The 124,426-nt window shown below is 40.5% G+C and overlaps 3 protein-coding genes across 6 annotated transcripts; 1 reads left to right on the top strand and 2 right to left on the bottom strand.

The window, feature by feature from the left end:
• Positions 1–7,030: 7,030 nt before the first annotated feature.
• On the bottom strand, positions 7,031–57,763 carry PLAG1 (PLAG1 zinc finger). Of its 2 annotated transcripts, none has more exons than XM_080338900.1 (4): positions 57,579–57,763; positions 17,981–18,080; positions 13,852–14,210; positions 7,031–13,259 (listed from the first exon to the last, which is right to left on the bottom strand). In XM_080338900.1, exons 3-4 carry the CDS (start codon positions 14,091–14,093, stop codon positions 11,996–11,998), a joined length of 1,506 nt encoding a protein of 501 aa, XP_080195026.1. In that variant the 5' UTR covers positions 14,094–14,210; positions 17,981–18,080; positions 57,579–57,763; the 3' UTR covers positions 7,031–11,995. The 2 variants fall into 2 exon arrangements, with proteins under 2 accessions (XP_080195026.1, XP_080195027.1); XM_080338901.1 differs by lacking the exon at positions 57,579–57,763 and adding an exon at positions 19,286–19,333.
• A 159-nt stretch (positions 57,764–57,922) lies between these two features.
• On the top strand, positions 57,923–75,043 carry CHCHD7 (coiled-coil-helix-coiled-coil-helix domain containing 7). Of its 2 annotated transcripts, XR_013921772.1 has the most exons (5): positions 57,923–58,127; positions 60,998–61,075; positions 61,646–61,744; positions 62,533–63,303; positions 74,868–75,043. XR_013921772.1 is itself a non-coding variant. In XM_080338903.1 (4 exons), the coding sequence occupies exons 2-4, from the start codon at positions 61,022–61,024 to the stop codon at positions 62,632–62,634; spliced, it is 255 nt and encodes an 84-aa protein (XP_080195029.1). In that variant the 5' UTR covers positions 57,923–58,127; positions 60,998–61,021; the 3' UTR covers positions 62,635–65,864. The 2 variants fall into 2 exon arrangements, 1 of the variants encoding a protein (XP_080195029.1); XM_080338903.1 differs by lacking the exon at positions 74,868–75,043 and having other exon boundaries at positions 62,533–65,864.
• Positions 75,044–83,959: 8,916 nt separating this feature from the next.
• On the bottom strand, positions 83,960–97,790 carry LOC308038112 (epidermal retinol dehydrogenase 2-like). Of its 2 annotated transcripts, XM_080340391.1 has the most exons (7): positions 97,667–97,790; positions 94,339–94,681; positions 88,415–88,546; positions 87,300–87,399; positions 85,994–86,138; positions 85,302–85,427; positions 83,960–84,743 (listed from the first exon to the last, which is right to left on the bottom strand). In XM_080340391.1, exons 2-7 carry the CDS (start codon positions 94,657–94,659, stop codon positions 84,650–84,652), a joined length of 918 nt encoding a protein of 305 aa, XP_080196517.1. In that variant the 5' UTR covers positions 94,660–94,681; positions 97,667–97,790; the 3' UTR covers positions 83,960–84,649. The 2 variants fall into 2 exon arrangements, with proteins under 2 accessions (XP_080196517.1, XP_080196518.1); XM_080340392.1 differs by lacking the exon at positions 97,667–97,790 and having other exon boundaries at positions 94,339–95,145.
• Positions 97,791–124,426: the final 26,636 nt, after the last annotated feature.

Here is a 124,426-nt window from a genome sequence, read left to right as displayed (position 1 = left end):
AATGTCCCAAAGGCATCTTCTGACCCTACTGGAACACTAGATCAGCTCAGTCAGAGGGTTTCAGGCAGCACTCTGTAGCAAATCAGCAATGGGCATCTTCCAAGGCACTGAGGCTTAGGATGATCAGGAGAAATTTGCCATTGCAATTCAGAGGGAAGCAAACTTGGACCAGAGGTGAATGAGAACGGGCAATTAGGGTTATCACCTCTCAGTGTGAAACAGATAGGCTGGGGAAGAACTGGGTAAATAGGTGCTAATATGCACTGTAGGAGCTGTTAACAAGTGAGAGTGTGAAGAGTCAGGGATGCCAGAGGACCTCTCAGTGGCCCTGCGTGGGACAGGCCCTGCAGATGCCTGGCAACACAGGCTCTTCTTTCCTCCCTGCTCCCAGGAGGGACTCTGAGAGTACAAGAGGCCCTTGGACTCCTCTGGTGCCATTGCAGAAGTGGGGCAGGTGGTACCCAGCTGCCATCCCCTCCTGCGGACAAGCTGCCTGGCCTGGGCGCTCCTGCCACGTCAGGCTCCAAAGGGATGCTTTGGGGGTGGCAGGAGGACCAAAGGAGCTCTAGTGTAGTTTTAAATAGGCAGTGAAGTAAACCATGGAGATAACAGGTATTTTACACTCCTTTTGTGAGCAGTGGTGTGATTTTTGTGCTTCTATGAAAAGTCTTCGCTTCTGATCTTTGCAGGGAATGTCTCCTGGGCAGGCAAGGTGTGATGGAAATGAAAAGCTGTGGTAAGCAGATAAATCTATACTGGAGAGAGAAGTAATTTTTTGTTACTATTTTCTGAGTGCTGCTAGGGCTCCACTTCTTGCAAGAACTTCTGTGCCATACAGTATACAAAAGCAGCAGAGAGACATCCCTGCTATGAATTCTCCAAGAACTTTGGCCTTCTCATGGGAGAAGCATACTTATCACAACCCATTTTCAGGAGGTTAAGGTGGCAGAGAGGGTTCAAAGGGAAAGCTGGTTGTGGGAAAGGAGCAGGTAGAAGGATGCATGGATGAAGGGGCTGAGCGTGGACCTGTTAAACTCACAACTACAGGAGTGTATCTGGAGATTGTGAATGCTACAGAACACAGCAGTAAAATCTATGTTCATAAAGCAGAGGGTTAGGATTAGGGCTGTTCCCAAATTTCTTTGGTTGAAGTCTCATTTGGAAGGATAGAGCAGACCTTTCATATTACTTTTGTCAAAATCCCTGTCATCTCCACTCCTTCCAGCTGTCCCTTTTCTGGCAATTTTTTCTGTTAGACACCTTGCTGTTTTGCCCCTGTCACGGCAGGCAGGTTGTGTGTTTCTTGGGGAATACACTGAATTTTTGAACAGGCAGAAGGGTGTATTTGGGGATCTAAACAGCCTTCATGTAACTTACTGTCCTGTCTCAAGCTGACTGCTGAGGACTGGATCGGGGGACATCCAGTGTCTTTCAGTGTGAACACAACCAAAGCAGATTTCAAAGCAAGCGGGCTTTTATTTTTAATACATGTTATTTTCCCGTAACCCACTGATGACTTGACCCAGCGACTTCCCGCGAGGTACAACCGCTGTAGGACACCCTTGCCACACTTTACAGCCCTGCTCAGCTCCAGCACTGCCACAGGCTGGAGGAGAGGGTCACAGCATGGTGTGGGGAGCAGGGATGCTGGGGATGAGCTGCCTCTTCCCTCCCAGCCACCCTTCCCCAGGGGAATGAACCCACAGCAGCCTCCAAGCACACTGTTCCATTTCACTGTTCCGTTTCACTGCTATTTCCACCAGGAAAAAGGAAGCTGTATGAAGCAGAAGTCACCAGCAGAGAATGCAACAGGAACTTACAAGAGGGAAACACACAGCCTGTGTCCCAAGGGCTGCAATATGTCATAGCTATGCAACAGGTCACAGCTACCATAACCTGCAGCAGTGATGGTTTTGTTCCAGGTTTGTGTGTCTTATTTCTGCAAGTAAAACATGCCTCTGCATCCGATGCTGCAACAGCTGCCTGACCTAATCTGTGCTTCCAGCTGAGAAGGAATACAAAATCAGTCTCGCTTGGTTCACCCGTTTATATTTCACTTGTACATGAGGAATATAGGAACTCTTTGTTTGCCACTACTGGTAGTTACTACTGCTGTTCGTGGAGTTGCTGGACAGAAGTCAGCCCCCATACCAAGGGCCTTAAAGGACTGATATGGATGTAACTCACCACAACAGAGCACACACATACCAAACACCAGAGTTTCACTGTCATCGAGGTGCATCCCTGTTGTTTTGTCTAAAACAGGTGAAGAACAGAACTGGGGATTCAAACCAATTTCAGAGAGTTTAAGAGTGTATAGTTGTATTCTTCTCCACAATCATTACTTTATTCCTTTGTACATTTGGTTGGTGTACTATGTAACAAACCCTTGAAGGCTTGGCCGTCCAGTGGCTTTTAAGAACTGCTTTACAATATAGAGGCAGCACTGTGTTTCTACTACTTTATAATCTCGCTAAAGGAGTCAAGTTTATCTCTTGAGTACTTAAATTACAGTCCTACTCTCAAAACAACGCAGTTCCTCAGCCTGTGCCTCAGTGATTTCTCAGAGGTTTTCTCCCCAGTTTCAAATGAAAGTTTTCTTTTTTTTCTCCATTTACTGTCAGTCCCTGCGATCTCAGTTTAGGACTTGATGATGAACCTACATTCTTCCTTACGCATATTGTGTTTCATGGTCCAAATGTTGCTTCCAGTCACAACTCACAGACCTCCAATGATAACCAGAGTTGCCTGAAAGCAGTTCTGATATGATCGATCGCACCAATGTAAGCGATACTGTTATCTGAAGCCGGTCCATACACAGGCTTGCTCTGAAGACAGGCCACTGATTAACAAGCACAAGCCAGAAAAGAATCCAGTTCATGTTTCAGAATTTGGTTGTTTTGGTGAGACAAATGACACCTTGGAATACCAAATACAAGGAAGTTTTCGTTAGAGCAGTCGGAGGTAAATCCAAACACAAAGAATGAATACATCTGCAAGAATTGTGACGCTATTTTACTGCTGACATAATAATAACAAACATTTTAAAAGGTTAAACCCTAGTTTATAAATAACAAGACCAAGTTTCAAACACATGTTGCCAAACAGCTGCTTGATGCTTTTTTCCTTACTCTGTGTGTTCAAGAGCCCAAACTAAAGGCGCTCCTTACCTGAATACACTGAGGTTTTAACTGGAGGCACTGGGAATGCAGCTGAGGTTTCACAGCTGATTTACTGGGGCCTCAGTGACCACCACTGACCAGGGTGGACCAGGGATAACAATCTGGGACCTGCTGCTGTAGGTTAATTTCGCAATTGCAAAACGGCACCTTGAGACAAGCCAAGAGAATCTAAACTATAGGGATCAAGATAATAACATGTGAAATGCAGACTCTAACGCATAGCAATACTTTCTGGTCGTGCAAGGACGGGTACCTATCCTGGCAGCTTTACCACTTTCAGCAAAATTGTCCAAGATCGGTTCTGCAGTCTTGCCCCTGGAGCAAAGTTCACTTTGCTGGGTCACAGGGAGATGACAAAAAGTAACAGTGGAATTTGAGACTTGTGGCTTGACGACTAGAAAACAGCCTCAATGCTTAACGAGAATAATGAATCACCTACAGCAAAGGGCCAGAGGGTAACGTTGGTGCTGTTGTAGCATCTGGAGGTGGCTGCTCTCCCAGGGGCACAGCCGGAGTGCCGATGCGTGGGCTGCAGTGTGACAGGGTCAGTCTCTCCCAGCAGCTCACTCCATCCCATTAACAGAGATCACGCCCAGCTCTGTCACTCCATGTGTACACTGTCACAGCACACGTGGTGGCTCCCTGCGAACGCCACATCTTCAGAGAGCTGCAGAAGGGAAGGAGCAAGAGGATCCACGGAATTTGGTGGCTCCGAAATGATGGCCTGGGCACTCTGGTGGGCCATAGCAACTCACCAGAGGTTTCCCTAAGTTACAGGGTTTTAAACCTGCCTGATTAAATGGGTTGTACAGTTCAAGGACATTGTTACAACGTTTCCATCAGTGAATAAGTAAAAACTTCTTGTAGAAACACTGCTGAAGAAAAATATGCCTGAACTGAATAGAGCACATGAACTATGAGGCAATCCTGTAATACTTCATTAGTGTAAGGAGCCAGATGGTAACAAAACAAGGGGAGACAATTCTTAGGTGAGGACAGACTTCACTGAGGTTGGGAGTTAAGTCTGTGTGTATTTGTCATTAATGTTTGACATTAATGATGTTTCTATGTTAGAGCTCAGACGTTGTTCATCTATGGCATGCCCCATAACCATACAGAGCCTGTATTTTGTTTTCATTTTCACTGTGAATACTTGTGAGGGAACTTTAGGATTTACCCGTGGCCCTGTGTGTAACAATTCAACACAAAAGCAGTAAGCCAGGGTTGAACTTCAGTTCGCAGGCACAGCCTACAGAACTTTTCTGCTGAAGTTGTATCTCGTGCTACACAAGGATGGCTGACAAACACCTTCCTGGCAGGAGTCTGTGCGCCCCTCAGATAAATTGCTGTCTCTCACAGATTAATCAAGTATTTGGAAGAAACTCATCCAACTTGCCCGGGAAACCGCACGCTGTGTTAACTAGGAGATACCTTTACAAACAGCATGATTCACTTTGGACTTGTGAAACACAAACACTTTCCACTTTTTTGAAGTAAACCAAAACAAAACTGATTTCTCAATTTTTCACGGTTTGATTGCTGTCCTCCCATGCATACACACATGTACACATAAATATCTACATATACACACATACATATATATACACACACATATACAAAAGTTTAAGCCATGCACTGATTCTCACGAACAGTGACTATTCAGGTTGGCGGCACTGTTTTACACACAAGCAGAGATCTGACTGATTTACATGAAAATGATACTGAACTGTTCTTCTTTGTACCTGGCAGTTCAGTGCAACAGTGAAAATCCACACCAAGGGGAAGGGATCGAGGATCAATTCACCTGTCAGCCCCACCACAGTGTGCATTACTGGTCCTGTTTGTAGAGTGCTCAGCCAAGAGCTGATGGTTCTTCAGTCCCCTTCGAAGCAAACCATCTGGTGGGTTTATGGAACAAATGTCCCCGAAGGGGACAAGGTTGTGTGTATGACAATGACACTGAAGAACACAACTACTGATTATATTTAAAAAATATTTTTACAATAGGTATTTGTCTATTTATCTAAAAATGTTCATTTCTTGAGGACACACAGACCATTACAACAAATAAATGTAATTAAATACCAGGCAAGATGTTACACCTTTATTAGGAGCAGAGAAAGTTTATACCAAATTACCTGGGATACGGCAGGTGAGCAGGAACTCGAAGCTTCATGCTGCTGCTAGGGTCTGTCATTTCCACCACCACTATCTCCACCGTTGTTCAAGACATAGAAATACAGTGTTGCTGTCTATTTGCTAAAGGCCCCAGCTCATAATGGTAAGCAGCAGTTAATCCTCTAGCACACTTCTCAAACTTCTAAGCACAGACTAAATTTTGTAACAGAGCTTATCTTGCTGTCCTGCTTGCTGCCTGGTTGTGATCACCAACCCCTGCTGTGCCAACTATGGCAACTGCCATTTGGAAACTTAATTTCTATCCGATTTAATACAATGTTTTGATTTGCAAAGCGGGGAAGCCAAGAGCAGGTAGTTGCTCTGCTCTTGCTAGTCCAGCAGCAGTTCTGCATCAGAGTTTTGGATCACTGTGTCAAAAAAGAAATTATTTATCCTAGGGCATGCTTATATGTGGGAGGGAAAAGGACGGTGAAGGGGAACCCGGAATATTCTCTCTTTTCCACGCCTAGAAGACAACAAGACCAGGTATAGAGGATACCGAAGGACCATTTTTCTGTACTTTCTTCCACAAGTTTTGGAAAGGGCGGTTACAGCAGAGACAGAAGGGAAGAGATGTCTGTGGCTCTGAATCTAAAAAGGAAAGCTCTGAGCAACTGCACCAAGAGGTCTCTGGATATAACATAGACAGCATCCATGTGATCGCATTTCGCTTATTACAGAGGCCAACAGAGTTTCCAGAGGGTGTCTGTTTGGAAGGACATGTTAATTCAGTAACAGTGGGTGAGACCAGCTACAACAAATGGGTGGTTTTCTCCTGGGGGTTGTGGGGAAATAAATGGTTCTGCAGAGTATTTCAAATCATAGAGAATCTGAAGAGCTTTTGACTCTCAATATAACAAGGCCAACCCTCTCCAGCAGGTTAGAAGCCTGTGACACAGAGGTGATAAGTCATCTCAGAGGAAAGGGGTAGGGAGCACAGGAAAAGAAAAATGTCTGTGTACAGAGAAGGTGAAAGCCAATGACTCTCTGTAACAATAATTTCTCTCAAACTGGGTTACAGCAAGAAATCTAAGAAGTCAAGACTTGGAGAAGAGAGGGACCCAAAAGCAGGAACATACAGATAACACTGAAGATATTAACAAAATATATTCTGAAAAGGAACAAAGCCACACAGCTTTTCCTGGAAGTATTTCAGAGAGACAACCCACACGCCACACATCCCCTTACAGTTTATCCTGCAAACTACAACAGTCGATGTCAATGACTTGCATCAATCTGAAATGGCGGAGAATCACACACCTACGCCTCCCAAACAAGCCGTTCCACTTCAAAAACCCCAAACTCACCTTCCAGCGTCTCACAGCGTTTCAAAGCACAATTTGATGGCAAACTCAACTGCTTCCTTCAGTTCAGATCTTTCTTGTCACAGACACAGTAGCATCATCCAATTTGTTCCTTGGTGAAATCATGAAACACGGATACTTATGCTTTAAGATATTCTGAAAAACTGACATTTTACCAGTCATAAATTAGAAAGACAGTTATACCTTTGCAACTCAAAACAACTACACTCAGCAAAACCGGACGTCTTCTGTAATTACTTATTGCAATCCCGCACACGCAGATCAAGATTTGTCTATTGAAATGCCAGGCATAAGTGATTCATTAACTAAAACCATTCTGTAATTTTATTGATATATTTTGTGGAGTTCACATATTTTTGTACAGCAAACATAACACTGTAGGCCACAAGAAGCTGCAGCACTATTGTTTAATAGCAGCAAGGTATATTTTTTAATCAGGGTATGTGGACAATAAATAGTCTGTTTCTTTGGATGTGAATGTTTAAAATGAAGTTCTGCTGCAGCTTCATAATGTGATTGCTATTTTACAGAGCTTATACACAAAAATATATATGCAATCTTTTTGTCTATATTTTATACAAATACAACAGTAGTTTGTGAATACATTTTAAAGTACATATACATGATAAGCAACTCAATTTCCCATATCACAGGATAGCAGATTTTAAATGCAAGAAACATATACAAATTCAGTCTGGAATGCAGGGTTTTCTGTGTTCTTTTTTTTCTTTTTTCTCTATTTTTGACTCAAAACTCTTATCATTAAAACCTTTTAGCATACAAGTCCAAACAATTTTTCCACTAGCTAAAAATATAATTTCAGCAATCCAAGTCAGGTTTGGGTGTGTCACAATTCCCCAATATACTTTTCCCAGGTTTTGTTTAAATTCAAAGGCTTTTAGTAATACACAGTATGTCCTTCACACCATATAAAAAGCCCACATAAACTTTTAACTAGCAGTCATCTATTTTTGCGAACAAGAGCTGGGCTTGTCAGCGTTTAAATTTGTATGTCCAAAATTTTACTTTTGCAAGTGCATATGAATACATTGTGGTGTTGCACAAAGTTCATTAATGACAAGTTAAGTCACAGTATAAAAATATATCATACAACTATAGGTCTAGTATAGTCCTTTTTTCTATGGGTAAAAATACATCTGAATGAGACAGGGAGGTTTGTAGCACCATGAGAGGAGTTGTATCCCAAGTTACATTAGCAGCATGATCCAATATAACAATATTGCAGGAGTGTTTCTGAGGAGATAAACATTCACTCTGGTTCAACTGTACCACTGAAGCTTATACTGAAAAGTGTTTACATATGATTAGCAATAGTTCTGTGTCACTTCCAGGGCTAGATAACTGTTATCAAAAGACACTGCCTTCCAACAAAAGTAAGACACCCTTATTGCATAAAAGCTTTGGGACTATCCCAACACATTTTGAACTACTGGGGCGTTACTCGTACGTTGAGCACGATGCTAAGTAGCCTGTGGTTTTAACTGTACACTGGGAGGATGCAGGACGGGCAGCTACGCCCGTACGGTTTACTACCTACCAGATAAGTACATTTATTTCAGAGGCTTATCTATAGACTGAGAAGAATACAGGATGAGCTGCTAAACCAGTGTATGAGACAGACATAACGAAGGATGCAATCCTGCTCCCCTCCACCTTTTCGGGCGCAGGATCAGGCCCCAAGTTAACTTCAGACAGCAGCATAGCGATGATAGGATATGATAAAAAAAATCTGTATCAAATACTGCATGTTAAACAATTTTGTCGTAGTTTACCATCCAGAACCCCAGAGGACACAGTTTGCAACAGGTGAGGACAAACTCCTAATTTTTTTTGACTGGTATTCAAAATGGCAGTAGAAGACAGTGTAGTTTGAAACATGTAAACCTAGTAAAAACCATTGTAAAACCCTTAAGAAAGACACACTGGTTCTGTGCAATATAGCAAATTGATAAGAAAACACTGTAAAAATGTACCTGTTTAAAATTACAATGTCTATCATTTTGTACACAAAGCATTATACCAAAGGCCTACATATATGTAATCTAATGGCACTTGAAACAAATTATAATAAAAGGTTTTATAATAAAAAGCATAACCTGTAAGAAATTTTCTTAAAAGGTTTAGGTTTTTCTTTTTGAAAGTGCTATATCTTGTAATATGTGTAACATAGAGGTTGACCAAGCTTTATTTTTAAAAATATTGGCCTATAATACAAGTTTAGCTCACTAGGCAAATGATCCTGAAAATATGTACTCTTAACATTCATTATTAGCTTAATAAAGCAATCAGCTCTGGCTCATGTTTCAGTCAGTATATGGTTTTTAAAAACCGCTACTGCCAAATTAACAATAAATCACTCTATTCCACAATTTACTACTAAATAAAGCACAAGCAACAAGTACACAAAAATATATATATTAAAAAAAAAAAAAAAAAGAAAACCAAAAACCAAAACAAAACCAAACAAAAATCCAAAAAACAAACCCAAACCCCAACCTTAGTAGAAGTTTAGAAGTTGCACAAAGAGTGGTGCAGGATCAGCCAGCCCTCCCCCCTCCCGCTGAGAACCCATCTGAAATCGAGAAAACAGGTTTTAAAAACTTGACGGTTTAGTAGTGGCCAATATTGACTCTGCCTAAGTGATATTCCAAAGCACTGTTGTGCGGGCAGTATTGCTGACAGTGTCAGTCTGCTTCCATGTTACTGTATATCCTTGTTCAGCGGCAAACACGCTCGGTGCAGCCCCCCACTGAAGCCCTGACTGAATGAGGTTCAATATCTTGTCTGAGGTCCCTATATCTCAAGTGAAATGTAGGTCTAACTCCAAAGTGAAATGTCAATCCCTTTTCAGGAAGCTAAGGCACGAACACAGTAGTAAGGATTCTGGCTACGCGCTAAGAAACGGGTGTTGGCAAAGTGTCTGTTAGGTTTTGGTTGGTACTTTGTTTTGTTTTGTTTGTTTGTTTAATGAATTGTAACTGGCAACTGAGACTGATACGCAGTCGCTAGGGATTGGAAATTCGTGTGTCAGATGCGGGATGCGGAGCGCTCGCAACTTGCCTCTGCTGCAGGGGGAGTTGCAGATGCTCAGCTCCACGCGGGACATAACCCACTGGAGAAATTAAGTTAGTTTATCTTCATCTCAGATTGATTTGAAGGATTGAGAATAAACCCGAGTTCTTCCTAGATGCGTTATGGTTGCTGATTTAAACTAGAGTTACATTCGGTTGCATTCATCTTGTGCTCTGTTCATCTGTGTTTTTCTTTCCTTTAGAAAGGTGAAGAAAAAAAAAGCAATATTGAACAAATCATTCAGCTAAAGATGTAAGTAAGCGAGCAATCTGTTTCACAGAAACCAGAAGAAGCCGTCATGAAGCAGAGCTAAAAGCCCACTTTGTGATATGCTCCTAAACCCAAAATCTAGGAGTAGTTTGCAGAATTTCAAAGGTTTTTCCTTATTAATACATCCTTATTTTAATGCCTTTGGAACACTCATTTATAAAAATGTTTTCTTTCAGTAATAAAATTTAAATACACATATGTATAAAATAGTAAAACTACACCTGTATATTGCTCCTAGAATTAAAAAAAAAAGCAGGAGCTACTGATAAAACATCCGGAGCATGAGCTCCTTAAATGGGAGCAACTTTTGTTTCTGTGAAGTATATTTAGTTTAACCACTTAAAACCTTGCATGAATCCTCATTGTCGTTTGAGAGATATTAATGCACTTGATATCTATTTTTTAATTCCTTGTACAAAAATGACAAGGAAAAGAAGGTTATTGTTGAATTACAGCAAATCTAGTTTGCTTGCATGAATCACAGGGTTATTTTTTTTTTTTCCTCTTTTGGTTATTAGGGGTTGGGGAATAGAATATATTGCATTAGGTAAAAGTGGTGTAAGCAATATGCTTTTACTTCACTCCTAAGAGTCCTGTCTTTAAATCTTGGCAACGGGCAAAAAGTCCCTAACCAAGTACCCAGGTGTAGAAAGTGTGATTAACATCTAACTTGTTGCTTAGGAGGACATAACACACCATGTAACACAACTGAAAAGATCATTCCAATAAAAAAAACAAAAACAAAAACAAAAAGCAAAACCCAAAACCAAAACAAAAAAACTGGTATTTGCAAATTTACATTCACTCTCTGACTGCACACTAGTTTTGAACTCAAAACAGATAAACACTTTCTGGCTGGACTTGATCCACCCTTTGGTGGTGGCAGCTGGGAGGAGACTGATGCCTACAAATGCGAACATACTATGGGAAGATTCCTATGCAGTACTCCCTCTACGCTACTAAAGAGAAAAAACAGCGAGCTAAGAATAAAAACAAAAACTGTGACAAAATATTCTGCATTACTACATTACAACACTTTTATATTTCAAGATCAGCCATTAATTTTGCCTGTTTCCCTCTACCAGAGTCAAGAAAGCACAACACAGTTCCAAATTCAACTTGAAACATGTCATTTACACAAGCAGAGATTCTCTGTTGAAATTCTGTTCAGCCATGATTTTAGAGAATTAAACTAATTTTTTCTTCTGTTAACCATAACAGGCCACAAAAATTTAAGCCAGAAAATGGCAAAATTCTTAACATCTTTTATAATGACTTTAATACAAGTCAAAATGCTATATATATGTACATGTGTATATATGGACTTCTATATATACACACACAAGTTTTAAGAAAAATCTGAATTCTATATTTGTCATTATTCTAGATTTGTCATTATAGAACAGATCAGATGTGTCACTATTCGGGAAGAGGATTTGTTTGGAAACGGACTCCAGAATTTTTTTCCCAAATCTTCAGGCATCTTTATGATAAATATTTTAACTAGATTGTTTGCAAATAGTAAAATATATTAAAAGGCAAAAGTGGTCGTTCTACCACAGACCTCAACAAAATGGAATAGCTGGTGTGGTTGAAAAAGTTTTTAAAAAGGGATGAGTGTTGAGAGTTTGCTTGGGGTGACTCTGTACTGAACATTTAAAACGTGTCAGTTGGCAGTGAAAATGAAAACAATACAATGAGACTGTTTTTAAAAATAAAATAAAGAAAAAAACCAAAACAAAAGAACAAAAAACAAAGTAAACACAGCCGAGAATAAACACTTTCAAAACATTTTTTAAAAAGTTAATTTAAATTTCTTACTGGCTTCATGAGATTGGTACTGTAAAAAAGCAGAGAATTTATAATGTCTTATAGTAGGCACTAAGTTAAAAATGGTCACCTAAGGCATTTCTACAAATAGACAGCAACAAGCCAGCTTTGTACATCCTATTGGAAAGCTTGATGAAATCGCGGTAGGGTGGTGGTTGTGCTTAGACTGCTTGTGAAAGCTGCTGACAACGAGTGCAGAGACCCAAGACCTATACTATTGCTAGGATCTTGTGGATCCTGGGTTTGTGGTGGAAGTTGAGTCATAGAAGAATGTGCCTCCTCTTGCGTATAACTCATTCCGAGGTTTCCCACCGAAACAGAAGGATTATAGGGAGGGCCGTTTACAGGTATGAAGTTGAACAGCTGAGAAAAGTCCAACGATGGGGTGTTTAGAGGTTCGCTAATAGGAACAGGGCCCTTGGAAAGGGAAACCTCCCCAGACCCATCATCTAGTGGCCCTACTTGCGGATCCAGCCCTAGTTTTGACGAAGATGCTTGAGAATCCTGGGATGAAGAAGGCATACCACTTTGCAACTCCATTAAGTAACTTTCGATTTCCCCTTTCAATGGCTGTTCTTTTTCAGGCATAGAAATTGCGTATGAGGTAGTACCGAGCGGATATTTCAACGATAGCTGGTGAGAAGGATGGACAGACTCCATATCTATTGGACAAGGCATTCCCAATGGTAACGATGTGGCAACCATTTGGTGTGCAGATGCAGAACTCTGCATGGACTGAATCTGAGTGTTGTAGAGATTTAATTGCAAAGTGTTTGTAAATGGCTTTGATGTCAGTTCACTGGAAGGTAAAGACATCACTGGAAGCAGCTCATCCTTAATAGGCACAGAAACATTGCAGGTAAAGGGATCTAGAAGGTCCATTGGCTCTGTTTTGACCTTCAAAAGTTCTTGGTTGTGACTTTTCTTCATGTGGCGCGTGAGGTGATCCTTCCGCCCAAATCTCTGTGCACAGTACTGACAGAGGAAGTCCTTTCTTCCAGTGTGCACTACCATGTGTCTACGGACATCCTTTCGGGTGTAGAACCGACGATCACAGTGTTCACACTGGTGTTTTTTCTCCTTCACTCCACCCGATGACTTGCCTGCATGAGTTTTGAGGTGCTCCAGCAGCACTCCTGTGCTTTCAAACGTCTGCAAACATACCTTACAGGTGAGGTCACCGCTTGTTGCAGCGTGCAAAGCCAGGTGACGTTTGAACCCAAGCTTGGTATTGTAGTTCTTTCCACATTCTTCACACTTAAAGGCCTCTTTGTTGGGATTGTGTGTATGTAGGTGATTCTTTAGGTGATCTTTTCGGTGAAACATTTTCTCACAATAATTACACTTGTGGGTTTTCTCAGGAGAATGAGTAGCCATATGCCTTTAAACACAGATATATTCTGTAAGTAATTATTTTGATCAAAAAACACACGTGCTCATTTTTAATGGCAGCTAAATACTATGCTAAGGGCTGCTTGGCAACAGAACCTTTTAACTGAAAGCATGACACTACAAAGACAGTTCGACAAATTTAAATATAGCGAAATGCGAGCCATTTCTCTTAAATTGACACTTTAGTTTTGGTGGGCTTTAGCTAATGTAACAGGGGTATACGGGCAAGTATGAAAGTACTCATGTAAAAGTCCAAAGCCAAAAAAATTTCAGTCCATACTCTTTTTTCTCATGACAATTCCTTATACAAATGAAAATTCTATGCTCATTAAAAACAAAACAAAACAAAACAACAAACAAACAGAAAACAAAAGCAGAAAACAAATTAAGAAACAAAATCAAAGACATTAGCTTGCAAACTTAGGTAATTTAGAATTCTAGAAACAATCCAATGGCTACTTTAATTAACACATCCTCTCTGCAATCAGCTGAAGGTGTACACAAATATATACTTTTACACGGCTTAACACGGCCAACATAAAATAGATAATATAATCTGAAAGATAAATAGAGTTTAATACCTTAGTAATTTGTATTTAGAAACAAAGGCCTTGGTGCAGTCTTGTTGTGTGCACTTGTAGGGCCTCTCTCCTGTGTGAGAGTATGAGTGAACCTTTAATTTCTCAACACTGTTAAAGGCCTTGTCACACAGTTGGCAAGGAAAGTTTTTTCTTGGTTTGGTTTCACCACGCTTACGTTTCCCTGAAGGGACTTTCTGGGTATCTCTTACTTCTGACAAATCACCAGGAATGACAGTGGCCATCGCAGCCTAAACCAGGCCTTCTTGTTGGACACTTGGGAATTGCCCAACTCCACTAAATGATTTAGCTTTAGATGGCTTCTCAAGTTTCATGTGGTCGTAAAAGAAAGCAAAAGGGGACTGGAAAAAAAAAATAAGAAACAACTAGTTTGTAACTAAACTTAGATTTTGAAGTTTACTTGCTATGTGATGCTTCTGAATAAAACTTAAAAATAAAATTAGGTTCAGCTGGTCTAATGCAATACCTGTAGGTTTCTTTACACTATTTGCTGCAACTCTTAAAATGCATTGCTCAGGATGAACAGATCCACATTTGCCCTGAAATCACATCTCACAACCTTCCCCTCAAGCACTGATGGAGAACAGCAAAGGTTCTGTCTGATTAGGGGAGGCATCAGGCAAAGAGCCTACCTACCCAGATGGCTTTTGGCAGCTTTGGATTTCCAAGGAATTAAAGCCATGCCTGTGGCGTTTGCACAGGCACACACACACACACACATCCACACACAGAGTGATCAAAGTGAAAATCTGTAAGCCTCAAAATGTTTGAGAACCTGTGCGAAAAGCAGTAGTACCCATGCTGACAGTCTGGGGGGGTCAAAGCTCACATTCTCACGCGTACCTCTTCCTTGTGACTACCGCACATCTACTCTAGTAAAATGTATGTTTTGCCAATGATTGCCAATGCCAGGTGAAATTCTGCTAACAGACACTTGACATATTAATAACAGAAATCCCACAGATTAGGGATATATTACACAGATTAGGGTTTTATCAGCCCAGCACTGGAGACTCCCACCATCCTCAAGCTATTCTGCAAGGTGTGAGCACTGTAAGCACTGAGGTTTAGCCTAGCTCAGGACAGAGGCTCTTAGCTGGTTCTTCTTGGGCATTGCAAACTGTGAACTAAACCAGCGGCTTTTCAGCTAAAGGGGGTGCATGATGCTTGTGTATGACTTCCTGGCAAACAGTTTTAAATTCATCATCTGGTAACGTGTAGTAGCAACTGGGCAGCTGCCATTACAGGGCACTTAACAGCCCTCCTTTGTCAGGGGTAGCTGACAGCCTTTTCTCATCATGGGAGCACAGTTGCTACTTTAGATACCAAATGCAGTGCTACCTGTGGCGGGAAAGGTCAAGTGTGGGCTCTGTGGCAGCGGGGGTACGGAGGAAGATGGCAGGAGGGCAGCACTCAAAGCAAGCCACAGGCAGGACAGGAAAGCCCTAAAATTTGGCCTTTCTCCCTCAAAGGCAGCACTCCCCCTGCCTTGGTGTCGTGGCTCACAGCTGCTGCCTTCTCTGGCCGCTGCTGGGGCAGCTGCACAAGAGGCGGCTGGGCTGGGCGGCACTGAGGCCAGGGGCAGCGGTCAGGCTGAGGGTGTGGCGGCCAGCCGCCCCCATAGGCCCTGGCAGCGGGGCCGAGGAAGGCAGCAGCTGCTGGGACAGGTGGAACCAAGCGGCCAGGTGCTGGGCAGAGAGCACCAGGCTGCAGCTGCTTCAGCCTAATGTCTCCTCCCTGACACACAGACCGGACTCTTCCCCACCAGCAGCGAGGGGAGGCTGGACAGCTTCGAGGCTGCCCACTTTCAGCTGTCCTCTCTCCCCTGCTGAGGCTCAGCAGAAGTGGAGGGAGCCAACTGCTCCAGAGAGGGAGCAGAGAGCAGCGCCCAAGTGAGATGGGGGCACAACTAAACTGTCCTTGAAAGAGCCCTCATGTGGCCCTGGAAGAAAGTGGGGTGAAAGGAGGGGCTGTTCTCTACACATGGCAGGACAGGAGGGCTGGGGAGCAGGGACGGAGAGAAAAGGATGCACCTCTTTAATGTCTGCATTCTATGAAAGCTTCAGACTGAGATTTCCATTTGAGATGTGTACACAGAGTATGTCTTTGTCTATGGCTCTTCCTTCCTCCTCCCCCAAATTCTTCCCTTGTCTTTATAAGAGGAGAGAAACACTGGCACACCAAGATGGAAATCTGCTGCCTTTCAACCCTATAGTCCTTGAATGGAGGTTAAACTATGTTACCTTCCATAAGCGAGAAGTTTTTTAAGACCACCTTTATTCTCCCAAATTTTTTATGGAACCACTAACCTCTTTAAAGCTACCCAGTGACAAGAAAGGTGTTTTTTTAAGGACTCTTATCATTTCAGATTTGTCTCCGACTCATTCCCACTCATGAGATGAAGCCTGAAGACATCAATTCCGTGAGTGGGAACAAGCACAGGTCTTCAAAGAATCAGCTTAATTTTATTTTCAGCCTTACAAGCAGCTTTCTAGCTCATAAGTGAAAAAACAGAACAGTTGTTTGGAGACTTGAGACCAAAGTGTTTCTGCAATAAAAGTAAATGAAGACCAGTGCCAAGGACTTCAATGGAGTCACCAATATAAACAAAAGGAGAGTCTGATTCACAATGAACTTGTGATAAATTTGTAGATCGAGAGATTTTCAATATATGCTTTAATCAGAATCAGATAATAAAATTAATTGTGTTTCCCTGTAAATGAACACACTGGTCTTCTACACATATTGACCTGAATATAAAATGAAATCTTGTTTTAGCCTAATCTCTCCTCACAAATAAAGTTCTGAGGGAGAAAAAAAAATGCAACCCACTCTGTGCTTACATAGCGTGTATCTATACCGCACGGGCACCTATACGAGACCTGCCGCACAGAGCTGACAGCGCAGAAGCTGTGGCCCTCGCTGCGTGCCTGGAGCACCTATGGCCTCACAGGGTAAGAAAGGGCTACGGACCCTTTCGCGTCCCTGTCAAATCCACATCTAGCCCGAGGGGGACAGGCAGCATTGGTGGCAAAGGGGAAGGGAACTGCCTCCACAGTCTGCTGCTGGGGAATGCAGTGAAGTTGACCATGCTGGGTCCATAGCTCAGTAGCAAGTGGCCTCCATGCTAAGGGAAGCAGGCATGGCTAGAAGGATGTATGTTGGAAGGATGAACTGCCATGAGGAGGGACAAGGAACAAAACTAGGATGTGGGGGCAGGGAGGTGCAGGGAGCACTGCATGGGAGCTGGGAACCTCTAAGGGCACAAGATTGGGGCAGGTGGGGAGGGACTGCATGTGCATTAGGCTGGGGAGATGCAGGATATTCGGCCATGCAGAAGGGTGATATGCAGGGTCTGGTGTGAGGCCAAAAGCAGTGTTTGTTGTGGAACAGCATGTGAGGCTTAACTGTTAGATTAACAACTCTGACAACTCACTCCTTTTCTCAATGCAAGGATCACACCTCAGACTGGAGGCCATCCTATATTCAGGCCAATATAACATGACTGTTACCTTCTCCAAAACATGAGGTAAGCTAGCTGCTGTACCAGATGGAACCCAGAACATTGACACAGATGAAGAATTCAGGTTTTGTTGCTCCATAATCAAAACTAATTAAGCTGACTTTGAACTGCTTAAGTGTCCTTAAAAACACATCATTAGAACAAATATAGTGTGGATCCAATCTTTGACAATGACAGTGTTTTATTAAAAAAACATGTACGCACTATTATCTCAGTACCATTTCTCAACAGATAAGGCAATTAAGAATTCAGTATTGATCTCTTAATAGCAAATAACCTTTTTTTTTTTTCTTGTGGATATATAGACTGAGCAATGGAGATAAAATTTAAAAAAACCCACTGATCCTCAAATATTACACTTTCCAAAGACCAGCTGAAAGAATTTTATGAATAATACTGCCCATTTGTGTCTCAACATATTATCACTTAAAATCCTCATTCTTATTGGTGCTTTCACAACTGCAAGATGAACGATTATATGCAGTATCAAATATAACAAACACATTACAAAAAAGCTCATATATAATACTATTTTTAAAGAAGCATATACTTAAAGCAGGATTAAAGCAGCCTCTGTTCAATGCACACCTGATGTTTGCCCACTAAAGTCCTCAGATTTTGGTCTTAACCAGTTCCGCTGACTCTTCTTGGAGGAAACCAGAATCCAGTACTTCCCATTTTTACTGGTCTGAAAAACAAAAGGAAGAACGGACTAGACTCCAGCGAAAATAGTATATTCAGAAAGGCTGGGATGTGGCAAGGTGGGGGGGTTGGAAAGAATCAGAAAGGAAAAGTTAAAAGGGATAGATCCAACCCATGCACAGAACATTATGTACTGTTAATTGTAAACTGTAGGAATCATTCTTGCATTATCAGTAGTAATCATACACTTCAATTCGCAGTATACTTACATCATTTCAACTAATGCTATGCTGGACAGTAACACATAAAGAGATAAAATTAGACAAAAGCAAAGGAGTTTTCAATAAAGATAAAAACAAAACAAACAAACAAAAAAATCACAGACCACAAATAATTTAGAAATAACAGTGAAACATGTTAAATGCTGGGGCCAGACTTGAGTTTCTTACTCAGAAAGGACTGAATAAGAGAAGATTTCTGGATTAGGCCCAACTTTACTAGAACCTAATGCCTTCATTCTGCTTAATTATACAGGAAATAGCAGCTTAAAACGTGACCTGCAAAGGAAAATAAAATTAATTTTAAAAAAATAATAAAGCCTCTTGATGTACATGCTACAGGTAAATCGCAATACAGGGCAAGTCTAGGTGTGCCTGAGCAAATCCAGAGGGCCTTTCTGGAATTTCCCTTACATCTCCCTTTTCCCTGCCACCATACTCTTGTAAATTTGCAGCATGTCTTCCTTTTCTTGCTGAAAGGCCTCCTGGATGACACAGGTATACGCGGAAAACGTGTTCAACGCCTCATTATACAGGGGAGGTTTTACCCCCTCCAACTCTTCCAGATATGTAAAGGCAAAGCCCTATACAGTGCACACACCCCACGTGGCATACCAGGCTGAAGGTATTTGGCAGGAACCCCAGAGTAATGTAATATTTCCCCCCGGACAAACCATTTTCCCTTCTCCCTTTCCATTCACTCCAGTAAAGCATTCTTGCTTTTGGTTCTGAGTTCAATTTCACACAGCCCCAGCCTCCTCTGCTGGTAAGCATGAACGTGAGCAAACCCGCATCCTTCAACACCTCTCGAAGGCAAAAGTGCTTCACGGCAACCGACTGAAGCTCTGACAGCTGAGGAGCATTTATTTGAGTCTTCGTACATACAGGTAGGAGGTTGAAACCGCTCCAGTACCCAAAGAAAAAGTGAAAACTGTTTTCAACTAATGAGCAAGAGAGGGGGAACAACCCTCACCTCCTCTTTCGAAGGTCCCCAAATCATCTTGTTTCAGGAAGAAAATGCTGATGACTTCTCACTTCCTCTCCCAGCAAGTCCTTTATAAATCATTTACCCTGTGACGCCTATCTCAACATCTTCCACTATTGCAGCAGAAAGGAAGAACTTCATTATCCAGGTGTTTTTACTAATGTAGCTCACAATAAGTAGATTATATTTAAGACAGCCGCATAAATGTAATGAACTAAGTCCTTGTGGAATTAGTCCCTCCACTCTTGGTATTTACAGACTATTTCCTGTTCGGGAAAAAAAAAAAAATCCGTCTAAAATATTATAATGCCCTCTTAGCAGTATTCAATATTTTCTCTTAAATGCTTATGGTGCTCAATTCTCACCACACATCTGAAGTCACTCTAGCAGAAAGCAGATGCCCTCAGAGATGGGCCATCAGAGGCATGGAAAGACCTTGTCAGGGGCAACTGAAGCACCTGGAACAAGTAAATAAGCAAGGTAAATGCCAGGGGGATTTAAAATGCTAAAGAGAATAAAGGAGGAGAGTCAGTTACTCTTATTATCTTATGAATACAGCAAAATCACAAAGCAGTGGATCCAGATGAGGGCAATGCTATACCTACAATTAGCCAGGATACTGACTTCTACAAGACCATTATTAAGCAAAGAGCTTAGCAACATACACACAAAAGGGGAAAAGTTTGTATGAATAATGAAAACATCTGCTACATTTGACAGGATTAAGTGAAAGCAGAAAATTTAAGAAAATTCCTATGCTTTGTGGCAATACATCAGCTATTGCGGCAATAAATCAGACTTTTTGTTATGCACAGAATACAAAAGTTGCCCATGATAATCCTGATTTTTAGATCACCTTTCTCAGAAGCCTTTTAGTGCTAGACAATCTCTGAGGCAGAACACTGGACAAAGATGTACCATTCTTCTCCTAACTACTTATAGCTATAGCATTATTAAGTTTTCTTCTCAATCACATAAGTTAGGAAAAATGTTAACAGAATAACAAACCTCAAATTATCCTCCACATCACATTACAAAAAGCAGTGTCACATGTACATGCCCCAAACCCACTTGGGAACTAGTAACAAAATATGACTTCTATAATTTGTCAGATTATAATTCTTAGAATTTATCAGACCTTCCAGTATCCATGAGGCGCTAATTTTGCTAACTCTCCGATAACTCCAGGTTAGACTTTCTAGAAAAATGCTAGACTTTTAGCAACAGAAGACTCATCTCAAAGTAGCTGCAGGTAGCACAAGCTGCCAACCCGGCACTTCCAGAGGTCTCTCTTACAGAGAGGTAACTTTCAGTAAGAGAAGATCTCAGCGGGAGAAGGTGATCCCATCAATGGAAACAGTCAAGTGGGTAAGAAAAATCCATGCTTAATTGGCAAAGGTGTTGAAGTACTGATGACTTCAGGGGTACTTTTCTCCTTCTTGAATTAAAGTCGGTCTTCTGACTGATGCAGTGGCCTATATCAAGAACTGTTTGATCTTGGCAGACCATCTGATCCGCATTTATTTGAACACTCTTTAAAGGAGACCTGTTTGATGCCCATGTTCAGAAGGAGAATCATGTCTTTGGTACGAAGATGCTGATTCTCCATTTGTTCTTGGATGGATGCGGCCAGAGGTAGAAGCGGGCAACAAAGGGAGGTGTCAGTGGCCCGAGTTCTGCTACATCTGGAAGTTCAAACTGAGGCTTTGATGCTGTAGGACAAAGCAGGAGGAAGAACGGGCATTGCTAGGATGACACTTAATCAAAAGGTGGGTTTGACAAGGGAGCCTCCCTAGGCCAGGAGCAGCTCGTGCCTGCACTTTCACAGAGTAATACTTCATTTAATTTTCTGCCTGTTTCATTGTGTAATCTGAAAGATGTGAACATCAAGCAACACGTATGCACACGTTTCTCCCCTAAACAAAGAAGACAGCTGGCACAACTGCCTCTAAACACAGCACTGCCAAATAGCTGGAGGGACAGACCTCAAGCCCCATGGCCCTGTCTCCAGCCACTGTGGCCTTTCCTATGGTGGGCAGCGAGAGGGAGAGAGCCAACAAGTACAGAACCTGATAGCAGCCAGGAACCGGCCGGGGTTTATAGCTCCTGTTCTCTCACAGGCTGACAGAGAGATGTCAAAAGATAAAAGGGTCTACGCTGAGGTTCCAGGGGAATGAGACGGCACTGAGAGGTGGGTGAATCCACTTGGCCTTTTGCATTTTTGGACAGCAGTTATTGTAAATAACCATTCAAAGATGTAGGCACTGGCCATACTGTACAGCAGTGTTTCATGTAAGGGGAGCACACACACATATGCAAACTAACCACAAAAGAACAGAGTTTGGTGTTTGTTTTTTTTCAAATATATACAAGGGTGTATTTATCTTATCGTGAACTTCAGGACTTTTTATAGCAAGGCAGCTGAGTTCAGAGAAATCCTTCTCCATGGGTCCAAGTCCTAGCCTAGAGTATAAAGAGGTGGCCAAGGGAGCGTGGTAGGACAGCAGCAAGAGCGCACACAGGCTGCAGGGGGACACAACCAAACCCAAGCACGCAGCAGAACCACCCGTGAAAGCTGCTGCAGGGAAATTGAATGATATGGGCAAAACAGTGAAAATATCTATCCAACGATCTTAGGTATAAACATACGAACGAGTTAGAGATAATAACACATAAGACTTTCCCCCTTGGGGAAACAGCCTAACATCTAGAACACAATGAATTAACATAAGCACTGAAAACTAAAATCAGGCAGCTATTGTAGTCTACTGTTAGGGGCAGCACATTACTAATATTTACTGTGTGCAGAACAATGACTATGCTGCAAAGAATATTATCTAGAAGGTAGAAAAATACAACTACTAAGATATTTCATCGATGGGAAATTTTTAAAAAGTCTTTGTGTTTTGTTTGTTTGTTGCTTTTTTTGGTGGCTTGTTTTTGTTTTGTTTATGTTTTTTGTGTTTTGTTTTTGTTTTTGTTTTTTGGAAAACATCCACAAAACAGAGAAACTTACTGAAACTGCATAAAGTTAAGTAGGAAAAAACCCTGATCCTTTCAAACTAGTGTGAAATATGGATAGCAAGGGAAACAAAGGCACTAAAATGATTAAATCTATTTTTTTTTTTCCTGGGCAGTAAATACACAGGAAACTTCTGTTAATTATACATACCTTTTATTAATTAATAAAGCAAGCATTTGGAGGGAAGAACCACTAGGTTGCTGCAGGACAGCAGCCATAATATGAAAATAGCTATTGATATAGATTTGACTACTAAATACAATAATTTTTTTTTCATGAGCATAAGACTATTTGCAGTTCTTGAAAGCTGTACTACAGTAATGAAATTTGGACAATCAGCTTTTTAATTTTAGAAAATAACTCATTCTTATAATATGCTACACTAGAAAGAATATTACATAACCTTTTTCAGAATATAGAAGAAAAATTCTATCATGCCTGTCTTGTTTCTTCCAAGTTTCTGGAAAAGTAGAACATGAACTTACCAACGTTTGTTTTATCATGACCTAATAGTCTGTAATTTAAAGGAAAACAAAAATCACAATACTACCCAGCATCTCTTTGTGAGCTTTCCATGCTTCAAATTACTTTGGTCCACTTTAAGTCTTGAGTGCTCAGTTTTGGTTACTAAATGCTCCAAAGGATTCCTGATTATATACTAAATTGAAGGAAACAAGAGCTGCCTAGAGTTAACTGATCTGATGATTATGGTTTTATGAGCTTTTTAAGAACCTCTATGGCACTCCATAGATGTTTTTCTAAAAACTTTGGACAGGCTGTGGTACAAATAACATTGATACTGCAATTACTGTTAGAATGTTTAAAACCTGCAAAAGTGCTTTCATGTATTTCGGAATCACACCACGACCCTCTTTCTGATGCCAGATATGAGGAAGAAGTTTTTTTACAATGAAGGTGGTGAAACACTGGCACAGGTTGCCCAGAGAGGTGGTAGATGCCCCATCCCTGCAGACACTTGAGGCCACACTGAACAACCTGATCTAGCTGAAGATGTCCCTGCTCATTGCAGGGGGGTTGGACTAGATGACCTTTGAAAGTCCCTTCCAACCCTAACTATTCGGTGATTCCATGAATAATTTGCATCCATTTTTACAGTGATGATTCTTCTTTGAAAGCAAACTTTGGTTACCATTTAATCTCCATACAGGACCATGTCATTTTTATAACAAAATCAAAAGCAAATCCTGTACAAGTAAAACCAAACACACATCCTGAAGATGTCTATGAGATTATACAATAATATCATGAGCAATTAATTCATGTTTGTAAGGTACATGACTTTCCTCTGTCTGAAGACATCTTAAAATGTCTTAAAATGAGATAAGGTGTGCAGGCTAGATTAATGGTACAACTAGACCAGTATTCTGTCTCCACTAATAGCCAAAAGTACAGAACCAGTCATGAATGTGTGGTATTTCTCACCAATAGTCTTCTGACCTCCAGCTACTTTGATGTCAGGGACTTCCTGAACAATATGTGGTTTCTGTTACTTAACTTACAGCACATCACCCTTCCAAGCAATAGTCTACACTCCCCCTGGAAACAGTATCAATTTCTAGTATCTACAACATACTTTTGAAAAGTTGTCCCAAAAATCCACTACGATTTTATGGAGAACCTTTTCCTTTTGAAGGCTCTCAATCTGCCTTCCCTCCTAACTGTGTATGTACCTGTTTTGAAAGGCAGTAGTTAGCCTGCCTCTTCCTTCCTCTGCAGATCTCCATGACACTGTCCTCAATTCATTCCTTTCCCAGACCAAAGTCCCAGTTTACAGAAGTGTTTTTCATATGGAAGCCACCCCATGGAGGTCATCATCCTTGCTGACCTTTTCTAAGCCTTCTCTAGTTCTATTAAATCTCTTCTGAGATCAGGGCTCTAGAAGTTCACACAGCACTCAGTACACAACTGGACCACACACTCTCATACTGACATTCTCAATTTTGTTTTCTATTTCTTTCCTTTAACACTTGGGTTGTGTTATGGTGACCAATGAGCTCATCATCTCACGGAATCACAAATCACAATCCCCAAATCTTATGCCTCAATGGTAATACTGAGCTGAAACTCATAATCTTATATACAATCTGGATTGTTATGGCCAGTGCTCCTCAGATTTCACCATTTATCTACACTGAATTTGATCACACATTTTGTTGCACAGTCTTCAGCACTTTAACATCAGCCTACTGTTCTCAACAGCTGGCTCAGTTCTTCATGGCAAACTTGCTCACTCAATTGCTCATCTCCATACTGACAGATACCTTTTACAACTGTGTGGAACCTAACTGGGATCCTCCTTTAATTGAGAATTGACATTCTACTCCTGCCTTTTGATCCTACCTTTTAATCCATCGTTTACTTATGCGAAGACCTTCCCTCTCACATTATGGCTCCTTAGTTGTCTTAAAAAGCCTTACTGATAAAGTTCACTTTGATTTTTGAATGACAACATCTTTAATTCTTGCTGATACCTCCAAAGAACTCCAACTCCTTAAGACAGGAGTCTCTTAAAATGCTGGTTTGACTCTTACCAAATAATCATACCTACTCAGGTGGCCACCAATTATATGCTTTATCATAGTGTCTACCAAAATTGCCTGGGTACAGATTTCAGTGCAGGCCTGCCTGGCCCAGATCACCTCTAAAACCGTGATTTTACATACTTAAATTTCAGAAGATTTCTCTAAACCTGAATACTTTAAGATGTACCATTTAAACAACATAATTAGGTTGCAGAACACAACTAGATAGGGTAGGAAGTTACAAGTTTTGCTTTTTGAGGGAGAGTCATCTAACATGAATCATAACACAAGATGTTTTTAACAGTTTCAGTAATCAGTCAAGTATAATACAAGGGTTTTTGGTGCTCCAGTCTGCTAGATGGAAATCACAATGACATCACTGAACACAGGATAAACTCCACTCACATGTATCACCACACAGCACAATCCTGTGCAGCTAATGATCTCTGCTTGGTCAGAGAGAGATGATCTGAACTGGAACAGTACAGAAAAAGGCAGCCACCTGTCACTCCACTTTGTGCTGCGCTCCTCACTGAAGCTGAGAAAGTAAAACTTACCAAAGAGTTCAGTAATTTCACTTGAAGGTATGCTAGGCAGACAGCACAAAGGAACTGGCTGTGCTGGAGGAATTAACAGGGTGCCAGAAGGCAGGGACAGGTTTTAAATAGCAAAGTCTGTCAAATAAAGTTGGACTAGAAGCCAGAAAACATGGGACTTCAATAATCCAACCAGTGATTCATCACTTGGGTATGGAGAAATCCTCTACCTCAATTTTTGTCTGATGTTTAAAGAAAACAAAAAAAAAAACAAAAAAACCAAACCAAAACAAAACAAAAAACAAAAAAAAAAAAGAAAAAAAAAAGAAAAAAAAAGAAAAAAAGGGTAGTACTTATCCTTCTAGCTAACAAGCTCAAATAATAGTTAATATGCTCAAATAAAAGGGGCAAGGTGATATTTGAAAAAAATTGCAATACCACATAGAAGCTGCAAGGACTGTACTAGCACAAGACCATTCACAAGGGTTAGATTTCCCTCATGATGTTAAGTTAGATGGTTGGGAAGCTCACATCTGGGACAAAAAGACAACACGTGAAAGGCAGAAATAAAGTGACAAAGAAAGGGCAGTCTCCCCAGCACATGCACTGCATCCCAGGTATAGGTGGTAACTGTGCAGTAGTCCAAAGAACGTAGTGGAAGCCCAGTCCTGCCCTGAATCAGGCTGCCTGAAAAACATTGCCTGGGGGCAAAAACTGTGACAGGATTTAGCACTGCTTTTTTCATAACCTTGGACTTTCATATGATTTATTGGAGCTATTCCAATTAAAATGCTGATCCTGGTTGTTTTCTCTCCTCTGCCTGTTATCCTAGTCCCCTCAAAAAGATAAGTAAGCAAGAGTGCCCAATTTCCAAGCAGCTGCTAATCTTCCAATAAACCCTACAGTCGAGGAACAGCTGTTATCTGAGAAGAAAATACTTCATAGATTATTGTAACCTTATGTTAAGTAAAAAGTGTCACATTTAGTCACAATGGCCTTTGCTACTACTGCTCCAGCCATGATATTGGTGTATCAATGACTTTATGAGCTAAAACCCAAAAGGCTCAGGAAAAGATAATTAAAGATGCAGAATATTTAGAGTAATGCCAAAGCAAATCCCTCTTCAAAGCTGTCATCAGCAAGCCTTTCAGAACCTGCACAGACACTGTGCAGACACTGAATCCGTTACTGACTCCATACATACCAACTTCGTCTATGCAATGATGTCAGCATACACCTGATCAGCTTACTCTGATCACAGTGACTTCACAGAGTGTTTACGTGACATTTTGCTACAAGAAAAGCCTTGTTAATGAGGTAAGTACATAGCTCTGCATTTGCTTCCATCTCCCATTCGACACGTCGTGTGGTTCATTTACAGTGCTCTGCTCCTGTTTGTCCTGCAAAGCATTTTGGCATGCACATCTTAATCACATTTTGAGATTTGATGCCAGATTAATGAACAATTAGAAGCAGTCATGCATCATTTAGAGCTGCACGATTGAACACGGCAGAGGGAGATGAAGCCAGGCAGCTAGCACCCAGAACAGTCACCTGGAATACAATTTTTGGATTCATGTAACTGGCAGCAACCACTACTTTCAGGCAGCAAAAGCAGAACCTGCCTGCAGTCAACACCGATTCTGCCCTGGAGCTGCACCAACAGAATACCAATCTGGGAGGTCCTGTCATCCTGATGAAACATCATAATGACGTAGTCACCAAACAACTTTACCATTAAATCGCAAGGTAATCAGCTTGTTATTGGCAGGGCAACGAAGTCAGGAAGGCTGACAGCAGCATGAGAGGGTTTCTCCACATCTGTCAATGCACAAAAAGTCAGGGATAGATTTGAAGGGATAGGGTTCCTGGCTGGCACAGCCACAGGTGGTGAGACGCACACCTGTTGTCCTACTCTACTCCAGCTCCACCTCTCAAGCACACAGGCTTAAGACTTTACCAATACGATGGCATATTCCTTCACAGTCCTGCTGGACACAGTTTATCACAGTAAGTGTTCACCAGTACTAACAATGCGTGGTCTATGATGAAACACCTGTGTCCTGCAAGGTAACTTTTGTTCTCCACAGTCCAAGACACCAGGGTATTTAAGAGTTCTCCATTCTTTTAAAGCAACTTAGTTGACTCTACTTCTCTGATTTTCAAGCCTACATTAAGTGATGGGAGAAAAACACACACAAGACTTTGCCTTGAACAGCTACAGACTGCCAATGGGGCAGGCTTCCAGAAAGGTGGAAGGAAGATGGTGACAAAAAAGATGGAATAAAAATAGTCTTATGACTGTATGGTATGCATCAACGTTTCATGCACGTTATGGGAAAAAATCCTGGAGGGCAGATGGAAACTTGAAATGGAGATGCTTTTCTGAGTCCCAGAAAATGTATTCCTCTAAGTGCTCTCCTATAGGACGCCTGAGCTCCTTTCACATTGTGGGAAAGTAGCTGCAGGCAAACAAAAATTTGCAATCAAAAGATATGTTTTAGTTTAACTTTATTTTTAAAAAGTTGTAAAGAGATGAGTTTTACAACAGTTGTGTGTTCAATTATTTTTCAGACAGGTGTTTAGAAAATTTATTTATTTACTGATTTAGCTGATGGTGCTTTTTCAATGAAAAAATAATGACCTTAAAAACAAAGTAGGTTGTGCAAGAAATGCTCCTCTAGATGATATACACAAGATCCTGAATACTGTCAGGCAACATTTCTAATTGTGGTCTCAATATGGAACATGTATGTTTTTTAAGGTGTTGGAAGTAAAGTACTTGACGAGGGTTTTGGTACAACTGTTTATGTTTAGCACCTTTGTATTGCCTGTTTCTTGTCCCCTTCCAGAATCGCATAATCCATTTCAATCTTCTGGGAGGTCTCCAGGAAGCCCTCCTTTCACCGCTCTGCCTTTGCAACCTCCTGCTGAGCTGAGCTGACAATTTCACGGTTCAGATCCACCTTTCGTTTATCTTCTGAAATCTGATGGCTATCTTTTAGCTAATAATTCCCCTCTTCATATGGGCTGCAGCTTTTTTACGTGCTAAGAGAGATCAAAAAAAAAAAAAAGTTACTAGTCACCCCACTCATTACAAACTGTTTTAATACTTCTAACTAGTTTCTTCCCTCATGACCACATGCAGATTCTTTTCCCCCAACTCTTCTTTTCACTGTGTTCCCTCCAAAACTGCAAGATGCCTTCCAAGTTACTTCCACAGACTACATATGCTGCCGGAGGTTTTTCTGGGACATACATAATGGGGTAAGTCGGTTGCTATTGTTTCAAAACTTGAAATGGTCAGATACTGTTGGATAGGCATTTGAGTATAAAGGGTTCTGCCTTGTCGTTGCCTTTTTTTTAAAAAAAAGAAAATAACAGTACGCATTACATTTGTAACTGCACACATATGCAATTAGATGTCCTTATGCTGAAGGATATTACTCCCTGGCAAATTCCTGTGAGAATGATGGGCCTCATTTATAAAGACAACAGGCAAACTGTGATAATACACTGCAAAGCTACCTAAAAACAAGCTTCATCCAGGAGTTCTAGAGGAGTCTTTCCTTAAAGAAAACAAAACAAAAAGCAAACAAACAAACAAACAAAAAAAAAAAACAAGGAAAAGAACCCAACACTTCCTTTACCTGCAATGTTTGTGTCAAACCTCCCTCCCACTCACTCTTTTCACATTTCTTACAGCTCCTATGAATTACTGTAAAATACACTGCAAAAAAAATCAAGAAAATTCTGTAGCAGTAGTTACACATGCACAGGGTCACTCTGCTAAATAAAAGTTTTAGAACAGCACAGCAGTTCCAAATTCCTTGTGCACTTCACCCTTAGCAAAGACTGATCACACTACTGGAACTCAATGACAGCACAGCTTTGCATTTGAGACTGCGTTAAGATTTATAAACACTCTGAGCATGACTAAGGTCTGGAGCAGGGGGGCAGCATAACCAAAGCTGGGGAAGGCTGTGATTACCGAGGAAGAAAGAAGGGGAGATCAAATCAGCTGGGAAAAAGAGACAGAAAAGTGCAACTCATATTTGGGACTTGGCACAGCAAAGAAATACACCATTAAATCTTTAAAACGAGACTCATTGAGAGGATGCCATTTCAGGGAGGGGAGCAAGAGTTAAAAAAAAAAAAAAAGAACATGAAAAATGCAAAAGCATCAAAAAGTGTGATCAACAGGTCTTGTATTTGTGAAGTCAGGTACTGGAGAATCTACAAAGCCCTGAGGCAGCAGCACAGATGCAACGGATGACGCTGACTGACAGGAAGACAAACCAACATCTGCTAAACTGAAGGGACATGTTGCATGGGCAGGGGAGCAGGCAGCTGCAGGAGCAAACAGAGTCCCGTGTAACCCCGTCCATCCTCTATGTCTGTGCATCACCCCGAACACAGGATTCCCTCTCGCCTCCAAACTCTCTCCCCTTCAACCCATGTGAGGAGCTGAGCTCCGTGCAGCGTGGGGGTGAGCTGTGCTGTGGCTCCAGCTCAGCTTGGACAGGATCGCTCCTTGCTGTGTCCAGCTGGGCTGGGCTGCTTCATGCCTTCTCTGCAGCCCAAGGGCTCCCCAGGGCAGGCAGGGAGCGAGCAGTGCACTCTGTGGTGACATGGGCACCAAAAGAGGGGTCACTTCTCTCCTTCTAGAGATCTCCAGGCTTCACAAGTAGGAAAAGGCAGCCATGGGACCAGAGCTGCAAAGACTGAGCAAAGATAACTTGATGCCACTCCTCATGGGATGGATCTTTACACAGAGGGTAGAGAGCACAGAGAAAGAGGCAAAGAAAGATATGGAGGTACAAGGGAGCTGACACAGTAAAATTTCTGAGAAGTCCTTCAGTACAGCAAGACTGATAACTAGGCAAGGGTGGCTGAGAGAACACTGAACAAAATTTGCTGGATTTGACATGCAAAAATTTGGGGCTGGGAGTACCAACAGTAAAGGTTATTACTCTGAGTGAGATGGCAAGAGAAACGATGTAGAGACAGTCACTCAAGTGCAGAGTTTGGAGATGGCCAGTGAGAGTGCATCTGTGTGGATGTGGAGCCCACAAATAAATACAACAAGTGTCAGATCTAAGTGTGAGAACAGCTAAGTTAAATGGCAAGGAGAAGGCTGCTACCTGAGCCAGAGAGAGCTCTGCTCCAGAAAAAGATAGTTTAAACCCTCCTGTGAAGTTATTGTGCAATTGGACATGCAATACTTACTGGATTGGTTTCCTCCTCCAGCCTCTGCAGGATCCCGTAGCCGTTTCTTGGGTATTGTTCACGTCTGATGAGTAAAAGTGCTTGCAGCAGGCCCAGCTCGGCTGGCCACTATGGCATAGGTGAGGCTACTGACCTTTATCTGCTGGGTTTTTACCCGGTTACCTCAGGCCTGTGGCACCGTGCACCGTTCAGGGGAAAAACAGTAAATCACTCTGGGGTTCGGTGGCAATGTCATTTGCAAAACCACAATTCAGAGAATGTATGAGGGCACCAATCAAACATCCTGTTGTGTTTCTTTGTCTTCTGCTACATCCTCTGTGGTCCTTTGTGTTGATTCATCCCCGAGGCCAGGTCCAGGTGTGCTCTTTCGCTTTCGTTTATGTGGGCAGTGACCTGTACCTGTCCATTCCGTAACGATTTGTATCTGCGTAGGGTCAGACATACATGAACTGGAGGCCACAGGAGTCTTGGCAGACTCTTCAAAACTAATCAGTTGTTACAACCAACTTGCTTACAGCCCACACCACAAAGATCAGCACTCTTGGCTACCTGCCAACACATAGGAGCATCTACCTCCAGTCAAGATGATCCTGGAGTAAAGAAGGACATGGGTAGTGAGCCAGGTGGGAAGAAATACAAAGTCCAGCACATTATAAGCAATTAATCAAAAAACACCCTTACAGTAGAAACTAACTCACCACAAGCATCTACTGCACTTACTACAGTAAATAGTCCTTTTTGATATAGCTTTCAGGCTTAAGTTCAGAATGGACATAAGATGCTCTAAGAGCAACTGAAGTGTGTTCACAGTAACATCCTACTGTGGATTTAACCATAGTAAATTGTTTTTGTTAATTATTTCCCAGCGATCAACAGTCTAGACATTCTTTCTCACTACTTTCATTTTAAGGTTTGCAAAGGGACGACTCTACCTGTTATCTGCTTGAGTAAATCCTACGTTTCCATACTTGGAAATAGATTTTTCAAAAAGAAAACGCAGTAAATTTTGCATGCATTTTCTGTTTGTTGGGGCTTTTTTTTTTTTTTTTTCCAACATACAAGAAGAATATCATGCAGAAGGTAAAAAAATCCCCACAGATGATTCCTCATCCTCTGCCTTTAAGAAACTAGTCTAACAGATAACACAAATGGGTTTGAGCAACCGTAGTAACTGGTTTTAAGCATATCTTCTCTAAGACACTGAGATGCCAAAAGAACAGGTCAGGTATACATTCATTTCAGATCTGCTAAGTCCTGAACCCGTCTCTCTCACATACCTCTCTGCAATTTTTGAGCAAAAGCAGCTCATATCTACTGCATATCAGCTAGTGCATTTTTTATCAACCCCCAATCGCTGCTTAAACAAAGAAACAAAACCACTTAACTAAATCCAGCCTACCTCTCCGTCAAGCATGCCTTTGTCTTTCAACCTGACCCAACCACCTCTAGTTTCTAATGCACAGCCCAACCATTCTTACAGATCCTCCACCATCCATCGGCAACCAGAGCACCACACTCCTCCTTCAAAGCTTTCGCTGCTCTAACAGCAAAACCTGGGGAATCACTTCAGCTCCTCACTGAAAAAGCCCATGCGTCACTGTGCACTGTGAATCAAGTGGTCGAGCTTGCTATTAGATACAGAGGCTGTTCTTTATTTGCCAAGGTCTGGATATTAATAAGACGCTACAAACAGGAGGAGTATTTATTTACAGATATCATTAGCAATTTACAAGAATATGTAATAAATAGGTCACATATGAACAGCTTGAGTGCCTAACTGGATATTTCAGCTATCTTAATTAACTTCAGTATTGCATCAAATGCTCTAAGAGAACGACGGATCACTAATGCCAAGTTAGTCATTTTCAGTAACAGTTCTCATGGAATTTTTTCCTTCTAAATAATCAAAACAATTGGTCATTGGACCTTATAAGGAAAAGTGCCATACCAAACAGAATTTCATAATACAGCTGTTTTAACTTCACAGTTCCCTCCAGCATATCTGCAGCACCTGAATTTGAGGCCTGCATTTTAACATTTTTTTTAAACAGGATGACAAGAAACAACTATTAAAATAATTAGCAGTGAAGTAATCTGCTCAGATGGTTTCAACTGTTCTTATGACAGTTAGAGACATTCAATAAAACCACAGCATAGCAAAGTTTAAACTACTAAACACCAAAACTTCATTTTTTAACAGCAAAGAATTAGCCTGTGAGATTTACTGCCAGAAGGTAGCATACAGTTAGACATGACAAGACTTACATAGATAACCGGATCATCCAGAATTACAATACGATTTCAAGAGGGCTTCAGAAAAAATAATACCAAGCCTCTTTTTTCAGGACAAAATCCAAACCAGCAGAGAGTTAAGTAAGAGAGGATCTCCTCCTCTATCTTACAGTTATACCACCCCTTGAAGCATCTGATAGCAGCTAATATCAAGAACAAAATACAGGACTAGACAGAACAGTAGTCAGAATTCCTATGTCTAATCAGATCTAGAGAGGATAACACTTTTGTGAACTCCAAGCAGCAGCCTCCCATCTCTCCAGAGCATCTTTTGAAACAAGCAGTTGAGCTTGCCTCCAGTATAGCAAAGTACACATTTTAAGACCTCGGGCACTGGGATACCTGCCAAGTCACAACAAATATGTATACATAATCTAATCTACTTAAATTTTGAGTGGAAACTCTGTGCCCTTAAGCTATATCCCTCAAGGCTACAAATAGCATACTTGTTGGACAGGATGAAGTTTCCCTGTGTAAGTAATAACTGAGCTCTTCTGGCATCTAACCACACCTCCTCGCTTCTTCCCAAGCCAAACAAAGATTGGGGTGGGAGGAGTGATGGGGATGAAGGTGAGGAGGTTCGGAGATAGGGACAAATGGAGATTAAGGAAGAGGAAACAAACTCCAGGTGGATTAGCAACAACAAGGCTCTCTCGACAAAACCTTTATAACAAAGCAGCCTCTTCCCTCCACCCCCACTTTATCTGGCAGGTGACAAATGTGGTAAAACAATCCCCAAATGGAGAATCCCAGGAAGAGAAGGGGACCTAAAAAATGAAGCGAAGCAAAGCAGAGGCAAAGCAGCAGTGTTAAACTGCAAGGAAACATTCACTGTCCAACAGATTTGAATACAGAGAAGATTATTCACAGTCTTGGTATGGTCACCTTTTCTTAGGAAAAAGTGGCTAGAAAGAAAGTGAAAGCCTTGGGAGCTTGTACAGGCTTCTATAATTAAAAATAAAATTTAAAAAATCAAAACAGTTTAGAGTACATATGAATGTAAACAGGCATATTTTGACAGCACAAAGCAGTAGTCAAATAACTGTGTTGCCTTCTAAAATGGAGGAATATTACTATTTTTCTTTGAAATCAGGTGATTACTCCGTTTGAAATTTCATACTACACTTGTTTCTATGACCTATGAACCTTCTGCTAAGAAAAGCTAAACAACTGGATAAATTTTAATAAGAGATCTTTACATCTTGAAGCTAAAATTCACTGTCAGTCTGACTCCCTACCACTAACGAATCTCTTAAAATCTAATATCTACTAATCCTTTAAAACACTTGGTCTAATTGCACACAATAAGGGACTGACTTATCTGAAGCAGATCTAATGTGGTCTACATTACTTGTTTCAGTGGATTTTTTTTTTCTTTTTCTTCTAATAGATAATGTTACAACTACAAATTTCAAACTGCAACTGCCCTGCTTACCCAAATCTGAGTACCAGAGGGCAGGCAAGGGAGATGTGGAGACTCGTGTCATCAGTGTTTGTAACTGCATAAACGAGCAGTCTTTAAGAAAAAACAAATACTGTGAACATGAAGTGGGGATTCATGACCAGCTAACGCTGAGTAGTATGATCTGACAGCACAGCACCCACCCAAATTTCCATCATTAAGAATACATGAGAAAGTAACACAGAAACTTGGCTGTAGAAATCACATTTCTTTCCTGCTTCCTCTCCTATCGCAGCAATCTGCTGGCATAAAGAAAACCATGCATCCCCTTCTCCTGCAGAGAGAGCTAGAAGCTCATCTTACTAAACGGCACTTGTTACATATTATCAACCACACACAATAAATACACTTATTTCTGACCTGTAGAAATTATGATCTTCCACTCCTCTCCCCAAACACACTGCTCCCTCCCAGCCCCACCAGACAGCACAAGCTGTAACCACAACTAGCATTGTGGGGGGGAACACGTTCCTTTCTGAAATAATTTTTGTTTCCTTACTAAAGCAGGGAGCCTGTATCCCAAATGGCAACATGAGAACATGTCAGGCATCTATGTTTCAGTCTCATTGTTACCACAGTTGTCACCAAAACTTCACAGTTTGTACCCAAAAGGCTGTCCTTGCAAAGATGAGGGCCGATACTTCCCTTGAATTACGGGGCCACAGAAACCAGCAGTTGTGAGACGTAACCTTTTTTTTTAAAAGCAAACAAACAAATGAACAAAACAAAACAACACAACAAACCACACCACAAAACACTGAAGAATCACTCAGCATAGCTATAGTTATGGTACAGATAATTGCTGCCAGCTAACCTCAGGGCCTGATCCCTCATCAGATTTGATAGCTGCCTTGGCAAGTAGCTTTAGCAGTTATGTTCTCATCTCTGGACCCTGTCCCAAAAGCAAAGCAACTATCTCCAGAATTAGCACCTTGTTTACTGGTTCAACCATAGGCAGAGACGTCTGTACCCAGCCAGCACCTGAAGGTGCCCAGACACGAGGCATTTCCTTGCTGGAGGCTGGGCTGTGCAGTAACAGCCAGGCTCAGGCGTCCATGAGCAACTGGGAGGCAGAGGGGCACCAGGTCTGGCACAGCACCTCAGCCAACACTTTGGGATTGGAGACTGACACATCTGTACAGCTGTCATATGGAAGAGAGTACAGGACAGCACTCTGTCAGCCTGTCACTCTGTCAGCTTGGTTATTTTGAGGGTGCCTCCACACTGAAACAATTCAAGGTATGGTGCTTCCTCCCTTTCCTTCTTGCACTGGTACTTGTCTGGCCACACAGTGCAGCAGGTCAGGGAGCTAAAGCAGTCAAATTAACCCTACAGAAAAAGTGCCGACCGCTTCTGTGCAGTCTGTTGTTGGAGTGGCTCAGTGCCAGCACAAGAGGAGGCAGGAAGGACCATCTCAGGTACAGGGATGAGCGGGTTGGGATTCTCGTAGCTCTAGCCCAAACTGGAAATCATGGAGGAACCTCACTCACAGATTTCCCATGGTCTCTTGGCACTAACCAGGCTGAGCAGCAGTCCAGAGTCAGAAGCAGCAGGAATTTCAGCACCAAGCTACACCAGGGATTTGGCACCACCTGTGTCTCACAGACCCAGCATTCAACAGGGTGGCAAGGGGAAGCAACCTGGCAGGACAGACTGAGCACAAAGCACCAATGGAGTATCATGGCACTGTGAGATGCTCTCACCTTAGCAGGGGTGATGAGAGGTGCGAAATGACTAAGTTCGTATTAATAGTGGTGCATATGTTTCCTCAAATAAATGCAGTCAGAACTGAATCCACCAAACATCTAGAGTCACAAGAGAGAAGCACAGGGCAGCTGTTTCAACTCACTATTCCCACTACAGTGAAAATAAGGCAGAAGTTTACAGTCCTCTACCAGAGATGGCTCCCAAGCACAGAGACATACACAGGGGCTTCCGAGAGGTGAATTAAAAGAGGTATCCACTGTACTTAGATAACCTTACCTTTCATATTGAACTACTATCTTCTGTTTTAACAGGAAGTAATATTGCCATATGAGGAGATGGAAGAGCCTCAGAAAGCATCAAAGCCAAATAAACACTTTTTGCCTCATTACAATATTGAGAAAAGGTGGAGAAAAGTTACCTGGACATACAATTCATGATGATAGCATGGCCTCTTGCTTGGAGCATGTATTCAAAGAAAGAATGAAAACATAAACGTAAAGAGAAAAATTAAGTAAAACGTAACACAATTTATAGAAGCTGAAAACATGTAAAACATCCAGCTTCCCTTCAACATGACAAAATAGTCTTTATACAAAGGAAGAACAAGAGTTCTAGTCTCACTGAGTAAGAAATCTGACATGCTACCATCTGAGCCTGGTTGAGCTGAGAGGGGTTAGTTCAAGAATAGCATGGCAGGAAAAGTAGCAGATCAAGGGGAGATGACAACAGATTTTTTACTAAAAGGTGGAAGGATGTTATTTATGGACTTCTGCCAAAGCTAGCCTTCAGTCTTTTTTGATTCAACATTTTCATTTAGAATTTGTTCTTATGCCTTTAAGTGAGCACTACCAAAATGTGTAGAAAATATGAAACTAGGATGTACCAGAAGTACAGTGCAGACTAAAATAACACACGAGAAAAACTACAAAAAATCTTAAGGACAGGTGCAACAGAAATGGGATGAAAAGTAACAGCAAAGAACAGAGCATCACACTGAGAGACTAGCGGTTTCTGATGAAAAGTGACGAATCATTAGGTAGAAGTAGCAAAGAAGGAAGAAGTTTGTGTATAATTGTTGTATAAGCAGCTAGCAGAAGTCACTAAAGAGAGCTGGTTCAGAAGAAAAAAAAGACAATGGTTCAAAAAAGCAGCTGCAGTTCCAGTGTAGAAAGGGACATATGGATGCCACTATAGTGAACTACCAAGAACTTGCTGGGAATATCATGTATAAATCTGGTATTACATATTCACAAAAAATATATTTGGGATAGCACAACAAAACATCTGACAAAACAAAAACAAAAGCAAAACAAAACAAAAAACAACAACAAACCCAAACCAAACAAACAAAAAAACCCCAAACAAAAAAAAAGGGCTTAATAAGTACACTAATTAAACAATCAGCAGGGCTGGCATAAAGAACAAATGTAAACTTATCAAAAGTAAGCTTAAGCTGGAAATAAAAAGGATTCCTAGGCAACAAACCACTGGCTTTAAGTTTACATGTCAAAAGATAGGGACTTCAATAGAGGAAAAAAATATAACTAGTTCGCAAATGGATCTATACAGGTTCACGGAGACAGACATAGTTTCTGTGACAGGAAGGCATTTGGCTCAGCCAGGGTGATTTGTTTCAGTTCCAGGTCTCTGAATACTCACTGGAATAAAATGATGGTCCCTGTGGGTCACAGCAGAAGCCCATCAAGCCTGGCATCCTTGCTCCAGAAACAGCCAACAGCAGATCCCGAGGAAGACCAGCATGTAGTGTTTTGTGATGCTGGGACTTCCCGAGCTAAACAGATTTAATAGCCCTCTTTTCCACTAATTTGGCAGCCCCCTCTTGTGCCCATGTAAGCTTTTCTACTCACAACATCCCACGGCAAAGAGTTCCATAGCTTAATTTCACATTTTATTAACAAGTGCTTTCTTTTAGCTTGCTCTGAACCCTTCTCCCACTATTTCTCTTTCCTTCTAGTTAATGATTTTGCTCCTCCTTCATCCCACCTATCCCACTCATGACTCCTTTATGATCCCCTGTCTGTGTTATGAAATCTCTACTGTATTCTGCCTTTTGTAGTCTCTTGCCAGGCTGAAAAATCGAAGCCTACTTAGGCCTTCCTTGCATGGAAGCTGTTTCACTACTACCCTCATATTCATCACCTTGTCCTGTATTTTCACCATTCTACATATGTCTTTTGTACTACATCCAGGAGACAGACACATCACAGACTGCTGCCTGTTTTATTTCTTTCCTAACAATTAACAATGCTCACTGAAGTACTACAGTAAGTTTGACATCTATATCAGGCAAGTCAGTATAAACTTAAATAACAACCAGCGGGTCAGGGGAAATGGTAGGAGGACACAGGAACAAATGCAACATATTGGTGAAGAGGCAACAGAACTTTCAGAAAAGGAAATCAAGCTCCACAAAGCAAGTGGAGTTCTCTCATGGAATCAATAAACACGTAGACAAGGGAGATGCAACTGAATGGCACACCGGTTTACTTGCAGTGAAGGGGCTGGAGACTGCTAGACAAAGCTGAACAGACCGGTAGTTACTGCCTCTTCCAATAAAAGAGCTGGAGATGCGAAATGAAATGAGAACATAGGCTCAAGAAGGAAACGTACCTGTTCTTCAAGCATTTCTGCTGTGGAAGTCCTTATAATAGAGTGTTGAGAGACTTAAAAATACTCAAGAGGTCACAGCAAAAAGTTCATGGAAGAAGTCCAGCAAAGGTTAGTAAATACATATCCACCATGTCTGGCTGAGGAAGACTTTGACAAGTGAACTATTGAAGACCAGGAGAATACTCTGGGAAAGCCATCTCTACATGCTTGCTCTGCTCCTGTGTCTTTCACCACATGTTTCGTTTTGTCACTGTCAGAACACTGGACTTTAATATGCACACAAATGTAATTATTATTACTAAATAAAATGCAAACATAGAATTTGATCAGCATTTATCAGGTTAATTAAAAGTAGTTTTGGTCATCTCAGGCGTTGAATGGCCTGGTAAGACCTGTGGCAACAGTTCTCTAACAACACTTGGTCTGACAACAGGACAATTCCTCTGTTAATTTACACAAAAAACAATACTGCTGTCAGTAGGTACAAATGCTAACTGAAATCCAGCGTATTTTACTATTGGCACAATGAGTAGGATTACATTTCACCACGCTGCCAAACACTTGCCTTTATAAGACAAACTTCTCTACATACAACAACTTACAACTTTACCAAACTGCTATTTTTTGGGCTAAAATTTTACAAAGTTAGTGTCTGCTTCAGTGTTTTGTTTCTTCACTTTTTATTCATTCAAAACAGTACAGCCCTTTCAAAAAATTAAAGGTTTATGTAAAAAATAAAAAAGTTTTGCCTGTGTCAAAAGATTCCGTCAGACTTTTCCTTCTCCTAGAGTTTTGAGCCCCTATCCTTTGGGATGGAGATTTGAAATTAGACAGGGATAGTTGTAGCACTGTAATTCTCGTGAATCCTAACCAAATTTGTCCAATTTCCTGATTACTTATTCCACGAGTCCTTTAGTCATTCAGGAACCAATCTTTTGAGTCAGATAATTGAATGCTGTCCTAGAGAACTCAGATTTTAATAGCGATTGCTGTCATTTAAACTGAACGTTACAGAAGAGGTCATTAATTTTCCAGGTCCTTGGCACAGGTCTATAAGGAGTGATTTGCAGAAATACTTAGTGCCTGCAGCTGCAGTAGAAGGCAGTAAAAGCTGCGTTCTAAACAGATTATGAAGACAATGGTTTTGAAAAACTCAGCCTAGTAATCTCAAAACAGGTTCTCCTGAAAAATGCCATAGAAACTTGATTCTTAAAAAAAAACAACCCTCAGGAAAAAAAAAAATGTAAGAGCCGTTTACTTTATTCTCACTCTGCATTTTATCCTGTGCGTGCACCGCAGGCTCTCCTGCTTTGGCATCAAGGTGTCTGGAGTATGAGTCTCATGATGCAGGTTGGGCAAGTAGTGTCTCCCCATCACAAGGGTCAGAACAATGTCCAAGTAGTGAGGTATTCCACGAGGGTATGAACTGTGGCTGTAGGGCTGGGTTTCTCAAAGTATCCAGAGCCTGAGGCAAAACATCAAATGTGCTAGAGAGCATACCAGAACTCTGTATAAATATGTTCCATTGTCAAGATCCATGTATAAGTTTCCAGCCAGCAAACTGGCTTGTGAACTCCCATCTGCGGGATACATACAGCTCTGAACTAGCATCCCACTGGGTATTTGCCTTCAGTGATCCAGGGCTTGAAAAGTAGGATAGCAGAGGAGTGCCTACAGCAATGACTGAGAGGAACACAATTTGGCTTTGTGTAAACAAGGGACAACTGAATTTACTATTTTATTCAAAACCAGTAGTGTCAGCCACTGTTGTTAAATTAACACACGAAATTAAACAGGGTGTATATATGCAACTGCAAGTACTTCAGCTGCTTTTCCCCCTTTCCTTTCCACTTCTCAGTTCTCCTCCTTCGAGTAACACTGTAAGCTTGTCACGGGAAGGACCAACACCTGCTGTGTTTTCTTTTTCAGCCTCTAATACACTGAATCCTAAAAATGGATGCTACTTTTTTCTTTTTTTTTTTTTTTTTTTAAAAGACATGAACAAAGCAATACAACTCTGAAACCCTCCCTTAGTTCTATTTATTCTTACCCAGTCATCAGTGCTTAGAAACAAACATTCTTCCTGTCACTGCTCTCCTGTGAAAGACCACAGTATCTATAGTTACTGGAGAAGAGTGCTTCAGTTATCTAGGCTCCAATCATTCCCCTGCTTTACTTTTCAGCTTGCCCCACAAGGCTTGCTTTCTCAGATAGCAGAACGAAGATTTCTCTCTTCCTAAAGGCAGCTACTGAAATTTCCTCTCCTCACTGGGAAGCTTGTCACTCCAATATCACATCTGAAAGTGAAGAGCTAAAGAGTCACTTCTGATCGACGTACATCTTCTAGCCAACTTGCAGGCCTCCTCTGATGTAAGGAAGGCGGTGAGACTACAACTCTAGCCCTAAGAAATGATGTCAGAGAACACAGGCTACCAATTTCCCCTAAACCTTTTTTCTTCTTAGTTGTATGTCTTCCCAGCAAAGGAAAGCATATTGGGCAGGTGGCACACACCATCACAATAACACTGTGAAATTCTCACCAGAAAAAAAATAGCATAAGAAATAGCACCTCAACTTCATTCAAAATATCCACAATTTTCTGACACCTCCAAGTAGCAAACACCATGATAATTCCCCATCCTAAGAACAGAATGGCATGAGGGAGCAGGGGAAAAATTACGATATCAAGCAAGAATCTTACCTACTCCTTTCTTAAACCACGCCTGCCTACAAGAGGCAATCTCACAAAAATACAAGATATTTTTGGTTTATCTTGCTGGGCTGTTTCTCCTTGGCCATTTGGAAACCAAATTTATTAAAGAAAATATTGTAATTTTGTCTAGAGGTAGCTTAAGAGCTTGCTTGCTTCCTTAGAATCCATAAGAAGATACTTCCCACGGAGCAGCACAAATTTGTGGCTAAGAAATTTTGGGCGTAATTCTGAAAGGAACAAACAAACAAGCCAAAGTCCAAGCTCATGCAAATATCCTCTCAGGACAGCTGTTTATTTTATATAATTCTTCCAGCTGTGCAAAAGGTGCTCTAAACAAACAGAGCACATTGCAGAAGGAATGGAAGCAATTCAACACAACCTGCACTATGGCAGAGAGCTTCCCGAGGGGAAGGCCAGAAGTCTGAGCCCAAGAAGCTGCTGTAGCACAAAACAGGGCAGCAAGACATAAGATCTGAAACTCTGTTGGCAGACGGACATTTCGGATGGTTCATCTCAAGGAATGCGTTAAGAACAGCACACAAGAACTCCCTGAAGCATTCAAGTAGTCAGAGGATCAACATATTTTGCAGGTATATCCTTGGCCACAATCTGCTAGCACATTACCTATAAACTGCTTACCAATACACAAGTATCCCTCTGTTTCCAAGTGCTCTGATGTCATAGAGCATCATCAGACTAACCAATGTAGAAATTAAAACACAAACTCGCTCTTTTTTTTTCACCTGATGAGTAATATGTGACTGAAAAATGTGTAGAAAAGCAATCTGGTACAGGAAAATGGTACATTAAAAAAGGACTAGAGAAACATTCAGAAGAGGATGTATCAAAATAAAAAACAAACTAAACATTTCCTAGAAATTAAAGATTTCAAAATACTAAACAATAAGAGACTTGATTATGAAGAAATCTAAAAACATGCAAAAATAAAAGGGTTGTATCAACAAGGTGTTTTGAAGTATTGTTAAAATGATGGACCACCTTGAGAAGGCAGCTTTCAAATGCACTGATAACTCTGGACAACCTTATTTATACTCTCTATTTTTTCTTAGATATATAAATGAAAACCGCTGTTGAGGAAAGCTGCACAAATTTGGAATAAACATGAAACAGTAACAAGATGGGAAACAAGTCATGACTAGACTGGAAAACTGAGAAAGCAGAAATCCAGGAACCCTGAAGCATCAATAACAAAGAGTTTAATTTTTTGAGGGCAGTGGGATGCAGTGATGACGGCTCCAAACACACATTCTTTTGGTCCTCTGTTACTATAGGGAATTTATCATGGGCTTGACTTGGCTTTGTCTTAGCTTTTTAAATATAAAAGCTCCTCTTCAGTACATTACATCCTCAAAACATAATTATGGTCCAAAAGTTAACACTAAAAATAGCACTAAGGAGCTTCATATTCCTGTCTTCTTGATTTCTGTATCAATTTACTTGATTGCAACAGTCAGGCGTCTGGTCCTCAAGACTAAAAGGAGTTCTTGTGAGAGTTAAGAGATGTTTGAGAGGGTGACACTTTTGAGTTTAAATCCACAAATAATAATTGAAATATCAATTTGTAACTGTAAATAAATAAAGGACAAAACCTCCACACATGTTTAGCAACTTCCTTAAGAAAAGCAAGTATGTGAGTTAAAAAAAAAAAAAAAAAAAAAAAGGGACATGTAAAAAAAAAAAAAAAAAAAAAAAGAATACATATTCTAATCCAACCTGGCATGCCAAGAAAACTTATAGACAATTTGGAACGAACTTCACAAATTCTTACAATTAGGAAATACATGAGGAATAACATCATGAATAAGTCTTCAAATTAGCAAGTGACCAAGAAGTATACGCTTTGCCAATTTCAGTTCAAATCAAAATACTTCATGATACAAGCATATTTTTAGTACTTTTACAAATAAATGAGTTCTTTGGAATAAGATTCTTCACTCACTAACATTCTCATTTTTTTTCTTGCTATGTAAGAAACAGCTATTTCAAGATGACTTTTGCAAATGTGCAAACTGAAATGGACAATTAACAGGTAATCTCATATGAAGTCTTTGAAAAAAAGAGTAAAAATCTTCTAAATATGAATCTTAGAAAAGTTTGGGGTTTTTTCCCCTGTCACTTTAATGACTGTCTGAAATAACTACTGCACTAACCTGATGACACACTTATTTACTTTATTTTCTTGTGCCTGTTATTCAGTTGTTGTCTGTAGTACAATTTCATTTAGCAATAGCCTGGACCTCTCAGTAAGGGAATGTGTCCATAGTAGCTCTCTAATCTTGCTGCCCAGCTGCTAAGACAGTCACATGAGTCACTTGCTGCCTTTAGAGCAACACACACCACTTGCTGAATTTAGAGACACACTCTGTTTCTGGACTGGCTGTACATATCAATTGAGTAATACACTATCCTAATCACACATAAAACTCTCCAGGTTGTTTGTTGTGTTTTTTTTTTTTTTTTAATTTAAACTGGTGAGTCAAAGAACGTATTTTTTACTAATGCAGTTAACAACCCAGCTCCACAAAGTGATTTATGTACTGGTTTTCAGCATTATCATTTTCAGTCCAGTCAGGCTAACTTCAGGAACCAGTTCAAATGTAGGTAACTTCATCTAATTGCTCAGTGAAAATCCAGCCCTGGAAGAATGACAAACTGTATCTGCCAAGATGATCCGCTGTACAGCTTCCGAACAAAACACTTTACAACAATTCCTTCCTTATCAGGATTTTAAACTGTGACTGTTTGGAACACCACCTTTTTCAACGGTCTATTTAAAAACAATTTACATAAGACTAGCATAGTTACTTCCATGCATCACTTAGGTCTGCTAGAGTCTACACATGAAACTCCTTGTTGAAAACACTTTATTTATTAACATAATCTAAGGCACTACATAAGGAAGTATTATCACATACAAACAGTACACAGCCTTACAGTAAAACACTGTGAGGATAATCTTATTTGGAACTGTCACCCCATCCTCAGTGTAGGCCCTATGATGCTTCATTTTATTCCTTATCACACACTATCTTCTTTCCCAGTGTCTCATTAATGGCGTTGCTCTTTGCAGATGGTTGTACGTGGAATCGATCAACAACACAATGTGTTATGCTCTGGTCATAGGTGTTCATAGACTACCAGCCTAACAAAAACCCCACAGAATCATACTTCAAGGTATAAGGCTGATGTCACCAAAACCAAGGAGTCTGAGATTATATGAAATACTTCTCTAGTTCAAAAATATATTGGCCCAAACTGAGAAAGGTGTTTTAGTACACCTGAAGGAGAAAAGCACTGCGTCAAACCTCACCTACTAGTTTCAAGTATGGCAAAACTTGCCTTAAAATGGTCTTTACAGACTTCTTGCCAGTAGCAAATCGCAGTAGGCAATGTCCCAGCTCGCCAGTCGAGCAGCAGCACATTTTCAAGTTAAATACTCTAATCTGTCAGATAACATTAAATAGAGCTCCACAACTAGCCAGAATAGAGTACCAAGTAGTAACAACTAACTGAACTTTTAATTCATGTTGTACCATACTGAATTAGCATTTGTAAAGACAAATGAAAATGGTTATTGCTAAGCTGTTTCAGCAAACTTTGCACTGTAATTCAGATAAGTACAAGCAAACTCCTTATAGTGACATTTAATATCTAAAAGAATCTAGTCACTGATGTACACAGTGGCAGTCAACCTGCAGTCAAATTTCAGACTAACACACACATATTTACTGTTCTTATGAGTAACATCTAAGATTTTTCAAGTCAAAAGATAAGGCAGAACTATATTTTTCTGTTGTATTTTTCGCACTGTGCAGAATTTTCTGCCAAGTCAGAATTGCTGTTTCCCACGTTTGTGTGACTCTTCACACAGTGACAGTATACAGTTACAAAAACTGAATCAGGAAAATACAACTTCAGAAAACAAAGTGATAGAGGAACACGGGGCAAGATTAGCAACTGAAACTACTAATCTAGATTAATCTCAAAATCTCCAGCTGGCATAAATTCTTACCCCCTGTTACATCATCTTTCCCATAATCAGTATAGCATTCCATTCAGGTATTTGGCTATCACAACATCAAAATTTGGAATTGCTACTCCACACATACTGATAAAAGGGTTTGCATATGCCATTTTAAATAAACAATTTGTCTTGAATAACCAGAATGCCTTAAAGCAGGCCAAACCACGCTGACATATAAAACAATTCTTGGAAAAAAGGCTGCAACTTGATAATGATGTATTATGCACTCTATTAAAGAAGCCTCTCTTCTTAAGTATTCAAGTTTATGGGTGTACTTCTGTGATAGCCTGAAACCTTTCAGATAGACTTTAGTAAGAGGTAGCTACCTGGAAGAAAAACATTGCTTAGAGAATCATGGATGATGGTTTAGTGGATTAACATGCTAAAAGCATAATCTCTTTTGACACAGCTATTTGAAGTGGTCTGAAAAAAAGTATAAAATGTTAATTCTGTTTTCCAATAAACATAACTTTTGATCTGCTGAGTCAGAGATGTCATGCATAATGATCACAGCAGGAGGACAGTGTTGTTTGTATTTGTTTGGAGGAAGAAGCAATTCCATGCAAATAACAAGAAACAAAAAAAATTATGGACCAGAATTTAATTAAAGGCAAATATACCATAGGGAAATGGTAATTCTGACAAAACAAAACACTTGTTTTCCTAGGGACAACCCACGTTACTACAAAGTCATCTCTAAAGCTATGTAACATTTACATTCAGGTTTTCTAATACACACTTTCAACACAACACTGAACTAAAATACTGTGTGTTACTAAGTCAGTACCGTATCATCTTTCTACGTATCACTTTTAATTCTGAATTCAAACCCACAAAACCAACAAACTCACTAACCTTAAAAAGCACTTTATCATGCACTATCTGAAAGTAGTAGAAGAACTCTGTGTTTGTAGAGATCCCAGAAATAACCACGGCAGGGCTCTGAATACATATGCATGTCTAGGTACCTGAGCTTTTTACTTAGTTATGGATGCACGCAGACATAACTTTTTTTTTTTGCTTTGATCAAGTACTGATGGTTTTATTACTGAAAGCTACATTGTTCTAAATGTACATGTATTATTTTCATAAATATATTACTATAACACACATTGCCTTACTGACAGATCCAAGCTATTGTTAAATGAATCTCCCATAACATCTAAATATTATTTACTTGGTTGAAAAATATCATCAGGTTAGTAAATATTTTTCTTTGCTTTCAAGACAGTTAAATATTTTTCCAAGGTCTTTGCTAAAAGGATTTTTGTCCTTTTCAAACACTCTAACTTCTTATGTGGCTACATTAATTGCCCTTCGAAGTTGACAGACTTGTAAAAATCATCCTGAAGTGTCCATTTCTGATGTTGCAGGAAAAAATGAAAAAGTCAGTGAGTGATAATAATTAATTTATTTCTAAAAGCCAGAGTTCCGTGTTCACATGGTAGAAAGAGACCAATCCTGCACTGCAGGTCTGCTCCTTCCACATTCAGGACATTGCAGTTCCATCATTAAGCAGCTTCCCCTGCTGAGAAACACATGACTCTACTGTTCCCTAATGACCACCAATTTCTGAATGATGCTAAACCAAAAAATACTGGATTTAACCTATTAAAAAAAAAACCTCAACAGCTTGATTCTTGACAGCCTGAAAGATCACCCCTTTTCATGAGTGTCACCTGAAACAATCTTGAATGTTACAACAACAATAAAATAGAGGGGGAAATATCACTTGCTTTCTCAGAAGCATTTCAGTTTTAACGTCGATCTCTCATTCTGAGACAGGCTTAAAATATTATTACACACTACACAGTTAGCACTGTACATTTACTAATGACCTGTCTAGAACTTGATCGATGGAAATGATGATATTTGGAAAACATGAAGTAGAGAAATCAGTATCTTGAAGGTCACAGTGAAAAGAATTGTCAGCATCCAACTGGATTTCAGGAAGCTTTACCAGAGGAACCTGGGACATGCATTTTTATTGACTGTTCAATTTAATTTGTTTTGATTTATAGTAAAGCATTATTGAAGAGGTCAAGGAAACTTTCAAATAATCTGGTCGAGATCAGACACGAAAAAATCTCCGTCTTCCATCTACAAATTCTGTAGTTCAGGTAATTTAATAACTTTGCCAGCCACTGCAACACACTCAAAAAATACCAAGGAACAGACTTCCTAAACACCTGATGAATGCAACAAGGGAGGAGGAATAAATTTTTATCTCCACATAAGCAGTCTAAAAATATCCAATGCAAGAAGCTAGAATACTTGTTCTTCAGGCCTGAGCTCTGCCATGCATGGGAGCGGGGGGAGCATACATATTTTTGACTACATATTCTCTCAGATGTACCCCCAAACACAAGATCACATCATGAATTTACCAAGTTGCTAAGTAACAGTTCATTCATAAGAGGAATACAAATACATTATGATCTCCATCCACTAGACCTCCTAACCTTCCTACAAAGGCCTAAGCTACAAAAAGCTGAGAGAGGCAGAGATTATATATATGGATGGATAATCTTCAGGGCACTGTCGGCAGCAAAAGTGGTGGCAATTTTTTACGTATATTTGGGAAGGAAGAATTCAGCAAATCAGTTAAGCTCTATCTTCTTCAAACTATGAGTCTTACTATCTCAGTGAAACAAATGTGACCTAAGTACTACTTCACGTAACAGTTACAGAGCACTTGCAACCTGACAGCAAATTTCTGCCTGACTTCAAGCATTTTATTAAGCTACCTACCTAAAACCTTTATGCTAAAACTACCACCAAATATCAAACTACCTCCTTTATGATAAAAGTCAGATGCTTAGGAGAAAGGATTATTTGACCTCCAACCACAGTTTAACAACTAGACCTGTGACAGGAATAGGGGAGGTCTAGGGCATTCGTGGAGTCTTTGAGGGTTTGCTCAGAGTTGAGAGACTTTCTATGGCTTGATTCCTGATAAAAACTGCAACAAACAGCACAATACTCAAATACTTATTCAGACAAAAAATTCAATTTGTCTAACAAAGAATTGTGGAGTTCATTTCAAGATAACTGAATATGTGATCAGTTTTGAGGTACATTACTGTGTGACTGAAATCACAAATTCATAGGTTTTAAATATTTTGAGAGACTGAGGGGCAGTGATTTAAGTCATCAGAGCCCCTTCCTGACCACACCTCCCTTTTTACTCAAGGCTTGAAGGAAGATCTAGTCTCCTTTTATGTTCATTATTTTTATTAGGCAAACTACAGAAAAACAGAAAAAAAAAAAATGCATATTTGACCTCCCCAAACTAAAGCATCTTCCTACTCCAATCGAAAGAGTAATCAATGCAGTTAGAAACTGCTTAAATGCACTTTCCTTTCAGTACAAATATTTAACTATAATGAAGAGTAAGAAGTTTGTTTTACATGATGCATAGATAAAAACTGTACTAGAAATGGAAATTTATTACTCAAGGTGATCTTAACTTACTTGTTCTCAAATATTTTGAAGTGTTCAAGTTTTCAAAGGTAAAATAATATTATATTACAGGACAGACCTCTAAAACCATTTTTTCCCCAAGCAACTTTTTTCATAGTTTGTGATTTCTGAAAGTGCAACCTAAATTTCTGTTTGCCTTCTACAGCAATTGATGCTAGGAGTGCATTTGAGTATTTCTTATGAGAAAAAGTAATACCACATATTTGATTAATGCTACAAGGCTGCAAAACCTGACTTCTTTTCCTCACAGGCTTGTTTTAACATTCATCCAGTTTGAGACTATTCCCATCACCCCCATACACTATGATTAAGTTTCCTGTGTTACTCCAGACCCATTTTTTCTACACTTGTAGCATCATCATCAGAAGCTAATTCCACAGTGCTCCTCAGCACAATTATTGTAGTACAAAAATGATCAGTATCAATACTTAATGGGACACTAATTCATTCTCAGAGAACAGAAGAGTTTTAAGTAAGTAAAAGAACTGATGGTTTGAGAGAAGAGCATGTCCAAAAGAAAAGGGTACATTTGTGCAGTTAAGACAAAAACCCTCTAAAATTACAAGTGGGAGAACATTTTACAAGTAATGAGAAAGTAAACGAGTTTGATATAAATATTGCATATATACTTTTAAAAGCAATTTCAACACATATTAAAAGCAGCCTGAATAATTAGGCTAATTAACATATTATGCTTCTTGGTGACTTCTTAAGTAACAAATAATGTAACTTTGTTGTTTAGAAAAGGAGCTGATTTCATTGTACTGGTATGCTTATAACTGTACTTAAACACCATTTAAAATACCATGTAGCAACACCAACCTTTGAGAGATGCAATAATATTTTTACTACTTTTTCTGAAACTGATTAAAATATAGCCATAAGCTATATGTTTATGCTGGGGCATAATTAGAAGTGATTTAGTCTAAACACTATCCCAGTATTCGAAAGAATTAAAGAAAACTGTCAAGTCACAGAGGAAAAAAAATCTACAGATTGAAATTAACTGGCATTTATTGTGATCATCTATGTCTAAACCCTTCTCTAAACTACGTGGTTCACCATTTCCCAGTGTTGTAGATTAAACAAATTATGACTGTATTGACCACAATAACTTCCAGTGAACAAAATAAGCCTGAACGATGTCTATGTTTAGTTTTTAAACAGAGTACAAAACTCTGACAGGATTTTATACTTGTTTTATTCCAGCTTAATACTCACTCTTTGTAACGTGATTGTGAGGGTAAAAAGCACCAGTAACTGATAACAGGTAGCTAGCACCATAAATTTACACCTTTGTGGTGTATCATTTATGAAAACATAAGAACAGCTGTAGGCAATTTTTACTTTTACATATTTATATTGTACCTATAGTTCCGTGTGACAAATACAATATTATTATTCAGCCTTGCATGTAGGCAGCTGTAGTAAATGCACAATTAGTATAAATGAAAATTCCACACATGACAGTAAGAGTTTGAAGAAATTTAACATTTACAAACTTGTAAATGTTTTATTACTAACTATATAGGCTTGATTGAAATTTAATAGTAAGCTGCCACAATCTTTCTGCCTTTTCTTCAAGAAAGTCTCTCTAAAATAAAGTTCCTATATCACAACTGATTCAGAAGACATGACATTCTCCCTGAACAGCCAGATGTTTCCTTAAAATGCATGTGCGTATCTACATTACATATAAATGTAGCATTCACGATAAATACGTATACTACACAATAAACAGTTTTATTAGAAGTGACAAGCACTTGGGACAGTAAAATCTGATTTGCATGCACAGGGTCTTTCTGTTGTTCAAACATTTAGTGTAATGAGATCTCATTAATTCAGAAATCAGATTCTGAGGGCTTTTTAGAGAACTCATGCACCAGTAAATCTGATACCCTGTAATATACAAATACATACTCAATAAATGAAGACAGAAGATAAATTTTCTGACATTCTCCTTGCTTTTTGGTTACTTGGCAATTCACAGCAAACGTGCATAAGACAAAATCAAACATGTACATCTTATTTCATGAGAAATGCTTCAGATTTGGCAGTCTCCAAAGTGTAATGTGACCCACAACGACAAAGAAAAGCTCTTAGGGTAAAAGTCAGTGATACCCAGTGTCAGGCTACCAGGTGAATTACCTGTACAATATGTAAGTCTATATTCAATCTCCATGGTTATATGATAACAAATAAAGTATTTTCTACAGCAGTATGGAAGAGATTATTATTATTCTAACTTCAGTTTAAAAAAAAAAAAACAAAAAAACCCACAACTTTTACAAATAATTCCCTTTAAACACTTTATAATCTGATTTCTAGGGATATTCTCCTTTGAGAGAGGAATTTAGCACATTAAGTGCAAAAGAAGATTATAGCAGTTCAGTTTACTGTAACAGTCACTTTTTGCATTTTTCCAAGTTCCTTTACATAGTTATTTCTTAATTACATCTGATGGCAATTCTAGGTTTTACTTTCCTGATTCCCACTTGACTTCTCAAAGCTGATTGGAGCTATTTTACTTCAGAGTTTTGAGTTACTGTTCTGTGTATTATAGCCACACTTGTCTACATTCATTTGTTTTGTCTGTCTCACTTTCTGGTTTTATACTAGTTCAGCCCTGGGTTTTTTTTGTCTCTTCCACTTCCTTTAAACAAATAAAATAAAATTATGCACACTGGGCCACATTCTGCTCTCTTTGTGCCCACTTGTAAGCCTATCAAAACCACCAGGGTTGGGTATGCGTAAAATAGCCCATCACTCTGGCCACGTATTTTAATGTATTTGACAAAGTATCTCTATGCTCTGGATATACAGTGAATTAGGAAAAGGACACAAGTTATTACAAAGAAGGCTATAACAGAAACTGATTTATTTCTTCAATATGAGAATAAATATATAAGCTTTCCCACTCTCCACTGTCAAGTATGTACTTACACAGTCACCTCAAAACCCCACTATGTACAGTGACTAATTTTAATAACATGATTCCATAGTAACTGTTTATAAGACATGCAGGGTCCATTTAAATGTTAACAATTTTAATATACCCTATGAGAAGGCCCCATCCTTTTTAATTGTTATCACATAACTATTTTTAAAAGCATAGCTTCTCAAAAATTTTAAAAATCCCTTGTAATTCTATTCATTTTTGCTAATTGATCCTTCTAAGATGAGACAATAACAGGTGAACACTGATAATGAAATAGACAAAAAATACTTTAACAAGCCAAGCTAAACAAAAGTAAAACTGAACTTGCAGTAATGGTGACCAGTTTTGCTCAATAATAGGTTTTCATAACTTGCATACAATTAGAATTTTTTGCATTTGATGTTTGGTGGACAACTGTTCATTTGAAATGCATTAATAACTAATCTACTCAGTTTCAGATAAAAAGTCACTATATTTCTTGAAAAAATAAAAACAAAATACAGGCAGCAGTATAAGTGATTACATTGCGAGTTAATCGATGTTTTACATTCAAGTTACAAGTTCGCACAGTTTAAAAATCAATATAAATTTAATTAAATTCTAGATGTGATTTTTTGATTAGCAGGAATCATACACAAAACTCCATTATCAAAATGCTCAGATAAATGCAAAAAAAAACCCCTACACTTCAGAAATTTCAACATTTTACATTTGATCAATACAAAATGTTACTTTGTTCTAACATTTGAATTATTTTAAATAGTTTTTGAATGCTACCTAAACATTTGATAATTGGTTAAAGATGCTTAACAGTTCAGTGGATAGATACTGCACATTTCTTTCAAAAGCAAGGCAAGCTAAATCCTCACTACTAGCAGATATTTGGAGAACATCTACTTGAAAGCAAGTGTTCTGTCATTTTGGTGGTGGTGGCTGCTAGTTTCTTTTAACTCTACACTGATTCGAGAATGGTCTAATTGCTTTAACATATTTCATGTTTTTGGGAATATCTCCCCTTGGTAAACAGATAAACTCGTTCAAGAACCCTCCCAAAAGGTATTTGCTGACAAAAACTGGTTTTAAAGATGTAAGAGGTTATAGATACAAAATTTTAAAAACTTATGGTTTACACTCTGAAATAAAACATCTCTTTTTAACAAAATAACCTTGAACAGTTACAAACAGTGGTTTATTTAGAACCTGAGCAGTGCCCTCTTCAACCCATTAATTTTAAAACACATGCACTACCCTGAAAGGAGGAGGCTTAAGGGCACCATTTTGACTGAGTAGCTGCAGAGGTGGCCGACCATTAGAAGTGGCTGCATTTTGTCTGCAGTGCTTTTTGGAGTTACACAAACTTTTTAAAAGTTTCTTAATTTAAATCTCAAAGTTCTACATAGGGAAACTAATTTTTCAGGACAATTACTAAATGAAAAGTACACATCAAGAGACACATCTGCACCAAGCATTCAAGAAAAGCTGAATGCATGTCAATTCAGATTCCTGTATTTGCTGTACTGTTGTAGAATACTGTAGTTATTAACTTTTAAATATTATTGAATAGGACTGATCGGTTTCTAAGAAGGATTTTAATACATTTACAGATCTCCAGTTTACCTACAAAAAATAGGGTAACTTTACCAACAGCAGCCTATAGTATTTGTTTCCTCAGATATTTTAACTTCAGAAAATTTTGAAAAAATCATACTGAATCATGTACAGAACCAGAGCAACATATAATAGAGAAGACTATCTTAGCTCTTAGAATGAAGCTTTGAAAGTTCTATTTTAGTTAAACACCACATCATCCCCACAAGAAGAATTCAGTTTTCTACAAAAAAGATAATAAGTTTGTAAAAAACAATCCTAAACAACATTTATCTCCTGCTATTATTATCACCATCTGGATTATACCTTAAAATTAAACCCAGTTGAGAGGAGTATCAAATTCTGAGAAAACACCCTTTCCTTTACCTCCTCCCTATGTCCTGAATTTTGTACTATGGTTGGATACACTGAATTTACTTTTTAATACATAACTGTAAGTCAAGAAAGATTCTCCACAACATGTGTTTCTTTCATATTGTTCTTATCAGTGCCTACACCTATTTTCAGGATTACAGGATTAATGACTTAGAAGCTCTCAACTAGGTAAAAATGTAATAACACATTAAACACTTCATACTCATGGTCACAGACACAGTATTTGAAGAGTTCTTAAATACTGTTCTCAGTACCATTAACTAGTTTATTAAAGTGAGTTCTGTACATCTACTACTATCTATAATGGTACATTAAAAACACCAACACACAGTGTACAGTGTACACAGTGTAGAATTTTTCAAATTTCTATGCATTTCAGGATAATGTTACTTCAGTCAATAAAAAGAAGAGATGGGTGTAAGAAATATTTGGAAAGGAACTTGAAAGTATTAATTCCTTCTAACTATAAAAGAGATCTCTAAACTCTAAAAGACAGTTCTGGAAAAATGTTCAATTTCATTCCTTTATACAAACTGATTAATCTTTCTTCCTTAATGAGCCTTTTTTTTAGACTAAGAGTACTTAATGTGATTTAATTTTCACAACTGTGAGTCACTGGAAAACTTTGAGATTTCTTCCAAAATCTCTAACCACAAGACTATCCTAGTCAACAACTACTGTACAACAGCTTCTTTTGTCACACTTGCAGAAAAGGTACAGATCATTTGCGAACACATGCTATTCAACACAGAGGGCTATCACAACTGATACTCAGCTTCCACAAGTTCAAAGGAAACATTTGCTGAAATAGCCTCCCTACAAGTTCAGTACTCCACCTTCTCTCTCTTGAACCACATACCTGTACTCAATTTTTAATGTAGAGTTAAATACAAAGACTACAAAAACAAGGCACATGTAAAGGAAACATCATAACTCCTCATAAAGACATCAAATTGCCATATTAAGAGGCGATATTATTTTTTTAAATAGGATATTTCACTGAATATTAAATTACGTAGGATATAACAGGGAAAACCAGAGCATTTCACGTCATTATAATTAAACATTTACAAGTTAAAAATTGAGCAAAAACCAGCCAGAACCCATGCTAAAAGCTTGTACACACACACATGCACACATAGACACAAAAACAGAGTACAATTCAGACGATCTTTCTTTTTTTTTTTAAACAAAGCCAGAGGCAAATCTTCCAAGTGATGTTATAATTACACAGCTAAGGTGTACTTGTAAAAAGCCCCTAGTTTGGCCAATTAAAACCTACGATTATTTTCACTGTTTTCAAAACCTTTTGGGACTGTTCAGAAGATTTAAGTATAGAACATGCTTCACAATACTTTTCAACAAACCCAGGTGTCGCCAACAAAACTGAATTTATTCAAAGTAAAAATAACACACTTCACAACTTTTACAAAGTGTCTGTGAAAGTGCCCTATGCACATGGGTCTCCTCCCAGGGAATTCATAGCTAGCAGAACAGCACCACGTTTTAATATTAAGCAACCTGAATCTATTTCATTTCTGCAACACCCATTCGAAAAAAGCGCTCTCCAAAACACAGCACTTTAATTAACACACCAAGAAAACTCTACTGAAGATCTGCCACACACAGAAGAATTGCTTTGATCCAAACGAATCTGCACGTTTCCCCCCACTATCCTGCCTTAATTTATCAGATCAGGGCCGATTTGATACCTTCCCATGAAAAAAAAACAACAACGAACCATCCCTCTGCTAGAGGCAGAGGTGCTGCAGAGGTGATGATAACTCTAGGAAAAGAGAAGCTGTCTCTTTAAAATGCCCTGCTATGTCCCTGATCCCACGTGGAACCAACATCAGCAGCACTTTCGCATTAACTTCAATATGAGGCAAGATGAGGCATCATTATTTTACATAAATAAAACGAGGAGAGTGCAGAACGCATTCTTTGTAGGAGACAAACAGGTGAACTGAACGTGCCAGGGAAATCAGCAACCACCCGCAGACGAGGTGCCCTGCCCCTGAGCCCTCCCTGCTTTCCCTATGGAGTATTACCTCAACCCCACACTACTCCGAAGAATCCGGTTTAAATAGAGGAGGGAGCCACCAGGAAAACTTGAAATTCAAAGGCAACGAAAACGCACTTTATAAACCGGAAAGGTTTACTCTTTGCCTCACACATCCTAATTAGATCAGGAAAGTGACACTACAAAGGCATTAGATTCCGGTCCGGAAAAAAAAAAAAAAAAAAAAAAAATAGAGACAGAGGGAAAAAATAAGAGCCCCCGTCTCCCAAAACCCCCCAAACATACAAAAAAGCATTTAAAAAGGAAGTTATAAAGCAGCACATACAGCATTTATCTTATCTAGGATCACTCCACATTACCCCCAAGTTATGCACTTTCTGCACTATCATCTCCCCCTACCTCTCTCTCCTGAAAGGGATTTTCACGTTTTCTCATTGTCGGTGGCGAGTTATAAGAGGCTTTTGCCTTTCCAAAGAATTCATCAACAAAAAAAAAATAATAAATATTAACTCCTTGCTCCCTGAAACCTTAAAACGGTCTCGGGAAGACACGAGTTTTATTCTGTTACCTTGAGGAAGAAAAGGGGGAGCAGCCCCGATTTTTAGGTATTTTTTGGCATTTTTTTCTGATTTTTATTTTGTTATATGCCTCAGTTCTCCCTCCATTTTGGTTGTTTATGATACTGACAACAAGCTGTCCCTGCTCTCTCTCTCTCTCTCTCCGGATCTCTCCTGCTTTCAGTTAGCAAACCCCCCTCCCCAATGCAACACGACTCAGCACTTACTTGGGTTCACACTTTTCTCTAAACACACACCGATGGGGAAGGGAAAAGCTCCTGGGCCACTCGGAGGGGGAGAGCAGGCAAATTCGTTTCTTTATTACGAAAAAAAAAAACTTTTGTCCAAAAAACGACGGGAAAGGGGGGTCGAGTGCCCCAAAGTCCCTCCGGATCCCCCCAAAGACGCGGCCGCCAGGTCCGGGGGACACCCCACGGGTAGCCGGGTCCACGGGGGAAATTTCTGTGCGAAATTCGGCCGGTTTGAGGCGGGGGGTGAATTTATATTAATTTTTTCCCTCATTTTTCGGCACCGCGGTCTCTAATGTCTTCCGCTCCCTCTCGCCGCTCTCGCCGCTGTCACTGCATTCACAGCACAGGCTCCGGAGAGGCGAAGAGGGGAGGGGGCGGCCGCGCAGCTCCCGCTCCTGCCCCGCGCCGCCGCCACGGCCCCGGCCCGCCAAGGGGGTCTGCGGCGGGCACCCCGCGCCCTCCTGCCGTCCCCCGGGCAGCCCGCTCGCCTCGCCCGCTCGCTTGCGAACCAACATAGCGCCGCGGGGAGGGAGGGGAGGAGTGGAGAAAACTCCTGAGAGAGGTTTTTTTTCTGAAAATCATCTCTTTCTCCCTCCGAAGGAAGGGAGGGGGGGCACCGCTCGCCTCGGCTCCCCTCCCCTGCTTTTCCCCTCCCGGGGGGGGTCCGACGCGGGGTGGTGGGGGGCTGCGGGAGACGGGGGAGAGGGATGGAAGAGAGGGATGGTTAACACAAACTTTTCCTCACTGCTCGCTGCTCCTCTCTCCTCTCCCCCCTCCTTCTCCTCCTCCCCCTTCATAATTTAAATAACCCTGATATTTCCCTGCTAAACCCCGGCGCCTGCCCCCCAAACCCGCAGCAGACTCACCGCGGGAGCCTCAGCATCCCCTCTGCGCCCCGTTTCCACCCTTTACAGTGTTCTCCGATTTTTCTGTAATTTTTTCCCCATATTTCGGGCTGGACGCGGCGGGCCTGGAAATTGTTTGCTTTCCCGTCTTTCCAGCAGCCATTGTAGTGTATGCGCTGCGGTGCAGCCCAGCCTGCCGCACACGCCGCGCCCACACCGCCCGCCGCCCACACGCACCGCGGGTTGGACGCCTCCCCCCGTCAGTCAGGGCCGCGGCCGCGCCCCGCCGCCGGCGCCTGCGGCCCTCGCCGCCCGCCCCGTTGGTGGAAGGAGGCGCCGCTCAAGGCCGGGGCGGGCCCGATGCCGTCGCCATTGGCGGGCCGGCCTTGCCACTCAGCGCCGCCGGGGCGTGGGCGGCGGCGGTGCTGGGCTGGGGGGAGCCGCGAGGCCGGGAGCGGGGTAGGCTGCGCCCGTACTTAAGCGGGCTGCCCGAGCCGCTGACGTCTTTCGAATTGGAGACGGGCAGCCCCCTTCCGCCCCGGGCTCCCGCGGACACGGCCGGGGACGGAGGTGAGTGCCGCCGCCGGCGACCCGCGCTGCACGTCCGCCTACCGTGCCCGGGGCCGGGCGCCGCTCCACGGTTCGCCGCTGGGGAAGGGACGGTTCGCTCCCTCTTCACCGCCCGCGGGCTGGGGGAGCCCTGCCTGGCTGGGAGACGGCGCGGGGGGCCCGGCAGCGGGCTGCGGAGCGGCAGGGCCCGGGCACGGCTCTCTGGCGGCAGGCGGTGCTGAGGGAAGGCTCCGCGCGCGCCGGCCGTTGCGCAGTGGCGGCCGTTGGGGCGATGGCCATTACCTGCATGAGGCGGCGAGCGGGGCCGGCGGCGGCGGGTCTGGACGCTCAGCATCGCGGGGCTCCTCCGGGCCCTCCGCCGCCGAGGAGGGGAAGGCAGCGGCTGCGTGGTGGGCGCCGGCGTCGCCCCGTCTTCTCTGCACTTACCTTGCCCTCCCCGGCCCGCTTCGGGAGGCTGAGGTGGGCGAGACAGCTCCGCGGTGCCGAGCGTCCAGACTCGCCGGCTGCCCCTTCCCGCCCCCCCCGCCTACACCGCTGTAATAGCGATAAAAATGGTTGGGTTTTTATACGGTTTTCACTCCATGGTTTAAGGTTTAATAAGCTAGGCTGTGTTGTGGCATGATTAGCAATGTTGTATGTATACATGTGTCTAAAACACCCAAACACTTTCCAATGAGAGGCCGCCTATAGAAAAGTATCCTGATGGTTTATGAACTGAAGAAGGTTGAGGCTTAAAGAGTGCTAGCAACAAACGTATTTCTCAGTGGTACAGTTTACAACTGTTAATGTGTTAAAGCATAATTAAGAACTGTGGAATAGACAAGCCTTTGGTTATGACTGGGCTCAGACCTGTCGTGTGAAGGCAGGAAGAGAAGCCTGTGCGTGTGCAAGAGCTGGGGGGAAGGTTTGTTTCCTGCCCAACTGCTCATTCAGTCATACAGCAACATTTTGGTGTGACCTGCCTGCCCTTCTAGCTGATAATAGTTCAGATCCTGAAGTAGTACTTCAGAGTTGGGGGAGAGAGAGGAACACTCGCAGGAGCTGTCAGACCTTTTTGGTGGTATGTTTAAGCATTTGCCTACTCTGAACTAAGCAGCTTCATGAGAACCTGAACTCCCTGTTCACTAAGTAGGTATTTAATGTATGTATTGTGCGTATTGTTCCTTAAACTGGGCACGGTTGTGGACTGTAACATAATCAAACTTAAAATGCTAATTGCAGTTTGTATGATGAACGCTGATGACACATCCTACAACTTGGGAATACTCTTTCAGAGAGTAAGGCTGAAGTCAATCTAATACCTTACACCTTGAGGCATGTCTGCTTAAGTGGTACTTAGACCTCTGATATCAATGAAACAGAGTTATAATACAGATACAAACCTTTAAAAATGTTGTCTGTGCTGCTGACTTAGATGAGGCATTGTGATATGCTGCTCTTGTTTTCTTCTTTTCTTCTCTCTCCTTTAAGTCTATATAATACTATTGTTCTACATGCTTGTTTCCATTTGAGTTGGAAGTGCCTGATCGTAAAACCCTCTTGCACCCCCAAAAAAGCAAATGTTTGCCTAGTTTGTAAAGTTAACTTGAACACTGGATAGTTCTCAGGGAAAAGGGGAAGTGTTTCCTAATGTTGTTCTTTAAAAGGGCCATTTGCAGAAAATTATCATGTGGAATGCAAAAAAAAAACCTTCCAAGCACGAGGAGAGTGCACAGGATACAAAACCTATGGCTTTTTCACCTGGAGTAGCTTACTCTTACCCAAAGAAGAACCTTCGTCTAAAACATTGTTTTATCTGTGAGTTATAAGAGCAATGTTTGATTTTTTTGTTGTTGTTGTTTGCTGATGTCAAGCAAAACTGACTTTTTATTGCATAGTTTCAGTTATCAATCTGTAACATGAACAGTTCAAGTTTAGAATTAGAAGTGTCTTTAGGGGAAAAAAAAAAGCCAAACAAGATCAAGCAAGGATGTTCTTTCATAGTCATATTCGTCAGCTGTACTTCAGTTTGCTGCAAAGAACTCTCCCTCAGTTCTGTGTTTCTGCTTGCATTGGCTCAGTTGTCTGGTAAACATTAATATTTTTTTTGTTAGATTTAGTGTTTGTTTGGAACAAATACCTGCATGGCCATATGTGTGCCAGAGGCAATGTATGGGAAGTAGTAAAGGCAATGAGGGTCTACTGTTTGTCTTGATCTCATCATCTTGTGTCAGTTTAGGATCTTGGCACTGAACCCTGTCTCTTTGAGGCTTAGAGTCAGTGTCAAACTACTAAGCTGGCAAAAAATGTGGTTTGAGCTGTTATGCACAGTCTAAGTGGTTCTGGTCTCTTCTTGGGGTGAAACTGCTGATTTTCTGTGAAATATCTGATACAACACCACAGTAGATAGTTGGGCCCTTGTTATACCTGAGAAAGCTCAGTGAAGAGACAGATATTATCCAGCTAAGGAGTAGGCACAAATCAGGGAAACCTTACTTGTGCGTTGCTCCCCCACACTATTAATTGAAGCACCTGCAGTGTGTTGGCTGTGAACAGCTTCTCTGGAGCTGTTTCTCTAGGGCATAGTCACTTCCTCAATGATATGACAGACTGGTATGAGAGTCATCGCAGTGGCTTCATTCTCTGCGGGGATTTATCAGGGAGTGAACAGTCTTGGTGACAGGCTAAACTTGCCGAAGTTGCCTTGCTGTTAGTGCTTTTGAACTAACATTTTCCAAAAGAAGTTTTGTTGTGGTGTGGTGTTTTGGGGCTTTTTTTTTAAGACATCAGACCATATGTGTTATTGTAAGTCCATTATTACATGGTGAAGTTCAGACTTAATCCTGAGTTACTATTAAAAGTAGATGCTTAACCTGTTTTTTTGTTTCTAGCCAAGGTACGAGTGTCTGTCTAGAATGTCCAGGCACGCACAACAACTTAGAGACCATGATATAAATCCGTGTGTAGAGGTAAGCTGATCAAATTGGGATTTCTGATTGTATGTTTCAGTGTTAAATAATGCAATGTTTAGATTTTTTAGTTTAATGGATAGCATTCTTGCATTGGCATTTTGCATAAAAAAGTTTCTTAAACAGTCTGAAGATGGGAAAAGCTGAAAATCATCCATTATTGTAAGTATTAAATAACCACCAGTAATTCCTCATAACTATGAGTAATAAAAGTGATAGCGATCTCTTCAGTTTTCTGTCTGTAAAACCAGAGACTGAAATCCTGGTTAGACAAGCTTGATTTTTTTTTTTAAAGTCCCTTGTGGGTTATACCAAGTATCTTTGTAAACAACTATTCTATGGACTCTATCCTAACTGTTTAAAGAGTACTAATGTCTGTTGTCCCTAAATGAAGTAATTGCTTGGAATTACTGATTATCCTCTGTGATAGATGTTCTGCTCTCTTTGATATTATTCTTTCATCTGAGAAGCTGCCTCCTATCTTCATAGATATTCTGGGGCTTGTTAGAATTTTTAGACACAGAGTACAGTACCTTCCCTCAGCTCTGAAGTATCTTTTCCCTATTAAAGGAAACAGATGCCTCTAGAAAATGTATGGATGACAACAACTATAAGAAGGATATGTGTACTGCTTATTTTTTGAAGTACAAAAACTGCAGGAAATTCTGGGTAAGCACAGTAGATTTTTTTTCTAAATTTCAGTCCATGCTTTGCTTTCAGTACATTACTTCTGACACACTGCTTTCTGAACTCTTCAGACTTAGCTAGTGCTGACTGCTTCTGTTTCTACAGTGATTTACAGGCCCAGGTAGTTTCAATATGCATTGCTGGAATACTTAAGCAGATGCACATAGGAGAACTAAGTGAAGTACTTTTAAAATTACCCTTTTAGACTGTAAGTGTTCTTGCAGTACCTGGTATGTTTCCCTCTGAATTTGCATCAGATATTTCTAGTAATAAGTTCATAAGTTCTGTTTTGAATGGATATCTTGGAAGAAATTCTGAGGTAAGATATGAGTTCATCTGTTTTCGGTCATGTTTACTTAAAGCTTAGGAAAAGTTCATTCTTATTTGGTGGTATCCTTATTTGCTCTCTTGCGGTTGAAAAGTATCATGAGGAACTATGTGCAGTTCTCTGCTATTTTCTTTCCTTATGCTATAGTAGTAAAGAGTCTTTTAGCTTAGCCTTTAAATAATTGCAGAAACTACTATTTACAGACAACTGCAAATTAGTGTAATGGGACTATTGTAATTTCACTATCTTCTGAAGTAGTAAGGTAAACTATGAGATAGCTGATAATTAAATATACTAGAATTTAATTGAAGATAATGAGACTTAGTATCTGGCTCTTGATATATAAAGAATACTTCTGTTAAAGAATCTTACTCATTTGAAGCTCAGAGGCAGAGACTTCTGAGAGATGTATGTTCTCATGGTCATTTTCTTCCATTTACAGCATGACATCATGATGCAAAGGAAAAGAAATGGTGTGAAGCCAGAGATGCCCTCAGCAGAAGAGAGAAGGAAAATTTTGGAATCAATGGGGAAGCCCTACTGACTAGAACTTGCATTGATTGACTGATTTCACTATGCAGATGAAGACTTGGCAGGAGCAAGTGGCCCTTTTATGAACTGGACTTTACAGTTGCCATATCTTGGATTAAAATAAGCTCTTAAATTTTGAAATGTGTGAGCTTTTTCAGAGAGAACCTCTTGGGTTTATTCATACTCCCTGTCATGGGAACATGGCCTTTCACTGGAAGACATGGCTATCAACACAACTTATGTCTATACACTTTGGAAGTAGAATCTAACTTGCTGTGTAATGCTAAATGTAAAACTAATGGGACTGAAAGTTTGTGTGAAAGGAGGGAGCTGGTGAGTGTTGCAGTGTAGTTCTAAGGATGGAGCAGGTCAAGGCGCTGGTATGTGCAACATGATTCTTGTATCCTGCTATTCTGCCTAATATTATGAAGTGATCATGTGTGAACTTATCACTATTTTCACAGGAGTTGTATTCTGTGTCCCCGGTTTAAATAATACTGTTCATGCACTGAAGTTCCAGTTGCAACAAGCTTGTCATTAGGCTTGCAACTGCACTCATCAGTGACAGCAGAAGTGTGCAATAAATCAGATCTGCAAGCTTTGCTTGTTACAAGGTTAGAGAGGTTGATGAAGATAGAACTGAACTCCTTGCGTCTGAACTGAGTAGTACCTTCTGTTGATAGTAAGTGGATACTTTGCTGGCAGGGATGGCTTGTAGACATGTAAACATATACTCTGAGTGACATGGCAGGTTTAACTATAGTACATCTATCTAAGACTCTCTGAACAGCTGAAGCCCTGGGTTTGGAAATGCTTACTCACTCAAGACTACAAAGCTCAGTTTGAATACATACTCTAATCTTAAAATTGATTCCTTGGTATACTGGACTACTAGTAAGTGTAAATGGGTTGCAGTCTATTGGAAACACTTTTTTTTACCTTTATTACCTTCTGGTGGCCTGGCTTAAAAGATTGCACTCTGTGGAAAAACATGAAAAAAACACTGTCATGAGCTCAAGTTCCATGTGAAATCCTTCAGGGATCTACTGTGATCAAGTTGGCAGAACTCTGGTTGACCTCATGGAGGATGGTGTAAAAGTGTTGCCTCTCAATTTAGACTGTTTTGGAAAGACTTCAGGGCTTCCTGTTTCTCCTTCTGTCTGGCTTGTCTTCTTTCTTTCCAAGGGAAGCCTATTTCTATGCCTAGTGGGATTCTTATGCTGTTCCACTGTCCCCCTTGTTATTTGACCTGACTAGTAACCAATGGAGATCTGCTTTTCCTCTTTCTTCCTTATACATCTGAGTTTTGAAGTTGATTGATTGTAGCTGTTCTCTTATTGGAATGAGTGTGTAGCTCTATGCCTTTTGAGTATGCAGTTCTGTGGGCATTACTGTGCAGCCTCCAAGCCATGTCACAAATTCTCTAGGTCATTTACTGGCAAGGGAAATGGACTTTCTTCAATCAAGATCATCAGATTCGTTATTTTACATTACTTTCTCTTTGAATTCTTTGGGTACTTTGAATTAAAACTTTGACTTTTTTTGTGGAACAGGGAATAAACACCCAGATTTAAAGGCTCTTTTTTGCCCACCACCTTCTTGCCACCTTCTTCCAATACCCTCCTAGGTACATTTGGCACCTTTTTTTTTTCTTACCAATTTGCGCATTTTGGTCTGTTTGCATTTCAACTTTTTTTCTAGTAGCTTTGTTCTGTCTCTGATCTAATGATGTCTTGCAATTACTTTAATACAGTTCCTCTTGAAGGTCTTGTGTTCTCTGTTCTCCTTGTTTTTGTGAAAGGAGAACTTGCTTTCACTAGACAAATGTAGTGGTAATATTTCCTCATTGGCCATGCCTCTATTTGGTCTTGTTCATCTGCAGTTTTTGGGCAGCTGATTTGTCCCCTTTTCCTTAGGACTCTGTATCTCTGGATTCTTCTGGTTTTCCTGCCTTACTTGGTCTGAGGGCAGGTTCTCTCCCACTTGGCACAGGTTTGTCATTTGGCACCTCTGCTGTATCTTTGGGCATGTTCTTTGCTCATATGCTTTAGCTACTATTCTAATGCTTGCTTTTTTCCAGTTTCTATGCTCTTATGTTCTGGGCCTATATTAAAGTCTACTGTACGTATGTAGTTCTATGCAAGGAAAACAGCATCTTAATGTGATTATGCTTATTCTTCCTTGCATGAGCTCAAGTTCCTTGAAGTCACCTCATTTATCCTAGGTTTTCCTTTCATGTTTTGAGTGTAGAAATGCCCTTTCTCCTGGGTTAATTGTTGGATTTACAGTTTTTTCCTGCCAGTATTTACTTGGAAAGTTGCTGCTGTTTTCTTTTAAAGAATGATTGACCTATCTTTAGACTTCAGTGGATATCACGTATTGCTTTGTAAAGTGTTCGTAAAGAACTAGTGCTGTACTTCAGAAATTCAGAAAAGGAGATGAATTTGTTCCCTGCTTTCAAGTATCAAACAGTGCAAGGATGGGAGAATCACAGGAGAGGCCAAGGCACATGCAATGCAAGAACAGTATTCTAATATTAGACTTCCTGATCATCTGTGGACATGGTAAGCTCCCTGTGGGTGTTAGAACAAAACTGAGTTTAGTGAAGAGCTGAGTACAATTTGAGCAGTGACCTTGTGGATTTACTTCAGGTAAATGGTCAACTTCATGAAAAAATCATGGAAAGCAAGAAGTCTACTTCTTCATGTCATGATGCATTTGAAGAGTAATCCATTAGTTAAGTCTGAGTTTTCAGTGTTTTTCCCCCTCACTGAAGGTTGCTGTTCTTGCTTTCACAACTGAAGCTCAAGAGTGGTTAGTTATGAGAGCTAAAACATAGACTGTTACTTATGAAATGGTTGAGGTTCTTTCCATTGATTTTTGTAGTGCGATTAACTGTCTTTGGTTGTGGTCTTTTCCTCATACCTGAGAGCTTATATTCTGCACTTCTCTGAAACACTGAGGTAAGCAGTAGCCTGCCAGTCATACTGGGTAGAAATAAACTGGATTGAAATCTTAGTTTTGCTAAATCACACTCCAGTGTACTAACCCAGAAAACATAACACAACGGACCAATCTAATTAATTAAGAAGGGAAGGGACCCATTGGTTTTGGTTTGTGTAGCAGGTGTAAATCTTCACTTTGCTTGTGGTACAAGAACCAAATCTAGATAGTGGCATTAATGTTTCATTATTTTTTGTTTGACAGCTGGATGGTGCTGTTGCACAACAGACTGTATGAAAACAGAGTTCACCCACTACTGGCTCTTGTGAGCTTTTTTTAGTCTCTTCCACAGAGAGCAGAATTCATGCAGGAGAAAGGAAAGACTGGTGCTGTCTTGACAAACAGAAGAGGAGTACAAGACACTAAGTCACTACTGGAAAATGAGAGGTCTCTGTGCAGCCCGAGAAGCTTTCGAATATGGTCCTTGAAAGAGCATTTTTCATTGTGGCTGTCCGATCACAACTGAGCATTGAGCAGCCACTACAGACTATCTGCCTGGCCCAGGGGAACGTCCAGACTCCTGTGTGTTGCAGCATCTTACCTTTTCTGTTACCGTGCAGCACAAGGCCTTTGTATATTTGGCTGCGCACATTTTCTGCTGCCACTATTGGGATGAGTCTGTGTTGTTGAAGGTGTTTGAAGTCATCTAGCTCTGGAGTCCTGAGAACTTTGGGTTTAATAGCTGAAACTTTGAAAGGCAGGGAGCTGTATGTGCTACAGCTTGAAGTCTGTTTCATGGTTCTCTAATAAAACTTTTATACCAAGGATGTGTATAGGAGAGCTTTTCCTCAAACTTCTGCAGAACAGATAGGATGAATTTAGGGTATATGATGTTACTCTGCTCTAATGCTTTTGGAGACAGCCCTTAACTTATGTCAAACATCTTAAAAGTCAGTCTTCCAAAATAGCTGTGAAAAGAGTAAGCTATGTGTGAAAAAGTTTGGAAAAATAATATACTCTTGCAGTTTATCAGTTTGATTCTCTTCCAAGAATGAGTCAACTGGAGGAAACAGTTCTGTAGGTATTAAAATAATAATTAAAAAAAAAAAAAAACATTTTACTACCTCTTTTTTAATTTTTGTTGCAGCCTATTTAACAGAAAAAAAGAGGGAAGTACTTATTTATACTAAGCGTGGTGGATCATTAAAAGGAAACCTTAGTGTGCTTTTTATACACGTGATATGCATGTAGTAGCTAGGACTCATCAGATTTAGAAGTAATTTCACTCCATCCTTTAGATTTATGCCTCCTATCTGAAAATCCTTTTCTGAGGATTTTCTGTTTTAAGGCCTTTTTATAACCATTTCCAAATCACACTATTACTTCCCTTTGACAACTGAGTTGCGAACTGAATGCAGCTATCTTGAAATTCCTTGCCTGTCTCTCCCTTAAGCATCTCCTTCAATAAGCTCAACCTCATCTTCCTCACTACTGATGGGATATTCTGCCCTGTGGACACCATTCTGTTACTTTTTTTCCCCCCACAGGCACAATACTGTTTCATCTACTGTTTTCTATATTACATTCTTGCTTTTATCAATGATACTGCTTCCCACCATGTCTTGCAACTTTGTGATCACCAAGATGCCTGAGGGTCAAAGTTCATCCTGGACATTTCATTCTACAGCTTTATCTTCCCTAATTGCTTTTTGCCCGGTTGTCTCTTTCACAAGCTAACTTTTATTAGCTTTGGCTGGAATATTTTCCCTGCTCATGTATATGTTATAAAACTGTGGTGGGGTGGTGGTTGCTGTTGCTTGGTTTTAGTTTGGTTTGTGGTTTGTTTTGTTTTGCTTTTTCTTCTAAGTGTCTTTTTTACAACACTATCTTCCCCTTCAGCCCAAAAATACTCTTCTGCAGCTAATTCCCTGTGATTAAAAAAAAAAAAAGGCTACTCTAGCAGCAAACTCTAAGACTACATGTGTATTTATATAAAACGGTGATTGCATAGCTAGTGAAAGCATTTCCCTTATTTTTTAAAAAAAGCTCTGGTAGTCCTTTCTCAAAACAGCTTTCCAGCCTCATTTTTTGTATGGAGATGCATCATGTTTAATTCAGGCTGTTGGCTCCTTGAGCAGCAACCTGCTGCTTTAGTCTGTAAATGCTGTGCATAGCTGAGGCACTGGAGGAATGGTAAAATTAACACTGAAGTTGGTTAGGCTGAGAGCTGCTACTGCTTTTCATGTCTTTCTGATACTGAAGTAATGTGGCAGATTACCTAATTATTATTAGCAGTTCCTTACCTAGAAAATCTCTTTTGAGGAGAGACATGAGGGCCATTTAACATGAAATACTTTCTCCTGACACTATCTGTGGGAGTAATTCTTAAATTTATTGTATAATATCTGAAAAGTCCATACAAGTTGGGTGGCATGGCTCTTCCATCAAGAAGACAGAAGTTTGTTTTGGTGGTATCTTTTTAAAGCTAGTAAAATCTTTATTGTCTATGAAGCTAGGCATTTTTTTTTTTCCTAAGAACATGATTTTTAAAATTGAAAATAGTTTTCTGTATCTAGGTTTTTGGTTTTTTTCCCTTTTACTAAGAGAATTGTGATATTTGCATTAACTTCTAGGTCCTTTATACCCCAAAGGATTGTTCATATTCCAAGACATCCCATTTCAGGGGCTGCATGTTTGTTTTGGTTTGTTGGGGATTTTTGTTTGTTTTGTTTATTTTTAATAATGTTTGAGCAGATTCTGTCTGGAGTCCCAGCCTTAACTAATCTAATTAAATCTCTCTGGAGCTAGTCCACAACTTGCTATTGTTGTTGTTTGGAGGTGCTTTTTTAAAAAAACTTTAATTGTTGGTGAATTAGGTTTTGTATTGCATTGCACTATTCTTCCAATCATTATTCTCTTGAAAGTCCCACTACCCTTGGGCTACCTCTTTACCTATTTGGTGAACAGCTGTGCGCTGCAAACACTTCCTGATATTTAAGCGATTTTTGCAGAACATAGGCTTGAAACAAGAATGAAAATTGCTCAGTTCCTGCTATTTAACATAGTTTAAATTTTCAGTTTCAAAAATATCTTGTCTCTTCTTTCAGTTTCATATTTCTTTTGGGTCACATCAGTGGATACAAGCTATGCGCCACCTTTTGAAGCTGCTATGTAACAAAGACTTTCTGTTAATGGCAAACTATTATTTTACCTGGAAAACATTTTTACTCTTTTATGATAAACATTACCATAAATATCACCCTCTGTTTTAGCATTTTCTCTGTACTACATATTTTGTTCTCTTCTAGCAAAGACATTGTCTTGTATTTAACATCCTCAGTGGAACAGAAATGCATGTGTCTTTGAGTAGCCGTTCTTTATCTCTGACTGCTCAGTATTTTAGGTTTACACCTTCTTCAATATTTTTATTGTGGTGCTGCTTTGTTTTTTATGGTTTGTTTTGTTTTTTCTTAAAGGTTTTTAAATTCAGCCTTTGCTTTCGGAAAGGTGCTGATAAACTCCTATACTTCAGCACCTCAACTATACCATGTTTATAATTTGTTTAACACTTCATGTGACTGTTTCCTGGCACAAAACATGTCCTTTGTGCCAGGGAAATACCGGTGTTGTTCGTTGCCCTGTAAAATAAGAATAATCTACCTCAGTCATTGCAAAACACAGTTTCTTCTCTGCTATGGATCAGTAGGTTTAAAATAACAAGTAATAAATCAACAAAATTTGTTTGTTTTTAAAAAGCAACTCTTTTAAAATTTACAGTTACTGGAAGAGATGAAAAGAGGTTTTTTTTTAAACTGTTTTTCATTAAAAACAGTTGAATATGAATGCTGGATGATGTTAAAAATAGCTGCACACTATGCAGTATGGGAACTGTATGGGTTGTGGTCAGATTTTTGTTGTATATACATACACAAAAACTGAATTAGTGTCTGTCAAAAATCAGCATTCTGTATATAGATAATACTATTCTCTGTTGTATCAATGGGTTAAAAACTTGTTGCAAAAATGGAAAACAATTGTGAGAGGAATAAGAAATGTGTAATGACAAACAAGAAAGGTTAGGCTTAAGGTAGAAAAGAAGTATTCACTGAATATACTAAATGCAATTCAGAGCTGTGAGACCAGTTAAGACTAACAATAGAAATAAGGGATGTCCACTCAAGCTTGCACACACTCATAAGCCTGTGAAGAATCTGAACATTTTTCATTGATGATAAAAGATTGCAGTAGTTTTGTCAAAAAAGATTTTTGCAATGTTTTCACATAAATAGCCTGTTGGTATTATTTTTTTACTGTGCCGCGTGTGAATCTCAATTTTTCTTGCCTTGAAACCTGTGGACCTGTGAGAAATCCTTGGCTCTAACATTGCATGCAACTCTTGAAGCGATCAGTGAATGTGGTTCTGTGTAAAAAGCAGGGTGGCAGGAGTTTTGTGGTATTTTCTCCTGATTCTTGTTAAACAGTGAAAGTTGCTGCACTGGAATATGTTAGCAATACCATGCTTGTTTCAATGCATAAGTAACAAAAGGATGGAATAAAAGTAAAGGTACAGATCCTAAAGCAGGGTGTGTGTAATGAATTTGCCATATTCTGCAAAACAGTCTTCAGTACTTTGGCTCTTGGTTTCCCAGTGGTGAATGGATTTGAGCAGATGTTACTGATGGTCTAAGACAGGTGTCAAACTCATTTTCACCAGGGGCCACATCAGCCTTGTGGTTGCCTTTAAAGGGCTGAATGTAAGCTTAGGACTGCAATTTAGGAGTAGTTACTGATGTGGCCCTTGGTGAAAATGAGTTTGACAACCCTGGTGTAAGAGATGCTGTGGTTTAGTAGTTTTCTACTTGACAGGTAACTTATTGAAGGAACTGCTTTAGTTTAAAGATGAAAATTTAAGGTCCTGGGCTGGTCCTACACAGGATGGAAGAACCACTTTGACTCTCAGATTTAGAATGTAGATCCTGAAGGGCCTGTTCACCTGTTGACTGTCTCTGTGTTCAGACATCTAGAGCCTGTGGGTGCCAAACACTTGGACAGCAGAAGTTCTTCATGTTCTGTTTTGCTGATGGACTGGGGGTGTGTCCCTGCCTCAGCACTGCTGGGATTCATGGAACAAACATTTCATTCCATCAGCCCTGGGGTGTGATTGTGAAGTCAGGTAGTGTGTGGCTGAGTAGAAGGAAATTTTTCTACAGGGTGTTACTTTATGGTCACATTATCAGTGATTCCCTTCAGCAACTGCTGTTCCAAGTCCCCTGATTGTGCTCTCCAGCTGGTGCCTCTTTATGCTCCTCGAGTCAGCTCTGGTGTAGGGCTCTAGCCCGGGGAATGTATCCAGCTGCAAAACAGTGAAGGGAAAATGGTGAGAAGGGGAGGACCAGTGCTTTTCAGCCTAACTGGACCCCTGGGCACTTCACTGTGCAGCTGCAGCCCCACTTGTGCCCCTGGTTTGGAAGGGACAATGTAGGGTGTCTGAGCAGCAAAAGGCAGAGGGCAAAATGCTGAAGCCACAGCTGCTGTCACAGGTCAAGCAAGGCTTCCTGTGCCCAGAAAAGGGGCTTAGGTATTCACAGCTGTAAGTACACAAGGGCAGTGATTCTCAAGGTGCCTGGCAGCTAACAGCAGATAAAACCTAGAAAGAGCCATGATTCCCTGACATCTCCAGCTGGGCAGCTTAAATAGCCTTCTTGACAGCATGCCAGTTGTTTTAGTCCTATATGTCATCACATTGCAATTAAGTGCTGCAAGCAGGTGTGTATGAGGAGTAGAAATGCACTGAAAAAAATCTCATTGGTAGGTTTTTACCTACCTGTGCATTAAAAGTAGTTTTCGGGTTTCTGCCCTTTAAATTTTAATGTTCAAAACCCTGAAAATCAATTATGTTAATAAATACTTTAACACCTCAGCTCTTTTAGGGTTGCTGTGGGACAAGAAGAGTTCACAAAATGCTTTGGTTTTCTGCAGTGTGGAGTAATTGCCAGCCAGGAGTTGGCAGAGAGCATCAGTATCTCTCTTGGTTTCCTTCAGTTGGTAGCTGCAGAGATTGGCCTGCTGGAAAAGCTGCTGTAAAGCTGCATGTTTGCAAACAGCTGCTCCTTGTGGCAGGGAAACCTCATTCTCTGTTTGACCCAAATGGGTACAGATCTGCCTGATTTTGTACTAGTATTGGAAATACAGGCTGGTCATTTTTCAATGTGCTAGTGGGGTCATTTGTTGCTGATTATTGGCCTCTGTAAAGCAATGAGAAGCTGACACTGTTTTTAAAATCAGACTAATCTGCTAGTTTAAAATGTTAATGGTTTCATTTATGGTTTTGTTTTCATCCTCTATCAATCAGGTCTAGAATTGCTATTCACTTGTACAGAAGGATTTTATGTGCAAGTTTTTCCTCATGATTTATTTCCAGTTCAGCTTTCACATTGCTAGATTATGCACCAACCCAAGAGAAATAACATTTTCTGTTCAGTAAAGGATTAATGCTTTTGATGAAATGTTTCTGACACAGGAGGTTTGCAGATGTTCTTGCACAAGCCTTTAAAAGGACATTCAACATGTGACATTGCAAGAACATATTCAGCAAGTTTTAGGTAAGCAAATTGACTTAACTTAATCAACTGCTTTTCATTCAACTACATAGAGCCAAATCAAATACTTTGCCAAGAAATTTATTTTTATTAGTGCAGTATAATTTGGTACTTACTAAGCTATCTGTTTCACATGGTGTTTTGGAGGGAAGGAGCAGAGCTGGTGGTGTTGGGAGGTTTCCCACCCAAAGAGAGCAGCTCCACTGGGAGCACAGCAGCAGCACTTAATGCAGAGCTGCTCCAGGTTTTTAAAGCAGGGATTGATACTATGCTACACATCCAAGCCTTGAAACTTGAAAAAAAATACAATTTGGAATGAAAGCCAAAGAAAGGCAAGCTATTTTTATGCTTGCTTTACTGTTTTCCATTTCACCAGAGATAAAAACCCAAGGTGGGCTGGAGTAGGAAATTGTCACCACACTAGAAAGTGTCCTAGGACTCTGCTTCCAATCTCACAGTAATTTCTGGAGTTCTTAACACATTTACTGTGTTAAATTCACATGCATAAGCGCTTTTCTGGGTAGTGAATGCTTTGGCATAAACAATTCTTTCGGAAGCCCATATTCAACACAAATTTCAACATTTCTGGACAGCAAGTCATTTTGCTGTATCTTCAAAGATGGAGAACCACAGAAGTTGGGCACTTTTTATAATTACATGTGACTTCTGCAAAGAGAGATGATTGAAACATCAGAAAGGAGTGGGTTTTTCGTTTTGTTTTTTTTTTTGTGTGTTTTGTTTTTGTGTTGCCCCTCTGAAATTGCCTCCCTATATAACTTTCTCTACTAAAAGATGTGTGTGGGATTTGGGACATGCGGTATGTTCACAACGGGTCTTGGATGAGACATTATGGATCATGTGCTTTGGATTTTGTGTGACACAGAGCCTGTCAGATAGCTCACAAATAATGTTGACTCCCACAGTATTTATTCAAATGACCATAAAATGACATAATCAAAGGGGGGAAAATAAATTATAGTCTCCCCTCCTTGAACACCTGGAGAGCTGCACAGAGATCAGATTTTGTTGAAGAGAGAGAGAGAGAAAGAAGCCTGGTTTTTCTGTTCCCTTTCTGTTACAGCAGTCATTTCATATGTCTTGCTATTTCTGGGCAGGTAGCACTTTCCAAGTGTGAAACACAGCTTACTGGACTGCCAGAATAACAATTTCATACCATATTATGAAGGCAGGTCCTAAGCGTGGCTCTTCTTAGAGCAGGGGTGTCAAACTCATTTTCACCAGGGGCAACATCAGCCTTGTGGTTGCCTTCAAAAGGCCAAATATAATTTTAGGATCGTATAAATCACTCCTGTCTTAGAGTAAATCAGCCCTTTGTTTCCCTGCCATCATCCCACTTCAACCTATCACTTCTACCTCCAACCCCCAGCATATGCTGACTACTCTGTTTTGTTAGGTAGGGTTTAATAAGCCTTTCTTTTCAGGTGAAATAATAGATGTCACCACCTCAGCCACTGGAATAAGAGTTTCTTAGCAAAGTGAGATAGAAATTAATTTTATTTTGAAATATTATTGTTTGGTTGTGAGGGTATCATCTGTTTGCCAGCTTAATTCTATGTTTTTTAATATATGTATTCCTTAGACTGTGCTATCATTTCCTGGTTTCTGAGGCTGAAACAATATCATTTTTCTCCCTAATCATGTGCTTTTCGTTAAAAAGGAGTTTTGATTTGGTTCTCAAAATTAGAAGCATATTTTGATTCGATTTGCTAATTTTTAAAGTTTGGCAACTCTGACAACAGAAAAAAAAACAAAACTTCTACAAGCAATTTCTTTAAAAAATTGGAACACTTCAAAATAAATAACACCAACTAGTTGTCCTTCAATAACCTCATTGTATTTTAATTTCTCTTTTATTTCTTTTAACAGTATTTTCCACTAATATAAACTACTAAAGGCGTTCATTATTGCATCCATAAAATAGTCTTGATGTATTGAGAAACATCCGTGCTCATACAATCTCTGTCCTAAAGATATGAGCCAGCAACTTCTGTACATGTGAACACTCATTGATCTCACTGCTGGATCCGAGAGAAGCTGTGAGCAGTTGGTAAGGTCCAGGCTGCAGTGTTGAACCCTCCTGGGTTGACTTGTGTGAGATGGATGAGAAACACTTAAACTATCAAGTACTATTTACATGTGAGAAAATGCATTGCTTGTGTCAGGGGGTTTAGACATCACTCTTCTTCCAAATAAACCTCAGAATGTCACGACTTGCTGTAAATGAGGAGAGCAGCCTTTTGAAGTATTCTCTCGCTGCTAAACAGAATCAAAGCTGTTGGAGAGAGATGCAAGTGTGACATCCTGCTTATTAGCAGGTGGGTCATCTGCTCCTAACAACCCATCTGGGGATGTAGCAAGCAGCATCATTTCACCCATAGACAATCAAAGTGTCTGCAACCTTTGACCGCCTAGCAGAGTTAAAGTGTGTTTTGATTCAGTAAAGGCAGCAGTGGGCAACCAAAAGCATTTTTTTTTTTCTGTTCCCAAGAAGCCAGATGATATAACTGGTAATTTTCTTCTTTGGGTACTACAAAAGTCTAATTCTTGAGAGGAAAAAAAAAAAAAAAGACACCTGGCAATAGCTCTGTGCTCCTTATCTGCTCTGAATTTTGCCCTGCTATTAAGGACTGCTATGATTTTATTAACCAAGAGCAGAAAAACAACTTACAAATTCCTCACACAGACCGCATTCTTTCTAACAGCTATGCTGGAGAAAACAATGCAAGGAATGGCAGCTAATGGCACCTCTGAAGAGGCCATCCCCAACCCTATTACGAACGTGTCATTTCCCAGGTAAACCTAAACCAATAGTTGCACTGTTCAAACTTCTAGGCCTAGTTCCCATAAAAACCAAGCAAACCCACAACAAAACCTGAGAGGAAACCAGCACACATCTAAGTAGGTATTTATATGTCAGTATTCACTGCATGTGTATGATCATGTGCATGTTTTTCCTCTGGTGAAGCAATCATATTTTAGCTCTCAAAACCTGTTTAAACTATTTGGATGTTATTAAGCTAAGTATCTTTTGTGAGGATAATTCAAGCAAGGGGAAACAGAATGGAAAAAAATATTTGAGAGTATTTGCAGACTTGTTTTGGTATTTAAGAACAGAACTATATTTTTATCTAAAAAAATCCTCTAGAAGAGGAGTTTTATTGCCAATGTGGAATCTGACTTTAAAAAAAAATGCGGACCTAGGCCACAGATACTTCACTCTTTTGAATATCTTTTAGAAGTTCATATGCACCTGTAGTATCAATGTTCCCAAGTCAGTGAATGGCAAAGTCTGGAGCCTCAATCACCATGTTCCATTAGAGCACATGGATGGGGAACACTGCAGTATGTGCCCTATTTGTTGTAGACGTGTGGCGTTCCCACGGAACTGTTGTATTCATAGACCTAGGCCCAAACATTATGAGTTTCTGATGAGGTTTTCAGAATGGAAAGCTGTGATTTCAGGCAGTATTTCTTTCCTGTGGAAAGAAATGGCTCTCTGGGTATGTCTCAGGCTATACTCAGAGTGTAGAAATGCCCAACCAATTGGTATATCTCAAATCCTGACCTTTAACTGTTAATATCACACTTCTGATGCTTTTACACCTTCATTTAAGTTCTTCAAGAACCTGCACCACATGCTGAATTCTGGAGTCCTTCTGTCTTGGGAAGTGGGGGCAAAAAGGAAGATATGGAAGTATTTTGCATCTGATCGTGGTCCCTTACACAAACTGAACTGATTTGGGAAACCAGAGCCTAGTCCTAGTGCAGTTTTCTTGTCCTGAGATAAAGCCAAAGTTTGCCTGTCATTTGAGAAGACAAGAAGATGCACGCCCCCATTTGATGGTAGAAACTGTTTTCAACCCAGACTGCGTGGTCAGAGTGGAAGTGTGGTCAATGGTCTTCCTCTGTAGAAACTACAGGTCAAAGTGATTTTTGAGTCATATTTTGACTGTAGCCAAGTGTTCTAAAGTGTTATACAGTCTATGACTTTGCTTTTCCTGCACTGTGGGTTAATGAATAATCCATGTGTACCTTTATCTTGCAAAGTTTGGTGTTTAATTGTTGGTTGCAGCAGACGGAAAGCAACTAATTATTACTGATTTACTTTTTTTAATTTTTAAAGTGGTATCTGATATCAGGCAACAAAATGTTGTAAGGTGGGTTAAATTGTAGGGCTGAGCTATCTAACAGCTTACCATTGTCAAATGGGGAGACCCTGCTCCTGTTATCCCATCCTCTTGCCTAGGGACAGTCTCATCCTCAACCTCTCACCAGTTCTCGCATTTGCTGGATCCTTCGCTGATCTGATTAAAATTTGCTAATCCAGCAGGTTAAAGGGAACAGCTTCTGTGGGGTTAATGACTGATCCTATGTAATTTCATGGTTAAGCAAAGTGATTGTGCAAGCACTGGGACATGTGAGCTACAGGCACCGCACACCATTTGTGGTTGCTGCCCCTCTGCTCAGTTCTGAACATTTAGGCCAAGAGACCTCCCATGTCAAGCCTGGATTACCACCAACCACAGTGATGAGTCAAGACTTTGCGACAGCTCATATCCTCTGTGGCTCACCAGAGAGACCTCTAACACCAAAAGACTCCAAATGCATGACAGTGCATTCAGTTCCAGTTTTCACATCTAATTGTCTGACTTTTTAACAACAAAAGTCTGCAAAAAAAGAAAAAAACAACCAACAAACCAATCTTATGAGTATTGCTTCCTGTTTTCTGAAGCTGAATCCAGAACAACAGTTTGGGTAACGATGATGAGCTATTAAAAAAAAATTAAGTCTTTTTCCCTGTAGACTTTGGAATAAAAATTGTAAACAATATTTTGCAAATAAAGCTGCAGGCCTATGGGCTGTCCCTCCCAGATGGCATGAATTAGTGGAGGAAGGTTTGTTGTTCTTCCTTTCCGCAGCCATCCAGCCCTCGCTGGGTTTTGGATGTGCTCGCCTTGGACAGGGATGACTCAGCTGCTGGTGAATCACCTGCTGGAGCACTAGAAGTGATATCTTGGCTCCTTTTTTCTAAAGCAACGGTGAGCTGTCGAGGCAGACTGGCAAGAAAATTGTCTTCTGCAGCTGGGAGAATTTTCCTGCTTGCACATCTAGATTTGCTGCAATGAGAGGTGACTGCAGATTTTACTGTGACTTCAACAATCACTGTCAAGTTCTTTTTTAATGAAAGCTTCTCATTCATGGTAGGGCTTTTCACAGCCACTGCTGCAAAGCTTTCTTTAGCAGAAAAGCAATCAGCAAATAGTTTGTGTGATGTAACTAGAGAAATACTGGTCAGGCATGTTTCACTGTTTTCCAGTTGATGACATGGAAAATAATGGAATATTTCCAACCAGAGAGATTGTTCCCCAAAAGATATGGGATCTAGAAATCTTTCTAAAATCTTGCTGTTTCAAATTACAGTTTTCTGGATTATTGGTGGTGATGGAGAGAGACAGCAGAAAAACTAAAAACACATAGAAAACTCTGCCAGGCTCTACATTGCCATGAGACTCCACATGTCCATGGTAGGGAGAAAAACAAGGTGAACCTATCATCACTGTGTTGCGAGTCTAAATGTCATATACAAACAGGGGCTGTTTGAGGGATACAGAACAATGTTATTTTGCCACAATAACCTTCATGTAATGTGATCAATGGACCTTTTTGACTATTTCTTTCAGTGTCGGTACCTTCTTCCCCTTAATAGTCAAAGAAAAGTAGTGTGTAAGCCAGCTGTCTATTCTCAGTGACAGTGGCACAAACCAACCCTACTGACATGCAGGCAGACATGGTGAAAAGATCATCTCCCAAGTCTCTGTTGTGAACCGTGGCAAGAACCAGGATGCATTTTCTTCTCCATGTGCCGTGGCAGAGATTTGTACTACTAAGCAACTAACCAGCAATAATTCCTTTGGCTGAAGTTAGAAGGGAATATAGTTACAGGTAGTTACTTTTGCTGCCCACCATCAAGAGGTTAGGATTTAATAACTGAAAGGAAAAAGCCTAAGCTTCGTCTACAATGGTAATTATTTTGCTGCATGTTGCTTACTTTGTCCTTTTTGTTATATGGCTTAATATATATTTTGGGGATTGGCTCAAGAAAACCACAATTTCAGCTCTCTTCCCTCCCCTGTGGAGAGTAGCAGCATCATGGCCTGCTCAGCTGGTTGATCACATCACCCTTTCCCAACAGATATTTCCTATCCTCTTTGTCATGGTCCTCTGAGCCAAAAGCCTCCTGCAAACCAATGGTTGCACAGTGATGGTTAAATTCTCAGTCATGTAGGGTAGAGAAAACAGTGCCAGAAAGGATTATTCAAAGTTATGTATGTGTAACTCCTCGTTGTAGCAAAGACAGAGGGTTTGTCACCTGGCAGGAACAAAGCTAAATGAACAAGTGTAATTCTATCTATTCTTGGTTTTGGAACAAGTTTGATTGTTATTAACATTTTTTGGGGGGGAAGGTCCAAGGACATGGCAGAATCTCAATATGAGCCAGGTTTGCTCGTATAATCATGCTCACTCTCTCTCAATAAGCCTTCAAATTAGTGTTATGATAAGCGTGTTGTTTGAGAAACAGATACCAGATTTACTCAAAGGCATTCCTTCACATATTTTTCCATGAACATCCCACAACTTTAATATCAAACAATATTCCATTGTCTGGAATAGCAGACATTGGACCTGATGCTATTTGAGGTTCTTACATGCAGAGGTAATGTTCCAAAACATCACCACGTGCAGAATGCAGATGTCCATATATCTGCAGAAAAACTAATGCAAAGCTACACATACTTCTCTAAACAGCATGTAATATTGTGTACTCTAACACCATTCCAGCCTCAGTGGAAAGCCACTGCTAAGCTGCGTGCTTCATTGCATGACAGCACATAAAAATCTTAGAGCCAAACAAGCATTATCAGCATTGTACTCCCTTTGATTTGCCATTTTTTTGGTCTTTCTACCTCAATTCATTTTTACAACATCAACCATTTTCATGTTGGAAATCTCTAGACTAGTGAAGCTATCTGCCATTCTGTTTACCTTATTCTTAAGTATAACATATGTGTATGTAGGTTTACAGGTATTATTTTTATTTTTTTTTTTCTCATAAGACAGTTACCTTTGTTAAGAGCAATCTTATTTTTTAAGGGATAATACTCCATTTACAAGCAATCCATTTTGCTAGTTGTCCTTAAAAAGCTCAAAGATAACAATAGTCAATTTATAGCACTCCTTTCTCTAAGCAGACAAAATACAAAGGTTCTTAATATTTTCCATCCAAGCCTCCTTACAGTCCAACTTGGGAGTGGTAACAGGATGAGAGCCAAGGAATTTCCAGAACTCTTGAAGTGCTATAATAGTAAGTCACTACTGACACAGTGCCATGAATATTTGGTTGATGAAAGTTAGATGCAGGATCATTCTGCCCCTGATTAGTAGATATTATCAATGTGTCACAAGCCAAAGCTGCTTGCTTGCTTACACAGTGGGGAAAGAAGAAGAAGAAGGGTAGTTACTTCCCAAATTAGGAACAAACACAACCTTTCAGCACCCTCTGACTTCAAATACTCTTTGCAAGAAACTAGTTCAGCTACTGCCTTTTCTGAGCCTCTTCCTCACCTCAAGTCATTCTTCATGTAGGTTATATTTATTTTACAGTTTAAAGATTAATAAATCTTTTGATGTGAAAATGTTCTTTAAAAATATCTATAGGTTTATAAAATCTGGAGACCAGTTCTGTGGCAAAGGGTGTCTCCCAAAACAGATTTCATGGAATACATGGGCATGAAGCCTTAATTAGTGCAGCACTTCCTTAGTCACCCTCAAAGCTCTAATGTTTTATGTGCAGGAATGTAAAAGAACAGACACAGATTTCTTCAGGGTGATTTCCTGGATTTCAAAATTACCAGATCAGGCACTTCAAAATAGTTAAGAGAAGTCATACTTATTTGTAAAGGCATACACTGTTGTTCAATTATACCTCCTCCCTGAACATCTCTCCTAGCTTGTTCCCTTAATATATGTGTATTTTTAGTGCTCCTTTCTGGATACTAAGAGATTCCTGCCTGTTGCTTTAGGTGGAGATAATTTCTACAAGCAAGCTCTACAGACAACAGCAAAAAAAAAAAAGGTTCTTGTCAAACAAGTTGTGTCAATTGGCACCGTAAACCTCATGCTATGAAGGTGCCATGATCTAGGCTATGAGACCTGCTGTCTGCATCTACTGACAATGCTGTTGCTGCTGCTCACGTTCTGCCTCTGTTGATTGTTCTTTCTGTGCCGCAGCCATGGATGCTGCCTCTGGACCTCAAGACATGGAGAAGAGGAAGCATCAGAATATGCCAGACCCTGTCGTAGGGCTTTGCATTTCCTAGGTAATTTTTGTAGTTCTTCCATCCTGGGCAGGAAGTCTGGAAGACCATCCCAGTACAAGTCCTGCAGAACCATGTTCCCATAGATGTAGTTATTCACCACCTTGGATAAGAATAACATCTCTTGACACAGCTACACAAATAATCAAGGTTTGTTTTGATCAAGAAGTCACTACCTAGAAGACCCAAGCCTGCAAAGCACCTTGGCATGTAGCCTATGACTTTGTCATACCCTTTTCTTGTGTATCTGTGTCTAGATCATGAGGACACTCTTATTCCTAGTGTGGATATTGCTGATGGCAAGGGAAGAAGATGTAAAGGTTTTTTTTTTCCCACCCCTCTTCCCTAGACAAAGCTGTGTTTTCTTCAGGTATGTGCTATTTGCACAACTTCAGGCTGTGGGCGTGGTGGCTTTGGCAAGCTGAGAAAAGACCTATCAAGCTGGAGACACCTAGGCCTACAGGGACAGTGTGTTACACACAGAATGGACAAAAGCCACTTACTGTAATGCTCCCCCACCTATTGAAGCATCAACGACTCTTTTAATTCTCACCAGAGTCTGTAGTTTTGCATTCTCCTGGAATATGTGATAGCTGTGGATCCCCAAACCTGTCTCTCCTGCTGGTCACAGCAAAGAAAAACTTGGTCAGAGAAGCTACATTATTTTGTTAAACGATTTACTTCATAAAGCCTATGATTTTGGACAGCTGCATAGCAAAGCATGCATGGCACATCTATGTTTTCAGAAGATCAACTACCCTGAAGAAAAGTTACCAGAAAAGAGGTATCTGCTTGGTTCCTTCCTGAAACGAGATTAGACCATGAAGATCAGCTTCCAAGCAGCTGCACAGTGCTCCTGGATATGATTTCCAAATTCATAAAAACAAATAATAGAGCCTGTATCTTAGCTTCTATTTATTTGTTGTTTTTCTCCTCACACTTGTAGGATCCAGTTCCAAGAAAAATTATATTCACTGTGCTTTGAAGCATCAGAGGATAGTAAGATTTCTCCTACCCCAGGAATATAAACTCATATGGAAAAGAAACACAACAGACAACAAAATACCATGTTCTGGACTGTCTCTGAAGCACTGTGTCAGTGATTATCGAGCCAATGCAGCCATCACAGTCAAATTTGTGACCCAGTCATTTTGTTAGAGACTATTTAAAGTTTCAACCAATGGTCATGAAACCAAGAATTCCTTTGTGGGAGCTGCCTGATGTAATTCAGAAAGCAGTCTCCTGCTGTTGTCAGATATGATGCTGTCAAAACTGGGGACATTTCATGTTCTATCTTTTTGTTTGCATCTCACAGCAACCCTTCTGTGAGGAGTTTACTTGCTGAGAAGAGGAGGAAAGAGCCCTTCTTGGCATAAGGAAAATAATCAGTCAAGATCATTGTTATACTGGAAGTAAGCCGCCTTTTATTTCAGTAAGTTCATATGTCACTTGAAGATCTAACATTCACCCCTGAATACAGGGGAAGGATTTGCACTGCTTGACCTCCTGGATACAACTCTACATCTGTTATGCCATCAAAGGAAATGTAGGAGATCAAAACCACCAACAGGATCCTCCAGTCACACAAGGTAATTTGGCAGTGACCATAACATTCAAAGCGGTAGCAGCACAAAAGCAATATTTATATACTCCTACCAGGGCAGCAAGCTAGCTGAGATTTTCTAGTGGAGCTCTGTATGTTTATGCACTCAACCTACTACAGAACTTGTTCTAGAAAAGACGGGAACATACTGGAGTGAGTCCAGTGAGGGGCCATTAAGACAGTAAAGGTACTGGAGCACCTGTCACACAAGGAGAAGTGAGAGAGCTGGAACTGCTCAGTCTAGAGAAAACCTTCAGTCATATCCAGTGAAAGGACAAGACTCAATAGGCACAAATTGGAAAAAAAGTACATTCAATTTAAACATTATTTGTTTTCAAACTGAGTGTGAACAAACACTGGAAGAGGTTGCTCAGAGAGGTTGCAGAGTCTCTAGTCTTAGAGATATTCAAAACTTGACCAAACATAGTACTGACAACCTGCTCTAATTGACCTTGCTCCAAGGTCCTTTCCAAGCTCAATGATTCTGTGAAGTAGTAAAGTCCCTATGGAGATGGACTTCTCTGGCACACATTATCAGGTATAATCCTCCTAGTGGTGTGACAAACCTGAACCTGCTGAGAATCCACAAACCCCACAGCCAGACTCACTGCTCTTAATTTCCCTCAGCAGAACATGTTCACAGAGACACCAAGAATAAAAAGCTACTTGCTCTCACAATCCATTTCTCCTTTGCTCCAGAATTCTGCACACCTAATGTTCCACAGTTATGAGGAAACACGTGCTCCGTTAGTATAAAAATGTGAGGAGTCTGCAACACACAGATACAGCACACAGTTATTGGTGGTTAACTTTGTGAACAGAGCACATATGGATAACACATTTAGGCAATATCTGTTTTTTAATTAGTGACTTTCATTTCCTGAAGTATACTGTAAAATGAGCAGAATTTCTGATGTAGAAAAGCTGCAGATCTGAAAGGACAGTAAGACAAATCTTGTCTTCATCAGTCTGAATTCTAACACTCAATCCATCACAAAGGTAAGGCTATTTTTAACAGGCTTGTTTTTCTCAGTATTTCTTGCTCATCAGTAGTAAAGTTGTTCTGTGTAAACCTTTCTCCACTTGTAAACCTCACTAACTGTATGGACAAGGAAAATGAAGGTAGTTGCTAGGCCGACATGGGAGAGAGGTGAGGAAAAAGGGGGAAAAAAACCAACCCTAAAACCTACACCCTTTTATCTATACTATTGTTCAATCAATTCCGTATTAGTGCATTTTAGTCCTAGCTTACTGATGTTACCAATTGCCAGTAGAACACTGTGACATCAGGAGAGCTTACAGCATGCGCATAAATGACACAGATTTAAGGTATAATTTTCCTTCCTCTTGTTTTGGGTTTACTAAGTCAAGGGAGCTTAGTTTTCTAAGCAGCCATAGTCAAAAAGGGCAAGGTCTCCTCAACATATGTCCAAGATAAATTGATAGTCCTAAGAGTAAAGGGAAAAAACAAAACCAAACAAGTCTCTGTAGACATAAATAAGGCAATCTGCCACCCAGTTCAGAGCGGCAAAAGAGAATGCTGTTCCTCAAGCTATGGCTGTAATGATCCCATTCACTCCAATTCTATCAGCATCATGCCTTTCTGAAATAGCCCCAAGAGAAGCCCTGATTATGTAATGTAATACCTTCGCTCTTAGTAGCTCATTATCTTACTTGTCAAGATGTTTGATCACCCACCTATACTGGGTGATTTAAAAATGTAAGTTTATTTTGCTCAGAAGACAAATTTATTTTTTTTCTTAAAACATACAAAGACTCTACTACAAAGTTGCAGTCATAGTATTAGCTTTTAAAATAGTAGATTAGACAAAAAGTAGATTAGCAGCACAAATACATAATTTACATCTTTCCCCACCCCTGCCCTGGCATCCATAGTCATCTGTGAGTCCTGAGATCACCACCTCTAAAAATGTAATACATTTCATTGGTTTTGCCCAACACAGCATATACTTTTATTTCACAAAACTTCCACTTGTACAAATTCAAATCTGTTGTTTTAGGAAACTCCTGAATTCCTCAGCTCACCAGGGAATGGTAATGGCACCAGCAGTACAGCCCCCTCCTCGTGGTTCAGTGAATGGTAGCAAGAAGTCACATCCACTGGAGGCTTTCTTGGCTTCCGGCCAAATACACGTGTCTTCTTGGCCTTGTCTCCCCCCAGAGCTGCTAATTATTAGTTTGTGATGCAGGATCATTTTTAAGGCATTATAACAGACATAACCAAATTAATTTCAATTAATATATTTCCATAATGAGGTGAAAAGAAAATAGTTCCCTGAATATAAAATAAAAAATTGAGTGAAAGCTGTTGATTAAAGAGCCAAATAAAAGCAATTTCCTTAGAAATTATTACTAATGAGAAGTGAGGCACCTTAAGTTCACAGCTGCTAGAGAAGCAGACCTTTCCCACCACCTCCTTTAACAATGTCCATTTTATAGGAGCTGGTCTCTGACTTTTGCACTTCTTCAGTCCTTCTTTGCTCGACCTTTGAAGGTGTCCATGATATGGAGGTAGCCAAAGTAGTCCGCGAAGAGAACAGCTACTTTCACTGGTACGAGACTGTAAGGTAGGGGAGTTGGAGAGAGTGAGAAAACAACCAACCAACAAAAAACAAAACCAACACAAAGCAGACATCAGAAGAGTTGTGCAGTTATATCACAGAATTAATTTTACCTAATACTGTCAAAGACTGTATGTTTTCTAGAATATAGTACCACTGGTCCTCTCAAAATATCCATTACACTCATTTGGCAGCCTGAGTTATTGGACAGACCAGTTTCCCAACGTGGCTTGTAACAGAGTCACAAGTGCCGTAATGCTGGGGCAAGACATCAGATCCACCGTTACTGAGAAGAAGCCCCAGACTCTACAGCCCACAGTAAAACTGGACCCTAATGGAGACAGCAAGTGGGAGTTAGACATTTCTGTCATTGTTCTGTGGCCCAAGTGCAAACTAAAGCCTAGAAACAAAAAAGGAGAACTCCAGAAATGTGCAGAATTTAATAAAAATTCACACCAACAAGCAGAAGCCTGGTTTGCACTTTTAGGCAAAAACATAGCTGAAACATCCCTGGATAGAAAAGAGAGAGAGGAAAAGAAAAGACAGACATAACTTACTATCTGAAAGCAAGTAAAAAATAAAGACTGCGTGGTAGCACCAATATTTCTTGGTCCCGCCGAATAGCAGTCATTATCTTCTCAGCCACATACTCCGGCTCCAGAACAGGAATCAGTCTTGGCCACCTGGAAAACATTTCTTACTATAGCACAAATTGCTTGGGATTCACATTTTGCTCAAAATAAGTCCCCATTTTTCAGTTAGTCAACTAAAAGAATAAATAAATACCACAAATCCTACAAACAACAGAACCTTCATTGTGTTAGAGAGTGAGTGGCCATTATTATTTTCTCTTCGTATGATCTCTCAAGACAAATCCATAGTCCTCGTATGAAGACACTAGGCTTTTATTCAGCTCCTAAATTTTGTAATTATAAAAGTGAACTGAGCTGAGCTATGCCACAGATTCCAGGAGGTGAATGGTGGTTTAGAGACCAGAGAGGACAACTGGAACATTCAGCTTCCACAGAGGAAAGGACACCAATTACATTCCACATTTCAGCTTAAATGAATAGTAAAGTACCAAGGGCTTTACCATATGGGTTACCCAGTCACTGGACAGCACCGTTAACAGCCATCCTGAAAATAACACGAACAGAGAAAAGCCTAGCTTGTGATTTTCATAAAGGAAATGCGAGTACATAACACGCTAAATGCGCAAGTTGCACAGAAACCTTAGAAGTTTACTCACTTGGTTCCACAGCCATCAAACATTCCAGTGTTTATGAAGTAAGGACATACAATTGTGGTTTTAACACCAGTTTTTCCCAGATCTCTCATCTCTAAATCAACTGACTCTGCAAAACCAACTGCTGCAAATTTACTTGCACAGTAATCTGTAAAATAAAAAAAAACATTAATTGCAGTTAAACATTTTAATTTACTAATTAAACTTTACTAAAGAGGTTCAAGTGAGTCCTACCACTGAACATGTACACAGGAGCAGTAACAGTTTTTGACAGAGGGATGAAACTATGCTCTAGTAAGTAAACTACCTAGTCACAGGTTGTTTTTTTTTTTACAGTATACAACAGCAGCACTATAGTATAGAAATTACATATACACAGTACCAGCAGGAAATTACTCTTCAATACTGAACTACTTTGCAGAGTAGGAACTGATTTCAGGTTACTAATAAAGTTTGTTTGAAGTTGTTTACTCCTTCACTTTCCCTCTCCAAAGCTAACTGTTGTTCTAGACTGGCAGACAGTTTTCCACTTTTCTGAGGGTTTCTCCTTGCACTTCTGCTATCACCTTTCCACTCTCTACTTAACAACAGCAAATTAAATTATCTTTTCATACCAGACTTTACATTTGAATCCATGCACTGGCTTCTTATGCAAACTCAAGCTTTCGAGACTCTCTACTGTGGTTTCAACTTGAAACTCAATTTGTCTTCATGATCATTGCCCTGAAGCTAGATTTCTTTTACTGCTATGTCACCTTATCTCATTTTCCTCCCCTTTTGCATACATTTTCCAGAAATGCCTTCTGCGTTTGCCCTCATCACATCTCATCATTGCCCTCATCTCATCACCTTCCATCACTGTAGGTGTCCTCTTGAATGAACAGCTGAGAGACAGAGAATGCAAAATGAGATCTCACACATCTGCCTCTACCACATCTGGATTTCAGTAGTTCTTGTAATCAGGGAAACTTCCACAGGACCATGCTTAGCTTGAGAACATGCTTCCCCACCGAATACCTGCAGGTTCATTTTAAGAACATTGAAGTTCTCAGTTCCCAAAGTTCTATATGGCTCCTAGATTCCCTAATTGCCTTGGCAGAAAAACCTGCTTCGCATCACTGCTAAGCATCTGGAAATCTCTTTTGAAAGCAACGGTCTGTTTAAGATCACCCGGTTTGAAAGTATGACCATTTCCTTTACTTATACACAAAGATCCAGAAAGTCAAAATAAGGATTTTTTTTCATGAGTATTGATTGCAGAGTTTAAATCCAACCATTGTCTAAATGAACATTAGCTTTAATATACTACCTGAAAGTCCATTGACTCCAGTCAGTCCTGCTGAGCTTGCAACACTAACCAAATGCCCATGGTTGGAGGCCACCATTGCTGGCAGGAAGGCTTTGTAAGTCTGCAATGTAAGTCAAAGTTGCAATGAAACATTTTACTAAGTAAGATAAGTGCTATAATGTTTTGAAGGTGGTGTTTTTAAACGAAGTCTTCTTAACAGTTTAAATAAGCTTCACCTTCCATTATGGAAAGGAAAAAAACTCAAAAAAATAAGTTTGTTGTTTGAACTATAACCCTCAGCTCCTAAACTGGAACTTTCCAGGCCCCATCAGCACCACTTTCTCCTTAACAACAGAGACAGACGGTAACTTGCTGAAAGCTAAGGATACAGCTTCAGCTAGTTGTTAAGTTTCTTTCAGCCTAAAGTTCAGCCCTGCAATACTTCAAGTGATAATTGTTCACAGCAAATTGTGTAAAATGGCAAAATATTGATTTCATGTCTTCCTTCTAATTAAATAATTTAATATTTCTGATTAAAAGTATTTATGAAGACACTGGAACATGTTTTAATATCCTCTCTGCAATTCTTTATGATAGGAACACCACATAGGTGACCCGCCTTCCCTGGAAGGAAGAAAAATACAAATTAAATTACTCTTTTTGTTCAAAAGCCCCACTTACTATTAAGAGCATTGCCTGAACATGTGGTATTTCTTACTAAAACTTTCATAACCACAAAGCAATTAGAACTCTAATAGAATTGAACACTTCCGTTACTAGAGCAGCAACTTTTAAGCTGGGCTTGCTTCATATAAATTAATATTTAGGGATTTTAACATACGATTAGCTTCAGAACTCAGTAGATAGTAAACTTCAGTTCTTAAGAGCATTTCTCAATATGAAGCAGTTTTGCTTCCATCTACCTACCCCAGAACTTCCCAAAAGATCCATTCTTCCACCCTCTTTTTATTTTACAGACTCACAGGCATAGAAAGTAATTTCTTGTATCATTTCTGAGTGAACTTACAAGGAGCTGTATATCCTTGCATATTTACCTCAATTCCAAAAGCCAAAATTAACACTGAAAACATGTTAAAAGGATGTTTTAGTATGTATATAGAAAGTACAGGTATTACCCAGAAGTGTGCCATTATGTTCACTTCCATGGTTTTTTCCACAAGTGAATCTGGAGAATCAATCAACTTCTTTCCAGTTACAACACCAGCATTGTTGACTAGGATGCTAACGTCGCCAACTTCTTTTTTAACCTAAAACAAAACCCCCCAAGATATTATGCAATAAATACAAAACATTCTTTCCAAGTTTTAGATGTGAAAACATGAGAAATATTGCACATTTCAACTAAGTTGAAGCTATTATGCTTATTACAGATCCAAACACCTCAGGTTCTTGCACATTCTCACCTGAGGCCTTTTTTAGAGCTATGCTTACAACTGGACTTTCTTTTGGAGGTACGAAGCCTGACAGCTCCACACAGGCTTCTGCTTTCAGCATCTCTGGTTCTTTCTGCAACTGTTCCAGATAAGCCCTTAACGCAGTGAGCCTAACTAACACAAGTATTTTGCTACAGCAAACCCAGCTTAAAACCAACGAGCAATTCTGTTTGTAGGGCCATTTCTAGGCTTTGCAGTGAAACAGTACATGGATCCTCAGGTGAGTTCACCAGAACTGGGTACATCAAATCTATGTGAGGGCTGCAAGGACCTAAACTTTCACTTGTGAGGCTCCTTCCATTAGACTCAAATCCTCTTGTGTTTTCCACAGTGTAACTTGAGCACAGAAGCAGTGCTACCATTCGACCTGAAGGCTGAAGTCAGCATAGCACAGTACTTGAGTCTTTTGATGAGCAGAAGGAAACTTGCATTCCCTGTCAGTAACATTAACTACCTGCATCCCAACAGTCCAGGGATTCCTCTCTCCCACTCTACAGGGCAGCAGCTATTTAGCAGCATCTTAGTATTTCAGATATTTCAAGATTCTTCATGCTATTTTCTGACTGTGACTGTTAAACGCTGACGTATTACACAGTAGTTTTTCACTAGTGGTAATTTTATAGAATCACAGAATTGTTTTGGTTGGAAAAGACCTTTCAACCATTAATCCAGCACTGTCAAGGCCACTGCTAGACCATGCCCCTAAGAACCTCATCTACATGTCTTTTAAACACCTTCAGGGATGGGGACTCCACTTCCCTGGGCAGCTTGTTCCAATGCCTTACAACCCTTTCTGGGAAGAAACTTTTCCTAATATCCAATCTAAACCTCCCCTGGTACAACTTCAGGCCCTTTCCTCTTCTCCTGTCACTTCTTACTTGGGAGAAGATCCAGACCGTCTTCTCCATGTTGCCACATCTCTTTTTCCACATCTGTGATCATAGAATCATAGAATCATTTTGGTTGGAAGAAACCCTCAGGATCATCGAGTCCAACCATAACCTAACTCTAGCGCTAAACCATGTCCTTAAGAACCTCATCTGAATCCTTTTTAAACACCTCCAGGGATGGTGACTCCACCACTTCCCTGGGTGGCCTGTTCCAATGCCTGACGACCCTTTCTGTGAAGAAACTTTTCCTCATATCCAATCTAAACCTCCCCTGGTGCAACTTGAGGCCATCCATTTCCTTTTGTCCTATCACTTGCTGCGTAGGAGAAGAGACAACACCCTCCATGCTACAACCTCCTTTCAGGTAGCTGTAGACAGAAATAAGGTCTCCCCTCAGCCTCCTTTTCTCCAGGCCAAACAGCCCCAGTTCCCTCAACCGCTCCTGACAAGACTTGTGCTCCAGATCCTTCATCAGCTTCATCTGCCCTGTACTTATATTCCACAGCACACACATTAAACCAGACTTCCTTACAGCTTTCCAGGGGAGCAGATGGAGTTTTCTGCCCTTAGTGTGTTGGAATTTGAATGGGTAAACAGCCACTTTCAGTAAGAACTATTCCTCACATGCATAGGTAGTGAGAAAGACCACTTGTAAAATAGATTTCCTCCTTACAACCTTTTTATATATTCAAATATCTTGTCTACTTCAACCAACAAGAAATGCTAAAACTGTAACAAGGGTAGTAGTTCGTTATGAAAACTAAACAAAACATTTTAGGACACATGCGTTCACAGAATACAAAAGCCTTACAGGCTTTTGAGGCTCACAGTGCAGAAGTTTGTTTCTAGGGTACTTGTTTCAGTTCTAATACTGTACCAGAATCTTTATAAGATGATTCCCAGAAAATAAGTTGGCTAAAGAATAATATCTACACACTTAGCTTAGTAAGAACAAGTACAGTTCTCATTTTAACTCCAGATTGAGAATTTTCATGAACAGACTCACTTGAGAGAACAGCTATAGGCCAGCTGATATCAAGATGTTGAGCCAGCTCTCAAAAGGAGAATAAAAATATTTAATGCAGTATTTGAAATACAGTTCATTAATCTGAGCTATCTGGGGAAAAGGAAATTAGTACTCTATATGTTGTTTAATTTGTGATTTCCAGATAAAGTGCTAAAAATGCTGATCAGTAGCTCTGGGAAACCACGTTGTTTTTACACCATCTTGCCATACGGTCACAGATCATGGAATCTAATTTCTTAATGGTACTTCCTTTGCTGGGTGCCTACGGTGACTGAAGAAAGCACAAGCAGACCAGGTAGGTAAGTGCGTTTAACAGTAAAGAATTAAAGGATAATTTATCACTTAATCCTTTATTCTAGCTTAATTTCCTCTCATACAGAAGAGCTTTTATTGGCCAGATCCCCTTTCCAACCTCAGTCACTGCTTACACATCCTTGTCTATTTTGCTCCCAAAAAGTTGTCATGTAACAATTCAAATATTTCTGAAGCAGCGCCATGTGATCTCCACAGGCAGCCTTAGCTTGGTCACCAACATGAGTATATACCCCTCATGACAAGTTAAAAATAGCACACATTTGGAGACATACATTTAATCATTAGTAAATGATGCTTTAATACTGCCTTGTGTCAGATGATCTAGCAATTCCAGAAGCCTGGACCAGCATCTCAAATCTACAATTTGGGGCAAATAACAAATACCCATTTCTCTTGTGTGAACAAAAAGTGGACAGAAGTGCAGGATGTGGTACATACAGCTTAGAACCTGGTGACTGAGGCATTCAGGTTAGATGGGAGAAGGGAAATAAGAACAGAAGCTTGATTATCCCATTTCTAACTAGTGGTCAACACCTGAACAACCTCTTCCTTTACCACCTGTCTCTACTCAGTCTTCCAAAATTTATTCACACTTTGGATAGAACTCAAAGCAGATTTGAGTACCTTCCTGCAACCCAGACAAATAATTCCAGCCTTACAGCACCTTTGTTTATGCTGCTTCCCTACTAACTAGATGTGGCAGCTCTTTCCTCAGCAAACTGGCTGTTTTAATTCCTTTCTCCTCTCAGCTCTCTCCTGTGCTTGATAGAGCCAAGACACTCAGCCCAGGCTCCCATAGTCTGCTTTGAGACCAAGGACTAAAGACCTTTTCCCTAGATATTAAGGGGTGTTTGGGGGGCATAACATCAACTTCCCAGAGTTCTAAACTTCTTCATTTGTGCAGGGCAGGAAAGCATGTTCCAAGTGTTTGTTATAGGCCTAGGTGAGGCAAGCATTACACAAACAGCTGATCTGGTTACACATCTTCAGGTATTAACACTATTTCTTGTTTGTTTCTGCATTTATGTTTTTTAATTGAAGTTTAGTATTGAGAAATTCCCATGATTCCCAAATAGCATCCCAAAGTGTTTACTTCCTAAGAACCACAAACCCATCCGTAACTGCCTACAAGACATGGAAGAAAGCACTGGATGATTTATAGGCAGCATGAAATTCCACCAGGAAATGTGTTTCTACTCTTGCTCCTCTGGACAGGAAAGAGAATTCTCAGAAAACTGGAAAACTGTCTGCAAACTGTCATCATGACTAACAAGCAAGAAAATAAAAGTGGATAAGCAAAAAAGTATCATGCAAGAGAGATCCTGGAAGTAAATGTGAGTCCAGGTGCAATTTTACAGCATGATAATAAGGAAGGGCTTCCATTTCCTCACAAGTAAGAGAGTAAAAAAAAAAAAAAAATAGTTACTTTCCTCTTTCAAAGCCCTAGATTCTTAAAGTTTAGCTCAACTCACGGAGAGAGGGGTAGCTCAGAGAAGGCCACATTCTTTTTGAGGTTGGTACTTCTGGAACAAGGACATTTGAAAGAAATTTTAAGCTATCATTCCTGACAGCCAAAAGCTGTCCTTCATCCTGTTGGTACAGGAAAGAAACAAGGACACCACATGTGCAGGGCTTTTTGGTTTTCTTCCTATCAAAGTGATTTTTTTTCCTGGTTTCTCTGTGTGGCTGATGAAGTACCCAAAGCAGGTATTTCAGGTTCATGCACAATTCATTTTGGCTGAGATTCTTTTACTAGGCACAAAGTTTTCAACCATACCCTGCCCTGACTACATGAATTTTCTTTACTATAGTATTGCAAAACTGAAAGTCATTGTGTGAAGCAGAATTATGGTGAGGGAAACAAAACCTGGAACTGTGTTGCCTCATCTTGCAAAGGCTGCACACTGTGAGCCACAGTCATTAAATAAATAGCATTAAGTAAACAATGGTACCAAGCACTAAGTAATACTAAAGTCTTTTTGTCACTGAGAAGATAGGAAAGTTTTCAGCATGGTTCTACATCAGTTGTCAGCAGGACACAACATTTCTGAAATAAGAGTAGTAGGGTATTTTCTTCTGTGTGGATCAGCAGGAAGACCATTAGTGGATCAGCTGTTAGTGAACAGATGAAAGAAGATTATAAGCGAGGAATCATGCACTGAGACCCTCTGACCACTTCATTGCTCCCATCTACCTCTGTTTTTAATCATCCCTAACCTGTGTCACACACATACTACACCCTCTTCTTTTTATATTTGGCCAGAAATGGTCTGCTACTGCTTTTCTCCATGGGACTGAAGCACAAGCCCTTGAGACCTCAAAACTGAAGGTTAGTTTTCATCTCCTTCATTCCAGTGTCCTCCACACTGCAATATTCTGTTCTCCACTCCTCCCAGTTCACCAGTTACAGGCCTGTGGTAGGACTCGTGTGATTGCTCTGCAGGGGTGGCAGATGCTCAGCTCTGCTGGTGTAACGGGGCTGCCAGGGGGACCAACAGTGATCAGCATCACCACAACACAAACCCAACAGTACCAGCCACTAGGAAGCTGCAGGTCATGCACAAGCTTCACTTATCACAAACTTTGCTCTAGTCATTTTTGCACAGCTAGAAAGAGGCAGAAGGCTGGAGCTTAAAGAGCACCAGAAGAGGGATATTATTTCAGCCAACAGATGTTCCTAAAGACAGCTCAACTCTTTGAGAATTCATCCTCACACAAACACTCACTGTGGAAACTTTCTAGTCCAACAGTTAAGTTTAGCAACATTTTAAGCAAATGAGAACAGGTTGTTATAATGGAAACTGTTAAGCAATTTTAGCTTTTGGCAATTCTACTAGTCTGCCCAAAATATCTAACCACATGCTATATTTACAAAGCTCTTCAGAAAGGAAAGAAAGAAATATTTAAGACTTCAAGGTACATTTATTACTTGTGATAAAGCAAGTCTGCAAATAATCTATTCACAGCCATGGAATTATTTAAAAATTGCCTAAGCAGTTAATCCTTTTTACAACATATCATCTTTAGGGTTTATTTTTGGTAAAAGGCTGCCAGAACTTGAAATACTGCTTTAGCTTCAATAAATTTATTTTCTTCACTTCATTAGTAAGTGCTTACTCAGTAACTTGGATGAATGAGAAGCTATCCAGTTGCAATTAGCTACTGAAAGAAAGAACTAGCTCCTTTTATTTTTAAAGGAACAGAGGTACACAAGTCAACTTTAAAAACCAGTATTCTTAAAACAGGTAGCATGTGCAATACATTCTGAATTAATTAATTTAATATCTTGCTTTGAAGTCATTAAAACTCACTAAACATCATACACGTGTACATGCATTCAGAACAGCGTTAAAGCCACAAATAAGATACTTTACCTGATCAGCTACCCTGTAGACATCCTGCCTTTTGCTGCAGTCACAGATGTAGGAGTGTACCCGCACTGCTCCATTTTCTCTGGCCAGTCTACTTGTCTCCTTGAGCCCCTCTTGATTAATGTCCCAGAGAACCACTGTGGCTCCAAGTCTGGCAAACTTTAAAGCTAAGAGTCTTCCAATACCACTTCCCGCTCCTGTTATTAATACAATTTCACCACTAACATTCTTCTTCGGTTTAGGCACAATCAAGAACACTAGTGACTCCAGCAAGTAATAAACAATAAGTCCTATGGCTCTGCACGTTTCCAGGAAGAAGTTCATCTTCAGGCTATTTTTTTGATACCTAACAAAAGAAAATGTTAACAAGTGGAATAAACCATAAAGAGAGAAAATGCAAACATCAGTATTTCAAAACTGAAAAGCATTTTCAGATGCATTCTAAATACTTTCTCTAGCCACCTTCTGAGTGTTGTTTCAGAAAACACCCCCCCCCCCCAAAAAAAAAAAAACAACACAAACAACAAAACCAAAACACAACCACCAAACCAACAACAAACCCAACAAAAACCCCAGCACAAACCCCAACACACATACAAACAAAATGAACCCAAAACCTAGAGGCTTACATCTTCTCCTCTGACCCATTTGTGCTGTTTCTGTATCACCTCCAGGTTGTTCCTACTCTCCTCCAGAATGCAGCACACAAATGATTTACCATTCAACAGAGGCAAGAAACAGCTCCCCTCATCTATTTTAGATATTCCCTGCCCCTCACATCATGGGTTAACATCTGCTCCAACACAATGAAGACTCAGAAACTAGAATTAAAAAAGTGATAGCTGCCCCTCGAGCATCTGAAGCAGAAATGTGTGGCAACTACAAATCAAAACTCATGGCTTGATCAAACAACTGTAGTTCAAGGTAGGAAAAATTCTCCTTTTAGGACCACGACTTTTTTGCTTTGTAAGCACTCCTTGTGATCAAGAAATCACACACAGACCAAGTCACAGCCTCAGCACTGCTGAAAAGCTACCAGCATAGGGAGCTTTAGAATACAATATGCTTAGAAATCTCCAGAGCATACCAGGTAAATTACTGGCTGTCACTACCAGCTGTTCAACTACGGTAATATGGCTATTGAGAGTTCTCTTTTGCAATTGATTATAGTGTCTTATTTAGTAATATATTGCAAAGCTGTTTACTTTCTTTCCTTCAGCTCCCTGCATTAAGCACATGCCATCGGTTTGAATCATACCACTTCAGGAATACGCTTCACAGTAATGCTGACAACACACAGGTATTTAGGTCCTTTAACAAATGCTATTTATTTCACAGTATACAAATACTACACAAGAAATGCATCCTTGGTCAAAGCAGGTTTTAATCTTTGACTAACTGTGATGCAAAGGATTAATATCTTCCTTCTCAGCTAAAGGCAGAACACGCTGGTACTTACACTTCAACCTTTAGCACCACATACCCACTTTGACCGCAGCTCTTAGTTATCTTTGCTGTTTATGTCTATAGGTAATTGTGTCTGACAAGTGCCAAGAGATAAGTTACTTAGATCTCCACTATTCTGAGCAAAGTTCATGAAATTTAGCATCCGGACATACACGTGTTATCATGAGTCTTGGCTTTTGTAAATGGGAAACAAGGCCAGTCCTGAAGAGGGATCAGCCACTGCTGGAACATAGAAGGTTATTTCAGAAAGTTTTTTGGCAGGAAGATTAGGACATCTTAAAAGTATTCTGGTAACAGAAAAACATTAATTAAAAAGAGTGGGTAGGGAAACAAGCTCTTCTTTCTGAAGGAGCCACAGTGTGAATGTTTTCTGTTGTTTGTTTCCTTTAAACTGGGACAAAATGTGTGCAGAGGCTCTGGCACAGATGAAAGGCAGTAAGACCAGTTAGAAATGGAAGAAATATCAAACCAGCAGAGAAACATTTTTCTACAGCCAATAGCAATATCTCCTGTAGTAGATTCTCAGAGCTATATAGCTACTACAGATATAAGCAAAACTAGAGTTATACAGGAAAAGTACTATTAAATTTCAAGTACACCAAAAAACCAGCAAGTTTTTGGAAACACCAGTTATTTGCTGGGTCTAAAACAGAAGCCACAAATCTTCAAAATAAATGCAGTTGCTGAGTTTAACCTTATTACACTAACTTAATGAACTAACGTAACATCCTCTATCTGCATGAAAGGAGATCGGTATCACTGGAGTAGGGGGGATGTTACAGTTAATTCCCTGTGGAAAAACAAGAGGCAATTACCTTCAAAGTATAGTATACAATTTGACCTAAACACAGTTTAGAACTTCTGTAAGTAACTTACTAAGTAAAATAATTTCACATAGAACAGAGGCACATTAGATCTTAGAGAAATACTGACTTTCTCTTACTGAAGTAGAGTTGTTTTAGGCATGGAGATCACAGGATACTTTCTCTTACTTTGGTGAGATGCTTAATTTCCACTAACATATCTCTCACCTAACCCAGCTTTGACTGGGCCAAGAGTCCCTCATTCTCACCGCCTCACTGCATTAGTACTTCTAATTACACCAGCTACTGTAACCAAGCATATCCGTACAGACAATTAAATTAGAGAACACACTTGGCCAAGTTTGGGTTCACAACTAAAGTGAGCAGGGATCTATTCGCAGCATACCTTTGGAACACATAAGATATCAGATGTCTTTTATAATGAAGTATTAAAGATTTTGCAATGGCTTATCAGACAGATTTCTTGTCAAGCGCAGACTTTGCCAGCACAGACGTGTTGGTATACGTGCAGACTGCCTGCTCACCAAACACAAGGGCAGAACTGAGGCTAGCATCTGAACCACAAAGCTAGCCAAAGGGATTAAAGACTGATCACACAATCACCTGAACAGTTTGACAAGCATGAATTTTGAGGGCTGTGACCCCTCAAAAACATAGTGGTCTCGCAACCGAGACAGTCCACAGACTGAGGTGCAGCGATACCCTCCCCACCACCCGGACGACGCAGGACTGTCTAATTCGTCACACTTCCTCTAACCCCGTTAGCTCCATAAAAAAATCCGCACGCGTGTTTTTCAGCACCGGTGTACAGCTCATCGTCCCCCTCGGGCCCGGCTGCCCGCACCGCCCGGCTGCCTGCGCCCTCACCCGCACGCCCTGGGAGCAGAACCTGCCCTCGCAGGGGCGAGAACCGGCGGCCAGTACCGGCAGGAGGCTGGAACCACGGCTGCCCCGCCGAGCCTCCATGCACCCTGTTCCGTCCCCTAAAACACAACGCTCCCAGCACCGGGACCCCCGCGATCGCGGGTACGTCCGCCTACCAGGCTGAAGAACAGCGAAGACACCTCCGCCTGCCCGGCGACTCCCGAAACGGGCGAGATCAGGCCCAGGAAAGCGATGAGGGCAGGGCGGTGCCTTTATGGCGGCAGCCCTCCCCGGCGGGGCTGACCGGATGCCCGGGGGCGGGGCGGACGGGCTCCGTGCTCGACGGTGGCGGCAGCAGCAGGAAGCCGGGACGGAGCGGTAGTTACGCTGCCCGCGCTCCGCCCGGGGCTGCCGGCCGGCGGGGGATATGGCGGAGCGGGGGTGTTGTCCGCGCCCGGCCCGGGCAGGCGGCAGAGAGCCGCGGGGCTGCCCCCGGGAAGGAGAGCCGCGGCCCCCTGTGCTCCTCGCTGGGGCTGTGCATAGCGCCAGCGGTTCGGAGGACGTAGCAGCTTGTTGGAGAGAAGCTCTTGTGGCGGCTCCCCACCACTTTCCCGTAGTTGCCTTTTAAAAAAAGCAATACTTGTAAGATGCTTTTGATTATTATTTATTTTTTTAAAGAGAAAGCTTCTGTTGGAGAGGTGATCGACTGAGAGAAGGCGGATTTTGTGCGGCTGGACTAGGTGTGTTGTAGGGCTGGTGCAAGCATTGGCCCGGGTGGCCTGTGGGAGCGTTGCCACTGAGGAAGAGGAGGACAGCTACGTAATACTATATAATAACGAATATGAAACAGCAATTCATAATATGAGCTGCTTTAGGCAGCCTAAAAAATCAGCCTTCTGAAACAGTGATATCCAAATAAATTTTGGGAACTCTGTGCACAAACACTTTCAAGGAGAAAGGATAGAAAAAACACTTGTGATACATGCTGGTGAGAGAGCAGGTTACTTCCTTGCTTGCCTTGGAACAAATAGTCAGCAAGGTTTGAAAGGTGCTGTACTGTTTAAATAAATGCTTTTGTTGCTTCCCCTGCACATTCTATTTAAAATCTTGTTGAAAGAGGTCAAAAGGTCTTTTCTTTCAGATACGGAGCTTTGGGTCAGGGTCTAGGCTCTTGACTATAGACTGCTGTGCCTTTAAGAGCTAGTGACGGGAGAGAAATTAACTGCTGGATTAGAACATTTTAGTGAGAGCTAATGTATTATTGTATTACTACAGTAAATCCAGGAGGCTGATGATAGCCAAACAGTGATACTGATGAAATTTGGGTTTGACTGCTTCCTTCTTGTTGTGGATTGTATTGTTTACAGTGGCTTGGTCAAAGTAAGGAAGTGTAAAAAGCACCCATTCATTTAATTTTCAAAAAGGTTTAAGTATGTGCTTTGTAGTAATACTTGGAAATCAATAACATTTAACATTGAGACTAACCTTATGATTGGAGGCTAGAAGGTGGGAGACTTGGCTCCTTTCCCGACATTGTACAAAGGTTTCCTGCAGTTAATAAACTCACTGAATAAAACTTGCTGAAATAAAACTCTACTTGTCTGTATGATGAAAGGCTAAAATTAGCCTTAAAGATAACCTTCTAAAGACTGTTAAAATAGTGTCTTCCACAGTCTGTGGTCAGAGAAGACCCAAATGGAATTGTTACTCTTGATTCAAGTTCAGAAATTGAATTACCCTGATTTGTTTTAGATGAGGATGTCTCCCTCTTGCCACATGATATTTTTGGACCAATTTGTGAGTGCTGGCAAAATCTCAGGAGTGCAGAACTGGGACTGGTGTTGTTTGTGTGTTTTGTGTAACATCGTGCTGAACGTTTTCAAAGAAACCCAAGGTCATTCAAGTCATAAGAACAAGTTTGAGGAACTTTGTGAGTGCTCTCATTTTTGCTTGTCTCTAGTACTTGTGCTACATAAGTGTATTGCTAGTCTCTACTTGTTTTTTACCAAACATTGTACTGTATTTTCCTCTCCCTTAATTTCCAGAAAGCTCTTGGCATTTGTTGTCAGGTAGATACTGGCACTTCTAGTGAAACAGTGTAGCCAGTAGCACACCAAATTGCTATTTATGCTTCATGTGAATCTGTGGTACACTGACCTGACATCACCACCATTTAATTTTGATTATGGATGTGTCACAACAAATGAGGCTAAAGCAAACAGAGAATAAGGGTTGGTCTAAGCTAGATAAATGCAACTGCATAGTGACTAGGATACTCATCTGCACTGTAGAATTATAACAACAACAACAACAGCATGGCATGCTGTTGGAGCCATACTCTTAAAAGCTCACTCATTTTTTTTAAATGTCTATCAAAGCACTCAAAATATGATAAATATTTTTATATAAAGCATTAATTATCTCCTACCTACCCCAGCTGCTGAAGCGGCATCATGTAATATGCTTGTAAACACTCTTTCTGCTTTCTTTTAACTGGCAAGAAGTAGGAAGAGTATAGGTGATACTGCTGGTACTTATATACTGTGATTCATTCTGTATGTCTATTGTGAAACTTGTAGAATCCAAATAAATTTCCAGTGGCCATGTCAGCTGCTTTAGTAATTGCAGGTATATCACTGCAGTTGCAGCTTACACAAACTTGTCTTTAGTCCCATATTGCAATTACCAATGGGAGAGTGGATCTGAGTTTGAAAACCTGTGCCTTGCTAATAGAAGTCAAATGTCTCCTGTGTTGTCTATGAAGGAAGTAGGGCAAACACCACTTAGCCAGAATTCTTCAAAATGGACTATTTTTTTTTTTCTTACTCCAGCAGAAGACAAACAGCTGAAGCAAAGGAGATTCCAGTCAAAAGGAAGGATCATCATATTGAATGCAGAAGACTGAGTTGCATCCTGAATTTTCATTTACCATATGTGTTTCCTTTGAGTCATATTTACCCTCTCACAGGAGTTTACTGAATTCTAGTTCCCTCTGTCAGCAGATTAAAAATACAGGAATTCTAGAATTGACAAGCTTTCCCACTGGTGCTCCATTCACTATGTTTGGAAAGAGCGCCAAGTTCTGTTTAGTGAGGATAAGGGGGTGAGATGTGCTGCACTAACATCTTCTGTTCAAGATATTTCCTACCGATACAGCAAATATGACCAGCATCTTGGTGCACTGAATAGCATGCTTGCTATGACCCTTGCCAGTCAAATTAAGAAAGGGACACATCCTCATCGGAAGAGGAACACACCAGCACTAAGTATAATGACTTAGAATCATGCCTAGACCACAGAGTTCACAGCCTGTTATGCCGTCATGTTGCCAGGATGATGGTTGGCATCAGGACCCATCACGTTGTCTTTCATTCCCTGAGTATTTTACTGCAATGTGGTGAACCGCATCAGAGCTGATGAGTAAAACACTGCAAGAAAATATTTGGGGCTTGCTTTTTCATCTGAGCCAGCTCTGTGATCAATTTACCATGTTCCCGTGCAGTCCAGAGGCCAAATATTCCTTGTGGTTGTAGGTGGCTACATCAGCTCTTATGAGTAACTGGTGTTTGCTGATGGTAGAAGTGGTGTATGCCCCTCCGTCATGGAGATATGTGCCAGTCTCTCTTACAGTAGGGTTATGATGATGATGGTGCGAAGGACTTAAAAACCAATTTTCTGCCTCTCAGGAGGATGTATCAAATACCTGGTTATAACTTCCATATCATAGCTGCAGAGCTTTGAGTCATGCTGGACAAGATGGTACAGCATAGGTATCTGGCTTTGCTGAAGCCTTCCCTCACAGTAAAAAGTGGATGGCAGCAGCAGTGTCACTTTTTTGATCTGACGTTTGCCGAGGGTGCTGAACTTCATTGAACTCCCTGCAATGGGGATGAAATTGGCACATTTAGATCCCCTCAGGGTACTCAGGTGCAGAAGTGTTCAGTCTATTGATCCCAAACATGCTTTGGCACAAATATGCTGGGAACGGCAGCTGAAGCAACCAGGCAGCACTGGCTGAGCTCTCATCTGCCTCCAGACCTGACCCACTTCATTTGGAACAATGAGGTGAATGAAAGAAAAGGTGCAGATAATTCTAGTGTGATACAGAAGTGTCAAAGCGTATGTTCAAATATTGAGTATATCTCCAAGTGGTGGTATGAATCAGGGCCTCGTCTAGTAGTGTTGTGTTTTCCTTATCCCTTCAGTAAGATTTTATTTGCAAATGCACAAGCCATAACTTGGATGCACAACAAATACAGATAATCAGTAGCCTGCCGTAGTCACCTGCAAAGAGATTGCTGCTACGTAGCTCTTTGCTCACTGTATGTGCATGCTCCCCAAGTGCCTGTGGTATATATTCCTCATAGTGTCTTGACTTCGAGGAGAACCTGCCTGAACTGCAGGAGGAAGTGGCCTGCAACAGATTTGTCTCCTTCCTTCATGAAAAAAGTATTTGTTAGTGGTTACTTGTGGAGTATGGGCTAAAACATCATTTACAATATAGATGTATACAGGCTGTCAGGATGGATTTAAAGAGAGAAGCTAGGAAAAAAAAAAAAGTAATTCAGAATAATACAATCCTCGCTGAATTGAAAACAGAGTGAAGCAGATTCCTACTATTTGGGACTTGGAGAAATTTCTTCCTAATAAAGAGTTATGCAAGGTTTGTGACATGGAAAAATTAGACACAGCAGGAAAGTGAAACTAGCAAAAGAGATTTGAGGTCTGTAGTGATGTTTGGGAAATGAGGCAGCAAGGCTAACAGAAAGAAAAGCTAGTAAGGTTTTAATTAATTGGGTGTATATGAAAGCAGTGGGTGGCAGAGTGTGTTCTAATACAGGAATAGGCAGGGGCTGGAGGAGAACATGGGATGGAAACAGCAGGGTATCACAAAACAAAGAACTCATTTAAACCTGCATGCACTGGAGGGAATGTCCCAGGTGAGGCCGTGAGCAACACCTCATCTGGGCCTGCAGATCTGTGCCCTGATGGGACAGCCTTGCAGGAAGGTAGGGGCTGCAATGGAGATAAATGATAGGGGAGAAGAAATAATGATTCAAAGAAAATAACGATTCTGTGCTAGATCTAGTCTTAATTTCTCTGCTTTTTTCCTTCTTTGCAAATTCTGTTGCTTTTTATTTTGTTTTAGATGGTAAATAGTTTGGAGGCAGTGAGGTGCAGAACTTTTAGCATATTCTAATGCACTCGCAAACATATGGCCACTAATTCTCTGAGTGTTCAGCCTTATTCCATACTTGTATCACTGTGAACTACTGTAAACAAACAAACAAACAAAAACAAACAAACAAACAAAAAAAACCACCAAAAAGTAAACTTGTAACTTGTCCCTTGCTTGCCCATACTTTCATTCCTTTGTGTTTTGTAGGCCTCAAGGAGATGGCAGTTTCCAGCTCTGTGCTGTGCTCTCTAGGATAGCAGCTGATGTGATTATTAAGCATCATTTTTTTTTGGCCATTCTGAAGTGTCTCTCAACAAGAAGGAAAGTACCCTCTGTATCTCAGTGAAACTTTGTGAAAGCCAGAACATACCTTTGTGTCTTGTCAATTTTGGCTTACTGTGTATTTCTCAGAAGTTAAAATAATGCTTCAAATGGCTGCAAGAAGAGTAAAAGCTGTTATATTTCTTGGCATTGATTGTTGAAAAGAAAAATGCTATGAAAGGAAAAACTGCTGATACTCTAATATTAACTTTCGTGTCCTATCATGATATCATTATATCTGCAATGACATTTACCCTTGAGTCTCTGCTATTTGCAAAATCCCAGCATTGGTGCTTTTGGATTTTATCTTGCCTTTTTTCTCCATCATTTTACATATTTTCGTGTCTTCAGCTACACAGAAAATCCATATATAAAATTTTTGGTGAAACTATTTTGTCAGAGACTGTGTAAATTCATGAACATTGATCATGAAGTATTTATGGGAGTGTACTCGCTTGGACAAGGTTTCACTCCATTGCCCTTGTGACTTCAGAAGAGTCCAAACATGCCACTTTGTGTGATCCAGCTGGTATCTGAAGAACCAGAGATTCAGTCACCTTTGCTTTGTGAGGTTTGGTTAAAACTTAAATGTCACTCTCCCACATCTACAGATTTGGATTTCTGCGGTCCACTTATAGCTCATTTAAATTGAAGAGCTCCCCAAAAAGAAGATGAGGGCATACAGGCCTGATTTCCACAAGGTGGTTCTGGATGTGCCTTGGGGGTACCCACTTATGCTGCATGGTACACATGATGCTACATGCAGTGCAAGCTGCTGTTTTCATGATGTAAAATTCTGATCTAAACAAGGGAGACAATTTATGTCCCGGACTTCAAGGCCTTGAGTACTAATGGGGCCATTGGCCTACGTAGCGCTCTGAGGGTTAAGAGTATAAGGAAAAAGATATTTCAGATATAAAATCAGGGGGGAAAAATCCTGTCCACCTCTTCTAGACACATTTCCCAACCCTTTTGTAAGTTCTGTTACATTTGGATGTATATTAACTACTATATTTACACTTTGATTTTGTTACATCAATTTGCCTACATTTGCTCAACATGCACCCATGGCATTTGCTAATACATAAACTGTTGTATTTTTGTGAATTATATACGTCATATTTTTTAAATGCACCTTTGTCACATTTGAGCTCTGCTTTTAATGTCTTAAATGGCTTTTGATGGGTGAAACTGAGCATCATGTTGTTAGGTGACAAAGGGCTGATGCACGTGATACCACAGCAACACGAAGTGGTATGATAAAAAAAATCTCACTTTCTAAAATACATCTGCACCAAGCAAGTTTGTGAAACCTGTCCAGGAGATTTTTTACTCTCAGCTAACCCTAAAGAAAAAGCTTATCAGTGCTTTTTGTAGCCCTTTGTCTTTCATTGTATTTTTTACCAGAAAAACCTAGAAAAACATTGCTCAATTAAAACTTTTTTTCCATGGCTGACTGTGAATAGCCACAGGAAATTTTGACTTTGTGATGCCTTTTTTCTTTTTTCCAGACATCACCTAGCTGAGTGTGAAACTTCGCCCATAGAGAATCCTATGAAATCAGCTCAGTATTACAGAGGCAGATTTTTTTTCCCTTTTCTTTTGGCTACTTTTGAATGCAGGATATAATCTGAGCACTTACTGTGGCATTTCTCATTTATCTGAATATGAAGTAGGTTCCTTATGTTTTCTAAAATGTCTGTATTTCACAGTGCTCTTTTAATTTCTGAAATATTTTTCTGTACTAGACTTGAAATCTGTAATGTGTTAATTCCAATGCTCAAAGCCAAACAAAACCATTTTTAAACAGCTTCACTGTTGCCCATTTACCTTCTTGTAGTTGAAGGATAGTTCCACTAACATCATTTTCCTCAGCCTCCTTCCCATTCACTGAAAATTATGCTCGGACAAAACATGACCACTGAACCTGGTTTTAGACTGGACTTTGTTTCAAAATCTGTCAGGCTGACAGTCACTTGTTTTTAAACCGAAATCAAGGTCTCTGCAGTAGGGAAATAGCTCGAAGAGCATTGGGAAGAATGTCAGAGTAACATGTGAAGTACTAGTTTTTCAGGGAAGAAATGGATAAGAAGTTAGAGCAATAATCACTCCATGATTTAATCCATTGTGTGCCCACATCTTCAATGCTGAATGAAGACTAATTCTCCTGCATCTCCCCCCCATATCTCAGAAAACATCTAGCAGAACTTGAAAGGTTTGCAGAGTGAACAGGCTGGTTACGGTAGGCAATAGCTTTGGCTTAAGAGACAATTCAACAGCTTGGAAGAGAGTTGAGGGGGGAGGGTAGTGATAGAGAAATATAAACTCTCTAATGGTGTGCATGAAGTGAATGATTATTCACTTTATCACAATAAATAAGTGATAACAAGTGAACATTATCCTCAAGTTATAAATGGAAGAAATTGCCCTTTCCCTCAGCACCCTTAGTCCTGGAAATCAGACTGATTTTCCTGCTCCAAATTGTAACCCTTTTATGCAGGTTTTTTTATAAAACAAATACATATCCATAAAGGTGTACTTATTAACCAGTATTTCTAGTAATTGCCTACTAGAAGCCCCTTTTCAGAGATTCAGCAGTCAGCTATGTTATTTGACACTTTATAAAGTGATTGTGGAGAATGTTCTTATTGTTTGGAGCAGCAGTTTGAAGAAAGAAGCATTTCATTTTGGAAAGCTGAATTACATAGCTGATCTAGCACGACTAATTCTTGTACCTCTACAGTACTGGCTGTGACATAGTTCTTTACAGAAGAACAGCCACACTGTGTTAGACAAAACATCTATTTAACCTAGTATTTTACTTCTCAGGTAACCAGCAGTAAGTACTTAGGAAAACAGTGTAAGAACAGGGAAAGCATACAAGTGCTACTTCCCCATTGCGTACAGGCACATTCAGTTCAGGGACTTAGGAAAATAGTTTTGTGTTTAATGGTCCTGATGGATAAGTGGACCAAATGCAGTTGGTGTATTTCCACATTACATCGGCTTCTGAATAACAATGGAAATGTGGCTTTTATGCCTTTTGATCGCTGGATGATCTGTATTTCTGCATTTCTGGATGATCTGTATTTCTGCATTTCTGGATGATCTGAATTTCCCCTCAAAAAGACCTTTTGTATGTAAAGTGCATATTTTCAGTTTGTCCACCTTAGTATGCCAGCCGTGTACAATTAAAGTCTCAGGGTTTTATCAGACTTACCAGCCTTTGTAGGCATTAGAGTACAGGCACATCATATTTATACTGTGTAATTAGGGGAACTGATTGATTATTGAAGGTAGCACTGAATTGGAAAACAATGTATATCAGCCTATCTGCTGCATTTTAAACTGTGATCCATGGATTATGTCATCTGTGTATCATGTGCAACATAATGACAATAACTAAAAAAGTAAACCTCTTCTCACTGGGCTTAAATTTGACATGTAGCTCTACTGAGAAATTTCTAGGCATCTGCAAATGGCGACAGAAAAATATATTAAGAAGGGAAGATTGGTATGGAAGGTGGTAAAAAGTTTCCCATCATGTTCAACAGAGACCTCTATCCTTTTTTTTTTTTTTCTTTTAATTGACAGGTTACCCAAGCTTCTTGAAGAAAACCAACAATCTACTAACTTTCTGAGCAAAGAAAATCCACTGTTCAGCTTGTGCAGCGTTGTCCCAAAGGCTTTCAGTTACAAGCAACCAAAACCAAACCTTAGCTTTGAATATTCAGTTCTTATTTTTATGTTGTCTGCATGTTTTTATTTGCACTTCCAAATACCTGTGGGTACAGTTTTGTTTTGCTTGTTTGTGGTGATTAAATAGACTGCCTTTTCATGTCTGGCATAACATTGGGTGAGAAAACAGTGGTCAGGAAGGTATTGCCAAAGAGATGGCACAGCTACCAACCTCATGTTCCTGGTCTTTCCCAGAAAAAGACCAAAAAGTCATGAGAAACAAAAAGATGCATGATGTATCTGCTAATCTCAGGTCACGTAAGATGTGGGCAAGGGTTTGCTGTGGGTACCCATGGAGGTCCCAGGACCTGAGCTTTGTATTTGGAACAAATGCTTACAAATGCAGTCACAGCCCATGGGCATGGACAGCTGTTCCTCTCCAGGATGTCTGTGAAGTGATTACAGAGATCGTAAATTTAAAAAACGACTTTTTAAATTGATCTCCGAAGCACCACAGCCCCCAAAAGGAAGAAGCTGCTTCCCCCATACAACCACACCTGGGAGCCAGCTGAAAACCTCCTTCGTGCTAACTGGTGCTGCCGTTACTGGTCCCAGTACAAATAGGGACTGGGTAAGCGGACTTCCTTTCTTTAGGCTGTTGGGCTTTCCCTTTTGAGTTTGCACCTACTCCCCCCACCCCCCTCCCCGAAAAACCCACACTCAATCCCCTTCCTTCCTATGGTGCGCCGAGCCGTTGATGCTCCAGAAAACCAGGATGCGGAGGAAGGGGCTGAATCCCCGTCGCATCCTGCTGCCAGCCCCCACACAGCCCCTTCTGACATGAGCATTGCGTTACAGAATCACAGAATGTAAGGGATTGGACGGGACCTTAAAAGATCATCCAGTCCAATCCCCCTGCCGGAGCAGGAACACCTAGATGAGGCTACACAGGAATGTGTCCAGGCGGGTTTTGAATGTCTCCAGAGAAGGAGACTCCACAACCCCCCTGGGCAGCCTCTTCCAGTGCTCTGTCACCCTCACTGAGAAGTTTCTTCTCAAATTTAAATGGAACCTCCTGTGTTCCAGTTTGAACCCATTACCCCTTGTCTTACCACTGGTTGTCACTGAGAAGAGCCTGGCTCCATCCTCGTGCCCTCAACCTTTATATATTTATAAACATTAATGAGGTTACCCCCCAGTCTCCTCCAAGCTAAAGAGCCCCAGCTCCCTCAGCCTTTCCTCATAAGGGAGATGCTCCACTCCCTTCATCATCTTCGTGGCTCTGCGCTGGACTCTGCTCCAGCCGCACTCACCGGCAGCTGCAGGTGCCAGCTCACGCCGCTCAGCGCCCCCCGCGCCCTCTCAAGCGCCAACAAGCAGCCCCGCTCCCCTCCTGGGCGCCCGTTGGGCCGCGGCACCGCTAACGGCTCTCCCGGCAGGCCCCGCGGCGGCCTCGGCGCCGTTCCCCCGCCCGGGGGCTGCTGGGAGCTGTAGTGCGGCGGGGGCGGCCCGGGGGAGCGGGGCGCGGGCGGTGGCTGTGGCTGCAGGGTGTGCTCGGGCCGAGGGCGGGCACGGGCATGGGCATAGCGGCCGCCGCCACCACCTCCCCCCGTTCGTCAGCCCCTTCGGGCGGCTGGGCTGCGCGCCGGGAGGCTCGGCAGCGCCGGGGGCGCCGCTGCGAAGGCTGCGTGAGGTGCGCGGGCCGCTTGTGCCACAAAATGGCACCTGCCGGGGGCGGCGGGGCGGCGCTGTCAGCACGCGGCTCGGTCACGCACCTGGGGCCGGGTGAAGGTCTGCGTGCCTTTGGTGGCAGCTGAGCAATGGGCGCCTGATAAAGCGATGGGGCATCTGCTACAGTAACGTGGGCTCTGAAACGTTTTCTTAACCTGGAGCCTGGTTGTGCCCCTATGATGGTATTTCCATGCGTGGGAAAAGCACCTGGACGCAGGTTTCCACCCTCCAGTTTCACAGTGCTGGGGTTCAGTGTTACAGGCTGTGTGATAACCAGACCGTCTTCTCCATGTTGCCATGGCTCTTTTTCCACATCTGTGATCATAGAATCATTTTGGTTGGAAGAAACCCTCAGGATCATCGAGTCCAACCATAACCTAACTCTAGCGCTAAACCATGTCCTTAAGAACCTCATCTAAATCCTTTTTAAACACCTCCAGGGATGGTGACTCCACCACTTCCCTGGGTGGCCTGTTCCAATGCCTGACGACCCTTTCTGTGAAGAAACTTTTCCTCATATCCAATCTAAACCTCCCCTGGTGCAACTTGAGGCCATCCATTTCCTTTTGTCCTATCGCTGCGTAGGAGAAGAGACAACACCCTCCATGCTACAACCTCCTTTCAGGTAGCTGTAGACAGAAATAAGATCTCCCCTCAGCCTCCTTTTCTCCAGGCCAAACAGCCCCAGTTCCCTCAGCTGCTCCTCATCAGACTTCTGCTCCAGACCCCTCACCAGCTTCATCACCCTCCTCTGCACTCTCTCTAGTGTTTCAATGTCCTTATGATGAGGGAACCAAAACTGAACACAGGATTCAAGGTGGGGCCTCACCAGCACTGCATACAGTGGCACATGTTTAAGGCTTAAACCATCCACAATTCCTGGCTTGCCTTGTGTTCCCTGCAGCCCTTCCTTTGGTGATGCCATACTTTTTTCAACTCTGTTACCACAAACAGATCACAGTCCATCCTCATTCAGGAGAATCCTATCTACGTCCAGTGAAACAGCTTGGAGATCCTTTGTCAGTCCATATTTACTACCTGTTGTCATTCTAGCAGTCTCTCAAGCATCACCTCTTCGACATTTGGCTGTATCTCATACAAAATTTTTTAAAGACAGCTCTTCTCACCACTCTGTTTTTGTGCTTTACTACCTTCAGCACTCCCAAACCTCAACAGTCCTGCCTAGTCAGCAAGCTGACCACTGTTTTATTCTTTTCCCCTCTACTATCCTCTTCAACTTTTTGATTTCACCTCTTTAAATCTTAAAGATCAGTCTTTTGCTTTCCAGTCATGTTGCTAAAATGGTTATCTGTGTCTCAGTCATTCCCCACTGACCTCAGGAATCTAAAGAAAGACTTTCCATGGAGGAGGTTGCCTAGGCACTGAGTATCAGGACAATGAAATGTGTAGGAGATTATGAGAGGCTGACGGCAGATCAGTTCCCAGTGCAGCAAAGCCAGAGAACCTCACAAGGGATATAAGAATGGAGAATGCATTGTTAATGAGACCCACAGGATCTGTTTCTTTCTTCATTCCTTCTGTTAGGTCTAGAAAACAGGGACAGGAGGACCTCTGATGCACATGCCTGCTGCCCCCTCAGAAAAGCTTCTGCAAGGAGAGGAAACAACAGCAGTCAAAGATGGGATAGTAAGGCACGTAGGGACGTGGTTTGCCAGCATGACTTACACAGGTCAGGACTGCAGCGTAAGAGAGCCTTCTGCTGCATGGGCCTGAACAGGACCTAGGTGAGAGGAGAAGAGAGGTGGAAGCAATATTTTACTGGCACCAGTCCATCTTGGCTTCTTTTCCTTGGCATTTGGATGTTGCTGGCCTGAATGATGCCAATCATTAAGTTCCACACTGTGACTTTCTAAAAAGTTACTGTAAAGTGCAGAGCTCCTCTAACAAGAAATGTTTGAAGTACCTTGGCCACAGGCAGAATTCTTTCCAAACCCATACAAATAATGGCTGATACATCTACTTTTCCTACATCTTGCTGGACTTTCAAATATTTATGTCTGTTTTCACAATTTGGTGATGTTTGTTGTCCACCTCTTCGTCAGTTCTGTTTCTGTTGTACCTCACTTCCACATGACTATTCCTGCATGTAATGGAACATGAGCGGAATCTGGGTAGGAGGCAAAGTGCTCAAGAACAGTTCACCCAGTGGCTTGTTTGTTTTGTTACTGGTGGGGTTTTTTGTTTGTTGTTTTTTGTTTTGTTTTGTTTTGCTTGTTTTGTTTTGTTTTCTTTGAGAAATTGACCTATGTTTCTTCATCTGCCAAAGATTTATCCTACCTTCACAGTGTTCAGGTGTGATATGAAAGGAAACCCACTGGAAACCCACATGTACTTTCCTGTAAACCTCTTTAGTGTTTGGGAAACTTGTTTTACCATGTGAAAAAACAAATTATAAACACTTTGAAACTAGCTTGTTTTTGTTTTTTTTTTTAACTTTTCCTCTGAAGCATTTAACACGATCCCTAGCAAAGTTTATAATAGTGAATATGATTTTCTGATGACCCTGTAATACAAAATAATTAAAAGCTTTCTGAGTGCCATAACTCAGATATAATGGCTGTTGGAAGAGGTGATGGTCATTAGGTGTTGCTGGAAATTACATATGCCTAGCTTTTAACAACGTACACTGGATGCAGCCACAGAAAGCCACAAATGAATCATATTTCATGCAAAAGAACGTTTCAGTGTTTCAACACCAAGACGGTGGTAAAACACTGGAACAGGCTTCCTAGAGAGGTAGACAATGTCCCAAGCCTGTCAGTGTTTAAAAGGCATTTGGACGACACCCTTAGCGACATGCAGTTGGACTAGGTGATCGTTGTAGGTCTCTTCCAACTAATATTCGCTCTTCTGTTCTGCTCAGTCTAGTCTAGTCTGTTCTGTTGAAAGTCAGGGAATGAAGAATTACATTGGAAAGTGTAGTTTTCATCTCATCTCTATATATTTAGACTTATATTCTTGTTTTAATAAGTGTCCATGAAATGTCTAAACCTAGGGACTGTTGAATATATGATCAGTGGAGTACATAGGTTTTGGATTGTATACATTAATATGGTTCACAAAACAATCTAATATTAAATAAGATATATTTGTACTATCATAGAGGAATTTCCTCTGTGTGCGATTTTAATAATATGGCTAAATTTCCTATGACTGTGAAGGGCATGTGGAGCCAGCAGTTGTCTCTCCTGAACAGCTGAGCCGGTGCTGACTGCTTTTCATATCTAATACCCAGACTAATCAGTCCTTCCAGTGCAGCCATTACTTGTCTGCATATTCTCAGCGCCTTGTCTCTGGTGTCCCTTTGTAGAAAGTCCCTGCACCAAATTTGCACTTTCATTTGGTTTCTCTTGTTTCTTCTTCATCAGTGTATCCTGTGAACTTCATCTTTGTGTGTTCTTCCTCCTCCTGCATAGATACAATGATGCATTCCTTTGTTTGTTTAGGACCTGTAGCAGCCACGGTAAAAGGTACACACCTTTTTACACACATATTTAATACATAATAAAATGACACCTTCATTTGGTTTATTACCAATAAAAATATGACAAATATAACAAGGAAGTCCTGGGCTTTCATATTTGTGCAATTAAACACGTGCAAAGCGGAGCAGGCAAGATTGTCGTTGTGCTGTGTTCAGCCTTTCCTAACCTCACTACAGTTCCAGTTGCTGGTGACCATCTCTCGAGGCCTGACAGAGCTGCAGATGAATGGAAGACATCAGAGATGAGAAGACTCAGAAGTAAAATATGAACTGGAGCTCAAAAAGCCACCTGAGATTTGAAACAGTATATATTTGTTGCCTCATACAGGATAACTTGGTATCAGCAGTAGTTAGCTTTATTTACCTCATACAGGTCAATGTAGTTTAGTAATAAAATGTATCCAAGCACTTCCTACAGATATACTTGTAAGATAACTTTATTGTTAAAAGGAGATAATAAGGGTTCTTTTTCAAGATGATATCCCTCTAGTCCTAAGCTTGTATTCACATCTACTGGAGTTGCACACCTTCTCTGAGACTTAGGTGTGCTAGGAAGGGAAGATTTTCTTCCGGTGTGGATTATCTTTCTGTTGGTGCTTGAAGTAAAATGTTAGTTTTTAATTTAAACATGTATTCTTTTTACGTTTATTTTCCTTGTTCGTTATCCACATAGTCACACATGACCTGTACTCTATATTATCGTTATACTTGAACTATGTCTTTTCTGTATAGTCTTGTTCTCTGTTTACTGACTGTGAAAATGCACCTTTTGGTGTCTGTCATTTCTCCGATAAATCACGTATAACCATATGGCTATAGAATCCTTCATGAGAGTAAGAAACAAGAGGTCAAGATTTTCTGGCAGCAGCTTCTGGAAGGAACAGAGCTGCAATGGCTTGAGAGAGCTCTGTCTGCTCATCTGTGGTGAAGAGGAGACTTATTTAAATCTCATGAAACTGGAATGTGCTGTAGTTTTGTCCTTGCCAGTCTGAGGGTTAAATCTGCATTTCCTTCAATGTCTCTCCAGCTAACATGCAAATAACTTCCATGTGTCACTCCTTTTCTTTTTAAAAATAGCTGAAGTTCCTTCTAAATTATGTTCAGTATTCAGAATATACCCCCAAAATACAAATAACCTCAAATACTTGAATGTAGTTTTAATTTCTTCATTTCAGTATGTTCTTGAGGGTTAGGAAACCTACTCTGTTCTTTCTTCAGTGCTAAAGAACAGCAGTCTCCCAATATACAACCAGTGTTTTAAATGTCCAACACCTTTCGGAACATTAAACAGTTACTTCACATTTCTGTTATATAGACAAAGAAATGAGGAGTGAGGTGAAATCCATTTGTGGGGTGCAGAGGGAAAGCTGTTTTTTAGCATGGGCTGAGACCCCAGGACTCCCATCTCACAGGCCTGTTTTTTGACCACGATGACACATTACTAACCAGGATGTCTTTTGGCTGCCCTGCTGGTAATCCAATCAGGAATATTTGGCAGAAGGACGTAGAAATGACATTTCTGTATTTTTTGTGAAGAGTTGTAGGAGAGAAGAGAGCTGAAGCGAGGGAAGGGCAGGAAGAATTGAGTCACTGCCTGTTCCGAGAGGCAGCCAGCGCTTGGCCAGTCCTCCAGTGCGATCTGGACAGGGTGCTGTCAATCCCCCGCCAAACCAGCAGGAGCTGTGCAGAGGAGACCAAGCTATGGAGAGGAGACAAGGGTGTGAACTAAGGAGCCCAAGCTAGGCATGCAAGGGTGAGCTGAAGTTATTGCGGGGTCCTGCCTTGGTGGGGAAGGGTTGGAAGAGTTGCACTGTGGAGGAGAAGGGATGTGAGAGAGGGGACAGGGATGCTATGGTGGTGCTTTTGGGGAGATGCAGGGCACTGTGCAGGACCCATTAGCTGTGCTGCCTGTGGAACAACGGATAATTTAGGAGCTCTGATTACTATTCAGACAAAGAGATGAGAAGAAAACAAGGCAACTGTTATCTGCCAAGAGAACAGTTCTGTTTCCTTTTGTGATAAAGCGGGATTTCAACGAAGGGCGCAGGATCACGTTTAGGGCCAATGTAGCTTTACAGGCTCTTTCACCAAGAATGTTTTTGTTTCTTTGAAGATGAGATTACTAGATTCTAACAGAGCTGTCTGTCTCCATGGTAGCAGAGCAGGCTATGGAGGGGACAAATGCAAACCCAAGTTTTCAGTTCAGCTAAGGCTGTTTTCTTAGGACTTGCCTGCACTGGGGCACTAAGGAATGTTAAAATGAAATAAACTAATGCACATATGCTAAGTTGAACTAAACCACTCTGTGGATGCTCTCTTTCCTTGTAACTTAGGTCACCATATCTTGTCCTACTGTGAAATGGAACCGCCTTTCTTCTGAAAGAAAATGTGATAAAGCCTCGCTTATGTACACCGACTAGTTAATTGGTCTTGACTAGACATTTTCCTTAGCGTCCCCATGTAAATAAAGCATTAAGTGAAGACACTACTGAGGCCACATTGTTGGGCAATGAAGATCCCAAGCTTAGCTGAGAGTAGCATTAGAGTATGATAGAACCAGACACCAACTTCTCCTCAAGAAACCCTTGTTAACACAAATCTAAAAATATCTGCTTCTTGATGCAAACAGGCACATCTATTATAGGACATTTCAATCTGCCTTTTTGAAAAAGTTTATAGTGAGGCAATTCCAGAAATATTTGGAGGCTTCATATTTCCTTGATCCTAGCCAAATTGGTTTCAGGCGTCATTATGGTAGGAAAACTATAAGACTGTCTGTCTTATTAGCTTACTGGTAATAGCCAAAGACTGAGCTTATGTATCAATTACCTGCAAAAAATAGGGTCCAAAAGTTTGGGTACATCCATTATAGACAAATACACTTCACTGGCAAATGTGTTTCACAAATACATTGGCATTTCTTTCAGTATAGAGGTCACAGTGAAAGCATCAACTGATCTTGTGTTACAGGATTTACTGCATGACATTTGACAAGATAGAATGAATATGGAGTTTCATCAAGACAAAATATTACAGAAGTGACCCCACTAACTGATGAAGCTTGGAATTTCCTTTTTTTTCTGACAATGGGTAGATACAGGACTTTGAATATGTCTTAAGTACTTGCATTTAATTAATTTTGTTCTTTGAAAATACAAAAAGCTGCAAATACGTTGTGTCAGTGATCCCAGCTATAGGTAGTCTTGCTTACCTAGAATCTAAGAAGTGTTTTCCACAAGAAGAAGAAACAGGATAATTAAGATCTTCAATCAGTTAAGAATACATTTCACAGTTTTCACATTAGAAAAACCTTCTTCTCTTTATCTGAAAGGGCATTCCCACAGAATGACGAATGTAGGTAACACCCTTGTTCGTAAGCAGGGGCTGACTGTGTCTCAAAAGGTAAGTGAGTTCTGAAGGGGGAGATGTGGGAGAACAAGAATCTGCAATAGCTCTTTGAGAGATCCAGAGCAGAAGATTACAGGGATCTGCCACATTTGTCAGCCCATATGAGTATGTCTGTCTGGACCTGGACAATATGTCGTGTTCTTTGAAGAAAATGTTTCCTAAGCCCTGAGGAACATAAATGAGAGGCAAAGTAAGAATCAAGGAATATATAGGTGGTACCTCTAAACCAGAGCAGTACTGTATAGATCTTGTTTGTTCTTTTTCCAAATCATTAGTTGCACTCTAGAAATTGAATGAATTTTTTCACCAACAGAGGAGAAGTAATGTTTAAAGGAATTAGCACTCAACTGATGCTGAAATGTTAAGAAGTAATCAAACAGGACATTCCAGCCAAAGTAAAATTGTTACAATGAAGAAAGCAAGGCAGAATTAGTAAAAAAAGAGTAAAGAAATACTTTATACACTGAGGCCACCTACTGGGTTCTGTTGAATTAGCAGAGTAGAAGGTAGAAAAACCGGAAGAGTCAGTTGGCAAGAGTCCAAAACAAAATGAGAGAACTATCTTGCCCTTCGAAACAAAAACAACCAAACACAACAACAAAACACAATAAAAAAAATCAACCCAAAAACCCCAAGATAAAAAGGGTATAAAATCTGTGTTCTGGAAACCTTTTTTTTTTTTTTTTTTTTTTTTTTTTTCCTTCTCCTCTTTAACAAGTTTCAGGAAAAGAAACGGATTGGAAAGGGGCTTCATTTTTATTGTGGCTATCAGTCCTCCGAAGGGATGTTATAATTTTTTCCAGTGATAACATTGTCCCTTGTGCTCTAACAAAAGTAAAGTGGCTGACCTGACCTCAAAATAATGTAGCTCCTTAGATCTGGTTTCTGCTATGCTAAGTGTAAAACCTGTCTTAATTTTCTCCTTTGTAAAATCAAAGTAAGTGATCCTAAAGGAATCTCGAAGACAACTTGTAATACAATTAATTCTGGTGCTTTAAACTAGTCCCATTCAAACCAAATAGTGGAGTTCATCCATGATGGTATGGTAGAAAAAGTGCATTTTTATCTCTTGAAGTGTGGTCAAGATAACAGAAATTATGACTAACCATTATATACCTGAGTGATTCCTTTCAGCTTAATCATTAAAATGAATTTAGCATCTATGTTTGCTAATGGCAATGTAAGGCAAAGTTGCTCTGAGAAGTATGTGGCAGGAAAATTGGAATTCTAGTGCTTCTTAGGCTTTACAAAAAGGCATTGATCTTATCTAGTTCTGTTAAAATTCTATTTGGTTTTCAAATTTAGTGTTTATTCTTCAGCTTTAAGATACAACTGTTCCTGGGCAACTTCATCAGTCCAGGAAATTCTTCAGATCATACAAATGTTGGTGTAGAGAATCAGGGGAATATAAATAACACACTTTCAGCACTGTCCTGTGGAGAACGTCATAGGAGTGTAGTCTGACTGTAAAATGGAAAGATTTACAAGAGGTGAAGGTTTTTGATGTCTGATCTTTTCTACCACTTGACTTGCAAAAATCTGTCTGAGTATTTTGGGAAGATGGAATGCCACCACCAGAAGATACCTGCCTTCTAGGAACCTCTTCATTTCTTTTACTTTCCACAGCCCTTCCCTTTGTTGGTATGGAAAAGTGTGAAGGACCAAAGAATGTGTAGAAATCAGACACTGATTTCAGTGCAAAATTCATGGTGAAATGTAATCTAGACAGAAAACTCTTATTCTACCACCTATATCAATACAATCTGTAGCACTGAATTATAAATGTCTTATGTTAAGACCAGATTTTAAAGGAATCAGGAGCAAAATATCGAAGCTTTTGCAGAGGAAGATTCTCCTTCTTTTCAGCATATAAGGTGGTGTTGAGCTAATTTATGCACTAATCTGTTGAGAACACAATAGGTTGTGGGTGAAAGCGGGGTCCACACAGGTCCAGCTAAATGGTCCCCACTGGTAGCAAGAGCAGTTGCTACCACCCTGGTCCTGCTCTGCTGACCGTGGTGCAGCTGGTTGGTAGGATAAGGATCATGGCATACAAAAGCTGTTGTGGTGCTTTGCTGTAAATGTATGAGAGATGGGATTTGGTGTCTCAGAGAGTAAAGCAGGAGCAGGCAATACTGTATGAAGTTGGGCTCATCTGAGATAAGTGGTTTTGGGTGGCATGAAAAGAAGGTTAGCTTCCACGCTGGCTCTTTTAGGGACTGTAGGAAGATCTCTGATTTAGTCATTACTGGATGCACTAGAAGAAAGCGGGTTATGAAGTTTAGAAAAGAAACAGAACCGAAATGAGTGGAAAAGAAGGCATTTCAGCCTTCCTGAGAGGGATGGACAAGGCCTACTGGTGTGATTGCCCAGGTAATGGTGTTGGAGGGAGCACAGTGCATCCCATCCTTCAGGCTGTGTTTGTGCACAGCTCAGTCAGACTCTGAAAAACTCAGTTCATAGGAGAGCTTTCCGTCCAGTAGGACAGGGCAAGAGACCACCTGGCTGTCCAGGAAAAACTTGGCCAGTGTTGTCCTCAGTTTCTGCTTCTGGTTGTTTCATAACTGAAGAGACATGGAGAATACAGAGCTCAAGAGCTTATTCTGCAATTGAAAAAAGAACAACATGGGCATGATATAGAACCTGCTACAGTGATGAGGAGAAGTCTGAGCAAAATGAGTACTGTTTGGGCAAATGGTAGGGGAGAGACACCATTTTTCACTCAGAGCATCTGAGCAGTGCCATCAGAAGGGAAGAAAAGCACTGTCAAAGCTGAAAGTGTGCTGTGTGATTTTCCAGGCATTTCACTGCAGATTTATAGTCGGTAAACTTGGCTTCTGTATTATAAGGATGTATTCAATTTTTTTGCTGGCTTCAGTATGTTGCTGATCTTCTGTGTAGAATTTTTTTCTTCAGTAAAGCTTCCAGTTCCTAGGGATTGGGTTGTAGATTTAAGTTCTTCTGTTTTCTTCCCTGCTAAAAATAGTATGCTGGTCTTTGACTGGTCTGCAAGAGCAAATCTAGCTTTCAACATATGTGCTACTTGGTATTTGCTGAAACAAACTATCAAAGCAATTGCATAGTCACAGCCTTATATAGTATAACAAAATATACTCACAATCTCAAAGAGAGGCTTTTGTAATTCTGAATCAGGTAAAGAATAGATTGCAGTGACAGTGAACACTTATCTCATATCTTGTCATGAGACTGGCAATTTGTACAATGCTTGGGCGCTGGAGAATACCCCACCACACATTTTACATGATAAATTAATCTTCTGCTTAAAAGGATGCTATTAGAACTGAATGAATATACTCAACTTATTTGGAACCTTATTGTCAGAAAGCCACGTTTTCTTGCACAGGACATGTTAAGAAAACAGAATTACAGTGCTTATTCTGAGCCATCTTCTGTGCAGCCATCAGCTGAAAGCAAGGGCAGATGAGGTCTACAATAAGTCATCACAGTTTGGGTTCCTGATGCATGTCCTGTCTAAATGAAAACACAATTGCTGACTCATTGGTTAATTCACATTCCTTTCTTCTGAACTTTGTCATTAACTGTGTCACAAAAGGGCTGAATCCCATTCAGTGTTTGAACATGTGGTGGAAAAGGCAACCTGTCCATTTTTATAGGCAGACACACTCCTCTTTCAGCAGAGCGACACTTAGAGGCTGAGTAGCAGCCCTGCTGGAAAAGACCTGGTTGTTACAGGGGACAAATAGGAGTCACATTTGAGCCAAGACTGTTCTGGCTGACAATAAGACAAACTGCAGACTGGGTTACACTGGGAGGAGCATGGCCAGCAGATTACGAGAAGTTATTGCTCTAATTCAGTGATCTAATAACAAGGTTCAACAACCACAAACTGTCACCTGGGATGTTCAGGATGGGCATCAGGAAAAAATTCTTCATTAGAGTGATAGTGCAGCACTAGAGAGTGAGTCCAGGGAGATGGAGGAACCTCCTTACAGTTTTCAAGGCTCAAATAGCCAAACCCCTGGCTGACAATGTTGTGCTGAGTGGGAAGCTGGGTTAGAAACCTCCAGAGATACCTTCCAGTCAACATGTCTGTGGTTCTGTGATAAGTCCCGTGAAAAAGAAAAGATAATTCTGCCTGCCTCAAATGAAAGCTGGCAAAGTTCAGCTGCACTTACTACAGCCCATGAGTATTTTTCATGTGATTTAGGAATTATTCCAAACACAGTGACATCATTCGCACAGCTCTGGACTGTAGAATGGTTACAAAGGATCGCTGCTATCATTCTTTGGCTGTCGATAGATGTCTGTAAGGCACAAATTTAAACCAGAAATACCTATGAAGCCGCTACAGACCTCCTCCCAGGTTACTTGCGGTTATGTGCTCCATAAACAAGAACAGAAAACACCTCTGCACTGTGGATTTTTTAAATGGTTCTGCAGCAAATGGCCCATGAATCACAAGAAGGAAGTGATCAGTCACCACAGCCTTCCCTGGCTCCCCCAGGACTGCCAAGATGCATCATACCTTGGTTTGCTCTTCATCTGTCAGTGTCTGCATCTGTACTAGGAAAGAAAACAGCATCAGAGACTGAGCACTCACATGGTCATCCATACTTGTGGTATTATTAGTGGTTTTGTCCTTATCAGTCAGCACTCTCCCAAACAAGGCGTGGCTGTGGTTTTGAGGACAGTATAGGCCAGGGATGGTTCCCTGAGGCCACCCCATTTTTCAGGGGAAGAGGATTTAAGTTTGTAGACCCCAGTGATGCGACAGCCTACTTATTATTCATGTGCTTATTGCAAGACAAAAAGTGTCTGCAGTTGTATGTATCTGCAAGGAGTCAAGTAAGAGAATGTGGTTTCTCAGGTGTCTCATTAGACATAAGGAAGATTCAGTCAGTGGCAGACATTGAATTGTTGCTAGTAGATTCAAGTACCATAAAAACTGCTCATCTAGTGTCTAAGATTATTTAAGAGCTTGCAGCTGTCCTTCTGATGGAAAAGAAGCTGTAATGATATAGACATTTGTATCTACAGTGCATTTTGCTGGTAGTATCATTTGATGTCTCTCAGATATTTTAGAACAGATTCTCTACTCACCTTCTCCATGCCACCCTTGATTTCTAGACCTCTCATCATATTTCCACCTGTCTCCTCACCAGTTTTATGAATCCTAATCTACCTCTTCTTTATAGAAAGGCCACTCTGTAGTTCAAAATTATCTTTGCTAAGTTTCTCTCTACCTTTTCATTTCTGCTATGCCCTTTCAGTCATGCTTTTGGTAATATACATAGCTGATTTTACCCAGTGGCATAATGACATTTTTTGTCTTGTTCAGTATTCATTTCCTAAATATTCATAGCATTTCCCATCCTTTTTTTTTTTTTTTTTTATTTTCTTTATATCATTATTCAACACTGATATTTGATGTCTGTGTTGATATTTTTATGTAACTACCTATTATATCTTTAAAATCTCACTTCCTAGTAGTAACAGCCAATTTGGGGCCATAATTAGATTTGTATGCAAAGTTAGGATTGTGTTTTCATGTATCATTTTACATTTGTTTACATAAATGTAATTTCCTCTGCTGTTTTCATACTTAGTCACTCAGTCTCCTGAGGCTTTTCTGCAGTTCATTTGCAGCCCTGGTGATGCTGCATAGCCACATCAGCAACACACCATGTCTCTTTCTGAGTCACACCTTTTTGTGGCCATTTCGGATATGATGAACATTTTGGATCTATGCATGGGTCCTAGAGATACTCCTTGTTGTCTGTGACAGTTGGCATTTACTTCTATGTATCCTAGTTTTTTTTTAAGAATTGTAATAACTTGAGGGCCTTTCCTGCTATCTTGCTTGTGCATTTTGTTTTTAATCTTGTCAAATGTATTTTTAAAATCTGTTTAGAATATGTTAACTTCTTCTCCCTTATCTGTAGGCTTCTTGGTTCCTTTAAAGAGAACAACAGATCTGTAAGGCAATGTAGTAACTTTTCAAAAATACATTGAATTTTATCTTTGTTCTATATTGGAGGTGCCAGTCAATTGCAGGAAACAGATATTGCCCCTCCTTTAGTCTAGGTAGAGCTAATATTGAACGATATGAATGGAAATGGACACCTGAAACCATGCAGAAAAAATATTTCTGGAATATATAATTGTTTGCTTTGTTTGCATTGTTTTAATAATCTGACAGAATTGCAACAATGTATACATCGCATATTAACCATACACAGTTTTCCTCAATTAAGAAATATTGCTGATGCAAGTTATATTTTCCCATTAAAAATTTCCTGAGTAGTTTTGCAGAGGCAACTACCTACTAGTAAACAGATACTATTACTTTTTCCTATTCCATTGCAATGAAGATATGCAAAATATAAAACAATACTGCAGAATATCTGTGTTGACCAAACACTAGTTAGTTCTGTGCTGCAAATAAGAAAGTAATGGACTCTCATGGCTGAAAAAGAATTAGAACAAAAAAAAATCCTGACAGGTTCATTGTATTTAACTCTTCCAGTCACTGAATTGTCAGTCTTCATTATGATCAATTAAGTGAAGAAAATGAAATGGCAGACATTACACAGCTCAGGTGTGGGCGAAATGTCAGTCCCCTGTGGGTTCCAACAAGTAGCAACTTACTCTACAGAAGAAACAGGATTACTTGACCCCAGGCCTGGCCATTGACTTACAGACCTACTTAGCTTGAGTGGCTAAATGTCACTAACATTAATAGAAATGACTGCTTATAGAGAACTGACATGTTCACACCCTCCCATATCCTCCTGCAGCACTTAAGATAGTCAGCCATGAAAATAAGTTGTTTCTTCTGAAAGGGAAGGATACTGGAGAATGTACTAAGTTGCTTTGAGTCCTCTCTGCAGGCTTGCAGTGATGAATAATTGCTAGATACTATTAGACTGCTCACATGTGGAGTTCAGGAACAATCTCTCTTGGATCTTTTTTATCATCAAGATAAACTCATCAGGTGGCATAAAGTCAAATACTAAAGAAAGGTAGATGATACACAGCTCTGTTACTTACTCTATACAACCATGCTGCTGTTTCTGTCTTGTTGGCTTTGTACTTGGACAAAGTTAGCCCAACGATGAAAAACAGCTGTGTGAAACAGAACCCATGCAAGAATCATGATGTGAGGAAAGCCTTTCTGAGGAGTGCAAAATGCAGTCCTCTTTGGAGTTAGTCGATCCACATCTGTAATTGATCAACTGAATCTATAATTTAGAAGTCCTTTTGCATTCCTTGATTGTGCATTCCTTGATTGTGCTAAGTTCGGACATAGCATTGCCCATGAGTAATGCATTCTGTGAGCTTTGATTGGCTAGAAGACCCCATCCCACGCTGGCAAACACTGACACGTTACTCAGTTATTCATGCTTCACTTGCTTCCTGGCTGGCCTACAAGAGTCTGATGTATTTGGTCACCAGGCTTTTCAGCACTTAGAACAATCCACCTAGAATAAAAAGCCCTCAGCTATGCTGTTTATTTTGAGTGTATCATCAGACCTGTCCTCAGCTGTCTACAATTTCTTCCCACAAAGAAGTCAAAAGCAAGATTGGGTCCTTCTCATCACGATGGGGTTTCCCTCAATGGCCAAAACCCATCCAGAGCTTAGTGTCGACAACTGCACTCATCTGTCCCTGCAGACCATTCCCTTTACTCCCTATCTCCACCTCAGCAGGAGTTAATGCTGTCATACAAGTTGTCTGATCAGGAGACAGAATGTTCTTGGAGACCACTTTGAGACTGTGAAATGAGTATCCTGGAATTTAAGTACAGTCACAAACCTGAACTTCAAAGTACGACACACATTTATTTGACCTCCTCTAGTAAAACACTGAGACAACAGAAAATTATTATAATCAACCAACCCTACCAAAAGACAACACTTCATTGCCCAAACATCTTCCCTTGGGAAGAGCAGGAGAGAACAAACAGCATGCAACAAGCAAGAAGTCACGCTGCTTATTGTGTTTTGGAATGACTCTCCAATGTCATGCTAGTGCGTGAGGTATAAAGAACTCTTGCAAAGCTGAACACAAAGTTGCTCGGATCCTAGTTCCTGTGCTGTAAGCTGGTCCTGATGCAACCTTGATACCTTAATCTTTGGACAACATGTCAATGTGTCTGAGAAAGGAAACGCACCCTTTCCTTTGAACACATTTGGTTCTGCCATTTGAACAGTTGCAAAACCACCATAGGCCATGACATGCAAACTATAAATACTCAACATTTTTCCTCTTGCTGAAGTTTTTATGACTGAGGCCCAAACCCTGCAAAAACACTCCTAGTTTTACTCTGTGCTCAGCCTGAAACTCCTTATCCAGTGAATTCCAGCCTCCACTCCTTCTACCAGATGCTTTTTTTTTTCTCAAGTTTACAGCTTCCTGATCCATGATAAAAGCTCTTAAGCAGACTTAACAAACACATGAGCAGACAAACTAAAAAAGTAATTGTCATAATTACAGGAAAGGGTAAAAACAAATACTAATAAAGCAGTAAAATTAAATTAAGATGGTGCCTTTATTTTTATCTTCCACCTGTTGTAAAAATTAATTTCCTTTCGTCTTCTGCCTTTTGAGAATTCAGCAGAAACCTAACAATATTTGACACTTAAATTGTAAGTCATTTTAGTGATAAATAGAGTTGTGTGCGCTTAAAAGAAGTACGTGTAGTGGAACCACTGTCTTGGAAATGCTGTTACAGAGAGTCCTGTCACAGTTTCATGAAAGACTTGTGAGAGTAAATGCGTTTCCATATCTCATTTTCCATCATATAAATAAATATGAATTCTGGACAGGACTTTTTTTTTTACCTGCCAGGTAATTTTGACTGTTGCAGGCAGTGCCATGCAAACACAACTTATAGTTGACATTTACCACATTTTCTCTTCAAAAATATAATTTTGTGGCACTCCTCCCCAAACATTCACAGTTTAACAGATAGCTTCACAGCTTAATTTGCATTAACTTATCTCGTATGGAGATCTACCGAGCACTAAAGACCAGGCCAGAGATCATACTTGTGTAACCTTGGATAATAAGGTACCAAGTCTAACCACTGTTAATTGCAGCTTGTTTTCTTTAGGCTCTAAATAAATTCCA

Source organism: Nesoenas mayeri, assembly GCF_963082525.1.
Source record: "Nesoenas mayeri genome assembly, chromosome: 2".
Lineage (NCBI taxonomy): Eukaryota > Metazoa > Chordata > Aves > Columbiformes > Columbidae > Nesoenas > Nesoenas mayeri.
The sequence above is the reverse complement of the archived record's forward strand: the minus strand, read 5'-3'. Positions and strand labels throughout refer to the sequence as shown.

Excerpts from the sequence above, each read along its gene's own strand:
- CHCHD7 (XM_080338903.1), top strand. The coding sequence starts at position 61,022 with ATGTCCAGGCACGCACAACAACTTAGAGACCATGATATAAATCCGTGT. Across the intron at positions 61,076-61,645 it reads ATATAAATCCGTGTGTAGAG|GAAACAGATGCCTCTAGAAA; the intron begins GTAAGCTGATCA and ends TCCCTATTAAAG. Across the intron at positions 61,745-62,532 it reads AAAACTGCAGGAAATTCTGG|CATGACATCATGATGCAAAG; the intron begins GTAAGCACAGTA and ends TTCCATTTACAG.
- LOC308038112 (XM_080340391.1), bottom strand. The coding sequence starts at position 94,659 with ATGAACTTCTTCCTGGAAACGTGCAGAGCCATAGGACTTATTGTTTAT. Across the intron at positions 86,139-87,299 it reads TGGAGTCAATGGACTTTCAG|ATTACTGTGCAAGTAAATTT; the intron begins GTAGTATATTAA and ends TTTATTTTACAG. Across the intron at positions 84,744-85,301 it reads TTTTTACTTGCTTTCAGATA|TCTCGTACCAGTGAAAGTAG; the intron begins GTAAGTTATGTC and ends CCTACCTTACAG.
- PLAG1 (XM_080338900.1), bottom strand. The coding sequence starts at position 14,093 with ATGGCCACTGTCATTCCTGGTGATTTGTCAGAAGTAAGAGATACCCAG. Across the intron at positions 13,260-13,851 it reads TCTAAATACAAATTACTAAG|GCATATGGCTACTCATTCTC; the intron begins GTATTAAACTCT and ends CTGTGTTTAAAG.